This window comes from Bubalus kerabau, chromosome 3 (assembly GCF_029407905.1).
Source record: "Bubalus kerabau isolate K-KA32 ecotype Philippines breed swamp buffalo chromosome 3, PCC_UOA_SB_1v2, whole genome shotgun sequence".
In the NCBI taxonomy this organism is placed as follows: Eukaryota; Metazoa; Chordata; class Mammalia; order Artiodactyla; family Bovidae; genus Bubalus; species Bubalus kerabau.
This window is the reverse complement of record NC_073626.1, coordinates 128,183,034-128,327,212: the sequence shown is the minus strand read 5'-3', so window position 1 is coordinate 128,327,212 and position 144,179 is coordinate 128,183,034.

The window sequence follows — 144,179 nt, the reverse complement described above, 5'->3', positions numbered from 1 at the left end:
AAGCATTCCTGTTCCATGAGCATGGCCAAAACAAAGCCTTATTTCTGCCATACAAAGTGAACTAATCTTTAAATAAGTGTGTGTTTGAAATTTTAGCTCAAGGAGAATAAATATGATGTAAACAAATCCTTTCTGGCACCTGGAAAGTAAATCTAACTTCTTTACAGATGCTTTCCCATCATCAAGAGACAGTTGTGTACAGAAGTCAAGTGAAGGCAATCTCTTACAGGTGGAATTCCATTTTGACAGTAGGCATGTAATCAATAACTTCACCAAACACTCAGGAAACAGAGTTAGAAGACTCTCTTTCTCTTCTTTTCCCTTCCTCGACCTCATACTTCCTTCTCTCATATGATAAATTCATGCTTTTATCTATATGAAGACAATGTTACAGGTTTTGCAAGGATTTACAAATATTCCAGCTCTGATTCTCCTTTGTTTGCATCTCCTGGTCAACTAACAGATCCAATCCATCTCTGTTCAAATTCTATTTTGACCCAAATCTTTGGTCTTTACTCCAAGGAAAATTGGAATATGTACCAGAAACGAGAGAAGAGCAGTAAAAATAAATATTCCACTTTGATCTATCCATTTTGAATATTTTGTGGTGCAAACAGAGAACAGTAGAGAAAGAAGCAGTCTCTTCAAAGCAGGATTGAAATAAGCATATGACAGCCAATTACTGAATCTAGCTGGGACTTTAACAATTTTACTTCAAACAAAAATGAAAAGAAAGCAGCATGCTCATCCAGAGGTAACTTCTTTTATGAGAATATTTAACCATTAGAAATAGAATAAGATTATAATGGAATGACACAAATCACTATACTGCCTTTACTGAAACCATTTAATCTAAGCGTTATTAAGTATTCAGATTGTGTCAATACTTATTAAACCACTTGAAATAATCTAAAAGTCACTGGGTTGGGGGAATTCCATGGTGATTCAGTGGCTAAGACTTCACACTCCCATTGCATGGGATCCAGGTTGGACCCCTCGTCAGGTAACTAGATTCCACATGCTGCAACTCAACTGCAACTAAGAGTTTGCATGCCAGAGCTAAAGATCCCACAGGCTGCCAAAAAGATAAAAGATCCTGTGTGCCACCTGGTGCAGCCAAACAAATAAATAAAAATATTTTTAAAAGTCACTGGTTTGATGTGTTAAATATTTGAAAATTACCTAGGTGAATATCAAGCAAGAGATTGTTTACATTGAAACAGAGACAAAATAAATAATAGCTTTACCAAAAGTCTATTTGAAAGCTCTTTCTTTAAGACAATGATTCTCACCTTGCATTAGAAGTTAAAAACCCACCAAACAACAACCTAGAGAAGACAATAGCTAGATGAATAATGCTGTATGAGAAAATGAGAACAGAAAAATAAAAGAGAAAGAGGGATGGAGGGACTTCTCTGGTGGTCCAGTCGTTAAAAATCTCCCTTGCGATGCAGGGGACCTGGGTTGGATCCCTGGTTGGGGAACTAAGATTCCACATGCTGCAGAGCACCTAAAGCCCATGTGCCACAACCCCTGAGACTGTGGGCCACAACCAGAGAGTCCGTGCACCACCCCACGAGGAAAGATCCCTCATGATGCACTGAAGATACCGCGTGCTGTAACCAACACCAGATGCCGCTAAATAAATAAATAAAATAAATAAATATTTTAAAACGAGGGATGGAGAAGGAAAAAGGAAGAAAACAGAGTCCAGGACATATTCTGAAACTGTAGATAAAATGACATGCAAAAATTTCCCCAGTGGGATGGTCACTGGAACTCTAGAGAACAGGGTCTATCAATAAATTAAAGGGGTTTCAGTTATCTTCTGTGAGAACACCGCCTCTTTCATTCTTTCCTCTGAGCATATTTCTGTAAAAGAGGCAAAATACAAACACCTATGGATACAAAGCTTTTGCCAATAGTTTTTAAAAGGTTGAATTTTACATCTCGGTTTACTAGCACAAAACTCAGGCATCACAAAAAGAGGGAAAAATCAATAAATGAACTAAACATTGAGAAGCCAGATTCTAATCCAAAGTTCACCATAAAAATACAATTCCGTCCCCTCTTCACCTCCCACACATACTTTAGTTGCTATGAAAAAACATGGAATAGGAACACAAAACAAGGGAAATATCGACTATTGAATATTAAAATATTTTAATAATTTTAAAGGGCTGAGAGATTCCAGAAGTCATCTGGGTTATGTTGTCCTGAATCTGACCCACCTAGACACAATTTAAACTTTCTATGCTCTTGACCAGGTTTCCTTGATGGCTCAGCTGGTAAAGAATCTGCCTGCAATGCAGGAGACACAGGAGAAGTGAGTTCAATCCCTGGGTTGGGAAGATCCTTTGGAAGAGGACATGGCAACCCAATCCAGCATTCTTGCCTGGAAATTTCCATGGACAGAGGAGCCTGGCAGTCTACAATCCATGGGGTCACAGAGTCATACACGACTGAGTGAGCACACACACACACACACACACACACACACACACACACTTGCTCTTGACCTTAATGCCTTTGATTCAGGCCTCTAAGGCCCCTGTCTGGACACCTTCCAAAGATTTACAAGCTAGGAAGGAGAGTCTAGCATGAGCAAAACCATGCTTTGTCTGGCAAGATGTTAAACACTTGACTTAAGCCTGAAATGATTTCCTGACTGAGAAAACGTATGTGGATCCTAATATACTGTACATGGTCCAGACCTTTGAGAGAAACATTGGTAAATATTGGCAAGGACACAGATACATGTATCTATAGGTACAGATATGAAAGTAACTTCCTTAAGTGTTTTCTTTCCATATTTATTGTGTTATGTGCCCCAAACATTGAATCAGGTTTATGAAGTTATATGTTTGAGAAGCTTTATTTTAGCTGGATGACAATTTAGAGAAAAGGTCGCTTTAGTGTTACCTTCATTTTTTACATTCATTTCAAGTCAGTGTTTATGTTATCCACTCAAAATTGGATGGCAAAATGGAAATTCAAAGTTTTACCCATCTGACCATAAAATCTATCATCTTTTCACTGTCCTACACTTTTCATGTTTCGTACATACACTAGTTTGTAGAAAATGTTCAATCTTTTCCATAATCAGATTTGTTTCTCAGGTTAGTCTGTGATACACCTCTATAGTCTGTATATCCATGTTAGTCTATGAAATGGTTCAGTGTAGCAATTCTCATCTCAGTGCATAAAAAGGGGACCAATGTTTTGATGTTTTCAAAGACAACATAAGTGGGGGAAAATGTGGTCTTTGGAGAAGCCAAATCTGGATTTGTGCTTATAGTCTGCTGCTTCATAACTGAGTGTCTCCTTGAATGTCACTGGACTTCTCTGAGCTTGTTTTCTCTCACGTAAGTGGGACTTAAAATGTTTATTCTTCATTGTAGGTAAATGCTCACATGGATATATTATGATTTCTTACCAAGATTTTGATGGAGCCATTTTTGATGGGAGACATTTTAATTCAACCTAAATAAATAAAGCCGATTAAAAAAAAACTGATCAGTGAACATAGAGGTTTTCCTTGTTTATGTTTTTACCTATTAAATTTGAAAGCTATTAAAAGTATTCAAAGATATGTTTACATTATATGTTTATAATATAATTTTATTATAATATAATTGCTGCACAATATTGTGTTAGTTTCTGCTGAACACTGACGTGAATCAGCTTATGTATACATATAAACCATTCCTCATGGACCTCCCTCCCACAAATCCCCATCCCACTCATCGAGGTCATCACAGAGAACCGAGCTGGGCTCCCTGTGCTATATAGCAGCTTCCAATAGTCGTGTGTTTTACACATTGTAGCATTTATATGTCAGTCCTAATCTCCCAATCTGTCCTACTGTCCTCCTCACTCCCACCCCTCAGGGCTATCCACATGTCAGTTTCCTATGTCTGCATTTCTGTTCTCGCCCTGGAAATAGGTTCATCTGTACCAGTTTTCTAGATTTTGTTTATGTGCATTATCAGGTGGCGCCAGTGGTAAAGAACATGTCTGCCAATACAGGAGATGTAAGAGACCTGGGTTCAATCCCTGGGTTGGAAACATCCCCTGGAGGAGGGCCCAGCAACTCACTCCAGTATTCTTGCCTGGAGAATCCCATGGATAGAGGAACCTGGCAGGCCACAGATCACTGGGTCTCAGAGTCAGAAACAACTGAAGCAGCATGCATGCATGCACATGAGATATACATATATATATATATATATATATATATATATATATATATATATTTAATGCATTTTCCCATGAGGAGTATTTGACTCTGTCCACTAGCATGACTTGGCAGCACCTTTAACCTCCTCTGATTCCCTAGACGGTAAACCTTGTTTTCTGCCTCTACCACCCAAAGGTACAGTCCTTCCTTCTCTGCATTTATTCTCCTGCCTGGATTTAACACTTTGTTTGTCTAAGCCTACTGGGTCAGCCAAATGTCTTCTGCTATCCTCAACTCTTTAGGTCTAACTCTTCCCATATTATCATAGGATACAATTTGTGAGCCAACCCTGGCTATATCATCTGGTACTCTTTGAAGCTGAATTAGAGCTGCAAGTTATACCTACTTAGACATTTCTCACAAATAAACACTGCCAAGGAATTTCAACTCAAAAGTTTGCCCAATTTTTCTAATGCATTAGCAAAAATAAACTCATGTGTTCTTTAATAAATAATCCAAAACACTAGCTCATAGATACTTCTATGTATAAAAACAAAAAATGAACAAAACATAACAGCTTGGAAATAAAAATACACTTGTTTATTCGTCAGTCAGTATGGACAATTTTCATCCAGGAATGTTCATTCCATATTCCCACATTTTACTAGTTACTACCGATCAGATTTAAAAAGCTTTTAACTAACAAACTTCTTGTATAGTCTCTAATTATCAGTTAATACTTTCTCTCCAGTGAAACATATTAGAAATGTTATTTTATTCATAGTGACATTTAGATATTCCTGATTACTTTAATGTCTGGCATAAAGATTTTATTTTTGTCTAATATAGCATAAAACATCTGGATGAAAGCTTAACATTTAAGTAATTTAGCTCTATATTTTTAATTATCCTCATGTTTGACATCATATGGAGCAAACATCCAGATGTGTCACTGAAGATTTCAGTTTTCAACCAGATGTTTTAGTGACTACTAGACATTTTTCAAATTAAAAAAAAAGAGATTTTTTAACATTTTTCTTAGTAAACTACTCTTTCTCAAAACAAACAAAAACCTCATATTCATCTGATTGTACCTTTTCTTTCCCAACAGTGATAATGATTCTTATGAACTGATATAATAGGAAAATACCCTCAGTGTGTATCTCAAAGAAATTGATTTGGAAAGATGACTGCTGCATTACAGTTTAGTGTAAATCATTTCATGGGACTTCCTTGCTGGTCTAGTGGTTTTAGACTCCAAACTTCCAATGCAGGGGGCATGTGTTCAATCCCTGGTCAGGGAATTAAGATCCCACATGTTGTGCAGCACAGTCAAGTGATAAATAAATAAATACCTATTGACAAAGACAGAACAGATTTTTTTTTTTCACAATGTTGAGGATTCAAATCAAATATTTTTTGGGAATATACTGAATTCAAGGTTCTGTGACAAAAATGGAGGAACTTCTACAAGTGTGTGTCACTTTCTCTGCATCACTGAATCTACAAAACAGCCATAAGTTTGTCACCCAAAAGGCTCTCTGAGCATCGTCATCCTTTACTAGCAAAGACCAAAATCGATTCAGATTTACCTACAAGTGAGAATTTATTGAAAAGATTTACTGAAATGTCAAGATAATATGGGGCAGAAATTTCAGTTGTGTCTAGTAAGAATTGGAAGCTCCCTGTCTCTCTCCCCTTCCACATCACTCTTTCCTCTCTAGAGGTTCAAGTTTCCTCCTGACTTGCACATTACTTGTCTCATCTGCTCAATCTCAATTCCTCAGAAGGACACCTCCCAAGTCTCAGAGCCACCCTCCTGAGCCTGCCTATATTGGCACCCTTAATTTGTGTCAACTGTATCTTTGTTTCTATATGATGTTGCCATCCAATGAATAGATCCAATTTAAATTCCTAAAAAAGATTGTTTAAAAGACTCAGCGCCTGCTATGGGATGCCGGGGTCCAGCCCCGGTGGATCCAGGGAATTCAAAGGGGAGACGGCTTGGGCGATCAAGATACGATAGAATTAAAGATATAAAGAGTGGTTAAATAAGGATAGCTCAGCAAAGAAATTCAGTGAAGAAAAGAGGCTGAATAACTTGGTTTACATGGGAAGCCAATAAAATTCCAAGACAAGGAATTTGCGTCACCTACTTAGGCCGCAGGTGTCCTCCCGTTCTCCTGAAGGAGAGGAGACACTAAGGCCTCCCCTGTCAGATACTAGAAGCCCAGGCAAAATTAGTAGGCTTGACGAGCCTCCATGCTCCAGATGGGAATTCAGCCAGAAGGTGAGAGAAAGAACGACATGGGGACACCAAGCTTGGGTGAACAAGGCCCGCACTTTATTTTCCAAAGTAGTTTTTATACCTTAAGTTGTGCATAAAGGATAATGAGGGAAGGGGTAGAGACATGCAAGGATAGCAGTCCTCGATTCTAATCGAAGCCAGGCTTTCTTCCTGCAAACTTATCATATGCAAAAGTTTAGGTGATTTACATCATCTTCTGGCCAGGAGGCATGTTAACATTTTATGATCCTTTCTTCAGAAAACTTATTTTTCTCTAAAGGTGATTATTCTAAAGTCAGGCGCCACCCTCCGAAAGCATTAGATAAAGTTGCATTTCTATAGGGCAAAAGTGTGGTGGGCTATAACAAGAAAAGAATTAACTCAAGGGTCCAAGGTTACAAACATTATAGCTACTACTTACATTACTATACACCAATTGTATTAATCAATACACTTCCAGGGACATAGTAGGTAAGGGATATGGAAACTCAGCAGCAAACATTGGCCCAACAAGTGAAAAACCCTTCACCAATACAATTTCTAATCAATCATTTAACTGCTCAAAGGAATCTGTATTTAGACAGTTTAGAACATCTCATGCCTCTCATGGTTGGGAGGCTGTGAACAATCACATGTGGCCAGAAGAACCACAGGCTAGAGGACTTCCAAAGGAGTTTGTAGGTTGAAACACTCTTGTCACCCCAGGAACTTTATTAACTGGAGCTGTAAGTTAACTCTTTTTCAGAGAGAGGTGGTGGGGGACAGCCCCCTGTAAAGTCAGAGGTGTAGGTGAGAGCACAAAGCACTAAAGTAGGCAGACTCTGGTTTTGGGGGTAGATGCTCAAGAATTTCCAGGGGGACTCCTGAGGCTCGATCCGGCCTTTGTGTATGCCGAGACTCCTTCCTCATGACCTTTGCCATGGGCGGAGCTCCTAAAGCTGGCTCCCGGCAATGCGATATTTCCACTTTCTGTGAGGCCTCTATCCTCAGGCAAGATATCATGACCAATGGACTGAGTTTATATGATACAGATATAGGAAGCCTCCAAGAATATATGAGGTAAAAAAGTGCTTAAGGAAGGACATAATTGGGCAGTCAATAATAGATAGGTTCCCCCTCCCTAACATATTTTGATCATGAGGGACAAACTTAAAAGCAAACTTAGAGATACAATAGCCAAAACCTTTCTTTTACATTTAGGAAAAATGACCTGCTAAAGAAATAGCTATGTGTTTATAGATGTATATATTTATGTGTTCGGTTCAGTTCAGTCGCTCAGTCATGTCTGACTCTTTGCCACCCCATGAATTGCAGCACGCCAGGCCTCCCTGTCCATCACCAACTCCCGGAGTTCACCCAGACTCACATCCATCGAGTCAGTGATGCCATCCAGCCATCTCATCCTCTGTCGTCCCCTTCTCCTCCTGCCCCCAATCCCTCCCAGCATCAGAGTCTTTTCCAATGAGTCAACTCTTCGTATGAGGTGGCCAAAGTACTGGAGTTTCAGCTTTAGCATCATTCCTTCCAAAGAAATCCCAGGGCTGATCTCCTTCAGAATGGACTGGTTGGATCTCCTTGCAGTCCAGGGGACTCTCAAGAGTTTTCTCCAATCCCACAGTTCAAAAGCATCAATTCTTCAGCACTCAGCTTTCTTCACAGTCCAACTCTCACATCCATACATGACCACAGGAAAAACCATAGCCGTGACTACACGGACCTTTGTGGGCAAAGTAATGTCTCTGCTTTTCAATGTCTATCTAGGTTGGTCATAACTTTCCTTCCAAGGAGTAAGCGTCTTTTAATTTCATGGCTGCAGTCACCATCTGCAGTGATTTTAGAGCCCAGAAAAATAAAGCCTGACACTGTTTCCACTGTTTCCCTATCTATTTCCCATGAAGTGATGGGACCAGATGCCATAACCCTCGTTTTCTGAATGTTGAGATTTAAGCCAACTTTTTCACTCATCTCTTTCACTTTCATCAGGAGACTTTTTAGTTCCTCTTCACTTTCTGCCATAAGGGTGGTGTCATCTGCGTATCTGAGGTTATTGATATTTCTCCCAGCAATCTTGATTCCAGCTTGTGTTTCTTCCATTCCAGCGTTTCTCATGATGTACTCTGTGTATAAGTTAAATAAGTAGGGTGACAATATACAGCCTTGACGTACTCCTTTTCCTATTTGGAACCAGTCTGTTGTTCCATGTCCAGTTCTAACTCTTGCTTCCTGACCTGCATACAAATTTCTCAAGAGGCAGATCAGGTGGTCTGGTATTCCTATCTCTTTTAGAATTTCCCACAGTTTATTGTGATCCACACAGTCAAAGGCTTTGGCATAGTCAATAAAGCAGAAATAGATGTTTTTCTGGAACTCTCTTGCTTTTTTTATGATCCAGTGGATGTTGGCAATTTGATCTCTGGTTCCTCTGCCTTTTCTAAAACCAGCTTGAACATCAGGAAGTTCATGGTTCACATATTGCTGAAGCCTGACTTGGAGAATTTTGAGCATTACTTTACTAGCGTGTGAGATGCATTAGTTTGAGCATTCTTTGGCATTGCCTTTCTTTGGGATTGGAATGAAAACTGACCTTTTCCAGTCCTGTGGCCACTCCTGAGTTTTCCAAATTTGCTGGCATATTGAGTGTAGCACTTTCACAGCATCATCTTTCAGGATTTGAAATAGCTCAACTGGAATTCCATCACCTCCACTAGCTTTGTTCATAGTGATGCTTTCTAAGGCCCACTGGACTTCACATTCCAGGATGTCTGGTTCTAGGTCAGTGATCACAGCATCATGATTATCTGGGTCGTGAAGATCTTTTTTGTACAGTTCTTCTGTGTATTCTTGCCACCTCTTCTTAATATCTTCTGCTTCTGTTAGGTCTGTACAATTTCTGTCCTTTATCGAGCCCATCTTTGCATGAAATGTTCCCTTGGTATCGCTAATTTTCTTGAAGAGATCTCCAGTCTTTCCCGTTCTGTTGTTTTCCTCTATTTCTTTGCATTGATCGCTAAGGAAGGCTTTTTATCTCTTCTTGCCATTCTTTGGAACTCTGCATTCAGATGCTTATATCTTTCCTTTTCTCCTTTGCTTTTCGCTTCTCTTCTTTTTACTGCTATTTGTAAGGCCTCCCCAGACAGCCATTTTGCTTTTTTGCATTTCTTTTCCAAGGGGATGGTCTTGATCCCTGTCTCCTGTACAATGTCACAAACCGCATTCCATTGTTCATCAGGCACTCTATCTATCAGATCTAGTCCCTTAAATCTATTTCTCACTTCCACTGTATAATCATAAGGGATTTGATTTAGGTCGTACCTGAGTGGTCTAGTGGTTTTCCCTATTTTCTTCAATTTAATTCTGAATTTGGCAATAAGGAGTTCATGATCTGAGCCACAGTCAGCTCCTGGTCTTGTTTTTGTTGACTGTATAGAGCTTCTCCATCTTTGGCTGCAAAGAATATAATCAATCTGATTTTGGTGTTGACCATCTGGTGATGTCCATGTGTACTCAGTCTTTTTTGACTCTTTGCAGTCCCTTGGACTATAGCCCATCAGGCTCTTCTGTCCATGGAAGTTTTCAGGCAAGAATACTGGAGTGGGTTGCCATTTCATACTCCAGGGATCTTCCTGACCCAGGGATGGAACACATGTCTCTTGCATCTCCTGCGTTGGCAGGCAGGTTCTTTACTAGTAGAGCCAAAATCAATTTAATTACTTCTTTCACTTTATATGTATTACTTAAAGATTAAATAAAATATAAAATATAATACATAGATTGTGAGTATAATCATAAACTCCACTCTACTCACACAACTTGGTTTCCTGACTCTGTTTTTTATGTTTTATTTTGGAAAGGTAGTCATTAGCTTTATCCAATGCAAAGAGCTGATCCACATAATCAAACATCCACTGTAACCAAGACTTACTACTCCCTAAATTCTGTATTATGTTTAGCATAGCTTATACTAAAGGTCATTTAGATCAAGATTAAGAAAATATTAGCCTAGGAGACCAAAAGTCAGGCCTCACATTTGTCCTGCTAGTATTGACCTTGACCAAGTCAGTTACCTCTCTAAGTTTTAGTTACCTCATCCATCAGGGTTAATGATTAATGGCTGGTTTATTTCAGTTGCACTGAAACATCTCCTATCAAATCAGCTCCTGCAAAATGGTAAATATAAAATATGATATATCCAATATGTTTATTCAATAATATACTTTAAAATTTGTCATAAAGGATTCCACACCATATAAATACCCTAGGCTAGTCACTTAGCAGACAATGTGTAGTAGTCAATGTGTGTAGTCACTTAGCAGACTACTCTATTGAAGAGTAGTCATTATTAGTTCCATTTGAACACCAGGAAACAGACTCAGAGAGGTCCAGTAATATATGCCAGAAAAACAGTCAACTGTGAACTGATAAAATATGAAATTAAATGCAGATTTGGCCAACACCAAAGACTGTAATTTTTAGCCAGCCATGCTGCCTCTGAAAACATCTTAAGCATGTCTTATCTACCTCATTCCACACTGAGACAAGTATTAATCTAATATCAGGTAGAAGACAAAAAGAAATTTATTTGCTAGCCTTGTGGGTGAAATAATCTCAGAGAATCAACCAAAACAATGTTGTTGTAAATTCTGATTAGATTTCTTTCTATTGATTTATATGAGAAATGTCCCTGTGCCAAATGAACTACATTTTATCTCCATTAAATACTTTTTTTATTTATTTATAAGATTTTTAACTAAAATAGTGGAACAAAATAAATGCAGGTATAAAGGTTTTTTTTTCAGCAGGCAAAATTGAAAAAGCAATAGTCAAAGTATATATTCAGAGTACCCACATTTAATAATTTTGGTTTATGGTTTCAGCCATCAATGAATGATTAGATGATAAATTGCTTAATGAATCCTGATGTTCATACCTAAAAAATAACCACTTAAAACAAGAGAAAGACACAAAATCCACTTAGATTAAAATAATCAGTGGTCATTGCTGATTCTAAAAATTATAAAGAACAATGCTTTTCTTATGTTTTTTTTTAATTTCTTATGACAAGAATGAATGGCCTACTTCTATATTCCATTAATAGTGTTAGAAAATAGGTGTTACTCCTTATCCTAATATGTTTAAAATCTATATGAAAGTTTCTGAACATAATCAAAAGTGAGCAATAATTACCTTTGGTGTTGAGACTATAGTCTTTTCTCAACAATGGTTAGGAGAGAATTTGGCACTGATAAACATATAGAAAATTCATTTGTGACCAGTAAAATTCTGTCAAGCCTGAGCAGGTGTAAAGAAGTGCCTTCCTGATTAGAACCGAATGAGGCTGAACACAAGACCATCTGAGACTCAGAAAGCCTATATGCTGATTGAAGAAAAGCCGAAGTGGTTCCCCTCCCCCCCCTTCTTTTTTTTAAATTTACTGGGGTATAGATATTTTAAAATGTTGTGTTAGTTTCCGTTAAATGTCTACAAGTATCTCCCCTTTTTCAGATTTCCTTCTCATTTAGGTAAACACAGAGCACAGAGATCCCTATTATATATTAGGTTCTTAATTAGCTATCTATTTTATATTATATATATATATATATATATATATATATACACATCAATATATAGTATATATATTTGCAGAACCAATACAATATTGTGTATATATATTGGCAGAACCAATACAATATTGTAAAGTAATTAGCCTCCAATTAAAATAAATAAATTTAAATTAATAAAAAATAAAAGCTTTGAAACAAAAAAATAAATTAAATAAATACTTCAAAAAAAAAAAAAGAAAGAAAGAAAATTAGAGATACCAAGGGAACATTTCATGCAATATTGAGAACAAAAAAGGACAGAAGCAGTATCTACCTACCAGAAGTAGAAGATAGTAAGAAGAGGTGGCAAGAATACACAGAAGAACTATATAAAAGAGACTTTATTTTCTTTGGCTTCAAAATCACTGCAGATGGTGACTACAGACATGAAATTAAAACATGTTTCCCCCTGGAAGAAAAGCTATGATAAACCTAGAAAGATATTAAAAAGCAGAGACATTACTTTGCCAACAAAGTTCCATCTAGTCAAAGCTATGGTTTTTCCAGTAGTCATGTATGAATGTGAGAGTTGGACCATAAAGAAAACTGAGAGCCAAAGAACTGATACTTTTGAACTGTGGTGTTGGAGAAGACTCTTGAGAGTTCCTTGGACTGCAAGGAGATCTAACCAGTCAATCCTAAAAGAAATCAGTCCTGAATATTCATTGGACGGACTGATGCTGAAGCTGAAACTCCAATACTTTGGCCGCCTGATGGGACGAGCTGACTCATTAGAGAAGACCCTGATGCTGGGAAAGATGGAATGCAGGAGGAGAAGGGAACAGCAGAGGAAAGACAGTTGGATGATATCACCCACTCGATGGACATGAGTATCAGCAAGTGCTGGGAGATGGTGAAAAACACAGAAGCCTGGCATGCTGATATCCATGGGGTCACAAAGAGTTGGACACGTCTGAGTGACTGAACAACAATATATATGTCAATTCCAATATCCCAGTTCACCCCACCTTTCTTTCCCCCTTGATAGCCATAGTTTTCTTCTCACATCTGTGTCTCTATTTCAGCATTACAAATTAGTTCATATCTATTATTTTTCTAGATTTAACATACAAGCAATACTATATGATATTTGTTTTTCTCTGTCTGACTTACTTCACTCTGGATGACAGAGTATGTATGGCACTCTAGGTTTATCCATGTCTCTGCAAATTGCACAATTTTGTTCTTTTCTACGACTAAGTAAACAGTCTCAATTCAGTCATGCAATCATGTCTGACTCTTTGGAACCTCATGGACTGCAGCACACCAGGATTCCCTGTCTATCATCAACACCAAAAGCTTGCTCAAACTCATGTCCATTGAGTCAGTGATGCCATCCAACCATCTCATCCTCTATCATCCCCTTCTCCTCCTGCCTTCAATCTTTTCCAGCATCAAGGTTTTTCTAAAGAGTTATTTTTTCACATCAGGTGGCCATAGTATTGGAGCTTCACCTTCAGCATCAGTCCTTCCAATGAATATTCAGGACTGATTTGCTTTAGGATTGACTGCTTTGATATCCTTGCAATCCAAGGGACTCTCAAGAGTCTTCTCCAACACCACAGTTCTAAAACATCAATTCTTCAGCACTCAGCTTTCTTTACAGTCCAACTCTCACATCCATATATGACTACTGGAAGCACCATAGCTTTGACTAGACAGACCTTTGTTGGTAAAGTAATGTCTTTGCTTTTTCATATGCTGTCTAGCTTGGTCATAGCTTTTCTTCCAAGGAGCAAGTGCCTTTTAATTTCATGACTTCAGTCACCATCTGCAGTGATTTTGGAGTCCAAGAAAATAAAATCTGTCACTGCTTCCATTGTTTCCCCATCTATTTGCATGAAGTGATGGGACCAGATGTTATGATCTTAGTTTTTTTTTTTGAATGTTGAGTTTTAACCCAGTTTTTTCATTCTCCTCTTTCACTTTCACCAAGAGAATCTCTAGTTCCTCTTTGCTTTCTGCCATAATGGTGGTATCATCTGCATATCTGAGGTTACTGATATTTCTCCCTGCGGTCTTTTTTTAAATTTTTATTTATTTATTTTCATTGAAGGCTAATTACTTTACAATATTGTGGAGGTTTCTGTCATACATTGACATGAATCAGCCACAGGGGTTCATGTGTTCCCCCATCGGAACCCCCCTCCCACCTTCTTCCCCATCCCATCCTTCTGGGTTGTCCCAGTGCACCACTTTGAGCGTCCTGTTTCATGCATTGAACTTGGACTAGTCATCTATTTCACATATGGTATTATACATGTTTCAATGCTATTCTCTCAAATCATCCCACCCTCACCTTCTCCCACAGAGTCCAAAAGTCTGTTCTTTATACCTATGTCTCTTTGGCTATCTTGCATATAGAATCATCATTACCATCTTTCTAAATCCCATATATATGCAATAATATACTATATTGGTGTTTTTCTTTCTGACTTACTTCACTCTGTGTAATAAGCTCCAGTTACCAGTTACATCTACCACATCAGAACTGACTCAAATGTGTTCTTTTTAATAGCTGAGAAATATTCCATTGTGTATATGTACACAACTTTCTTATCCATTCATCTACCTATGGACATTTAGGTTGCTTCCATGTCCTAGCTATTGTTAACAGTGTTGTGATGAGCCTTGCCTCCCTGCAACCTTGATACCAGCTTGTGCTTCATCCATTCCGGCATTTCACATGACGTACTCTACATACAGCTTCCCTGGTGCCTCAGCTGGTAAAGAATCTGCCTGCAATGTGGGAAACCTGGGTTTGATCCCTGAGTTGGGAAGATACCTTGGATAAGGGAACAGCAACCCACTCCAGTATTCTGGCCTGGAGCATTCCATGGATTGTATAGTCCATGGGATTTCAAAGAGTAGGACACGACTGAGAGATTTTCACTCATTCTGCATATAATTTAAATAAGCAAGGTGACAATATATAGACTTGATGTACACCTTTCCCAATTTGGAACCAGTCCATTGTTCCATGTCCAGTTCTAACTGTTGCTTCTTGACCTGCACACAGGAGGCAGGTAAGATGGTCTGGCATTCCCTTCTATTGAATTTTCCACAATTTGTTGTGATCTACAGAGTCAAAGGCTTTAACATAGTCAGTGAAGCAGAAGTAGATATTTTTCTGGAATTTTCTTGCTTTTTCTACAATTGAAGTGATGTTGGCAATTTGATCTCTGATTCCTCTGCCTGTTCTAAATCTAGCTTGAACATCTGGAAGTTTTGGTTTATGTACTATTGAAGTCAACTTGGAAAAATCTGAGCACTACTTGGCTAGTGTGTGAAATAAGTGCAATTGTGGTAGTTTGAACATTCTTTGGCATTGCCTTTCTTTGGGATTGGAATGAAAACTGACTTTTCCCAGTCCTGTGGCCACTGCTGAATTTTCCAAATTTGTTGGCATATTGAGTGCAGCACTATCATAGCATCATCTTTTAGGATTTGAAATAGCTCAACTGGAATTCCATCACCTCCACTAGCTTTGTTCATAGTGATGTTTCCTAAGGCCCACTTGAGGGCCTCCGGGATGTCTGGCTTTAGGTGAGTGATCACACCATTATGGTTATCTGGGTCACAAAGATCCCTTTTGTATGGTTCTTCTGTGGCTCCTTTCCACATCTTCTTAATATCTTCTGCTTCAGTTAGATCCATACCTTTTCTGTCCTTTTTTGTACCCATCTTTGCATGATGTCTCTTGGTATCTCTAATTTTCTTGAAGAGATATGTAGTCTTTCCCATTCTATTGTTTTTCTCTAGTTCTTTGCATTGATCACTGAGGAAGGCTTTCTTATCTTTCTGTGCTGTTCTTTGGAACTCTGCATTCAGGTGGATATATCTTTCCTTTTCTCCTTTTCCTTTCACTTCTCTTCTTTTCTCAGCTATTTTTAAGGCCTCCTCACACAACCATTTTCCCTTTTTGCATTTCTTCTTCTTGAGGATGGTTTTGATCACTGCCTCCTGTACAGTGTTATGAACCTCCATCCATAGTTCTTCAGGCACTCTGTCTATCAGATCTAATCCCTTGAATCTATTTGTCATTTCCATGGTATAATCATAAAGGATTTGATTTAGGTCATACCTGAATGGTCTAGTGGTTTTCCCTACTTTCTTCAATTTAAGTCTGAATTTGGCAATAAGCAGTTCATGATCTGAGCCACAGTCAGCTCCTGGTCTTACTTTTGCTTACTGTATAGAGCTTCTCCATCTTTGGCTGCAAGGAATATAATCAATCTGATTTCGGTATTGACCATCTGGTGATGACCTTCTGTAGAGTTGTCTCTTGTATTGTTGGAAGAGGGTGTTTGTTATGACCAGTGCATTTTCTTGGCAAAACTCTACTAGCATTTTCCTTGCTTCATTTTGTACTCCATGGCCAAACTTGCCTGTTACTTCGGGTATCTCTTGACTTCCTACTTTTGCATTCCAGTCCCCTGTGGAAAAAAAGGACATCTTTTTTTGGTGTTAGTTCTAGAAGGTCTTGTAGGTTTTCATAGAATCATTCAACTTCAGCTTCTTTGGCATTACTGATTGGGCATAGACTTGGATTAGCATGATATTGAATGATTTGCCTTGGAAATGAACAGAGGTCATTCTGTCATTTCTGAGATTGCACCCAAGTACTGCATTTTGGGATTTCTTTGGATGGAATGATGCTAAAGCTGAAATTCCAGTACTTTGGCCACCTCATGCAAAGAGTTGACTCATTGGAAGACTCTGATGCTGGGAGGGATTGGGGGCAGGAGGAAAAGGGAATGACAGAGGATGAGATAGCTGGATGGCATCACCGACTCGATGGATGTGAGTCTGAGTGAACTCCGGGTGTTGGTGATGGACAGGGAGGCCTGGCATGCTGCGATTCAGGGGGTCACAAAGAGTTGGACATGACTGAGTGACTGAACTGAACTGCATTTTGGACTCTTTTGTTGACTATGATGGCTGCTCCATTTCTTCTAAGGATTCTTGCCCACAGTAGTAGATATAATGGTCATCTGAGTTAAATTCATCCATTCTGGTCCATTTTAGTTCACTGATTCCTAAAATGTTGATGTTCAATCTTGCCATCTCCTGTTTGACCACTTCCAATTTACCTTGATTCATGGACCTAACAGTCCAGGTTCCTATGCAATATTGTTCTTTACAGCATCAGACTTACTTCCATCACCAGTCCCATCCACAACTGGGTGTTGTTTTTGCTTTGGCTCAGCCTCTCCATTCTTTGTGGAGCTATTTCTCCACTCTTCTCCAGTAGCCTATTGGGTGCCTAATGACCTGGGGAGTTCATCTTTCAGTGTCCTCTCTTTTTGTCTTTTCATACCATACATGGGGTTCTCAAGGCAAGAATACTGAAATGGTTTGCCATTCCCTTCTCCCTTCTGATGTCTAAGTAATATTCCATTGTAAATATGTACCACATCTTCTTTATCCATTCTATTGATGGACATTTAAGTTCCTTCCAAATCCTGGACTTTGTGAATAGTGCTGCAATGAACACTAGGGTGCATGTATCTTTCTGAATTATTGTTTTCTCTGTATACATGTCTAGGACTGGGATATTAGAGTATAGCTGATTTACAATGTTGTGTTAGTTTCAAGTGTACAGCAAAGTGAATCAGTTACCCATACACTATAGCCCCTCTTTTCCAGATTCTTTTCCCATATAGACCATTATAAAGTATTGAGTATAGTTCCCTGTGTTATACAGTGGATCCTTATTAATTACATATTTTATACATAGTAGTGGATATATGTCAAATCCAATCTCCCAATTTATCCCTCCTCCCCTTATTCCTTGATAACCACAAGTTTATTTTTAACATCTGTAACTCCATTTCTGTTTTGCAGATAAGTTAATTTGTATTCTTTCATAAGATTCCACATATAGGCAGTGTCCTATGATATTTGTCTCTGTCTGACTTACTTCACTTAGTATGATCTTCTCTAAATCCATCCATGTTGCTACAAATGACATCATTTCATCCTTTGAAAAGCCATAGCCTTATGCTGGAAATCAGTATGGAAGGATGAAAAAGATCAAGGGCTGAAATTTGAGAAAGAATAATGATTTAGGAAGTCAGGAGCATAGGTCATACAAGTCAGAGATATGATGTGTTTACAATTCAAAACAAAGAATATAAATGAAAAGATCAAAGTACAATTTTCCTTTAACATCAAACCAAATGTAGGACCCTCATGGGATAGGGGTAGTTTATAGGAGAGTGTGTGTGTGTGTGTGTGTACGCTCCATCATTTCATTCATGTCTTGGCCCTCTTTGGGACTCTTTGTGACTGTAGCCTGCCAAGCTCCTCTGTCCATAGAATTCTCCAGGCAAGAATACTGGAGTGGCTTGCCATGCCCTCTTCTAGGGGATCTTTCAGACCCAGATATGGAACCACATCTTTTATGTCTTTTACGTCTCCTGCATTTGCAGGTAGATTCTTTACCACTAGCACCACCTATGGGAAAATACAAACCATGAAATAATATTTACTTATTAAACATTTGCACATTATAAACGTTGAGAGAGAGAGAAAATCGTACTTTTACTATTGCTCACATTTTTTCTTAAAGCTGCCAGATATGAGGATTCAGCTTTTTCTGATCACTATCAATAGCCCCTGGCTCTTAGTACTTTTGGGCAGCACTGAAAGTTGGTAATCTTATTTCCATTTCTGAAGAAGGAAATGAACATCAGTTTAATGAAGAAACTTTACTGGGCTCTAAGCATGAAATGTTTTTATTTTCCCCAATAAATTCTATTAACTGCTTTATGCCAATCTTCTGTCGTCATCATAGGTAGCGGTGTTCCCTAGCAAAGCTTCATTCACAGTTCACAAAGTTAGGGCTTTTTTTTGATTATTAGCAAAGTTGTTGCTTCTTAAGGCTCACTGTTGTTCACTTACAAACTTCCATCTCATTTCCCATTCAAAATCCTCAGATATTACATACCTGTAGCTCTAGCAACTTGACATGGAGGGAGGCAGGATCTGTTTTCCTCACCTCTCCTCCTTCTCCTCATCCCCCAGCATCCTGGTATAGAGCAGAGGCAGGCATAAAGAGCAGAAAGATCCTTATTCTTTGCCCGTGGTGTTGGCAAACTCCTCTCCCTTTCTACAACAGCGCTGACTGTCTCATGGGGTGCATACATTTGTCTTTATTGTCCTCTCTGTGACAGTCCATTAGCAAAGATCTAACATCTCCCCACACATACTTCAACTTCTTGTTGTTAGTTTCATGCAGAAAATGATCCCATAGACACCAGCAAAATAGCTCTGGCCTCAAAATCTATTCCTTCCTAAGCACACAAGGACTATACCGGTTGTGAATCCAACTCTTACAGCTTGCTTTCCAACTCCACCTTTTCTCTGCACTTCAGGATCAGGCATTTGGATGATCTAGTGGTTCTAAATATTCCAGCAAGTGACTAATGAGGGCCCACTAAAATCATAAACTTTTCAAGTTTCCACTTCAGGATGCTAATTTAAAGAATCCCCGGAAAGAAGGGACAAATGAGGAAAAACAACATGCAAAAACTAAATCCTTATTTTCTTAGAATGTTTGCTTACAAATGATAACTTTCAAAGCATATTTTCCTACTATGTGAAAAATATAAAGTATCACATTGAAGTATATGAGGTCATAGGTCAGTGTGGGCTCTAGGCAGGGCAGTAGAAGTAGAATTTACGTTGACCCTTGAAAGATAGGGTGGTGCATAGATAGCAACGGTATTGATGAACAGAGACTGGATATTTTGTGGAAGATATTAATACAAGAGGGGTAAGTACCTGCTGTGAATTTATTTGGGAAAAAATAGACAACTCTAGCCAGAGAGATTTTTGAAAGTTACGTTTCAATCCTGGTCCTTATTAAAAATACAGTAGGAAGATAAAAGTAAATAACACTTTTCAGAAAGTTGTTTCCATTGATTTCCATTAACGACTTAAAAACTGTCAAGCATTTAAGTACAGCATTAGATCTGATCAAGGACAATTGTCAGCTATTACTTCTGAAAAGTTAATTAAAAAATAAAATTGAACTATTTGCACATTCATATTTTAATGGCACACTATTGGTTAGAATTAACTTCATAATTCAGTTGTCATGAATTATTTATTTCTAGGATCATTCTTCCATGACTTTAAGACTCAAAGTACAATAAAAGTCAATGTGGACATCATTCTAGCTGATATGATACAGTGGTTTGGTTTAAGTAGAACATATAAAAACCTAAATGATCATTTTATTCTAGTAATTGCACAGTTTGGATAAAGGTTTCTCAGCATGGAAGATTGAGGGGAAAGAGGTCACTATCTCCAGCAACAAGAACCAGATTTCCTAAATATCATGGCTGATGATATTTCCCACTTCAATTGTTGGCAGCAAACCTTTCCTGTCTCATGCCCAAAACTTCAGAATCACCCTAAACTCTTTTTTCCCTCATATCCTACATCTGTGTGTGTGTGTGTGTGTGTGTGTACTCACATGCGCTTAGTTGCTCAGCCATGTTTGACTCTTTGTGACACCATTGACTGTAGCCCACCAGGCTCCTCTGTCCAGGCAAGAATACTGGAGTGGGTTACCATGCCCTCCTCCAGGGGATCTTCCCAACCCAGGGATAAAACCCAGGTTGCCCACATTACAGGAAGATTCTTTATTGTCTGAGCCACCAGGGAAATCCAAGAATACTTGAAAGGGTAGCCTATTCCTTCTCCAAGGGATCTTCCTGATCCAGGAATCGAATCCAGGTCTCCTGCACTGAAGGGGGATTCTTTACCAACAGAGCTACCAGGGAAACTGCATCTTACATCTGATCTATTTTCAAATCTGTTCATCTTTACCTTCAAAACATATCCAGAATCTGCTCACTTTTCACCACTGTGGACCAAGTTGCTATCACTCCATACATGGTTTACTGCAGTCTCCAGGTCTGAAAGCTCTGACAGGCTTTGCTCACTATTTGTTGTTTTTTTTCAGTCTCTAAGTTATATCAGCTTCTTTGCAACCCCATGAACTGTAGCATGCCAGGTTCCTCTGTCCTCCACTGTCTCTTGGAGTTTGCTAAAATCCATGTCCATTGAGTCCATGGTGCTATGCCATATCCCTGCCATGCTGCTTCTGTGGTGTCTGTAGACCTGATTCTCTTTTCCTGCTTTGTATCTAAGATCTCCTGGAGAAGGAAAAGGCAACCCACTCCAGTATTCTTGCCTGGAAAATCTCATGGACAGAGGAGCCTGGTGGGCTACACTCCACAGAGTCACAAAAGTCAGACATGATTTAGCAACTAGACAATCTCTAAATCTGGCTAGTTAACATTTTCTATAGTTTTGACAACTTATTTGCAGATTAAAAAAACTGTAGACATCTTCTGCTATTGTTTGCTTTTCTTTTATTTCTTTCTATGAAGTACTGTGAATATGTGTGCATCTATAGGTTCACTTCAGTCACTCAGTCGTATCTGCCTCCCCATGGACTGCAGCATGCCAGGATTCCTTGTCCATCACCAACACTCCAAGCTTGCTCAAACTCATGTCCATTGAGTCAGTGATGTCATCCAACAAACTTGTCCTCTGTCATCCCCCTCTCCTCCTGCCTTCAATCTTTCCCAGCATCAGGGTCTTTCCCAATGAGTCACTTCTTCCCATCAGGTGGCCAAAGTATTGGAGCTTCAGCATCAGTGATTCCAGTGAATATTTAGGACTGATTTCTTTTAGGATTGACTGCTTTGATTTCCTTGCTGTCCAAGGGACTCTCAAGAGTCTTCTCTGACACCATAATTAAAAAGGATCAGTTCTTAAGTGCTCAACTTTCTTTATGGTCCCACTCTCACATCCATACATGATTACTGGAAAAACCATAGCTTTGACTATATGGACCACTGTTGGCAAAGTAATGCCTCTGCTTTTTAATATGCTTTCTAGGCTGGTCATGAAATTAAAAGATGCCAACTCCTTGGAAAGAAAGTTACGACCAGCCTAGACAGCATATTAAAAAGCAGAGACATTATTTTGTCAACAAAGGTCCGTCTAGTCAAGGCTATGGTTTTTGTGAGAGTTGGACTATAAAGAAAGCTGAGCACCAAAGAATTGATGCTTTTGAACTGTGGTGTTGGGGAAGACTCTTGAGAGTCCCTTGGACTGCAAGGAGATCCAACCAGTCCATCCTATAGGAGATCAGTCCTGGGTGTTCATTGGAAGGACTGATGTTGAAGCTGAGACTCCAATACTTTGGCTACCTGATGCAAAGAGCTGACTCATTGGAAAAGACCCTGATGCTGGGAAAGATTGAGGGCATGAGGAGAAGGGGACAACAGGGGATGAGATGGTTGAGTTGGCATCACCGACTTAATGGACATGGGTTTGGGTGGACTCCGGGAGTTGGTGATGGACAGGGAGGCCTAGGGTGCGGCAGTTCATGGGGTTGCAAAGAGTTGGACACGACTGAGCTACTGAACTGAACTGAGGCTGGTCATAGCTTTTCTTCCAAGAAGAAAGTATATTTTAATTCATGGCTGCAGTCACCATCTACAGTGATTTTGGAACACAAGAAAATAAAGTCTCTCACTGTTTCCATTGTTTCCCCATCTATTTGCCATGAAGTAATGGGACTGGAGCCATGATTTTCATTTTTTGAATGTTGACTTTTAAGCCAGCTTTTTCACTCTCCTCTTTCACTTTCATCAAGAAGCTCTTTAGTTCCTCTTCTTTTTCTGCCATAAGGGGTGGTATCATCTGCGTATCTGAGGTTATTGGTATTTCTCAAGGCAATCTTGATTTTGGCTTGTGCATCATCCAGTCCAGCATTTCACATGATGTACTCTATAATTAGTTAAATAAGCAAGGTGATAATATACAGCCTTGATGTATTCCTGTCCCAATTTGGAACCAATCCATTTTTCCTTGTCAATTCCTAACTGTTGCTTCTTGACCTACATACAGTTTTCTTAGGAGGCATGTAAGGTGGTCTGATATTCTTATCTCTTTAAGAATTTTGTATACTCTGTTGTGATCCACACAGTCAAAGGCTTTGCAAAGTTAATAAAGCAGAAGTAGATATTTTTCTGGAATTCTCTTGCCTTTTCTATGATCCAGTGAATGTTGGCAATTTGATCTCTGGTTCCTCTGCCTTTTCTAAATCCAGCTTGAACATCTGAAAGTTCCCCGTTCATATACTGTTGAAGCCTCACTTGGAAAATTTTGAGCAGTACTTTGCTACTGTTTGTGATGAGTCAAATTGTACGGTAGTTTGAACATTCTTTGGCATTACCTTTCTTCGGGATTGGAATAAAAACTGATCTTTTCCAGTCATGTGGCCACTGCTGAGTTTTCCAAATTTGCTGGCATATTGAGTGCAATACTTTAACAGCATCATCTTTTAGGATTTGAAATAGCTCAACTGGAATTCCATCTCCTCCACTAGCTTTGTTCATAGTGATGCTTCCTGAGGCCCACTTGACCTCACATTCCAGGATGTCTGGCTCTAGGTGAATGATCACACAATCATGGTTATTTGGGTCATGAAGATCTCTTTTGTATAGTTCTTCTGTGTATTCTTGTCACCTTCTCATTATATCTTCTGCTTCTGTTAGACCATACCATTTCTGTCCTTTATAGTACCTATCTTTGAATGAAATGTTCCCATGGTATCTCTAATTTTCTTGAGGTGATCTGTAGTCTTTCCTGTTTCTATTGTTTTCCTCTATTTCTTTGCATTGATCACTGAGGAAGGCTTTCTTATATCCCCTCACTATTCTTTGGAACTCTGCAATATCTATAGGCATATAACTCCTTATAAATATTAAAATTATAAACTGCTAAAATGATTAGAATACATTAGAAAATAAACTTCATGAAAGCAGGATGTTGTGAGTTGATATCTTTATTGTACCATGTGTTCAATAAATATTTGTAGAATGAAGGAGTGAATGAGTGAATACTTGTTATTCGAATATTGGGATGCATATAATTTGTGTTAAATATTTCTGCAACTGATGTATTTATACCCAAAGAGAAATTTCTCATAAACTGTGTAATCTATATATTTTAAATAGTTTCCTGGCTGTCTGCATTAAAACATCCCAGAAACAAGTAAGAACTTGACATTACTAAGGCTGTCTTGCAGAATCACATGGGTAGCTCAAAATGCCTGAGGGAAACACCAACATCCTCCACCTGGTAATCCCTCCAGCTCTCCCGCCTCAAACTTCTTCCCTCTGTGGGTCTAACGGAAACCTCAAGGCATATCTCATAGAAGTTCCCCATATTTCTGATATGCAATGTTGTAGCTTTGACTGTCACTGTTCAAGAGAGAAAGGAACAGATTTCTCTTAAATAATTTGTCCGGCCCTCTTTCAAAAAAAATTATTTATTTATTATTTTTTGCTGCACCACATGGTATGTGAAGCTTTCCCCACAAGGGATCGAACCTGTGCCCCCTGAACCTGAGCTTCAGTGGAAGCTCAAAATCTTAGCCACTGGACCACCTTAACATTGTCTTTCTCTTTCTTTTTTCCTAATGCACATGATGGGGAAGAGCAGGAACACACAGGGTGCTGCAACAAATTCATTGCTTCTGTTTTGCACACACTGTGCAAGAAGGCGTTCTCAAAAGAAGCTGAGTCACGGCTATGCAGCCTGTTTTTTTCACAGCATGATACAACAGTGCCCACAGCAGCCATCACCTGCTACATGTTTGCCCACATATCCAAGCAGAGATATTAGGCGAGCCTTGCCTCTCTCCCAACAGTAGAAAGGCACCTACCAACTTGCTTCCCCACTGGTCAACATCATTAATGAGAACTTTATGCGATTTTTGAATAGTAACAGAAGTCATGGCTGCACTTTCAAACCCATGGTTAAAAAATAGCTAGTCTATGCTTTCAGTTAAAATAATGACCAATAACAGTACAACTGAAGGCATCTCCATTCTCTGACTAGCATGTGCATCCAAGGGGCATTATGGCTCAAATCTATCTTTCCCTCTGACTGTCAATTACTTTGCACTGAGAAATGTGTTTTTATTCACTTATTTTCACCTAAATTTGAATACATTTGAGAAAAGTTCTGCAATGGTAGAAAAACACATTCTGCAGAAATGCTTATTTTGAAAGGGATCATTTGAGACACACACATATACACACACTGCTTTATTCATTTCCCCTTGCAATTATAGTTTTAGATGATGGCTTGTGTATTTTCTCAGTTTAAAATAGAAATGGAACGTCTGATGACTTGAGTTGATTTAATTTTTCCAGGGAGAAGAGCTCCTACCCCAGCTCTGTGTTGGGAGCTTGTTACTGGTTCATTGTTCAGAGTACAACAATGTGGATGATTTATTTCAGTTCTTAAAACATCCACTATGTAGTCATTTAAATCATCAGATGCTATTGCCTTGGCCAGATCATGTACTCTCTCTCTCACTGTGTTTTGACTTAGTGTAAACATAAGAAAGAAATGACCCTAAAGTTCTCAAAGTCAGAAAGAATTTGAAATACCATTGAGCTCAACATTGTTCAGAACATACAGAGAAACTTAAACTCAAAAGGGAAGCAATTTACCCAAAGTCAGATTGTTAAGCAGCCCATAAAGCCCAACTAGCTCCTGGTTGGCTTTATTTTCCAGCTTTATTTTCTGGTGGTTTATTACAATGATCTTTGTGGAAAAAAAAAAACAACAACAACAACAGGTGAGCAGCCTGAAAAGGAGATGATGAGCTATGGTAAAGAGAGAATTCCCTGGGAATATTTTCAGAAAAAAAACTTCCTGCATGGTCTCATTAATAGGAACTGAGGCTTCATAATTACATACATATGTGCAGTTTTGGATGACATCTACCTTTTCCTCTATATGTGGTGTAAGCATCTCACCAACAGGGTCTTCATTTTAACGGTAGCTACACACATTCCCTACTCTTCTACCAAATGGGGCTGCTAATATTTTCCTAGCTGTGTCTACTGATTTCTGATATAAATGTCTATTTCTGCTTTTTCTGATATCTAGATTTCTCCCCAGCATTTCCACTTCTCTGTCTGCATAATCAGCTTTCCAGGCAAAAATCAACAGATGCCTGTTCCAATGGGGTTCTACCTAGTCCTCTCCGTCTAAGTGCTCCTATTCTAATTTAGTATTAGAATTGTTGTAGTACACCTGTCTTAGTTTAGCAATCCTCAACACATCTAGCATTGGTTCAGCAAGCATTTACTGAGGAGCAACTCACTTTCTCACACTTTGATAGTCACTTATTGAACATTCAGCAGTGTTGCATCAATGAATGAGTAAACAGAAAGCATCTGTAAATCCATTCAGGACCACTTACTGGAGAGCAAATGTACATCTCAAGCGTCTTTCCACACTGCTCTATTTGATGTCCCATGCCCTGGCCGTCCCACACTATAGTGCCAACACCACATGCAAATTGGCCTCCAGAATTCTCAGATTGTCTTTCATCTTCAGACTGAACAGTATAGCCCAATGTATATTTAACTTCCTACATATTTTCAAGCTCTTTGATTTTGAATATTACACTTTCAATCCCTCATTTGTGGCCTATCTTCTCTATTCAGATATAAAGCTTCTCTGCCTTTTTAAAATCTGAGTATTGCTTTCTCTCCTCAATTGCACTGTGCCTCTACATTCTTTATATCTCTTCTAGACACCAAATATGCCTCACACACAAAATGTTAAAAGCAGTTCTTTTGCCCCTTTCCTCTTTGCCCATGTCCGTTCCCCTTGAACCTTAAAGAGCCTAATTGTAGGAAGGCGATCACTAGGCAATTCAACATAACTCCTGACTTATGCTCTTCTGAACACACAGGAGGGAACACACTGTCTGACCTGTTGATTCCTTTCCTAGAGAAAAAGAAGTAGGAATGAAGGAGGAAATAGTTAAAGAATGATTAGCTCTCTATTCCCACCAGCCCCCTTAGCAATCCTACAGGCTGATCACATGGGCAAGATTTCATCTGAAGACAGAGTCAGCCAGGCTACACATAATGGAGAAGAAAGCAGAACCCAACCTCCTGCTTTGATGATTCACTGAGATTCTTCCTTCCTCCATTTTTCTTTTTAATAACTTTTATGGCTGAGTAGCATCTTCAGCAACCCACTCCAGTGTTCTTGCCTGGAGAATCCCAGGGACGGGGGAGCCTGGTAGGCTGCTGTCTCTGGGGTCGCACAGAGTCGGACACGACTGAAGAGACTTAGCAGCAGCATCTTCAGAGTTGGTCTCTGGACATGAGACCACCTTTTCGCAAGACTGTTGGCTTTTCTGATTAAAATACCTTTCCTTTATACTAACACTCAGCTCTAGAATTATTGGCTTTTGACCAGCAAACAGCCAAACCTGAGTTTGGTAACAATGATTGGCCCATGCTGATACTTCCTCTATGGCAGGCACTGCACTGCTTCCTGGGCATCACCAAGCTGAATGAGACATAGTTCCCAACTTCAAGGGTCTCACAGTTTAAAGTGGATGATGTGCATGTAAAAAGATAATCTCAACAGTGTGAAGAGCACCTAATCTTGGAAACCATGGACATGGGCAATGATCTGAAAGACAGATGGGATCAAAGAAGACTTCCTTGAACAGGTTAAGCTCGAAAAGATCCTTAAAAACAATAGAAGTAGTTAGTTGTTGAAGCTGTGAGGGCATAAAAGATGCCTGATACATCTTTGGATCTTCATAAAGCATCCAACACAGTGTCCAACAAAAACATGGTGATTGAATGAAGGATAAATCTATATATGTACCTAATCTTTCATGTCAACAGTCTTAGTTCACATATGAGTTTACACCTCACAGTTATATTTCTGTAATGCTCTTTCTGTTTTTAGTATCTCTTCCTGCCCTTCTCCACCATCCATCCTCTGGATTGCCATCATTAATTCATACAAAGCTTCATGTTTTTCAAATGGAGCCAGAGGGCCTATTTTATAATCTTCAAACTTCATAGCCAAATATCCAAGGTCCTCATACTAGACCCCAATCTACTTCTCCAAACACTGTTTTTCTGCAGAAACCATCTTCAGAGTCAATTTAGTCCACATGCTTCCCCTGAGATGCACTGGGCAGTCCTTTAAAGGGTACAAAGCTGCTTTAAGAAGTTTATAAACCAGTAGATTAGCTCAGTAAGAACAATGAGCAGTAGTTTTCAGGGAAGATTTGCAGGAATTCAAGGGCCAGGATGTGACCAGAAGGGGTAATAGAGGAACTAGAAAGTCTAGCAAAATTTGTTCTCTTTGTTTACTCAAATCATATGTAACCCTTGGGTTCGCAAAACTGATCAAGGACAAAATTTTGCAAAATTTCCAGCCCTTTTCACATCGTAGCTTTTGCAAAATGCTACAAAAAAGCATTTTTCCTTTTTCTGTTTGTATCCTGTACTCCCTGTGACTGAAAGAGCAAAGGCAGCATGAAAACACAAATATAATAGAGGAATAATATGTCAACTATTTTCAACCAAGCCAGGAATCATTGGAATTGAATCAAGGGCTTCAAGTATTATCAGCTTTGATGATTCATTCTGTCCTCGGGTCTGCTTTTTTGCTTTGGTTCTAACCCCTCCATGCTGTTTCCTGCACCTTCACCTCTGTGGGCATTGGCATCTGAAAGAGCCTGAATGTTTTTATCAGTTGCATCGACTCATTTGTAAACATGCAGCTTCAGCCTTTATTAGTTCTCTCCTTTTTCTGTTGTTCTGTAATTGAATTACAGCCTGGCCTGAAATCTGTCTCTTCATTCTCTGGCTTTCAGCATGTAATTGCATGCAACTGTATTAAAATCATTGGGCAGGAGTTGTCCCTGTATTTTGTAGACCAGTGAATTCAATAAAGGCATACATAGAGTATGCATCCCTGCAAATGTGCGCAGGAGCACATACAGACACACACACACACACACACACACACACACACACACAGTATATTTCTTTCCAGGGAGTTTTCATAGCTCTTATGAAGAGAGACCCCAAACATCCTAATACCCTGGATCCTCACTGCACTCAATATTTACTGGTTCTGAAATATTTACCTCACTGTATGATGTTTATATCTTTGCTTTTCACCTCCTCCTCATCCTGTGGACTGTAAGCTCCTGGAAAGTAGGGAATGAAACTTTCATTTCTATATCCCAATGCCAGCCTAGTTATGGCATGGCATGTCACAATTGTTTAATGACTCTGCACTGAATACCAATTGATCTTGGACTATTTTAGGAATTCAGAACTATATATTATTTCTTATGAAAAAAATTCTCTAAAACAGAGACTCGAAGCTCTTATTTTATCATAACTCTTTTCCCATATTCTTGAGACTGTCTCTAAATTGAGATATTTTTAGAAATTCTCAAATAAAAGTTGCTTAAATAGTAAAAGAAAATAATACCTAGGATTAACTTAATTTAGATAAATGTGTGCTTTTGCAGAAATGAATACCAGAGCAAACACCAAGAAGATGTCCACATGCCTTGCTGGTCCACAGCAGGTGTTACAACACACACACACACAAACCTGGCCTTGCACATGAACCCTTGCTTCTCTGTGATCAGAGATACTAGCTATTTTCACATGTCCAACTGAAATCAGAAGTGTGGGGATGTTTAGAGAAAAGTTCACTCTGTAGTAGGTTCATTTCCTGGCCAGAAAAGTATTAAAAATATATTCAATCTTATTCAGTTCAGTTCAGTTCAGTTCAGTCACTCAGTCGTGTCCGACTCTTTGCAACCCCATGAATCGCAGCACACCAGGCCTCCCTGTCCATCACCAACTCCCGAATTTCACCCAGACCCACGTCCATGGAGTCAGTCAGATGGCCATTCAGCCATCTCATCCTCTGTCGTCCCCTTCTCCTCTTGCCTCCAATCCCTCCCAGCATCAGAGTCTTTTCCAATGAGTCAACTCTTTGCATGAGGTGGCCAAAGTACTGGAGTTTCAGCTTTAGCATCATTCCTTCCAAAGAAATCCCAGGGCTGATCTCCTTCAGAATGGACTGGTTGGATCTCCTTGCAGTCCAGGGGACTCTCAAGAGTCTTCTCCAACACCACAGTTCAAAAGCATCAATTCTTCGGTGCTCAGCTTTCTTCACAGTTCAATTCTCACATCCATATATGAGAAAACATAAATCTTAACCAAATGAGATGCCATTTTTACTTGTAAGACTGAAAATTAAATGACAAAACAAAAGCTAAACAAACAAAAACACCCAGAGCTGATAAGGATGAAAGGAGACTGTACTTTCACATGCTGTTGTTGAGAATGCAGTGTGGAAGGCAATTTGTGCACACTCCAACCAATAACTACTCCAAAGAATTGTTCCTGCAAAACTTCTCATGTGAAATGCACAAAAATTTATCTACAAAAAATATCTATTGCAGGGTAATTGGACATAGCCACAAAACACAAATAAATCTACATATACATCAATATAATAATGTTTTAATAATCTATAACGACAGAGGATGAGATGGCTGGATGGCATCACTGACTCGATGGATATGAGTCTGAGTGAACTCCGGGAGTTGGTGATGGACAGGGAGGCCTGGCGTGCTGTGATTCATGGGGTCGCAAAGAGTCGGACACGACTGAGCGACTGAACTGAACTGAACTGAACTGAATGTACCCATGGGCTTCCCAGGTGGCACAAGTAGTAAAGAACCCGTCTGCCAGTGCAGAAGACATAAGAGATGCAGGTTCAATCCATGGGTCAGGAAGATCCCCTGGAGGAGGCTATGACAACCCACTCCAGGATTCTTGCCTGGAACACCCCATGGACAGAGGAGCCTGGTGGGCTATAGTCCACGGGGTGGCAAAAGAGTCAAACACGACTGAAGCAACTTATCATATGTGTCATAACGTTTTCATGTGAAGAATCCTACTCAACCAATAAAAAGAACAGACAGGTCTTTATGTATTAGTTTGTCCCCATGTGTTGTTATTAAGCAAAACTCAAGTGACAACAATATTTCTAAAATGACATCTCAAGGTATATGTGTGTGTATGTATTTCTTCACATACATTTCTGGAAAGGTACATACAATATTTTATAGTTATGAATTGTAAGCATTACTTCAGTGCAGTTTTAAGTAGAGAGAGGCCATGAAGGCTCATTTACAAATCTCCTGATATGCTTAAAATCTATGAAAACATGGAGGAAATGTTTCTAGAGATTTCTTATTATATATGTGTGTCTTTAATACTTCCAAATGGTAAACCAATTCATTCACTGGTTTAAAATAAGGGATATTTTATTTTAAAAATTGCATAATAAGGTACTTCTGGCATTGGGACATTATATATCCTCTTTTCAATGCAGGTGTGGTCTAAAGCAATGTGCCACCACCTCCCATCTTCCAGAGAAGAGAACCTGGGAATAGCACACCAGAATGCCAGCCACTGTTCCCAGTTTTCCTATTTCTGCAGCTGTGATTTAGGCTCAGCCGTAACTCTAGAGGTGGAAGAAAATCAATCCTATTTGGAATTCCCCCCGGGGGCTTATTAGCTGGTCCAGGGGCCAAAACATGGAAATATATCTTAATACATCTCTTCATCTCTCACAGTCTTGGCAACTGCCCCTAGTAATGCAGGCTACAAATCTTTAGATCATGCATGGTTCCTCCAAATAAATACCATTTAGTTAATGTAAAGTTCTAATGACTATAATATCAAATGATGATAATTCTTCACTTCAACCAAGAATCAGACGATATGGACAAAAAGGCAGAGTTTAAAGACTAAGTCCTATATCTAGGTACTTCATATGTATTATTTTCATTCCATATCCTGACAAGAGAAGTTAGATGTGTGTTCTCAATTATAGAGGAGGAAGTTGAGGCTGAGAAAGATCAAATGACTCAAAGTCACACAGTTCATAAGAATCAGGATTAGAATCAAAGTTTGTCTGACTCCAAACCCCGTATAGTTCCCCTGGAACGTGTTGCTTTCCAAAGCACTAGGATTTAGTGAAGAAAGTAAGTGAATTTGCCTTTTCACTTGCCAGGCATTTCTTTTAGAATCCCCTATTTTAATTTCAGTCATCTGTGTGGTTACTAATTAGGTAGCACCTGTCCCAGTTGTCTTAGGCTGGGGTGTTTTTCACATTGATTTTGCTACCAAACTTAGGTTCACCTACTCATTGCTCAAAAGCCAATAATTCAAGAGGCAAGCGTCAGTAGAAAGGAAAGTTCTTTTAACCAGAAAGGTCAGCAGTCAGGGGAGAAAGTGAACTCATGTCCAGAGCCCAAATCTCAAGATTCTGCTCAGCCATAACAGTTTTTCAAGAGAAAAAAAGGGGAAGAATCTCAGTGAATCACTGAGGCAGGAGGTTAGGGTCTACATCCTTCTCCATTATGTGCAGACTGACTGATTCTCTTCCCGTGCTGATCTTGCTGACATGAGCTGTCTACAGGATTGCTCAGGGGGCCATTGGGGTAAAGAGCTGGTCATTCTTTAAGTACTTCATTCTTCATTCTTAACTTCTTTTAATCTAAGAAAAAGATCAACAGGTTAGACAAGGCATGGTATGCATTCAGGAGAGCATAAGTCAGGAGTTAAGTTAAATTGCCTAGAGATCTCATTCCTATAATTAGGTTCTTTTAGGGTTAGAGAGAAGAGAAATAGGCAAACAGGAAAGAGGCAAAAGAGCTGCTTTCAATGTAATTATGTAAGCCCTAGAGTTTCCAAACCTGACCCAAAGATCTGAACTCTCAGGTGCTGTTGTTGGGAAAACACCAATGGGAAATGGAGCATTTCTTGCAACATAGTAAAAACAAGGATGTCACAGCCATCAGAGATTCTGGCCCTCCAAATGTGAATTTCTGAGCCAGGAGGACACCTGGGAAGAATAATACCTGCTATCTGGTAGCTATCAGGCTGCAGTCACTCCCTACTATGAGCACTAAGGAGATGATGGGATGTAAAAAAACACAGGATACTGGCCCCAGACAGCTGAAATGCATATGAAAGGAATGATTTCAGTTCACCCAGACTCTCGCATCTTCCCATACATAGAAAAGCTCTAAATTCCTCAACCTGAGATATCTGATTTTCCTTAACTAACAATAATCATTTAATGTTCAGACTACCTGCCCTTTGTTGCAAACTTCTGTATAACCTGACTTGTCCTCCCCACCTCCACCTCCTTGGAGCAGTTCTCTCAGATGCTATCTCTTGAGATGCTATCTCTCAGGCATGAAATCCTAAAAATTCCCACTGAATAAAACATAACTTTCCACTTTAGGTTGTGACTATTTTTTAAGTCGACACCAGTGAATAAGAACACAACTAATTATAACCTAAAGTATTTGCTAAAAAACAATTTAGAAGCAGACAAAAAAATGTGGAAACAGCTACACCTTTTAGAGATTGACCCAAACCTGTGAAATCCCCTCTAGTTCTTGAATTTCCTGAAATCTGGGCCAGTGAGACTGTTCTGGCAGATGGATCTGAATCCTGATTTGAGCACTGGAAACAAACCCAGGTTGGATTTTTTTTAAACATGGCTTAGCACCACATTTCCTTATTTTGTCTCAGTATTACAAGGTCTAAATGACTTAGGTTCTTTGGGTCTCAATTGTTCACCTGTAAAATATAATGATCATGAATGCTGCCACAAACAGTGGCCAGAGGGTTGGAAATGTTTACTGTAAAATCCTCACACAATATATGGAAAGCAGCTCGTTTGTCTCTTTTCCCGTTTGCCCATTTCTGTTCCCCTCTAGCCTTGAAAGAGCCTAATTATAGGAAGGAGATCACAAGGCATTATAACATATCTCCTAACTTATGCTCTCCTGACCATTCCATGCATTGTCTAATCTGTTGATTCTTTTCCTAGATAAAAAGAAGTAGGAATGATGAATGAAGTAGTTAGAGAATAACTAGCTCTCTATTTCCACCAGCCCCCTTAGCAATCCTGCAGGTAGGTCACAGGGACAAGACAACATTTGAAGGGAGAGTCAGCTAATCTGCACACAATGAAGAATGATGCAGACATAACCCAACCTCCTGTCTTGAAGTTTTACTGAGATTCACACCCCCCCTCCCTTTTTTCTCTTGAAAAACTGGCATGGCTGAGCAGAATCTTTGGAGTTGGTCTCAGGACGTGAGTCCACCTTCTCCCCACATTTCCAGCTTTTCTGATTAAACCATCTTTCCTTTCCATTGACACTTGCCTCCAGAATTACTGGCTTTTGAGAATGAGCTGCTGAACCTGAGTTTGGTAACATTCATTGACAAATGACTTCACAAAATCATTCAGTTAATTCTGAGTGTCTCCTAGGTGCCTGGCACATGCCTGCAGAAGTTCATTACTGGATTACTAGTGGTTGAGTGAAGGGATGTAGAAGGGGTGGACAAACAACTACAAATATATTTGGCATATAGCAACTGATCATTAGATAATGGCTACTATGACTTCCTTCATATCAAAGATAATTCTTAGAGAGACAAATAAAGATCTAGTAATCATAAGGGCTTTGTTTCATTTCTCCATAAGGCAGGGCAGTGGAGTCATGGAGGCTTAATTTAAATATTTTAGCAAGATTTTAAAAGAGGAATTATTTTTAACGTGGTGCAGAGAAGGAATGGCACTCCACTCCAGTACTCTTGCCTGGAAAATCCCATGGATGGAGGAGCTTGGTAGGCTGCAGTCCATGGGATCGCTAGGAGTCGGACATGACTGAGCGACTTCACTTTCACTTTTCACTTTCATGCAGTGGAGAAGGAAATGGCAACCCACTCCAGTATTCTTGCCTGGAGAATCCCAGGGATGGGGGAGCCTAGTGGGCTGCCGTCTATGGGGTCGCACAGAGTCGGACACAACTGAAGCGACTTAGCAGCAGCAGTAGCAGCCTAAAGCTTTCATTGAGAAATTCAGCTAACTGAAGCCTTCACTTATATCTACCAAGATGTTAACAGAATGATTTTTCTGATTTTGGTGAAAAAAACAATGGAAGAAAAAAATGGTCCCAGTGACATAGGGCCACTCTTCTCTGAAAATTAGATGCAATCTCCATCCTACACAAAATATATTGCTATGCTTGCAATATTCTTTTATCTATGGTGGGTTTATATAAAAAGTAAACAAGATATTTTGCAATCCATATTTAGTGATGTGCTTATACAATTAGAGATGTTTATGAATCATCTTCATTATGCACTTAAACAGTTCATAAAAGTTATGAGTCCAATGTACTTATCCCTTTTCATTGTTGTAAACCTTTAACTATAAATGCAGTAAGAACAAAGGAACAAAATGTGCATATTCTGGAGGCTTCACACCAACCCCTGCTTCAATTATGCATGAATTAACAGAAATGAATTTGTAGCATTTTATTTCTTGGTGTAATGGAGCTCAAGTATTTCATAAAGCGTAACCATACAGCAAATTCTGAGCTCATTTTAGAATAATTAGCACATTGATGTCACTTGTGTAGTTAAAAGGAAATGTTAAAATTTTCCCCTGGTAAGCACTTTTTGAAGGCTCACTCTGTTCTCCAAAGTGAGCAATCTTTCACTCAGAAGAAAGCTGGAAGCTCCATTTTCCCTTCATTTCATCTTCTTCCTCTTATACCTCGATTAAAATACTGGTGCTTATTCAGACAAGTCTTAATTACAGGCCTGGAGCAAGCGAAAGAGCCTCTGTAGATTAAGCAGGTAATTTTTTAAAATGATGCATTTACCTCCAGTTCCTTCAGCTCAGTCCTTTGAATAATTAAGGCTGAACTAAGGGAGACCTAATATCCTCAAACTAAGATGCCTCCATTTAACATTCTCACCAAAATTTGGCATTCTCATATCTCTTTCCCCCATCCCGTTCATAAAAGGAAAGTCACCCTCTTGGGAGGAAAAAGAAACCAACATTTACAGAATTTCTACTATATGTCAAACAGTACTATGGGAGGTCTGTTACCTTCCTAGCTCTTTGAACATTCACATAATTCTATGAGGTCAGCAAGGGGCTTAGTTATTCCTGTTTTGCAAATGAGGATAGTAAGGCTCAAGAATATTAAGTGAGCTTCCCAAAGTCACACTACCAGTGGACAATTGGAGGGTTTAATTCAAATTGGTCTAAATCTGACTCTGTTCTTGCTTTATTCTGTGCCAGCTGAAGTTGACTGACAGCTTAAGCTGACAGTGGCTATTTGAACATGTTCAGCACAAACCTCAACAGAAACTCATTCATTTAAGTCACTAAAATTATACATTATGCAGAAAGTTGTTAGAAAAGCTAATAAAACTGCAACCTCCTAACTCCTGGAAATGTGAGTATGAAATGGTGAGGGGTTTTACTGCCAAAAACCAGAGGGGTGGCCAAGGGGAACTTGGCAAAATCTAGAAGTTTTGCTCCATTATTGCTGAGATCTGACAAAGAAATTTGCACTATAAATTATTTTGACTTCCTAGAGATATCTTCGCAGATAAGATTTTGAAATTTGAAACTATAGCAAACGAAAGGAAAAATGAATAAGAAATGATATGATTATTTTTCATAGCCATTGATAAACACCGAATGACTACAACATCATAAAAGTGATGCTGAGTTTGGGAACAAAACTGAAGAAATTGGACGAATCTTGTTCCTACACAGCTAGAGTAAGAATGAGAGATAGATAAAGAAAGTAGATAATTTACAATCTAATGATTCAAGTGTATGGCTTGGTATCTAGGGAGATAGATGCTAAGGTAGATGTTTTGCTTTGATCACTGATGTAACCCAAGAATCTGGCACAAAATAGATATTCAGTAAATACCTACTTAACAAAAGAGAACTAGGGAGCACCTATTAGGGACATTGCATGCAGATTTGGTAGTGAATGGGTGGCAAGGAGATAGCTTCCTGAGAGGGAATGATGTCTTTAAAAAAAAAGAGAGACAAAGAGTAGGAGTTAATCTGGTAGTAAGTGATGACTGAGAGAATGATATATGCAATGGTCAACAAGAGATAAATGAGTGTAGACATCTACTCCCCTGGGAAAGAAAATACTTCCACAATCTTGGTGTACAGGCTCTTGGGGCCAAGTGCAGAGGCTGAATAGGGAGGCAAAGAAAGTGGTGAATGCTTTTAGCAAGGAGTGGAAACCCTTGTGAATGTTTTTAGCAAGGGCTGGAAACCCTCTGGGTTAGATTTCTGGTCTCTTGTGATGATTAAAGCAGGATTTTTCATAGTCCATAAAAAGGAGTCCTTTCTTAAGAAAATTTTTTAGATGCTGGGATAAACAAAGCATGTTTGTTTGTTTAACTTATAGATATTTAACAAATCCATCAGATGGAAATTTTGTATATATCATTTTTAAGTTTGCTTGACCAAAAGAACTAACTTAGGAAATCAGTTTAGAAAACCTGGCCTTAAAGATGTACTAAATTAGCTGCAAAGCTCAAATCTGTCCTACTTTTTGGTCAGTTCAGGAATTTGCTGGCTGCCTATGAAAAAGACTGAGTAGATACTGTGTGTTGACTGCAAAAATGCCCAACCTAAAAGTTGAGAATTATGTTTTATTCAGCGACAAAACCAAGGAATTAAGCCCAGGACACAGCCTCTCAGATAGTTGTAAGGAATGGCTCTGAAGAGACAAGGGAGGAGCCAGGATATATAGGAGTTTTTGAAACAAAGACCAGATAGTTGGAACATCAAACGATTACTGTTAATTAAAGAAAATCAGATATCTCAAGTTAATGAATTTAGAACTTTTCTATATATGGAAAGATGCAAGAGTCTGGGCTCTCTGAAATTGCTATGCACCTCAGCTCTCTGGGGCCAGTGTCTTGTACGTTCTCATCTTGAGTCTCTTCAGGATGCTTCTTTGGGGTGGGGCTTCAGTGTCTGATGGCTTGATGGCAGGCATCCTGGTTCTAGCCTGAATTCTCTCAGGGCTCATATATGTGGAGGCTGTAATGTGTTGGCTTGAAGGCTGCAACATCCTTTGTTTACTGATTTGGCAGGCAACACTTTTCATTCAAAATGGCTGTGGAACAGACTATCTTTTGCGGTTAGAGGGAGCTCTGGACACACATATGCCATGAATCATAGATCTTTTCATTACACTCTGCCATATGACCAAATCTGTAAACCTTGGTTTAAGCTTCAGATTTCTACTTATCCAGTCCTACTGGTTTCAGATTCTTGCTGGAAGAGATAGTTGGCCTATCCCATCACGGTTTCTAACTCTAACAAAGTGACAGTGAAGTTGCTCAGTCATGTCTGACTCTTTGCAACCCCATGGGCTGTAGCCTACCAGGCTCCTCCGTCCATGGGATTTTCCAGGCAAGAGTACTGGAGTGGGTTGCCATTTCCTTCTCCAGGGGATCTTCCCAACCCAGGGATCAAACCCAGGTCTCCCCCATTGTAGGCAGACGCTTTACCCTCTGAGCCACCAGGGAAGCCATATTCTAACAAAGTATCCTTTCAAATGCCTGGAACTTGTTTCAGTACATTCTGGGATGTACTTACCACCAGAGATGCCCCACTCCTGACTTACACAAATTATGATTCTATGGTGAAAGTGCATGCTCAGTCACTTCAGTCATGTCTGATTCTTTGCCGCCCTATGGACTGTAACCTGCCAGTCTCCTCTGTCCAAGGGATTTTCCAGGCAAGAATACTGGTTGAAGTGGGTTGCCATTTCCTACACCTGGGGATATTACCCCCAAACTAGGGATTGAACCTACATCTCTGTGTCCCCTGAATTGGCAGGCAGATTCTTTACCACCAATGCCACCTGGGAAGCCCAGGTGTATACTATTCTTATGCTGAGTCTGCCATAGATTTGAAGCTCCTTATATATGAAATGTGAACCGTGAACTTCCTGATGTTCAAGCTGGTTTTAGAAAAGGCAGAGGAACCAGAGATCAAATTGCCAACATCCGCTGGATCATGGAAAAAGCAAGAGAGTTCCAGAAAAACATCTATTTCTGCTTTATTGACTATGCCAAAGCCTTTGACTGTGTGGATCACAGTAAACTGTGGGAAATTCTGAAAGAGATGGGAATACCAGACCACCTGATCTGCCTCTTGAGAAATTTGTATGCAGGTCAGGAAGCAAGAGTTAGAACTGGACATGGAACAACAGACTGGTTCCAAATAGGAAAAGGAGTTTGTCAAGGCTGTATATTGTCACCCTGTTTATTTAACTTATATGCAGAGTACATCATGAAAAACGCTGGACTGGAAGAAACACAAGCTGGTATCAAGATTGCCAGGAGAAATATCAATAACCTCAGATATGCAGATGACACATAAGACACATAAGACACCACCCTTATGGCAGAAAGTGAAGAGGAACTAAAAAGCCTCTTGATGAAAGTGAAAGAGGAGAGTGAAACAGTTGGCTTAAAGCTCAACATTCAGAAAACAAAGATCATGGCATCCGGTCCCATCACTTCATGGGAAATAGATGGGGAAACAGTGGAAACAGTGGCAGACTTTATTTTTCTAGGCTCCAAAATCACTGCAGATGGTGACTACAGCCATGAAATTAAAAGACGCTTACTCCTTGGAAGGAAAGTTATGACCAACCTAGATAGCATATTGAGAAGCAGAGACATTACTTTGCCAACAAAGGTTCGTCTAGCCAAGGCTATGGTTTTTCCAGTGGTCATGTATGGATGTGAGAGTTAGACCGTGAAGAAGGCTGAGCACCGAAGAATTGATGCTTTTGAACTGTGGTGTTGGAGAAGACTCTGTATAGTCCCTTGGACTGCAAGCAGATCCAACCAGTCCTTTCTGAAGGAGATCAGCCCTGGGATTTCTTTGGAAGGAATGATGCTAAAGCTGAAACTCCAGTACTTTGGCCACCTCATGTGAAGAGCTGACTCATTGGAAAAGACTCTGATGCTGGGAGGGATTGGGGGCAAGATGAGAAGGGGACGACAGAGGATGAGATGGCTGGATGGCATCACTGACTCGATGGACGTGAGTCTGGGTGAACTCCGGGAGTTGGTGATGGACAGAGAGGCCTGGCGTGCTGCGATTCACAGGGTCGCAAAGAGTTGGACAAGACTGAGCGACTGATCTGATCTGATCTGATATATGAAAAAGTCATACATCACAACAAAACCAACCATCAACCTTTGAATAATACTCTTTACAGAACTACTGATCATCTACCCTGGTGTCTGGCCCCTCAGTGAAGCCAGAGATCTCAACTCTGGTCCTCTAGATCTGGGTACATTCTCTCTGACTTTCAACCCTACCATATTGTCAAAAGCTGTCCTGCTTTGAAACAAAAACATTTTGAACAACACAAGAGGAAAAAAAGGCATAGATGTTATTAACATTACAACATTAGTTTTCACAAATATAATGTACTTTAAAAATGCAACTTGTCATTTTGCATTATGGTTTTCTCTGGGTATATGCCCTGGGGCAGGACTTCTGGGTCATGCAGTAGTTTTACAGTTAGTTTTTTAAGGTATCTCTACACTGTTCTCCAGAGAAGGCAGTGGCACCCCACTCCAGTACTCTTGCCTGGAAAATCCCATGGACAGAGGAGCCTGGTAGGCTCTAGTCCATGTGGTCACTAAGAGTCGGACACAACTGAGCGACTTCACTTTCACTTTTCACTTTCATGCATTGGAGAAGGAAATGGCCACCCACTCTAGTGTTCTTGCTTGGAGAATCCCAGGGACGGGGGAGCCTGGTGGGCTGCTGTCTATGGGGTCGCACAGAGTCGGACACGACTGAAGTGACTTAGCAGTAGCAGCAGAAGCACACTGTTCTCCACAGAGGTTGTATCAATTTACACTCCTACTAACAGGGCAAGAGGGTTCCCTTTTCCTCATACCCTCTCCAGCATATATTGTTTGTAGACTTTTTTGATGATGGCCCTTCTGCCTGGTGTGGGGTGATACTTCATTGTAGTTTTGATTTTCATTTTCCTAATAAATAGTGATGTTGATCATCTTTCCATGTGCCTATTGGACATCTGTATGTCTTCTGTGGAGAGATGTCTCTTAAAGTCTTCTGCCCATTTTTTCATTATTTTCTTTTTTTGTTATTGAGCTCCATGGACTGTTTGTATATTTTTCGAGTTAATTCCTTGTCAGTTGCTTCATTTGCAAATATTTTCTCCTATTCTGAGGATTGTCTTTTCATCTTGTTTATGGTTTCCTTACCCCTAATGTTCACTGCAGCACTATTTACAATAGCCAGGACATAGAAACAACCTAAATGTCCAAAAGATGAATGGATAAAGAAGATGTGGTACATATATACAATGAAAAATTACTCAGCCATAAAAAGGAACAGAACTGTGCCATTTGCAGAGACATAGACGGACCTGGAGACTGTCATACAGAGTGAAGTGAATCCGAAAGAGAAAAATCATGTATTGATGCATATATTTGGAATCTAGAAAAATGGTACAGATGAACCTATTTCCAAGGAAGGAATAGAGCCACAAACCTAGAGAATGGACAAGTGAACATAGAGGGATGAATTGGGAGATTGGGATTGACATATATACACTACCATGTATAAGACAGCTAGCTAATGGAAGAGCTGCTATAAAGCACAGGACGCTCACTCAATGCTCTGTGATGACCTAGAGGGGCTGGGATGGTGGGTAGGAGGGTGGCTCAGGAGGGAAATGTATGCAGATGGCTGATTTACTTCTTCATACAGCAGAGAAGTCTTCCTAGGTGGCTATAGTGGTCAAAAATCTGCCTATCAATGCAGGAGACCCAGGTTTGATCCCTGGGTCTGGAAGATCCTCTGGAGGAGGGCATGACAACCCCCTCCAATATTCTTGCCTGGGAAATCCCATGGACAGAGGAGCCTAGCAGGCTACAGTCCATAGGGTCACAAGAGTCAGACACAACTGAAGCGACTTAGCATGCACATGCAGGCACAGCAGAAACTAACACAACATTGTAAAACAATTATATTTCAATTTTAAAAAATGCAATTTGTTTTACCAAGCTACAATATTTGTTCTTACATATTTGTTGACTCTGGTTTATTTTCCTTCTCCCAGATCATTGCTCTTAACTGGGGTTTATCTTCACAGGAGGTGATGACAACCCCACTGTCTTCAAATTGCCTTCTCTTTAGATCAGTGTCCCTTTCTTTGGTGCTTCCATAGTAGCTGACTCTGCCTTCTTCAGTCATATGTAATCTTCACTTCTTATCTTCCCAAATGAACGTCTTTATACTCCTTATTCATCAGATTTCTTTGAACATATTTTAGATAAGCTTCAAGGTCATATTTTGGGCATCTGATAAAAATGTCCTCAATGCTGATTGCTTTTTGCTAAATTCCTATCACATCTCTTATAAATATTAAGACTATTTCTAGAGAATTGGTTTCTTTAACAGAATTAAATTTAAAATCCACAGATACACACCCATATTTATATATACACATTTTTATATTTCTGCATTATAATTATCATGCTTGGTCAAGCCTGTTTTTGTTTAGTTTTTATTTTTGTTTTTCAATTTTCTCTAGGCACCAATAATGGCTTGTAAAATATTTCCACTGAAAATCTAAAAACCCTTAATTTGAGGAATATTACAATGATGTTATAGCCAGATAACCAATAATTTCCCCAAATCTAACCTAAAACTACCCATGAAAGTGAAAGTGAAAGTTGCTCAGTCATGTCCGACTCTTTGCAACCCTATGGACTGTAGTCCATGGAATTCTCCAGGCCACAATACTGAAGTGGGTAGCCTTTCCCTTCTCCAGGGGATCTTCCCAACCCAGGGATTGAACCAAGGCATCCTGCATTGCAGGCAGATTCTTTACCAGCTGAGCCACAAGGGAAGCACTTGTGGCTCATAAATTAAAAAACTACCCATATGTTCTACAATTTTGAAGTTATCAAAAGAAATAGAAAAATTTCTACTAAAATATTGATACCTGTACAGTTTTATGAAGAACTCTGATAAAATGCTAAGATTGAGTTAACCTATATTTAAGCCCTAAGTAGAGCTTGCCCTTCTGCCTTTGTGTGTATGGAGAGAGCCAGTCGAGGCGAAGAAAGATACTGAATCCACTTATTACTAAGCCAAAGGGACCAGGAAGAGAAAGAAAGGAAGATGACAATTCTAGAAAAGCTGTACTCAATCTCAAGTTGAAAAGAACCAGGGAGCCCAGGCACCAGGTTCCAGGACCATTTGGTCTGATCTTTCACTGATGGTTTGAGTTATCAAGTGTGGCTCTAACTAGTACTGTCAGTAACAAAGAGAATTGACCTATGGGTGAGAGAAAGTCTTATTTATGATTCTAAACAAAGCAAGCTATGTTCTGGCCTTGGCTTGAAGAGGCATTTGGTGGGGAGTCAGGAAAGATGCTGTTGGAGACTTTGGATGGTCAAGGCAATTATTTATATCTTAGAGCCCCATGTGCAGAAGCCAAAGTAGGGGCTCAAATTGAAAGGACGGAGCTTTGGAGTAAACATGGGGCTGTTGCTAGCCAAAATTGTGGCTGAATAAAAAATATAGAGACAGAGTTTGGAGGAAATAGAAAGGTGGCTTTAATTCTCAGCTGGCAGAGAAGGAAATGCAATAGGCTCATGTCTCAAGAACTGTGTCCCCACTCTGGGAGGATTCTAGGGGCATATACAAGATGAAGGCTCTCGGTCAAGAGTTGGTGATGAGGAACAAAGGGTTAGGATCTTGATTTCTTCCTCTTTCTTTGTTTCAAAGACAATCATAGGCTGGAGTAAGTAACCCAACAGTTGACACTGACAGTCCCATGGCTCTGCAGCCTACTTTTTTATATGTAACTACAAGGGGAAGGGTGGGTGTTGTAAGGGTAAACACTAGACACAGGATGTATTTAGCACAAAGTCAAAGGAAAATAGGTGTGAAGTGTAGCTCCCGAGTTAGGAGCAGTTAAAGAAAAACTAGGAATGTTCAGGCCTGTTCATTGTTCTCTTTATCATCTTTGTTCTCAGGAAAGGGAAAGAAAAAAACTAATTCCTCTTTTCTTTTTTTCCTTTTCACTACAACATGGTTACCCCCCATATTCTATTCTCTCAGCCAGTGTTGAGGGGCCTCAAATGAAAATTCTACTGTAGTATGAAATTTTAAGATGGAAAGAGAATTTTTATGATGTTAGTAGAGTAGTTAGGATAAATAAGGCTTCTCTGGTGGCTCAGATGGTAAAGAATCTGCCTGTGATGCAGGAGACCGAGGTTCAACCCTTGGGTCAGGAAGATTCCCTGGAGAAGGGAATGGCATCCCACTCCAGAATTCTTGCCTGGAGAATTCCATGGACAGAGAAGCCTGGCAGGCTACAATTCATGGGGGTCACAAAGAGTCAGTCATGAATGAGTGACTAACATTTTAAGATAAAACAAAACCAAAGGTACAAGAAATATTGTGTGTGTCTGAGAGGTGACAAAAGTAGAGACAGTATGTGGCTTGAAAACACCTTAGCCTTCTCTGCAGTTTGGGGGAGAATAGCATGGCAAAGGCCATTGCTCATCTCAAATTCTCTGAAGACATCTGTAGCGGCAGGAAGGGCCAAAGACGTTCCTGAGTCTCTCTTCAGGAAAAGGTTGGAAAAGGCTTTGACAGAAAATTATGTGATGGGGGACTTATCCTCACTTGGTTTGGAAATCACAGTTGTACAGATAAGATGCCTTGGATACTGGGCATCCTTATGGGATAAAATGTTACATAAAAGGTAGAATAGTCTCTTCAAGAATTGGTTCAGGCATAACTGGATATCTACCTGCAAAAGAATGAAATTGGATCCCTATCACACCATTCCTACCTCACAACAATCTCTTCAGTTCAATGTGATTGAAGAGTAAGATTGACTCAATACCTCCTCTAAAAATGTTCAGGACCAGTCTATCAAATATTTAAAGAAGAATTAAGACCAGTCCCTTAAAACTCTTCCATAAATAGAATAAGGGCTACCATTTCTAACTCATTCTATGATATCAACAAAATTCTGATACCAAAGCTAGCAAAATGCATCACAACAAAACAAAATTACAGTCCAGTGTCCCTTTTGCAAATAAAGTGCTTTAAATATACTAGCAAACAGAGTCTAGCAGCCTATTAAAAGGATTATATCATGATCAAATGAGATTAATCCTAAGAATAAAAGAAGGTTTCAACATATGAAAATGAATCAATGTTGCATACCAAACTGTTTAAATGAATGAAGAAAAACACATGATAATTTTTATTAATGCATACAATGCATTGACCAAAGTCCATTACCTTTTATGACTTAAAAAATGAAGAAAAATAGAAGTTAACTTCCTCAACATGATATAGGACATTTACAAAAACTCAGAGCTTCTGTTATGCTCAGTGGTGGAAAAGTGAAAGCTTTTTTCCTAAAATTAGGGAAAATAAAATAATGTCTGTTTTGTCATTCTATTCAACGTTCTACTGAAAATTCTAGACACAGCAATTAAACAAGTAAAAGAAATAAAAGCTATCCACATTGGCAAGGAAGAAGAAAAAATTCTATTTGCAGATAACATGGTCTTTTATAAATAAAATGGCCCAAAATTCACACATACACACAAAAAGTTAGGGTTAGTAAATGAATTCAGAAAAGTACAGGGTATAAGATCAACACTTAAAAATGAGCTGTGTCACTATATGCGAGAAATAAATAATCCAGTAAGGAAATTGATAAAGCAATTTCAATTTGTGATAGCATCATAAAGAATAAATGCCAGGAATAAATTCAAACAAGAAGGTTCAAGATTTGTACACTGAAAACTACAAACATTGCTAAAAGAAATCAATAAAAACAAATAAAAATACATCCCATATTTATGAACTGGAAGACAGAAGATTGTTATGATTCAGTATTTCCCAAAGCAATCTATAGATTCAATGCAATTCCTATCAAAATTCCAATGACCCCTTTTGTAAAACTGGGAAAGCCAATCCTATAATTTATATGAAATTCCAAGGGGTTCTGATCTGAACAGTCAAAACATTATCAGAAAATAAGAACTACATCAGGGGACTTACACTACCTAATTTCTAAACTTACTACTAATGCACAATGGTCAAACAGTGCAGTACTCGCTTAAGAATAGACTGATGAAATGGAATGAAGTTTCCAATTTACCCTTCTATATACAGTTGACAATATGGGTTTGAACTGTGTTAGTCCACTTACACATGGATTTTTGTCAATAAATACTTACTATAGTTCTTCATAATCTGAAATTGTTTGAATTCCCAGATGTGAAACCACAGATACATGGAGCCAGCTGTAAAGTTATAAGCCAATTTTCTGCTATGCAGAGGATCAGTGTCCACTCACTAAGTTGTTCAAGGCTCAACTGTATTACCATTTTTTTTTTTTTTTTAATGAGGGTGCCAAAATGATGCAATCAGTAAAGAACAGCCTCTTCAACAAATGATGTTTAGATAACTGGATATCCACTTGAAAAAGAATAAAGTTGGGCCCTTACATCACATCATATGCAAAAATTTGAGTAGAGAGCTAAATATAAAACCTGAATCTATAAAGCTTTATAACCTTCAATTTGACAGTGATTTCTTAGATATGACATCAAAAGTGTAAACAATAGAAAAGATAAAATGTGCCTCATAAAAACTCAAAACTTTTGTGCATCAGAAAAAACTAACAGGAGACTAAAGGACAACCAAAACTGTGGGAGAATGTGTTTGCAAGTCATATATTTCATAGAGACTAGTAACCAGAATACATAAAGAACTCCTAGCACTCAACAACAACAAAAAATTATAATCAAATTTTAAAATTGGCAAAAGAATGAGACAGACATTTTCCCAAAGAAGTTGTGCTAATGTCTCAAAATTTTTAGTTTTTAGGTAAGTACAAATTAAATCCATGACAAAGCGTGGCCAGAGTCAGAACAAAGAAAAACAAGTATTGTCAAGGATGAGAACCTCTGTTTGTTGCTGATAGGTATATAAGATCATGCATACCAGAACAGACACAACTACTGAAATCAATAGCTAAACCACACCTCCAAACCCTATCAAGTAAGAAATCTGTTAATCTTACTTATAAATAAAATAAGCAAGTTCATATTAGTGTAAGATTATAGAGCATATGTGCACAGTTATGTATGGTTGATTTATGTAAATTGGGATTGGAAGAGTCATATGTTCAATAAATTCTGGCTTAATAATGAGAATGTCTATACAGAATTTCTTCTAATTTCACCACTATGACCTCTATAGCTGTAATAGTCAATGAAGTAGTATATTATATTAAAAACTGTTTGACATTTTTTTCCTGTCAGTGAATTAACAACTCCATAGGGAGGAAAAGTTACTCAGCAATAATACTTCCTTTAATTTATACAATAATACTATGAGATGGTATTATGCCCTCACTCTTTGAGGTTTAGATCATTTAAGTAGTTTGTCTAATATCTAATGTTTCATAGTAAGTGACCAGGAATCAAAGCTTTTGAAAGGTTGTTGTTGAATCACGCGAAGACACCGGGATTCTTGGCCCCCAGAGGAGAAGAATTCAATCCGGGGCCAGAGAAGAGGCTTGATCACTCAGAGCTTTTGTGTAATAAAGTTTTATTAAAGTATAAAGGAGATAGAGAAAGCTTCTGACATAGGCATCAGAAGGGGGCAGAAAGAGTAACCGCTTGCTAGTGTTAACAATGAAGTTATATATTCCAAAGAATGTCTGGAGGTTGTAAAGACCTCATCAGACCTACTCCCATAATTTACATTTTAAGATAACAGAATTAGCCAGAAGGTTTAATCCAAAGACTGTCCTCAGGCAGGATACATTATTGTTATACAATCCTTGTAAAGACCAGGTCTACTCCCATAATTTACATTTTAGGATAACAGAATTAGCCAGAAGGTTTAATCCAGAGACTGTCCTTAATCCACAGACTGTCCTCAGTCAGGATACATTATTGTTATATAATCCTAAGGAATGTAGAGAAGGAAAAAAAGTTTGTCCTTTCTTCCTCCTTGAGAATTCCAGACCCCTCTCTCCTTGGGGACCCCTAGACTCCTTATCAACCTGCCTAGGAAATGACTCTCTCACTTTCTATATCCTGCTGTTGCTGAGAAAACATACTACCCTGTATACCTCTCATAGAATATTCACCAAAGAAGTACCATTAAATTCTCACTATCACATGTCTTTTAGAAGATTTATTCTCTTTCTCTGGGGGGAGGAAGTTGGAAAGTAATATAGGAAATCTGGCGGGGAGAGCCTAACATGCCCAGGACCCTACTTAAGAATACACAGGATTTCTGTGCACAAGTTGCACCCCATCTTCTGTTACCTGTTACCTGTTTCATGGGTAAGTGGAACTGCCATGGTCCTTCTCACCTTCTGGCCTATCCTTAGGCTAGAGAGGGATCCCTGCTTTCTGATCTAGCTTCCTCAGAAGCCTCTTCTTGGGCATGTTCTTTCAATGGGTTGGGACTAGAAATAGGCAATCTGAACCTCAGGTTACAGTTATGCTCTGCAGTCATTTTATCTCAGTAAAGCTGATATTACTACACTTTATTTGGCCATCAGGTTTTTGTTTTGTTTTCTTTTTAAGTATCTTCTAATATTTTGAACTCTGGAGCAAAGAAAAGATGAGGCTTGGTATCTCAATTTCCCACAGAGCAAAGACCAACCCTCAAAATGTTTGGTGCTTGAAGATCATCTGTAACTTTAAACTATGGGCACACATTTGCCAATATTCATGAAGAACACTGAAACATTTAGGATTTCTGAAATCCCAGAGTCCCCTTTCAATACTTGTTACCAATATATTGAAAGCACTAAGAACAGTCTCTGGCACATAATAGATACAATATACACATTGAAGCAGTCTGAAAAGAAGACCAAGATTTATGCACGAAATATTTACTGGAGCATTATGTGCCAAGACAAAACCATTGGAAACAAGTGTCTTACAAACAGAGTACTTGTAGGCCTTATGATGAATATCTATTATTAAATGAAATAGGCAGCAAAGACTTGCACTTATAAAACTATAATGACTTTTTAAAAAATGGAACAGAAGAGGACTTCCCTGGTGGTCCAGTGGTTAAGAGTTCACCTTCCAATGCAGCAAACTCTGGTTCAATCCCTGGTTGGGGAACTAAGATCCCACATCCTGTGGGGCAACTAAGGCCATGAGCCACACTAGAGAGCAAGTGTTCTAGAGCCAAGAGAAAGTCCATACACCACAATAAAGATCCAGTGGGGCAAAAGAAAGACAGAAGTGATACAAAACAACCAAATAAAACAGGACATACAGTTACTTTATTTGCATGTTAATCTGCTGTAGATTAAAAGTACCTATAGGAAAGATACAGACATACTGGAGAGTGTTCTAAATTGGAAATCTAAGTTCTTATCTCCCCATTCCTTCCCAAAGCCATCTCTGGAATAACACAGTAATCAAAGGGAACCACCTGTTATCAGAGTGGCAGCTGATAGCCAGACCCAGAGTTCACTGCAATGGACTATCCTGATAAGGGAATAAAAGGGCCCAAACTCAGACCAGGTTCTTTTCACTAAATCATTCACCCTGAACACTGTTGCAGCCCCCTGGGGGAGACTCATTCTTCTTACTGACACAAGTGGCTGTGTGTGGCAGAGCCTGATTCTAGCTCTCCTGAGAGTGACCACAACTGTATGTCTTCAATTCTCATACTACCTAGTAAGAGCTGATGGATCAGGAACAGAAAAGAAGGTTTACTTCTTCCAGATTATGTGGCTCAAACACAATTCAATTTCCTTTAATAGGCAAGAGCTTAGTTGGTTGAAAGAGTAAAGATATGATTTATTGAGCAGGAATGCAATCAGAATTAACTAGTTGTGATAGAGTTTGCTTCTAATAGCCATCAGTAGGACCCATTTTGCATCTTCTGTCTAGGATAAAGTTGGGGAAATGAGACACTGATACTTGATGCTAGAATGGATTTTACCCTCTGGTTAGTGAACCTCCAATGCCTAAAGGACTCCTGGCATATTTGTGCAATTCACATATTTTAGTCTCTTTAGTATGTGAATTGATACCAATTAGTCCACTCAATTGGAGAAGGAAATGGCAACCCACTCCAGAGTTCTTGCCTGGAGAATCCCAGGGACAGGGGACCCTGGTGGGCTGCCATCTATGGGGTCGCACAAAGTTGGACATAACTAAAGCGACTTAGCAGCAGCAGCAGTCCACTCAAATGGCCCCTACATTTTGCCTGTTGGTCAATTCAAACAGTAGGGCTATAGCCCAATAATCTTTATCAATCTTTCAAAGACATTTAAATATTAAATATTTGCAGATTATCACAGGTGTTCATGGGACCTATATGTAGCAATTATTCAAGGAACATAGCCATGTTCCCTTATTTTGGGAACAGGAAAAGCAAAGAGATTCAAATAGGAACAATAGACAGGCTGTTTATTGTCACCCTGTTCATTTGACATATACACAGAGCACATTTTAAGAAATGCTGGGTCAGATGAGTTACAAGCTGGAATCAAGACTGCCAGGAGAAATATCAGCAGTCTTAGATGTGTGGATGATGCCACTCTAAAGGCAGAAAGTGAAGAAGAACTAAGAAACCTCTTGATGAGGGTGAAGGAGGAGAGTAAAAAGCTGGCTTAGAACTAAATATTTAAAAACTAAGATCATGGCATCCAGCCCCATCACTTCATGGCAAAAAGAAGGGGAAAAGGTGGAAGCAGCGACAAATTTCTTCTTCTTGGTTTCTAAAATCACTGCAAATGGTGACTATACCCTTGAAATTAGAAAACAATTGCTTCTTGGCAGGAAAGCCATGACAAACATAGACAGTTAAAAATCAAAGACATCACTGACAAAGGTCAGTATAGTCGAGGCTGTGGTCTTTCCAGTAGTCACATAGGGTTGTGAGAGCTGGACCATGAAGAAGGTAGAGCAACAAAGAATTGATGTTTTCAAATGGTGGTGCTGGAGAAGACTCTTGAGAGTCCCTTGGAAAGCAAGGAGATCAAACCAGTCAATTTTGGAGGAAATCAACCCTGAATGCTCATTGGAAGGACTGATGCTGAAGTTGAAGCTCCAATACTTTGGCTACCTGATGAAAACAGCTGACTTATTGGAAAAGACTCTGATGCTGGGACAGACTGAAGGCAAAAGGAGAAGAGAGCAGCAGAGGATGAGATGGTTGTATGACATCACTGATGCAATGGACATGAACTTGGGCAAACTCTGGGAGATGGGGAGGGACAGGCAAGCCTGACATGCTGCAGTCCACGGGGTCATGAAGAGTCGGACATGACAAGGTTACTGAACAGCAACAACAAAAGAGTGCTCTAACTTAAGTAGTTGCATTGTTCAGACAGGAAAAAAACCAAGGATGGCAGAGAACACAGTATCCTTCCCAGCTGGAAAATGTGACTTGTCTTCTGCCAGGCTCTGAATGATGATCTGGAGCGCAAGTAGCTGTCATATTTGACAAGTACATACGAATACTTATTTAGCATGGCATTCAAAAGGCACAGCCATTTTGGAGAGACTTGAAGCAATATCTCATAAATTTTAAGTACATATCCACAGAGAAGGCAATGGCAACCCACTCTAGTACTCTTGCCTGGAGAATCCAATGGACGGAGGAGCCTGGTAGGCTACAGGCCATGTGGTGGCTAAAAGTCAGACACAACTGAGCAACTTCACTTTCACTTTTCACTTTCATGCGTTAGGGAAGGAAATGGCAACCCACTCCAGTATTCTTGCCTGGAGAATCCCAGGGACAGAGAAGCCTGTTGGGCTGCCGTCTATGGGGTTGCACAGAGTCGGACAGCAGCAGCAGCAGCTTATAATCCAATAATGTCACTGTTAGCTACCTTAGATTCTCAAACACTTGCACAAGAAGACATGTAACACAGTGTTCTTTTTAGAACTGTTGATAATAGGAAATAATTATAGGAAATTAAAATGTCTACCAGTGGAGGAAAAATAATTAAGTTGTTGCTATTCTCTCAACCCATCAGTTTAAAATAACAAGTTAAATGAACCACAGATAAATAAATTATATATAAGTATATCAACATTGATGTGTCACAAACATAACACTTTGAAAAGCTGCAAAAGGGCATATTGTACAATGTCAGTCAAAAACATTTAAAAAGCACATAAAATGAACTAGATTAAAAAAAAATAAAAGTGAAAGTCTCTCAGTCATGTCCAACTCTGCAATCCCATGGATTGTAGCCCATCAGTCCAGTACAAGAGACCATAGCCCCGTCTGTTCATGGAATTCTCTGGGCCAGAATACTGGAGTGGGTAGCCCTTCCCTTCTCCAAGGGATCTTCTCAACCCAGAGATCGAACCCAGGTGTCCCACATTGCAGGAAGATAGACATTTTTATAGACATAAATATATGTTGCAAAGAATAAAACAGCTACAGAAGGGCACACACCAACCTCAGTAAAATAGTTACCTCTGGAGAAATGGAAGGAAGAACAGCTTCAACAGCACCTTAAACTTCTATTCCTACAAACAAAAATTACATGAAACAAATACAGATAAACATTAACATTTCTAAGTCAGAGTGGTGAACTTGAGTTATTTTTATATTAATCTCTGTCCTTTTTTTATTATGAATGTGAATGTGCTTACTATGAATATGAATGTACTTATTATGGATGGACATGTCTGAGGTAGATGAAAACTTCCTAAACTTAATAAAGATCATACAGTTAAAAAAAAAAAAAGCTAATATACTTAAAGGTGAAAAACAGAAAGTTTCTTTTCCCTAATATTGGGAACAAGCAAGGATGCCTGCTTTTGCCACTTCTATTCAACATAGTACTGGAAGTCCTACTCAAAGTATTTACACTACGAAGATGGTAAAACAATCTGTCTGCAATGTAGGAGAGGTGGGTTCAGTCCCTGGGTTGGGAAGATCCTCTGGAGAAGGAAATAGCTATCCATTCTAGTATTCTTGCCTGGGGAATTCCATGGTCAGAGGAGCCCGGTCAGCTACAGTCTATGGGGTTGCAAATTGTCGGACACAACTGAGCGACTAACACTTTCACTTTCACTAACACTTTCACTGTCCTTTTTTATATGACTGAAATTATTTATAATGAAAGAAAAATTTTTTAAATGTCATAGAAGTTAACCATGGCATGGTTGTCCTGAACAGCTTATCGCTTGCCTCGCATTAAAACTACTTGCTGGACACTGTCTTTGAATCCCCCCTCCCCAAATATAGATTGATTTAATAACTCTTTTGCTCAGCCTCTTGGAACTCAGTGTGCAATGGTGGAAGTCACATGGAAATCAGAGTTAGACAGACTTAATGGCACTGGTTTCTTGGATTGATTTTAACAATGAGAAAACAGATGTTGCACAAAACAGAGATTTGTATACTAATGGGTGTTAATTCCTTACTTTTCCCAAGACATACTTTCTATGCCAAGTGGGTCTTGGTTGAAAACAAGCTACCCATACCTTTTTATGGATTGTGGTGTCCCTATTTTAAATGCTTTCCTATATTTTTCTGTGCTGTGAAAGTTTAAGTGCTATGTAATATTCACTAGCCTTCAAATAATTCAAATCCTTTCCATTTCTGCCTTTTGTATAACTGTTATCTACAGTATTCATTTCAGCATTTAATCCTTCATGTTCTCATTATGCTGACTCATTATGTGACCCTGAAAAAGTCAACACACCTCACAGATCCTCAGTTTCTTAGTCTTTAAGTTAAGGTGTTGCAAATGATCATTCATTTCCTAAGGGATTAGGGGCACTAATATTTTATAGTTTCAGGATCTTAAAAGCATATAAGTTGTCTTTGAAGTAGAAAGAGATGTAATAATGTTATGTTCCCATCCTGTAGAGTCAAGGCTTTTCTACGGTGGCAGATGGGAAAGAGGAGTCAGAGGACCAGTATAATGGCCTAGAAACCTATCCGGTTTATTTGATGGAGAACGTATTTTCAGTTGAAACAAGTATACTCTATATTGTAATGAAATTTATTTGGGTATCACTGAAATATATGCTTGTATATAAAAAAATACTTATTGCTTGATGTAAATGCATGCATGATAGTGAAGAAATAGAAGAGATGAGTAAGGAATTATTCAAGTCCAAATCAACTTAATAAGAGGCAGGACCTGTCAACTCTGAAGACTGGGCATACTGCTACAGTTTAATTTTAGAATGCTGCTATATATTATAAATTCAAATAAGGTGGGGTTTTTTGTCTGTAAGTATAACTAAGTTAAAAGACAGACTGTTTCTTGCTTGTAGGTCTTAGTAGCTATATTGGGTTTGAACTCGAGGAGATTATTTTTATAATATTTTCCATTTTAAAACATTCTTCTTAAAATCTCTATGCTGGAAATGAGTATGTTGTCAAATTAAGGGCATTTTAATCTGACTTTGGACATCATTAAATTGAGCTGTGTGCTAAATGGCAGATCCTGGTTATAAAACTTTTAAGAAAGTTTGCTTCTCAGGGTTCAGAAATGAGTAAACATTGCAGATAGTCAAGTCAAGAACAATAACATTAATTTCTCCAAAAGGTAAGCTACACGACCTTATTAATACTCCTAATATTTATGTTTCAGAAAAATAAGGATAAATAAAGTCTATGGCAAGAATGAATAGCTTACAATGTTCATATTAAGATACAGTGAATACATATTTTTGCCAAATGTCAAAAAAAAAAAAATCCTAGTTTTTTAAACTAGCTAAACACTGAAGCCAAAACTGATTATTACTCTAATAGAATTAGCTTCCAAGATTAAAGATAAATCTGGAAGTATGAGCTCAGCAAACTGATGGAGTAGGAAACTCCAGACTCTTGTCCCTTCACAAAAAGATTAAAAATAAGCAATAATCAGAATCTATTTGGTCAGAACTCTGGAAAATAAAAGTTTATAGCAATCAAGTGAATGCTGAATCAAGAAGAAAAATTAAAAATAATAAGAAAGTTTCGTGGTGTTTTCACTTGCCCCTGGCTACCTTCTTCAGCTTGATAGTGGTCTTGAAGATACTACCTTGAAATCTCCAATGTGGAATCTCGGTTTCTTGATTCCAGATGGACTTGAATAGACTTTATTTTAAATTACTGAGTTTGTCTGTCCTAATTAAGTCTGGTGATTACCAAAACTCTGGGAGGAAAGTCTAGGAGTTTATTTGGGGAAATAGGGTATGCAAAATTATCTGTGTATATTGCTACATTTAGAAAGTTGTGTTCAAAGTAAAGAATATAAAAACAATAGTCACTGAAATCAAAATTTGGTCCTTTGGGAAGATCAACAATATTAACCAACCATTACCTACACAGACTAAGAAAAATTAGAAGAAAACATATATTAGAAGAAAACATATATTAAATGGAAAAGTTTGTAGAAATATATAAAACACCAAAACAGACTTAAGAACAAATAGAAAATCTAAATAAACTTTTAACAAACAAAGAAATTAAGTCAATAATCAAAAGCCTCCAAAGAAATACACTGACCCAATGGCGGCATTGATGACATTTAACATAATTTAAAAAGGAATTAAAACTAATACTTCTCTTGCTGTATAACACAGGAGCTCAGCCTGGTGCTCTTTGATAACTTGGAGGGGTGGAAAGGCAGGGCTGGGAGAGAGGCTCAAGAGGGAGGGGATATATGTATACTTAAGACTGATTCACACTGTTGTAGAACAGAAACCAACACAACATTAAATGTAAAGCAATTACATTCCAATTAAAAAAAAAACCACACACTATTACTTCTCAAACCCTTTCAAAAAATAGGAAAGGCAAAAACACTTCCTAAATCATTCCATGAGGCCAGCATCACCCTTACATCAAAACCAGTTAAAGACAGCACAAGAAAAGTAATTCCAGAACAATATCTCACACACATAGATGAAAAATAACTCAACAAAATACAGGCAAACAGTATGTTGCACGTATTATATAGTATATCCAGGTGAGATTTATTCTTGGAATGTAAGGAAGGTTCAATACATGAAAATCAACCGATGTAATGTACATTTATTATACACTTAATGAAATAAAGCAGTGAAATGAAGGGGGAAATAATCTGATGATCTCAATTGATGTAGGAAAAACACTTGATAAAACCTAATATCCATTCATAATAAATACATTCTACATACCTGAGATAGATGAAGACTTCCTTAACTTAATAAAGACTATATGGTAAAAAATAAATAAATGAAAAAGACAAGCTAATATCATACTTAAAGGTGAAAAACAGAAAGCTTTTTTTTCCCTAAGACCAGGAACAAGCAAGGATGCCTGCTTTTGCCACTTCTATTCAACACAGTACTGGAAGCCCTACCCAGAGTAATTATGCTACAAAAGGTAATAAAGTGAAAGTGAAACTCACTCAGCCCCGTCCAACTTTTTGGGACCTCCTTGGAATTCTCCAGGCCAGCATACTGAAGTGGTTAGCCTTTTCCTTCTCCAGGGGATCTTCCCAACCCAGGAATCAAACCCAGGTCTCCAACACTGTGGGTGGATTCTTTACCAGCTGAGCCACAAGTGAACTCCAAGAATACTGGAATGGGTAGCCTATCCCTTCTCCAGCAGATCTCCCTGACCCAGGAATCTAACTAGGGTCTCCTGCATTGCAGGTGGATTCTTTACCAACTGAGCTACCAGGGAAGCCCAAAAAAAGTCATCCAAATTGTAAAGAAAGAGGCAAAATTATCTCTGCAAAAATAGTAATAGTCTTATATGTAGAAAACTCAAAAGATTCAGCAACAATAAAAAAAAAAAAACTGTAGAGCTAATAACTAATTCAGCAAAGTTGCAGCATTCACAATCCACATGCCAAAATTAATTATTTAAAAAGCAACTAACAACAAGCATTCTGAAAAAGAAATTATTAAAATCTAAATTATTAAAATTATTTCATTTAAATTAGTATCCAAAGAATAAAATACCTTGGAATAAATCCAACCAAAGGAGTGAAAGACTTGTACACTGAAATCTAAAAGCATTGAAGAAAAAAAAAAATGGATACAAAAATAAAGATATTCATAGACTGCAAAATTTAATATTTTTAAGATGGCCATATTGCTCAAAGTGATCTACAGATTCAATACAATCTCTATCAAAATCCTAACAACGTGGGTTTTTTTTTTTTTCCAGAAGTAGAAAAATTCATTCTAAAGTTCATACAGAATATCAGGGGGACCCTGAATAGCCAGAATCAGAGAAGAATTTGGAAACCCCACATTTCCTGATTTCAAAACTTCTAACACAAATACAGTAAATAAAACAATATGGTTCTGACATGAAAACAGATAAGTAGAACAATGGTAGAAGATAGAGACAAACTTAGACATTGTATTAAAAAGCAGAGACATCGCTTTGTTGACAAAATTCTGTATAGTCAAAGCTATGGTTCTTCCAGTTGTCATGTACAGATGTGAGAGTTGGTCCATAAAGAAGACTGGGCACTAAAGAACTGACACTTTTGAATTATGGTGCTGGAGAAGACTCTTGAAAGTCCCTTGGACTGCAAGGAGATCAAATCAGTCAATCCTAAAGGAAATCAAACCTGAATATTCATTAAAAGGATTGATACTGAAGCTCCAATACTTTGGCCACCTGAAGTGAAGAACTGATTCATTGGAAAAGACCCTGTCCTGATGCAAGAAAAGATTGAAGGCAAAGGAGGAGGCAGCAGAGGAAGAGATGGTTAGATAACATTATTGACTCAATGGACATGAGTTTGAGCAAACTCCAGGTGATAGTGAAGGACAGGTGAGCCTGACATGCTGCAGTCCATGGGGTCACAGAGTTGACATGACTTAGCAACTGAACAACAATAACAAATAAACATTTGCATTTGTCATCAAATTATTTTTTTCTAGGTTGCAACTTATGGGTCCAATTATATCTTCCCAGAATTCAGAAGCTGAACTCCTAACCCCCAGTGTGTTAAATAGCAAACATAATGGAAGGGTAATTAAATTAATATTAGGTCATTAGAGTGGGCCCTAACCTTCTATGAGTGGTGTGTTTATGAGAAAAGATAATTTGGACACAGGTTCAGAGGGAAAGCCATGTGAAGACACAGGGAGAAAAGGCTGTCAAAATATTAGGTATAGTGACCTCACAATTTACGGCAGTCCTAGCAAAATGCTTTAAGTGCCAAGACCATTCAGTGAGGAGAGGATGGGGTTAATGGAAAATCATTGTTTAATGGTATAGAGTATATGATCGAGGTTATGAAAAATTCAGAAGATGGACAGTGGTGATTATTGTCTATATTTAATGCCACTAAATTGTATGGTAAATATGGTTAAAGTGTTATGTATATTTTTTCATAATTTAAGAAATAATAAAATACCTAGGAAATACTTTAACCAAGGAGGTACAAGATATACATATTAAACATTTTGAAATGCTGCTAAAACAAATTAAAGAAGATTTAAATAAGTGGTATGGCACCCCCTTTTCATAGATTGGAAGACTTAATATTGTTAAGATATCAAATGATCTCCAGATTTATTGAAATCCTTGTCCAAACTCTAATGGCCTTTTTTGAAAATTTGGAAAATCCAGTGCTTAAAGTTATATGAAATTTAACAGGGCTCTAAGTAGCCAACAATCTTGAAAATGGAGAACAAAGTCAGAGGTTTCAAATTTCCCAACCTCAAAACTTTCTACTAAGCTATAGTAACCAAAATAGTGTGGCAATGACACACATAAACATATAGATCAATGGACTAGAGTGAGAATGCATAAGTAAACCTATACATCTATGAAAGTGAAAGTGATAGCTGCTCAGGCGTGTCTGACTCTTTGAGACCCCATGGACTGTAGTCCACCAGGCTGCTCTGTGCATGCGATTTTCCAGGCAAGAATACTGGAGTGGGTTGCCATTCCCTCTGCTGATTTCTGATGTGGTCCAAGATGACTATATGGGAAAGAAGAGTCTCTTTTACCAACGGTGTTGGGAAAACTGGATATCAACATTAAAAAGAATAAAATTAGACCCAACATTTTACCATATAGAAAAATAATCTCAGAATGGATAAATGAGCTAGATACAACAGCTAAAACCATAAAACACAGGAGAAAATATAGATGAAAATCTTTAATACATAAGACTTGGTAATGGATTTTTTAGAAATGACAAAGAAAGCCCAAGCAACAAAAGAATACAGAGATAACACATTAAAAATTTTAATGTGTCAAAAGACATTATCAAGAAGATGAAAGAAAACTTAGAAAACTGGAGAAAATTATATACCAATTACGTTTCTGATAAGGTTTCAGTATCTAGAACATATAAAGAAAACTTACTAATCAACAACAAAAAGACAAACTACTCAATTCAAGAAGAAAGAGACTTGAGCATATATTTGCCCAAAGGAGATATGGGAATGCCTAAAAAAAACAATGAAAAAATACAGTGAGCATGCATCAGTTCAGTTCAGTTCAGTTCAGTCGTTCAGTCGTGTCCAATTCCTTGCAACCCCATGAACTGCAGCACGCCAGGCCTCTCTGTCCATCACCAACACCCGGAGTTCACTCAAACTCATGCCCATTGAGTCGGTGATGCCATCCAACCGTCTAATCCTCTGTCATCCCCTTCTCCTCCTGCCCCCAATCCCTCCCAGCATCAGAGTCTTTTCCAATGAGTCAACTCTTTGCATGAGGTGGCCAAAGTACTGGAGTTTCAGCTTCAGCATCATTCCTTCCAAAGAAATCCCAGGGCTGATCTTCAGAATGGACTGGTTGGATCTCCTTGCAGTCCAAGGAACTCTCAAGAGTCTTCTCCAACACCACAGTTCTAAAGCATCAATTCTTCAGTGCTCAGCTTTCATCACAGTCCAACTCTCACATCCATACATGACCACTGGAAAAACCATAGCCTTGACTAGACGGACCTTTTTGGCAAAGTAATGTCTCTGCTTTTGAATATGCTGTCTAGGTTGGTCATAACTTTCCTTCCAAGGAGTAAGTGTCTTTTAATTTCATGGCTGCAGTCACCATATGCAGTGATTTTGGAGCCCAAAAAAATAAAGTCTAACACTGTTTCCATTGTTTCCCCATCTATTTCCTATGACGTGATGGGACTGGAAGCCATGATCTTGGTTTTCTGAATATTGAGTTTTAAGCCACCTTTTTCACTCTCCTCTTTCACTTTCATCAAGAGGCTTTTTAGTTCCTCTTCACTTTCTGCCATAAGGGTGGTGTCATCTGCATATCTGAGGTTATTGATATTTCTCCTGGCAATCTTGATTCCAGCTTGTGCTTCTTCCAGCCCAGCGTTTCTCATGATGTACTCTACATATAAGTTAAATACGCAGGGTGACAATATACAGCCTTGACGTACTCCTTTTACTGTTTGGAACCAGTCTGTTGTTCCATGCCCAGTTCTAACTGTTGCTTCCTGACCTGCATAGAGGTTTCTCAAGAGGCAGGTCAGGTGGTCTGGTATTCCCATCTCTTTCAGAATTTTCCACAGTTTATTGTGATCCACAAAGTCAAAGGCTTTGGCATAGTCAATAAAACAGAAATAGATGTTTTTCTGGAACTCTCTTGCTTTTTTGATGTTCCAGAGAATGTTGGCAATTTGATCTCTGGTTCCTCTGCCTTTTGTAAAACCAGCTTGAACATCTGGAAGTTCACGGTTCACGTACTGCTGAAGCCTGGCTTAGAGAATTTTGAGCATTGCTTTACTGGCGTGTGAGATGAGTGCAATTGTGTGGTAGTTTGAGAATTCTTTGGAATTGCCTTTCTTTGGGATTGGAATGAAAACTGACCTTTTCCAGTACTGTGGTCACTGCTGAGTTTTCCAAATTTGCTGGCATATTGAGTGTAGCACTTTCACAGCATCATCTTTCAGGATTTGAAATAGCTCAACTGAAATTCCATCACCTCCACTAGCTTTGTTCTTAGTGATGCTTTCTAAGGCCCACTTGACTTTACATTCCAGGATGTCTGGCTCTAGGTGAGTGATCATACCATCATGATTATCTTGGTCATGAAGCTCTTTTTTGTACATTTCTTCTGTGTATTCTTGCCACCTCTTCTTAATATCTTCTGCTTCTGTTAGGTCCATACCATTTCTGTCCTTTGGCATGCTCCAAACATCAGTATGCAAGGTTAAAGATCAGCCTGCAAGATGGCGGCAGTGGTGACCCTCAGGCTGGTAGGCTGTGGAGGCTTGGAGCCTGCTTGGGGGCACCAGGTACTTTTGGGTGTGGACATTGCAAATCAGGGTGAAAGTCACATACACCACCCAGGTTTATAAGGATAGAGCCTCCTGGAAAGTTCAATCTGTAGGTATTCAGAAAGAGGCAGATGAGAACTTCACCATCCACCTGATAGCAGAGGGGCATGTGAGTGAAGTCTGGAGTCACGTGATACCATTTGAGGGCAGTGAGGGGACATCAGGCACCCCAGACAAGCCTGGAAAAAGAAACAAAGGCAGGCCCTGTGGCTTCCATGGATTCCATGTCAGAGGACACCATCCTAAGCGGATGCACAGGAGCACTTCCATGATGGAGTGAAGTGGGAGATCCTAGTGCTGTAAGTATGATGTCAGTGGTGCCACAGGAAGGGCAGCGTTCTCAAGGAAGAAAAATAGTAAAAGCTATTCATTATTAGAAAAATGCAAATAAAAATCACAAGGGAGTACTGCTTCAGTCACACTGCTGCTGCTAAGTCACTTCAGTCGTGTCCGACTCTCTGCGACCCCATAGACGGCAGCCCACCAGGCTCCCCCGTCCCTGGGATTCTCCAGGCAAGAACACTGGAGTGGGTTGCCATTTCCTTCAGTCACACTAGGATGACTAAAAATCAGAAGACCAGAAAATAGTAAGTTTGGCAGGGATGTAGGGACATAGAATCTTCATGTAGTGAAGGCAATCCTGTAAAATTGTTCAACATTGTGGAAAACATTTTGGCAGTTCCTCAAGACGTTAAACATCCAAAGACCACATGAACCCATAATGACACTATTATATATCCACAGGTACCCAAACAAGTACACCTACTTATATGTTTATGGCAGTTATATTCACAATAGCTAAAAGATGGAAACTGAACAAATGTCCATCAAAAATAAATGCATCAGCAAATTGTTCAATGGACTATTATTCAGTCATCAAAGTAAAGGAAGTACTGATGCATGCTACAAAGTGAATAAACTTCAAAAACATATGCTAAAGGAAAAAAGCCAGATACAAAAGGTTACATATTGTGCATCTGTGCTAGGTCACTTCAGTCATGTCTGATTCTTTGCAACCCCATGGACTAGATAGACTGCTAGGCTCCTTTGTCCATGAGCTTCTCTAAGCAAGGATACTGGGGTGGGTTGCCATGCCCTTCTCCAGGGGATCTTCCCAACCCAGGGATGGAATCCACTTCTCTTATGTCTACTGCATTGGCAGGTTGATTCATTACCACTAGTGCCACCTGGGAAGCCCTCACATATCATAGAATTCCAAGTATATGAAATATCAAGGATAGTTAAATCTATAGAGACAGAAAAACAGGTTGGTGGTTTCCAGGGTCAGAGGAGAGGAGAGAAAAGGGAAAAGCTATATTAGTGAGTTCTACTTTGGCATAAGCACAATGGAAATGTTTTGGAACTTCATAAAGGTGGAGGCCATAGAACATTTTGCAAATGTATCAGTATCACTGAATTTTTCACTTTCAGTTCAGTTCAGTCACTCAGTCATGTCTTTGCGACCCCATGGACTGCAGCACACCAGGCTTCCCTGTCCATCACCAGCCCCCAGGAGCTTGCTCAAACTCATGTCCATCAAGGCAGTGATGCCATCAACCATCTTATCCTGTCATCCCCTTCTCCTGCCTTCAATCTTTCCCAGCATCAGGGTCTTTTCTAATGAGTCAGTTCTTTGCATCATGTGGCCATTTTTCACTTTAAAAGGGTTAATATTATGTTGTATGGATTTCACCTCAGTATATTATTTTCTGAAAAAGAATAATCCATCTGGAACTTTTTAAAAGTATTATTAACATTAGCACATTTTAATAATGTTTCAATCTTTGAAATCTCAAATTTGACTCTTTTAGATACATCATATAAGTTGAATAATAGAGCATTTCTCCTTCCCAGAGAGCATTTCTCCTTCTCAGACTGATTTACTTCACTTAGCACAATGCTCTCAAGGTATGTCTATGTTGTCAGGAATGGCAAGATTTCCTCCCTTGTCATTGTTGAATAATTTTCCATAGGGTATACTTCATGCTGTTTTCCATAGTGGTTGCACCATCTCACATAACCACCAACAGTACATAAGAGTTCCAATTTCTCCATATTATCACCAGTACTTATTTTTAAAAATTACAATTGTCATTCTAATAGGTGTGAGGTGATATCTTATTTGGATTTGACTTGCATTTCTCTGAGGATTAATGATGTAGAACATCTTTTCATGAACCTGTGAGCCATTCTTTTTTTTTTTTTAATGACATGTAAATTTCTTTGCTCATTTTTTAATTGGATTATTTTGTTGTTGATGTTGTGGAGTGTAGAAGTGCCTTATATATTATGGATTTCAACCACTTATCAGATACATGGTTTGCAAATATTTTCACCCATAAGTTACCTTTTTACTCTGATGATTATTTCCTTTTCTGTGCCCATGCTTTTTATCTTACTGTAAACCCACTTACCTAATTTAACTTTTGTTGCTTGGGCTTTTGGTGTCATATTCAATTAGTCAGTCTTAGACTGGTGTCATATTTCCTCTGTATTTTCTTCTAAGAGTTTTACAGTTTTAGCTCTTATGTTTAAATCTCTAGTCTATTTTGATTTAATTTTTTGCATGCTATGAGTTAAGGGTCCAGTTTTATTTTTTTGCATGTGGATATGAAATTAAAAGATGCTTATTCTTTGGAAGGAAAGTTATGACCAACCTAGACAGCATATTCAAAAGCAGAGACATTACTTGGCCAACAAAGGTCCATCTAGTCAAGGCTATGGTTTTTCCTGTGATCATGTATGGATGTGAGAGTTGGACTATGAAGAAGGCTGAGTGCTGAAGAATTGATGCTTTTGACTGTGGTGTTGGAGAAGACTCTGTATAGTCCCTTGGACTGCAAGTGATCCAACCAGTCCATTCTGAAGGAGATCAGTCCTGGGATTTCTTTGGAAGGAATAATGCTGAAGCTGAAACTCCAGTACTTTGGCCACCTCATGCAAAGAGTTGACTCATTGGAAAAGACTCTGATGCTGGGAGGGATTGGGGGCAGGAGGAGAAGGGGACGACAGAGGATGAGATGGCTGGATGGCATCACTGACTCGATGCACATGAGTTTGAGTGAACTCCGGGAGTTGGTGATGGACAGGGAGGCCTGGAGTGCTGCAATTCATGGGGTCGCAAAGAGTCGGACATGACTGAGCATCTGAACTGAACTGAACCAGTTTCTGAACACCATTGCTGAAGAAATTACTTCCTTTTGTATTCTAAGCATCCTTGTCAAAATTAGTTGACCATATGTATATGGACTTATTTCTGGTCTTTCTATACTATTACTCTATTTGTTCAGTTTTATCCCTGTATCATACTGCTTTAATTATTGTGGGCTTAAATATACTTTGAAATTAGAAAGTGCAATGCTTCCATCTTTGTTCATTTTTAAGATTGCTTTGGTTATAAGGGACTTTTGTGATTTCATGTGAACTTTAGGAGGGATTTTTCTATTTCTATTAAAATATGTCATTCAGATTTTGAAGGAATTGCTTTCAATTTGGGTCACTCTTGGTGGTGTGCACATTTTAATTATTAAGTCTTCCAATCCATGAACATGGATGTCTTTCCTAGTATTAGGTTGGTGCAAAAGTAATTGTAATTTTGCATTGTTGAACTTTGCCATTTGATATTGAAATACATTCTTAAATAAATGTGGCTATGTTATACATCATTTTAATGCAGCTTTCTGGCCTTATGGAATTTTGCTAATGACTAATTACTTGCTGTGTATTTTATATTTATTTTATACTATGGAAATGATGTTAGGCAAAAAGCAAATTTGAACAATTTTCCTTTTTGAGTTCAAAATGGATCATAAAGCAGAGGAGACAACTCAAAAACACATTTGGCCCAGGAACTGCTAACAAACATACAGTGCAGTGATGCTTCAAGAAGTTTTGCAAAAGAGACGAGAACCTTGAAGATGAACAGTGTCGTGGTCAGCCAGTTGAGAGCAGTAACTGAAGCTGCTCTCTTAGAACTATACAAGAAATAGCTGAAGAACTCAATGTCGACCATTTTATGGCCAATCAGTATTTGAAGCAAATTGGAAAGGTGAAAAAGCTCAATCAATGGGTGCCTCATGAGCTGACCAAAGATTAAAAAAAAAAAAATCATCAGTTTGAAATTTTGTCTTCTCTTATCCTGTGCAACAACAATGAACCATTTCATGGTTGAACTGTGACTTGCGACAAAAAGTATATATCATGCAACAACTGGGGACAACAAGCTTAGTGGTTGAACTGTGAAGAAGCTCCAAAGCACTTCCCAAAGCCAAATTTGCACCCCAAAAAAGATCATGGTCACTGTTTGGTGGTCTGCTCTTGACCACTACAGCTCTCTGAATCCTGGGTGAAACTGTTATATCTGAGAAGTATGCTCAGCAACTCGATGAAATTGAAAGTGTTAGTCGTGCATTCGTGTCCAACTTTTTGCAACCCCATGAACTGTAGCCCACCAGGCTCCTTTGTAAACAGGATTCTCCAGGCCAAGAGGCAGCAAATAAATGAGAAGCACTGAAAACCTCAATGCCTACAGCTGGCTTTGGTCAATAGAAAGGGTCTGACTATTCTCCACAACAATGTCCAACCACGGGTTGCACAACCAATGCTTCAAAACGTGAAGGAAGTGGACTAGGGAAGTTTTGCCTCATCCACCATATTCACCTGGCCTCTTACCAACCAACTATCACTTCTTCAAGCATCTCAACAACTTTTTGCAGGGAAAATGCTTCCACAACCAGCAGGAGGCAGAAAATGCTTTCCAAGAGTTCTTTGAATCCCAAAGCGCAGATTTACATGCTACAGGAATAAACGAACTGTTTTCTCAGTGCAAAATTATGTTGCTTGTAACGGTTCCTATTTTGATTAATAAAGATGTGTTTAAGCCTAATTATTTATATAATCATTTAGAATTCATGATTCAAAATCTCAATTATGTTTGCACTAACCTAATATTTGTGTCTTTAGTTTTGTTCACCAGTTGATGGTAGTTTTCAGTGTACAAATCTTTTATCAATTTAGTTGAATTTATTCTTAAGTATTTTATTTTTCAGTTCAGTTCAGTTCAGTTCAGTCACTCAGTCGTGTCCGACTCTGCGACCCCACGAATCGCAGCACGCCTGTCCATCACCAACTCCCAGAGTTCACTCAGACTCACGTCCATCAAGTCAGTGATGCCATCCAGCCATCTCATCCTCTGTCATCCCCTTCTTCTCCTGCCCCCAATCCCTCCCAGCATCAGAGTCTTTTCCAATGAGTCAACTCTTCGCATGAGGTGGCCAAAGTACTGGAGTTTCAGCTTCAGCATCATTCCTTCCAAAGAAATCCCAGGGCTGATCTCCTTCAGAATGGACTGGTTGGATCTCCTTGCAGTCCAAGGGACTCGCAAGACTCTTCTCCAACACCACAGTTCAAAAGCATCAATTTTTCAGTGCTCAGCCTTCTTCACAGTCCAACTCTCACATCCATACATGACCACAGGAAAAACCATAGCCTTGACTAGATGAATCTTTGTTGGCAAAGTAATGTCTCTGCTTTTGAATATGCTGTCTAGGTTGGTCATAACTTTCCTTCCAAGGAGTAAGCATCTTTTAATTTCATGGCTGCAATCACCATCTGCCGTGATTTTGGAGCCCCAAAAAATAAAATCTGACACTGCTTCCACTGTTTCCCCATCTATTTCCCATGAAGTGATGGGACCGGATGCCATGATCTTCATTTTCTGAATGTTGAGCTTTAAGCCAACTTTTTCACTCTCCACTTTCACTTTCATCAAGAGGCTTTTTAGTTCCTCTTCCCTTTCTGCCATAAGGGTGGTGTCATCTGCATATCTGAGGTTATTGATATTTCTCCCGGCAATCTATGTTACTGTAAATAAGGGCTGCCCTGATAGCTCAGTTGGTAAAGAATTATCCTGCAATGCAGGAGACCTTGGTTTGATTCCTAGGTCGGGAAGATCTGCTGGAGAAGGGATAGGCTACCCACAGCAGTATTGTTGGGCTTCCCCTGTGGCTCAACTGGAAAAGAATCTGCCCACAATGTGGGAGACCTGAGTTCAATCCCTATGTTAGGAAGATCCTCTGGAGACGGGAAAGGCTACCCACTCCAGTATTCTGGCCTGAAGAATTCCATAGACTATACAATCCATGGGGTCAAAAAGAGTCGGGTATGACTGAGTGACTTTCATTCACTTTAACTGTAAATAAGATTGTCTTCTTGATTTTCTTTTTGGCTGCTGCTGCTGCTGCTAAGTCGCTTCAGTCATGTCCGACTCTGTGCAACCCCAGAGACAACAGCCCACCAGGTTCCCCTGTCCCTGGGATTCTCCAGGCAAGAACACTGGAGTGGGTTGCCATTTTGCCCTTAATGCAACTGATTTTCTTATGTTAATTTTGTGTTCAGCTATTTTATTGAATGTATTTGTTAGTCTCATATTTGTTGGGTAGCGATTAGAATTTTCTGCAATAAGATCATTTCATCTCCAAACAAAGATAATTTTACATCTTATTTTCTGATTTGGACACCCTTTATTTCTTTCTTGCCTAATTGCTCTGGGTAAAATTTCTAGTACTATGTTTAACTGGAGTGGTAAGAGTAGTCATCCTCATTCCTAGAGGAAAAGTTTTTTAACAAACTTTATGATGAAAGCTGTGGGATTTTCATAAAAGTCTTTCATTATGTTGAGGTAAATTTCTCATATATATAATATACTAAGTATTTTTATACTTAAAGAATGTTAACTTTTGTCAAATGCTTTTTCTACATCAGTTAATATGGTCATCTGACTTTCATCTTTCATTCTGTTGAGATGTATCACATTATGATTTGTATATCTTGAACTATCTTTGCATCCCAGGGATAAATTCTACATGGTAATTATGTATGATCTATTAAAAATGATGTTGAATTAAGTTTACTAGTGTCTTATTGAAGATTTTTGCATTTGTGTTCATCAGGGATATTAGCCTGTAGTTTTCTTTTCTTGTATGATCTTAGTCTGGCTTTGGCATAAGGATGCTAGCAGGTCTCACAAAATGAACTTGAAAATGTTCCCTCTTCCTCAAATTTTTGGAAAAGGTTTAGTGTTAATTTTTCTTGAATAATATATAGACCAAATGGATTTACAGATATACAGAGTATTTTACTGAACAACAACCAAAAACAGACTTTTCTCAAGAGCCTGTGGTACATTTTCTAGGGTAGATGAAATTTTAGTTCACAAAATAATTCATAAAAAATTTAAAACATTAATACCAAGTAATAAAAAATAATACCAAGTATTTTTTCCGATCACAATGATATTAATATTAATCTAGAAATCAATAATAGGAGGGAAACTGGAAAATTCACAAATGTGTCAAAATTAAATAACTGGCTTCTGAAGAACAAATAGGTCAAAAAGGAAATCATAAGGAAATTAGAAAATACTTTGAGACAAATGAAAATCAAAACACAACATATCAAAATTTATGTGTTGTTGTTTAGTTGCTAAGTCATGTCCAACTCCTGTGACCCCATGGAGAATAGCCCATCAGAGTCCTCTGTCCATGAGATTTCCCAGGTGATAATACTGGAGTGGGTTGCCATTTCCTTTTCCAGGGGATCTTCCCAACTTGATGATCAAACCCACATCTCCCTCATTGGCAGACAGATTCTTTATCACTGAGCCACCAGGGAAGCCCCATTGAAACTTATAGGATTCAGCAAAAGAAGTACTAAGAGGGAAGTTTGTAGCTATAAAAGCCAGTGTTAAAAAGAAGAAAGATCTTAAATAAATAACAAATTTTATACCTCAAAAAACTAGAAAAGGAAAGGGAAAAAAAACCCCAAAAGCAAAACCTGAAGTTAGCAGAAAGAAGGAAATAGAGCATAGAATAGAAAAACAATATGAAAAAAAAACAACAAAATTAAGTTGTTTTTGTGAAAAGATAAACAAAATTGACAAAATTAAGGTAGATTAAGACAAAAAAAAAGAAAATTCAAAATTAGAAATGAAAGACTATAAGTGATACCATAAAAATATGATTGCAAGAGACAACTGTGAGCAATTATATACCAGTTTATCAGATAATAAAGAGAAATGGATAAATTCTTGGAAACAAACAGCCTATCAAGAATGAATCAAGAAGAAATATAATATCTGAACAGAAACCAGTAATGCATAAGGAGATTGAATCTGTAATCCAAAAGTGCCCAGGACAAAATGGTCTCACTAATGCAAAGAGTTGGACATGACTGAGCGACTGAACTGAACTGAACTGAATGCATTTCTTATTGGTTTTTAACATAAATTTAACAGGTTTAATTGGTTTTTAACAAATTTAAATTTATCAACTTGTAATGATAATATACATTTATACTTCAACTAGGTGAAAAAATTTTTATGTTTTAAGTATGCAGAAAATTGTTCACTTCAACTTATCTGTAGAAGCCTTCCTATATCTGAAAAAGAATATTTAGGTATTAACAAATCCAAATGGTATGTGTTTTTTATGGCACTAAAGACTTTATTGTGTTTAGATTGATGGTAATGTATCTGACTATAGAATAAAAACTACATTGAAGTAGATGGTCAGCCTTTTGAAGACCAAAATAGAATTGAAATACCTGATTTTGGTAAAATATCAAGATCAATGCCAAACTTCAGTATATTCCTAGTTTGTATTATATACATTACAAAAGATAATGTAGAAATTCTTCTGTATTGTATATCTTAAACCTGACCAAAGTGTTCTTGACTTAAAATTATATCAATAAAAATGCATATATATTATATGTTTTAAATATGTTTTTTATTTAGTAGATTGATTCATTTTTTTACAAAGCATTTTTCTTGCACATGAAGGAAGGCAATACTGAACTAAATAATATAGGTATCCAAGCCCACTGGCTTAAGGCAGTTCAGTTTCAAGTTTGGTCTTCCCTGATAGCTCAGTTGGTAAAAAATCCACCTGCAATACAGTTCGATTCCTGGGTCGGGAAGATCTGCTGGGGAAGTGATAGGCTACCCACTCTGTTATTCTTGGGCTTCCCTTGTGATTCAGCTGGTAAAGAATCTGCCTGCAATGTGGGAAACCTGGGTTCCATCCCTGATTTGGGAAGATCTCCTGGAGAGAAGGGAAAGGCTACCCACTCCAATATTCTCGCCTGGAGAATTCTGTGGACTACAGTCCATGGGGTTGCAAAGAGTTGGACACTACTGAGTGACTTTCACTTTCAAAGCTAAGAAAGTTTTTATAAAATAAAAAAGGCTTTTTAAAAAATTTAAATCATTAACACTGATGAACTTATAAAATTCACAGACTAACTGCTTTGGAAAATAATGCTCAGATCACAAATTTTAAAAGATATTTTAGTTAAGTGCCAAATTTGTAATATAGCTAAAGAGATCAACAACATTTTTCAAGCATATGACTATCACTCTCTTTTGTTTTTTAGATTTAATGCCTCCACTGATAACAGGAATTGTACTCAACAGTATGCAGAATAATTGATGCTTTCTGTAACCTAAGATACTACTTTTATAAAAGCTGATTTTTTTTTTTTCTTTAATGTTGTGTCAAATGTCCTGGAGTGAACAAGTTGAGTTTGAAATTAATGAATAGTTCATGTTCTGACCATGAGCCAGTCTTGCCTACTAGGGTGGTGAGAATTTTCAAAAGAAAAAGAAAAGAAAGATAAAAAGAAAAAAAAAAAAACACATTAATGTGTAGTTACAGGTGTACTTTAATTTTTAAAAGTCCCCCCATTATTCTGTACCCCATGATGCCAACCAAAACTCTGCCTGCTAATTGACAAGAGGCCTTCAGCCTTGCTGTGACAGCTATCATTCAGTGACACTGAAAACAAATAAAGATAAAAATGTTTGCCCTCCTCTGTGCAAATTTGAAAACCAATTCCAAAGTTCCTCTATTATATGGCAATTAGTGGTCAATGGGAACTGAACTATTTCAGGTAAACTTAATCATTTGCTCTAACTACTTGGAGTTACATTTTGTAGCTGTGTTCAGAAAATAAAAACATATTTTTGAAGCTTTGAATACACTGAACATAAAAACCTTGAGGACAAATTCCGATACTTTTGTTCATTATGATATACTTCAACCATTTATAGCCAAAATATATCTATGAGCATTGAGAATTGGTACTAAAACATCTCTTCATCTTCTGAGACTGATGAGACTCTCAAGGACACAGCTCTTTAAAATGATTTGAAGGAAAGTACCAAATCTCATCTATTGTGTCCACAGAAGATATTTTCCTGACATCAGAGTGAAAAATTTTCGCCAAACACATGAAGGAAACCCTCTTCTCACCTACAATAATAGGCGATATCGACAGAATTTAGTATGTGTCTGACAAGGGTTTTTGCCATCAACCACCTCGAGCTTCAAAACCTCCAAGTGTCTTACCTATATTATCTCACTTAATTCCCACAGCATCAGTATGATGGAAAGACTAGTGTTTCTTTTTCCATGAGGAAATGAGACACAGAAAGGTTAGGGAACTGGCTGGAAAGAACTTAGCCTAGAAGTGATGGAGCCAGGGCTTGAACAAAGGTAACCTCCCTCCAGGGCCCTCTATATCCATCTCTGGAATTAACCACTGCATGGTCTGTGGCAAAAGAACTCAAGGAAAGCATTGTGAAAGATTTGATTCCATTGTCTGCATCCTTCCAAATGTGTTTTTGAGGCCATTATTTGCACTAATAAGTGTACCACAGACTTCATTAGAAAAGTAATCTTTGTTTGGGTAACTCACTAAAGATTCCTGTCTCTCTCTCTCTCACACACACAAACTTACAGAATCTCTCCCCACCCCCAACATCTTCTCTGACCATCACTTCTTCCACTCTGGCTGACACTCATCCCACTCTCTTCAGGGTGTCAGGCCATCTTGCTGTTCCTCTGCTCACTTGGCCCACTCCTACTGTAAGGCTTTCATGTTGGCTGTGTTCTGTACTTGGAGTGCTCCTCCCTTGATACCTCCATAGGTATCTCCTTGAATCCTTTCAACTCTTTGCTCAAATGTAACCTCCTCAGTAAAGCTGGTGTTTACCTCCCTCTTTAAAACAGCAACACCCACCCAATCCTCCCATAGCTCTTAACTCTTTACCATAGTACTTCTCACCTTAAAATATATTATACATTTAGTTACTATACATGTGAATGCTATCTGTTTGAACCTCCTGGAACAAAAACTCTACGGCAGTTTGTTTTTCTTTTTTAACATGTTGCTCTGAATGATACATCCCAAATATGGTCAGTGCTCAGCATACACTTAAGGTTGGATAAATATATGTTGAATGAATACCTAATTTTAGGGTAAAACTTTTCACAAGCAAGCAGATTCATTCTTGTCTTGCGCTGTAGTCATTATATGAGCCAAGATAGGCCCTTATGCCTTTCTAGATCAAAATTAATTTGCTCTATGAATATATTTATTCCATTAAATGCTATTGTTTTTAAGGAAATTTTGAAATTTCAATTGATATTAAAGGAAGGATGATATTAATATTCGGTCAAATAAAATACAAGTTCAGAAACACTGCTCTAAAGCACCTGGCCCAGTTCCATTTATGTAGCAAGTGCTCAATAAATTCTGGTTGAATGAGTGCTCATTAAGTACCGTGGGGTGCAGACGAGATTAGAGGCCACATGTTGAATAGTAATCACTGACAGAAGTTCACATTAAATTCCATGTAGGAATATTGTGTTTATTGGAGCAAGTCATAAATAAAATAAGCTAAGGCTTTGAAATGACTGATGATGACCATTTGGGATCCAGAAGTGCTGAAGCAGAACTACAACGTACTAGTAGGTTTGTAGAAGCTGTTAATAAAGATGATGTTATTTGAAGGCTCACTAAGAAATATGGCATCATTGAAAGGTTAGAAAGTCACAGTCTTCTGAATAATATAATGCCATCAATTTCCAGCCAAAATTCACCCTTTCTAGGCTTTCTTTCTCATTGCTTTCACCCTCTTATCTTACTTTTCAGGCATTTATTCTAAATACTCAAATGCAACTTCCTCCTTCAAATGTGTGCATTAACCCTTGTAGGACATTATGCTTTACTTAGATGAGTTTATGGGTAGTATCTTCTATAAGACTGAGCTCAAAGTTTACTAGTCCTTCTATGCATTCCATGACCTCTTCCTGATCTAGGTTACGTATCTTTCCTCTTTGTACCCAGAGCCCTTTGTACTCATACCATTTATCATATGAAACTGTAATTGTCTACTAACCTGTGTGTTAAGCACCATGAAACTATGAATTCCCCAGACATGCTTTGTGGGTTTTATCTCTGGGCCCTTAAAGCAGAATATAGGGCCAGACATGTAATTTCTAAGTCAACTTGATTTATTTTCCATTTGCAAATACATCATAAGGATCCTGAAGACTGGACTGTATTTCTAGCACCTTTGTGTGAACTGTAGTACTTTACAAAGGGTCTGACACACTTACGTGTTCAAAAAGTTATCTTGTCATTATTAGCACTTGACTAAAGTAAGGTACTATTTATGAGGTTCACAGGCCATAGAGTTGTCAAGGATTAGTTGAGGAACAAGATACAAAGTGCTTAAAAAATATTAACTAATATATTGAATCCTCTCTTACTTTTCAAGAAAACCCTTACTGGTTGTGTAAGATTCAAGCCTAATATCACTTCTTCCAGGAAGCCTGCTCCTCTGTATTCCCTAGCATTCTAATATATGCTATTGATATTAAAATTGTTCTCATCAAGGTCAGCAAGGAACCAGGGATGTTGATTCCTTGTGACTGAATTTCTCTTCCTCATTTGATATAGTAAACAATTTCTAAATTTTTAGAATTCTCTATTCTTTGGCTTCCTTGATGCTGCTCTGTCTTGGTTCTACCCCAATAACTGTTTCTTTTGGATTTTTGTTCAGGTGTATTTCTCTTCCTCTCAATTACATCTTCATTTATTCCATTCTTTTATTAACTGGTTAAAGATTTATGGAGACCTGCCATGTGACAGATATGAATTCTATTGAAACATTTCTCTATATCTATCCTTTTAACAGTTACATAAGAAGGAATTTACTTTATAGAGAATCCAACTTTGTGTCTGACTCTCTCTGCTGTGTATGTGTTTCTTTCTTGGAAAACATGACCACGCTCATGGTTTTAAAGCTCACTATATATATAAAACATGTGAATTCATATTTCCAGTCCTGATTTTATTCTTAAACTTTGACTCCTTGTCTCAAAGTTTAAAACAATTTTCCCATTAAGATGATCTTCTGTCATACCAACTTAAACTGTTCTTAGATACTGACCTGATGCCAGGCAGGACACAATAGCCTCAAGATCTCTTTGAAAGACTTGTGGCCTCAATGTTTCTTAGCAGAGAATTTCAGGAAGAATACTTTACAATGAGAAAAAAAAATACCTATTTTAAATACATTTCTTAATCAAAAACTGTCCATATCCAGATAGTTCATGTACATAGACACACCCCCCCACCACAAGTCACTAAAGAGTAGTAAATTGACCCAGTGTCCCAATGTGATTGGAAGAGAACCAAAAGACAGTTTCAATTTAATATTGATAAAGTTTTTATTGGCTTTTGATGCCATCTTACAGGTGTCCATCCCTTTTGCAAGGAAGGATGCTTTGTGTTGCAGCAGCACTTTTTTTATTTTATAGATTTGAAGACTTTTTAGGCCCCTTGGGGCTTCCCTGGTGGCTCAGAGGTTAAAGCATCTGCCTCCAATGCAGGAGACCTGGGTTCAATCCCTGGGTCAGGAAGATCCCCTGGAGAAGGAAATGGTAACCCACTCCAGTATTCTTGCCTGGAGAATCTCATGGACGGAGAAGCCTGGTAGGCTACAGTCCACGGGGTTGCAAAGAGTCGGACACGACTGAGTGACTTCACTTTCACTTTCACTTTTTCATCCCTACATGTCAGCATGGATATTTCATCTTTCACTTACTGCCAAGTTTAGCTCATTCTAATTTATGGTTATAAACACCAAATTCCAGCTTCAATCTCTGTCCTAAGCATCGGATTCATATTTCTCTCTGCCTATGCAATATGTCACCTAAGCATATGAGATAGATTGCAATTTTAAATATCTAAAAACAGAACTCTTTGTTTTCCACCTTCTTTCTCAATATTATTATTTTCTAGTCTTCTTTATCTCAATAAATGTCATCAATGTACACCCAATTGTTCAATCAAGAGCCTTGGAGATTACCTTCATTTCTTCTTCTTTTTTTTTGGCATCGACTTTTTAATTCACCAACACATCCTGTTGACTCTACCCTCAAATATATCTTGAATCAATTTGTTTTCTAGCACTTGCCTCATTATCATCCTAGACTCTCTCATTTCTTATCTCAAATACTGAGAAACCCTCTCAAGTTGTTTCCCAGAACTCACTCATGTCTTCCCATTGTCTCTTCTCTACCCTAAAACCATTGTGAAACTTTGAAAACAGAAGTCAGTTTATGTGATCTTACTCACTGTTCTACCCACATGTAAAACCATACCACTTAATAAAATCCTGTCTCAATAATATCATCTCTATTCCTGGTTCAGTAAACAACATCTTCCTTAATCTTCCTGTTGTCACTCAGATATGCCAAGGTCATTCTGTCTAAGGGATTTTCACCTGTTCTTATTTCTGTCTAGAATATTCTCCCCCACATGCATTATAATGTATGTCTATGCTCTAGTGTCACCCATTCAGAATTTGTCCCTGACTACCCTACTGAAATAGCATATCTTTTGTCTCTTTCCCTGAGTAAGTTTATTTTCTAAAATTATGTTCATGTATTCACATGCTCTTCACATGTTGACACGAAAATGTCCTGTCAGTCTTTCTGATCCACTGACTATACCTTTTCTGAAGTATTTTCTATATCTAGAATAAGAGGTGCAATATTTGTCAAAAGACTATACAGATGAGTAATACAGCTCTCCATCACCCAGCATGGAGAAGCCAGAGGAAGTATCCGCCAGGTGGGCAAGACCAGGCCGACACTTGTGTTACACCACATGGAGCAGAAACACATAGATCCAGAGAGCAATGACATCTGCCTTTGAGGATCAAAATTAAGGAAGCTTCTTATGTCCTAAAGGAAAACACTGGAAACTACCAGAATGATTATTAAAAGAACAAAAAATCCAGGAGGATTTCTACAGACTTCCATTATTTTGTCCTCTGTGATATTTGGGGGGAGCTGTTCTAGATCAAGGCACAAGGTCAGGTCAGACCAAAATGCCTTGTCCCTCAACACCTCAAGACATCTCAGTTAGTTAGTTCTTGCTGATCTCATGCGGGAAGAGTCCTACAGCACTTAGGCCTGTCCTTGAGTTAGATCTTCTAGTGAAACAGTTGGCATGTTCTCTTTCACACACAGTTATTCCCCCTTGTTTAACTCATCCATTCTAGTCTCTTTCCTTATTCATTAAGATGAAATAATTTCTAACACTGTACTGTAATGTACAGTGTAATGTAATGTACTGTAATGTAAATCTCAGTATTACACTTAAGGATTTTTTATATCTGCTAAAATACTTCTAGGCTGAAGAGATCCCAAACTACTGACAAATCTCTTTAAGAATTAGTTAATTTAAAAGTCTAAAAAGCCATGTATGTTCATGTATGTCACCTTATTGTCCTTTACTTAGGCACTTGTGTTTGTTTCCTAGAACTTTCATAACAAATTACCAGAAATTTGGTGGCTTAAAGCAACGGAAGTTTATTCTTTTACCATCTGGAGGTTGAATATCAAATAATGGTGTTTGGTTGGTTCTCCCTAGAGACTTTGCCAGAGAATCCGTTTCATGACTTTCTCCTAACTTTTAGTGACTGCTGGCAGTACTTGCTATTCCTTGCTTGAAGATGAATCACTCCACTCTCTGCTTGTCTTCACAAAACCTTCTCTGTGTGTCTATTTTGCCTTCTCCTATACAGACTTATTGGACTTAAGTCCCACACATATAGAATGATCTCAACTTAAGTTCCTCAACTTAATGACACCTGTAAAGAATTTTTTTTTTTTTTTCCCCTAAACAGGGTCATGTTCCCAGGCTCTGTGATTAGGGCATGGACATATAATTTGGGGAGGATGAGTCACCACTCAACCCACTGCAGCACCCTAATTTCAAACACCAAGTCTAAACCTCTTTCCATGACTTCAGTTTTCTGTCCCAGTCTCATTTCTGGGTGTCAACAATGTTCACAGCTGTGTTATGGGAAGCACACAGAGTCACCCTTCCTCCTTTCAACACTGCCTACTGCACCACTGCAAATGACCCAAGTACCTTCTCCAAGAAGGAAATGATCATTTGAACTGATATGTGCCCCTACCTCAAAGAACATAATGTACTTCCTTACAGTCTCTCTTTCTAAGGTAAGTTTAAGAATCCATCTACTAGGCTCTAAGTCCCCTAATTGTATTCAAGCTTTAATTCCTACCTCCTCAAAATACTTCTAGAATTAAAGCTCTTTCAGTTCAGTTCAGTTCAGTTGCTCAGTCGTGTCCAACTCTTTGTGACCCCATGAATCGCAGCACGCCAGGCCTCCCCGTCCATCACCAATTCCCGGAGTTCACTCAAACTCACGTCCATTGAGTCAGTGATACCATCCAGCCATCTCATCCTCTGTCGTCCCCTTCTCCTCCTGCCCCCAATCCCTCCCAGCATCAGAGTCTTTTCCAATGAATCAACTCTTCACATGAGGCGGCCAAAGTACTGGAGTTTCAGCTTTAGCATCATTCCTTCCAAAGAACACCCAGGGCTGATCTCCTTCAGAATGGACTGGTTGGATCTCCTTGCAGTCCAAGGGACTCGCAAGAGTCTTCTCCAACACCACAGTTCAAAAGCATCAATTCTTTGGTGCTCAGCCTTCTTCACAGTCCAACTCTCACATCCATACATGACTACTGGAAAAACCATAGCCTTGACTAGATGGACCTTTGTTGGCAAAGTAATGTCTCTGCTTTATAATATGCTGTCTAGGTTGGTCATAACTTTCCTTCCAAGGAGTAAGCATCTTTTAATTTCATGGCTGCAGTCACCATCTGCAGTGATTTTGGAGCCCCCCAAAATAAAGTCTGACACTGTTTCCCCATCTATTTCCCATGAAGTGATGGGACCAGATGCCAAGATCTTCGTTTTCTGAATGTTGAGCTTTAAGCCAACTTTTTACTCTCCACTTTCACTTTCATCAAGAGGCCTTTGAGTTCCTCTTCACTGTCTGCCATGAGGGTGGTGTCATCTGCATATCTGAGGTTATTGATATTTCTCCTGACAATCTTGATTCCAGCTTGTGTTTCTTCCAGTCCAGCATCTCTCATGATGTACTCTGCATATAAGTTAAATAAGCAGGGTGACAATATACAGTCTTGACGTACTCCTTTTCCTATTTGGAACCAGTCTGTTGTTCCATGTCCAGTTCTAACTGTTGCGTCCTGACCTGCATACAAATTTCTCAAGAGGCAGGTCAGGTGGTCTGGTATTCCCATCTCTTTCATAATTTTCCACAGTTTATTGTGATCTGCACTCTTACATCCAACCACTTTTCTCATAGAGTGAAATAACTACTCAGACCCCTATATAAGTAGATCCCTCTACTTACATCCTTGTAACCAGAAAAAGTCAATTTTGACTCCATGCCGAATCCATTCCTCTTGCTTTAACCCTTTTTTTGCTGCTTTTTATAAGCATACATAAAGGCCTACCTTAGGGAACACAGACCCCCTGTGCCTGACTGTTAAACTAAAGTAGCTTTGTTCATAATCCTGTCCACCTGTAGACTGCAGGAAGAAAGAAATTAACACATCTCCCTGCCTGAGGTTTGCCATTCTAGGAGATATTTGCAAGAATTAAATGGTCTTTTTACTTTGTTTCCTCACCTCCCCCCATCTCTGACCCATGAAAGAACCTGGCACCCGGGCCCCAACAAGATGGTTATTTTGAGACATTAGTCTGCCATCTTTTTGGTCAGCTGGATTTCTGAATAAAGTTATATTGCTTGCCTTAACACCTTGTCTCCAAGATTTATTGGCCTATTTTGCAGTGAGCAGAATAAGCTTGGACTTGGTAACTTCTAAATACCATTTATTCTTTTCTCTAAATTATTTTGTGCCTACAATTGTCCCTGTTTCCTTTTAGGTAATCAATCATTCCTTCTCTATTGGATAGATTTTCTCAACTTGAAATCATGCTTAATATATGCCCAGTCAAAAATAAATTTTTACCTTGCTTTTGCATCATATTCTCCAGTTACCATACTTTTTGCTTCCTCTTTTTGTCAAAACTGACAGCAAATGTTGTTGATTATACTAATTGTTTTCACTTTATTATTCTGCAATCTCTTTTGAACTTACTCAATTATGTCTTTATTCCCATCATTCCCTTAAACTACTTTTGTCCAGGGAGCTAATTCAGTTGTCAATTCCCAGTCTTGATATTACTTAATTAACCCTCCACAGCATTTGACACTGTAGACTTCTCCCTTTTATTGGAAACAATTCCTGTACTTGGTTTCTGAAATACAATCATTCCTGCTTTTACTTCTACCTTCCTAGAAGATTCACTTGTTAAATTTTCTTCCTTTCAACCCCTAAATGTTGGAGTTCCACAGGGCTCAGTCTTCAAACACCTTTAACTTACAACCACTCCCTATATAAATTCACCATTCATGCTTGAAGCACCATTCATATAAACTGATGACTCCTAAATGTTTATTTCAGTTCTCATCTCACCCTTGCACTCTAAATTCATCTACTTAACTACTTATATGAATCTCTGGTTGGAGACCTAATGTGCTTCTCAAATGTCACACATCCAAAATTCAAATTCCTGATTTACCTCTCAAACCTGCTGCTCCTCAGGTCTCCCTCAGTTTTGTAAATGGTGCCACCACCTACTCAAGTGCTTGAAAGATTTTACAAACATTCTTTCTTTTTTTCACCTTTCCTTACTATGTCTGATACATTGGCATGGCATGTTTCTTCCAAATACATCCAAACCCTAACTACTTCTTATCAATGCCACCACTACCATCCTGCCTCTGGTAACCCATCACCATTGATCTACTCCACTGTAATAAGTGCCCTGAATGTTCCACTTCTGCTCTGCCCTCTACTGTCAACTCTCCATGCAGACAGACAATGAAGTCTGGAAAATATTTGAGGGAAATCATATAACATTGTTTTATTTCACTTCAAGTCAAATTCAAATCCTCCACTATGACTGCTAAACTTTTTCATAATCTAACTTCAATGTCCTCTTCTACCTCATCTTGCGACCTTCCTACCAGTTCTCAGCACTCTGTCCAAACTTGCCTGTTTTCTATTCTTAAAACTAACCAAGCATAGTTCAGAATGCCTCAAGGCCTTTGAAACATGCCATCTGTTGGCAGGCTCTTCCCACAGAAACTGACATGTTCTTCCCTCTTCATTCCAGCCTTTTTTATTATCACCTGCTCATAGTAGAGTCTCTTACAATCCCTTCCAAAAAACTTCTCTCTCCCCAATTTCTTTCTCCCCATTCCTTGCTTTACTTTGTTTCACAGCACATATCATCCATTGACCTTATATTTTTAAGAACAATTTTAGATTTATAGAAAAATTACAAAGATGCTATAGGAAGTCTCTATATTCTACACATCCAGGTTCCCCTATTATTATCATCTTAACTTAGTACACTTGTCAGAATGAGTGAAACAATACTAGTTCACTATTAAAGTCCATATTCTATTCAGATTTCCTTAGTTTTCACTTAATTGTCCAGGACCCCACCTAGAGTATAAAAGTACATTTATTTGTTTTGTCTCGGGCTCCTCTTAGCTTTGATAATTTCTTATGTATTACTTGCTTTGGATGACTTTTAAAGTTTTCAAGAGTACTGGCAATGTATTGTGTGACATGTTTTTTTGTTGAAATTTCTGGCTTGTTCTTTTTTTTTTCCCCCCTCATTTTTAGCCTGGGATTGCATGTTTTGAGGAAAAAGACAGCAGAGGTAAAGTGCCATTTTCATCCCATCACATCAAGGATATATACTGTCAGCATGACATCACTGTTGATGCTGACTTTGACCATGGGGCTGAGGCAGTATTTGTCAGGATTCACTACTGTAAAGTTATTCTCTCCCAACCCTTTTCCATATTTTACTCTTTGAAATTATTATGTATAGTCCACATTAAAGGAGTGGGAATTTATGCTCCACCTCCTTGAGGGCAGAACAGGTATTATATCTTTTAATGTTTTTTTTCTCTCTCTCTCCTATAACACATGCCCAACTTGAGATGCTGATTTCCATTGCCTAAAGGAGTGTCCAGTAGAGCTCCTATCACACCTAGGTTCTCACTAACTATTAACCAATTGAATGACAATCTCCCACCACATACACCTACTTGTACATCTGAAGCACAAGTACTTTCATCTACCCCTTTATCTACCTCTTCTTCCCTTTTCCCACATCTGGGAGATAAATTCTCACCACTCTTAAAACTCAGTTCTTTATATCTGCTTACATTTCAAGGCAAATTCACATATACATTTCAGTCTAACTAGCATATAACTATACTACTGTGCATATTACTCAACACTGCAATTAATTCTTCCCACCTCTGCCTGCTGACACCCTGATGAGCCCCTTGAGGCTTATTCCTCTTTGTTTGAACACCTAGTGGTAAGCCTGGGCTAGTGTGAAATATTTCTCAGTGTTTGATAATTGAAGGAGGGGACGCTAGACAAATAGCTTGAGTCCCATTGTCACACGGTTGACGTTTTCTAGCCTGTTCCAAGCACCTGACCCAAGCTGTGTGCAACGCCTCCACCCTGAAATTAAATGGTTCTTTCTCTTTCTGATATCTAGTCAGAGCTTTGTTATGTTATGATAACAGAACCCTCATCCCTCTCAAAACAGGACCCCAGGAAGAACCGGCTCATGAGCTGAGGCCAGGGCAGAATTGAGACTGAAAGAAATGAGAGAGAAGCTGGAATCCAAATCTACAAGACTAACAATCTAGTCACCATTTTAGCCAGAGTCAGGGGAAGTAACATAAGGAAATGAGAAGAACGTTGGTAAGGTATGTGTTTTATTTTTTTTTAAATCCCAGCCTCCTATTTAGGCAGGCTGCATTCTCTGAGCTCATCCTGTGATTTTATAGTCTGCTGGGTTCAGTCTTCCTGTGGGTGGACTGTGGTACCAGATACTGAACGAGAATGAAGAGCAGAAGCTTCCAAAAAAGAAAGACTGCTCATCAGAAATCATATGTGGCACTTTTTTATGCCTACCTACAGCATACATTCCAGGAACTTGCTAACATTCTAGATATGCTGAGTAGCATGAGTATCAACTATTATAAATACACTACTGTATCATGAATTAGAAAGCCGAATTTTTTTTGGATTCACTTTCCATTTCTAACAATTTTTTTCATTACAAAAATAAGAATGTTCATTCTAGAAAATATGGATCCATGGAACAGTAGAGATAAAAAATAAACATGTACCCATATTTACTCACTTTGAAATGAACTGTTATTTTAATGTATATGCTTCTTTTCAGGTCTTCATAAACATATTTAAAACAGTTTAAATACAATATTGATATGTTGTGCACTAGGAACTAATATAGAGTTGCAAGTCCATTATACTTCAAACAACAAACAAATGAAATTATAGAAAAAGATCTCAAGCATGTGGTTACCAGAGGTGGGGGAGTCAAGGAAGTGAGAGTCAGATGAAGGTAGTCAAAAAGTACAAACTTCCAGTTACAAGATAAAGTACTATGGATGTAATGTATACCATTAGAGAACAATTAGCACTGCTCTATGTTACATATGTGGAGAAGGAAATGGCAACCCACTCCAGTATTCTTGCCTGGAGAATCCCATGGACAGAGGAGCCTGGTGGGCTACTGTTCATGGGGTCAAAAAGAGTCGGACACAACTAAGTGACTAAGCACATATTATGTATGAAAGTTGTTAAGGGAACAAATCCCAAAAGCTCTCATAAGAAAAAAATTTTTCTGTTTTTTTCTTAAATTGTATGTCTATATAAGATGATGGATGTGGATGTTTACTAAAATTATTGTGATAATTACTTCATGATGTATGTAAGTCAAATCATTATGCTGTACACCTTAAAATTATATAAGACTGTGTGTCAATTATACCTCGATAAAGCTGATCAATTTAAACACATTTATATGTACAATTTTGTACCTTCTTTTTCCAGGTAACATTATAAAAAACAATTTTACATCTTAAAGAAAAAAAAAAAAAAAAACTCCTCAAGGACAAAATTTTAAATTACTCTGAAATATCTCATCAGATGGATAACCCATGATTTTTCAATTCCCTGTTTGTAGAGAGGTTTCAATTTTCTTATCATGAAAAATTATGTTCTAATTACATTTTTGCCCCAGGACTGGCCACAATGATAGACATAAGCACAAAATCCTGAGGGAAAGCAGAAACACGGTGACTTTACTAGGTGGAGAGACCCTGGAAAATTTTCCCCAAAGAGGTGATATATTAGTTGGTCTTAATATGGATTAGCTAGGGGACAAAATGAGAGAAAGGATATTGTGAACAGAAGGAATAATATTTGAGAAAATACAAAGATTTAATAATTCTAATCTATTTTTCTCCTTTAAAATAATTATAATCTTTAAGGGGTTCTTTGGAAACATCCACCAGTAGCTACTCAGTTTATTCTTAAATTTGGATAATTGTTATAGTTGTTAAGAATGAATCAAATGGTGTCCATAATGGCACCAGAGCACAAAAATGGAGCCAGGAGGCTACTGAGGAAGTGGGGTCTGTACACATTTCCACTTGTATGGAATGTGAACCATGAACTGGGAAAAACCACAAAAGCATTCTGAAAGATGGCTTACCCAACAAACTCTTGCATAGTAGTAGCCGCAATGAACAGTCATGTATAGACAAGAATGGTTCCAGACCATCAGCATGAATCAGAATTCTAGAAATTTATGAAAACTTTCTCCTTTTTCCTTTAAAAATCCTTTGGTTTTCAATTCTCCTCAGAGCACATTTGAGTTTCAACACATATCTGAGTCTCCTGGATTGCTATTTCTAACCAACCCCCCAAAAATACTTTTGTTGCTTTATAGCATTGGTCTTATTTCTATGTCTACCTTAAAAAAAAAAAAAAAGGCAAACCAGCAACAGCAACCTCAAAGAACATCTCCACTCTCCTGATTTTGTAAATCAAGATAAATTAGGTCCAAAAGAGGACATTCCCTTAGCCCCCGTATTTGGTGTCAGTGGTGAGTGAATAAATTGTATTCCCAACTCCCAACCGACTTCTCTTTCCAAAATATTGCTGTTACTTCCCCATGGTGAATCTTCCCAGTTCCTCCAAGGGTTCTTTCTCCATCCCTTTTGGAATCAGTCAACTTTTCCCAGTTAGGCCCAGTAATGTTTCAAGTTACCAGTGTTCATTGCAGAAAAAAAAATGAGCCCTTAGTATTTTTCACAGGTATTCCACATAAAGCTCTTTAGTGAATTCTCACACCGTCCTGAACCAGCATGTCATCCTCTCTCAACAGATGAGAAAACTGAGGCTGAAACACCAGGATCTTGCAAAATATTACAAAGATTGCTGTTGCTGTTGTTTACTCACTCAGTTGCGTCTGACTCTTTGCAACCCAATGGACTGCAGCACTTCAGGCTTCCCTGTCCTCCATCATCTCCCTGAGTTTGCTCAAACTCATGTCCACCGAGCCAATGATGCTATCTAACCATCTCATTCTCTGTCACCCCCTTCTCCTGCCCTCAGTCTTTCCCAGCACCAGGGTCTTTTCCAATGAGTTGGCTCTTCGCATCAGGTGGCTAAAGTATTGGAGCTTCAGCTTCAGCATCAGTCTTTCCACTCAACATTCAGGGTTCATTTCCTTTAGGATGGACTTGTTGGATCTCCTTGCAGTCCAAGGGATTCTCAAAAGTCTTCTCCAATACCACCTTTCGAAAGCATCGATTCTTCAGAGCTCAGCCTTCTTTATGGTCCAACTCTCATATACATACCTGACTACTGGAAAAGCCATAGCCTTGACTACATGGACTTTAGCTGGCAAAGCAATGCTTTGCTTTTTAATATACTGTCTAGATTTGTGATAGTTTTTCTTCCAAGGAGCAAGCATCTTTTAATTTCATGGCTGCAATCACTATCCACAGTGACTTTAGAGCCCAAGAAAATTAAATCTGTCACTGTTTCCATTGTTTCCCCATCTATTTTCCATGAAGTGATTGGACAAGATGCCATGATCTTCATTTTTTGAATGTTGAGGTTGAGTTTTAGGCCAGCTTTTTCACTTTCCTCTTTCACCTTTATCAAGAGCCTCTGGTTCCTCTTCACTTTCTGCCATAAGGATAGTGTCATCTGCATAACTGAGATTATTGATATTTCTCCCTGCAATCTTGATTCCAGCTTGTGCTTCATCCAGTCCTGCATTTTGCATGATGTACTCTGCATAGAAGTTAGATAAGCAGCATGTCAATATACAGCCTTGACGTACTCCTTTTCCTATTTGGAACCAGTCTGTTGTTCCATGCCCAGTTCTAATTGTTGCTTCTTGGCCTGCATACAGGTTTTTCAGGAGGCAGGTAAGGTGGACTGGTATTCCCATCTCTTTAAGAATCTCCCACAGTTTGTTGTGTTCCACACAGTCAAAGGCTTTAGTATAGTCAATGAAACAGTAGATGTTTTTATGGAATCCTTTTGCCTTTTCTATAATCCAATGGATGCTGCCAATTTGATCTCTGGTTCCTGTACCTTTTCCAAATCCAGCTTGAACATCTGGAAGTTCTCAGTTCACATACTGTAGAAGCCTAGATTGAAGGATTTGGAGCATTACCTTGCTAGTATGTGAAATGAGTGCAATTGTACAGTAGTTTAAACATCCTTTGTCCTTGTCCTTCTTTGGAATTGGAATGAAAACTGACCTTTTCCAGTTGTGGCCACTGCTGAGTTTTCCAAATTTGCTGGCATGTTGAGTGCAGCACTTTCACAGCATCATTAGTAGGATTTGAAGTAGCTTGGCTTCTTCATAGTGAAGCATCATAGTGATGCTTCCTAAGACCCACTTGACTTCACATTCCAGGTTGTCTGGCCCTAGAGTGATCACACCATCCTGGTTATTTGGGTAATTAAGATCTTTTCTGTATAGCTGTTCTGTGTATTCTTGCCAGCTCTTCTTAATATCTTTTCCTTCTGTTAGGTCTATACCATGTCTGTTCTTTATTGTTCCTGTCTTTGTATGAAATTTGAAGTCCAGTGGTATTTGATTACAGATCTTCCTCAGTACTAGGAAAACAGAGACTCTCAGAAGGCACAAATAAAATTTTGTGTGCACCAGGACCCAGGAGAAAGGAGTAGTGACTGCACAAGAGACTGAGTCAGACTTGCCTGTGCATGTTTGCAAGTCTCCAGCAGAGGCATGGGTTGACAGTGGCCAGCCATAGCGTCAGGGACACTGACTGCAGCAGTCCTGGGAGGCATGGCATGCTGGTATAAGTCCTTCTGGAGGAGGTCATCATTACCCTTACCATAGTTTGGCCTCAGGACAAAATACAAGGAGGTAACACAGCCCTACCCAACAGCAGAAAATTGGATTACAAGGATGGTAAGCAGGAGACATAGTATTTAATCTCAAATTTGTCTTTAGTTCCTTGAAGGGGAGCAGAATTGATTGTGATGCTAAGCAGAGCCCTGTGGGGTTCCTGGGCATGGAGGCTTTTTGGTCCCCTATTTCTTGTAGGCAAAACTCCAGCTTCCATGACCTTCTCAGAGTTCCAAAGGGTAGTACATTTGGTAATTAAGGGAGAAGCAGTAACAAACCACCTGTGACAAGATTAAATGGACCAGAGAGACTCATCAATATGAGAAGACCAACTAATCTCAGCAACTTCACTCTTTTGAAACTTTGCAGAAGAAGGAAGAATGAAAGATTGTCACAGGCCTTGATCCTTATCAAAAAACCCTGCCTGAATATATAAACTCTTCCTATTCACCAGGGAATGGCTACTTAGGTGGCTCAGTGGTAAAAGAATCAACTGGCCAATGCAGGGAGTGCAAGAGACTCCAGTTCAATCCCTGGATCAGGAATATGCACTGGAGTAGGAAAGGGAACACATTGCAATATTCTTCCCTGGAGAATCCCATGGACAGAGGTGCCTGGTAGGCCATGGCCCATAGGGTTGGAAAGAGTTGGACATGACTGAGAAACTAAGCATGCCTGCATGCACCAGATCACCTTGTCTAGCTCCTGAGAAGCTTATATGCAGGTCAAGAAGCAACAGTTAGAAATGGACATGGGACAACAGACTGGCTCAAACTTGGGAAAGGGGTACAAGTTTGTATATTGTCACCCTGCTTATTTAACTTATATGGAGAGTACATCATGCAAAATGCTGAGATGGATGAGTGACAAGCTGTAATCCTGATATTGCCAGTAGAAATATCAAAATCCTCAGATATGCAGATGACACCCCTCTAATGGCAGAAAGTAAAGAGGAACTAAAGAGCACCTTGATGAAGGTAAAAGAGGAGAGTGAAAAAGCTGACTTGAAACTCAACATTAAAAAAACTAAGATCATGGCATCTCATGCCATCACTTCATGGCGAAGAGAAGAGGGGAAAGTAAATAGAAATAGTGGTATATTTTATTTTCTTGGGTTCCAAAATCACTGTGGATGGTGACTGTAGCCATGAAATTAAAAGATGTGTGCTCCTTGGAAGGAAAGCTATGCAAAGCAAGACAGCGCATTAAAAAACAGAGACACCACTTTGCTGACAAAGATCTGTATTGTCAAAAGCTATGGTTTTTCCAGCTCAGTGCTGCAGAACTGATGTTTTCAAATCATGGTGTTGGAGAAAACTCTTTAAAGTCCCTTGAACTGCAAGGAGATCAAACCAGTCAATCCTAAAGGAAATCAACCCTGCATATTCATTGGAAGGACTGATGCTGAAGCTGAAGAAGCTCCAATACTTTGGCTGCCTGATGAGAAGAGCCAGTTCATTTGGAGAAGACCCTGATGCTGGAAAAGACTGAAGGCAGGAGGAGAAGAGGATGACAGAGGATGAGATGAGTAGATAACATCACTGACTCAGTGGACATGAATTTGAGTGAACTCCAGGACATAGCAGAGGACAGAGGAGGCTGGCATGCTGCAGTCCATGGGGTCACAAAAGTCAGACATTACTTAGTGACTGAACAACAACATTTACCAAGGAGGTATGCACAGTTCTTGAGGTGCTAGACTACTGGATCCCCCTTTGCCTGGCAAAGTAATAAAGCCACTCTTTCTCCTCCATAACTCTGTCTCTGTATTTCTGTTTGGCAATGGTACATAGAGAGCCAAGATTTTGGAATCAGTTATAGCAAAATATGCCTCTTTGGCATAAAGATTATTTAGACTGATTTTTTTTTTAAATTTTATTGAAAACATTACATATGATTTACAGTGTTGTATGATTTTCTGCTGTGTAGCAAAGTAATTCATTTATACATGTACATACATTCTATTTCATATTCTTTACCATTATGGTTTATTACAGGATATTGAATATAGTTCCTCTCACTATACAGTAGGACCTTGTTGTTAATCCATTCTATATATAATAGTTTGCATGTACTAATCACAGACTCCCAATTCTTCCCTTTCCCACTGATTATTTTTGGAAAGTTCTGTAAAGGGAGCCAAGGTATCATTTTCAAGAAATATTTGCATTTATAAAGGAAGTCTCCATTTGTAAGTGTGTCTTCTTTTCTAAGCTTCCCTGGTGGCTCAGAGGTTAAAGCATCTACCTGCAATGTGGGAGACCCAGGTTCGATCCCTGGGTCAGCAAGATCCCCTGGAGAAGGAAATGGCAACCCAATCCAGTATTCTCGCCTGGAGAATCTCATGGACAGAGGAGTCTGGTAAGCTACAGTCCACAGGGTCGCAGAGTCAGACACAACTGAGTGACTTCACTTTCTTTCTTTCTTCTTTTCTATACCATTAACAGAATGACTCTCAACTTCCAGAAATTCTTATCAAGGAGAAGGCTAGTACTTAAATCTTCGAAAACAGCCTCACCCTTGTTTACTCTGCTTTGCCTGGTTACCTCCCAACACCTTCTTATGTCTTTTGTTGGAGATGGTGAGTTGGGCCATCAAGGATTACTTGGTTTTCCTGGGTATCTCCAATGTATATAGGAGGTACACATGTTATTAAACTTGTTTTTCTCCTGACAATCTGTCTTTTATTACAGATGATATCTCAGTCACGAACTTAGAAGGGTATGGGGATAATTATTTTGCTTCCCTAACATCCTCTAATTCAGATGATATTTTTTTTCTATTTTGGTTTGGTTAGAGTCCTCTCGGAGAAGGCAATGGCGCCCCACTCCAGTACTCTTGCCTGGAAAATCCATGGATGGAGGAGTCTGGTAGGCTGTAGTCCATGGGGTCGCTAAGAGTTGGACATGACTGAGCAACTTCACTTTCACTTTTTACTTTCATGCATTGGAGAAGGAAATGGCAAGCCACTCCAGTATTCTTGCCTGGAGAATCCCAGGGATGGGGAAGCCTGGTAGGCTGCCGTCTATGGGGTCGCACAGAGTCGGACACGACTGAAGCGACTTAGCAGCAGCAGCAGCAGAGTCCTCTAGTTATTGTACAACTAATTTATAGTAAAAAGTAACTAGAGTTCAGATCTTTGGATTTTAATAATTGTTTTCCCCTTCTAAACCTCATTATGATATCATATAGTAGCGATCAACCCAAAGGAAGATCTGGATCATTATATATGGTCAGCTTACACAGTCATTTAAATTTTTCCATTAGTCATTAACATGGACTCTAGATTTAGTGTACCTGTGTCTCAGTGCTGAAAGTCTCTGATTTTAGCCTGCACTTGACTTTTTAGGGATCCCATTGTTTTGCTGAATACCCCGTTGAATGTGTGTATGTGTGTCAGTCACTCAGTCAGATCCAAATCTTTTTGACACCATAGACTGTAGCCCACCGGGCGCCTGTGTCCATGGGATTCTCCGGGCAAGAATAATGGAGTGGGTTGCTATGCCCTTCTCCAGGTGATCTTTCCAACCCAGGGATCAAACCCAGGTCTCCTGCATTGCAGGCAAATTCTTTACTGACTGAGCCACCAGGGAAGGCCTACTCCTTAAGCCAGGTTTCTAAAAACTCTCAACAGATGGAGCACAAAGGGTTAAGTAGCAAACTTATTTATTCACTGAATAAAAGCTAGGTTTGTTTGACTTTTAAATTAGGAAGTATTGTCAGCCTTAAAAACAAGAACATTGTGAAATGTTTGGTAAAATACTACTTATTTTAATTCAAAAAAACCACAGCCTATAATTAAATGTTCTCCACTCAACATGTTCTTCTGTTGGCTTGCTTCTTAAAAATAAACAAGAAAAAGAAAAAGTAACTAGGGGTTGAAGACCTTCCCAGAAACTACTGAGATAGAAATCCTGGAACCATCAACAGCATTGTCCCTTTGGGAAGCTCTAAAACATATGGGCCCTTCTTTCCCCTATTGACTCATTGAATTCACATTGGGAAAATTTCCCAAATAAAATAAAAGACCGCATAAAAGATGCTGCTACTCTGTAAATATAATAGAGGTGAGATATGTATTATATATGTAATCATTTAGCAGGGAGTAAGAATATGACCACAGTTTATTTTTAAACAAAATAAAATTTTCAAAATGGAGTCTACTTAATATTAACATTGATTTTCACTCTTTTTGTCTTTTTTATTTAAAGAAACAAATTGGTGGAATGGAAACTACAGGAACCAGAATGAGGATACTGGGGTGTGATGATGAAGTAAATGTTGTGGAATCAGGTGCCCGTCACACATCAATTCTGCCTCAAGCTCTTTCAGGTTAGTAAGAGACTAGTTCATTCACTACTTCATTCAAGAACTTTTTATTCAGTCCTTCTCCACTGTCAGCCTCTCTTCTAGTCCTGTAGACAGTGAATAGGAAGTCTCCACCCTGACCTCAAGCATCTAACGTTCTATAAGAGAGAAGATGAAGAAGAAATAAAAAGGCCAACAATAAAACAAGCCTTTTCCAAATAGCATCGATAATAATGTAGAACAGATAATAGGCTGGAAAGTGATAAAAAGTGATTCATGGTACATGTTGCTTTGGTGACTGTGATAAAAGAGAAAGGATTGATCCTGGGTTATGTCTAGATGGGGAGACTTGGAATATTTCATGGAAAAAGCTCCATTTTAACTGTCCTTTGAATAATGAGTTTTTCATGTAGAAACAGGGGATGATATCATCTCAAATGGAGAAAAATGGCAAAAGCAGTGTTGGATACAAAGAGGGAGCTGTTCTTATTTCAGGTGAGTAAAATAGAAAGTCTGGTGGCTTTACCTATTTCAGAAATGTCAGAGAAGTGAAATGCCGGTCCTTTCCATGGTCTTACAGATTCCAAATAGCTCATCTTTTTTCCACATTTATTATTGGTTATAATAACAATCTCCTACCTGGTCTCACTGCCTTCAGCTGATGAAATTATCTTTCTAAAACACTGCTTCCCAAATTATTTTGACCACAGCCCTCTTTAAGAAAAACTTACTTTGTGATCTATTATAATACCCACATTTCACAAAGCAATACTTACTTATACTACTTACACTGCACTTTAAAGCTTTCTTTTTCCATTCTACTTGATTCTATTTCACTAAAATAACTTGGTAGTCTGGGAAATTTAATTGAATTTCATGATCCTCATGGATTTGAATCCCCTGTGTATAGTACCCAGCTGTAAAGCAGAAATGTTCATACAACTTCCCCCTGCTTTCTGTGGCTTTTTATTATCTTCAGAATAAAGTCCAAAATTCCAGGTAGGGTGTAAGATTCTGAAGATGAAGACTTTGCCTTCCTTCTCCAGATCACCTCTTACTGGTTCCAGCCCCATCATTTCTCCTACCACCATCTTGAATTTCTTATGGTTTCCCAATCCAGCCACCTGGTACCTCTTCATGTACTGTTTTTTCTCTCCATTGTCCAACCCTGATGCACCTCCCCTTCCACCTTCAGATTATTTCTGAGCCTTCTGGCTTATTTATACTATACTTCAAGCTTGAGGTCACATGGAATTCTTGCCAAAAAAATCTTCCATAGCTGCTAGTCTGAGCTTGGTCTCCAGCCCATATCCTCTCATATTTCTTTGGGTGTACTTGCAGGGAAGCCCTTAGATTATTGTGTTATACATTTGTTTCCTTTTCTGTATATTCCTGTGGCCAGGACAGGGTCTGAGTTTTTAATATCTGTATCTTTAGTACATGGAGACCAATAGATATTTGATTGATGTTTGACTATTGAGTAAATGAATAAATGTTTCAATTAACAGGCAAATGAACATAATAAACTCTTCCCAAGGTATGTAATATCTCCATATATTCATATAAATTTTTCTAGTTAGCTGTGAATCATGTAGAGATTTTGTTTCTCTTAGTGATTTCCTGGTTTCTTGGGAGCTGACATTGCTCAGCTGTGTCTGACTGTCTGAGACCTTTTGAACTGTAGCCCATCAGGAACCTCTCTCCATGGGATCCTACAAGCAAGAATAATGGGTTGGGTTCCCATTTCTTCCTCCAGGACATCTTCCCCACCCAAGATCGAACCAGCACCTCCTGCATTGCAGGCAGATTCTCAGGCACTTAATGAAAACTTTGCCAGTCTGTGTGTCTTCAGTTCAGTTCAGTCGCTCAGTCGTGTTTGACTCTTTGCGACCCCATGGACTACAGCATACCAGGCTTAGCCCTGTTCAATGCCAACTCCCAGAGCTTACTCAAACTCATCTCCATCGAGTCAGTGATGCCATCCAACCATCTTATCCTCTGTCAGCCCCTTCTCCTCCTGCTTTCAATCTTTCCCAGCATCAGGATCTTTTCTAGTGAGTCAGTTCTTTGAATCAGATGGCCAAAGTATTGGAGTTTCATCTTCAGCATCAGTCCTTCCAATGAATATCCAGGACTGATTTCCATAAGGATTGAGTGGTTTGATCTCCTTGCTGTCCAAGGGACACTCAAGAGTCTTCTCCAACACCACAGTTCAAAAGCATCATTTCTGTGCTCAGCTTTCTTTAGAGTCCAACTCTCACATCCATACATGACTACTGGAAAAACCATAGCCTTGACTAGATGGACCTTTGTTGGCAAAGTAATGTCTCTGCTTTTTAATATTCTGTCTAGATTGATCATAGTTTCCCTTCCATGGAGAAAGTATCTTTTAATTTCATGGCTGCAGTCACCATCTGCAACGATTTTGGAGCCCAAAATATAAAGTCTTTCACTGTTTCCATTGTTTCCCCATCTTCTTGACATGAAGTGATGGGACCAGATGCCGTGATCTTAGTTTTCTGAATGTTGAGTTTTAAGCCTAGTTTTTCACTCTCCTCTTTCACTTTCATCAAGAGGCTCTTCAGTTCAGTTCAGTTCAGTTGCTCAGTCGTGTCCGACTATTTGCGACCCCATGAACCATAGCACGCCAGGCCTCCCTGTCTATCATCAACTCCCACAGTTCACCCAAACTCATGTGCATTGAGTTGATGGTGCCATCCAGCCATCTCATCCTCTGTTGTCCCCTGCTCCTCCTGCCCCTAATCCCTCCCAGCATCAGGGTTTTTTCCAATGAGTCAACTCTTCACATGAGGTGGCCAAAGTATTAGAGTTTCAGCCTCAGTATCAGTCCTTCCAATGAACAACCAGGACTGACCCATGCAAAACTAAAACTCAAGCCCTGAGCCTTTGGAGTGGGAACACCAACTTCAAGACCCTAGACTACCAGAGAACTAACCCTAAGGGGTATCAAATAGTGAGAACTCACACAAAGGAAACCACTGTAATACAAGTCCTGGCATCACCCAACCACCAATAGCCCCCTCTGCAGGACACCTCATTTAAACAACAAACAAAACAAAAATACAAGCCCAATCATGAGCGGACAGGATTACCACCTTACTTAGGCTTGCCCATCAGAGGAAAAACAAACAAACAAAAACTCAGCACAAATCCCACTCTATAAGAAGCTTACACAAACCACTGGACCAACCTTAGAGGGCAGAAACCAAAAGGAAGAAAGAATTCAACCTTGAAGCCTGGGAGAAGGAGACCTCAAACACAATAAGTTAAAAAAGAAAAATAATGAAAAGGCAGAAAAATAATACACAAGTGAAGGAACAGACTAGAAACACAGAAGTCCAAATAAATGAAAAAAAAAAAAAAAAAGGCAAACTACCTGAAAAAGAATTCAGACTACTGAGAGTAAAGATGATCAAAAACCTTGAAAGCAAAATGAAGAAAATGCAAGACTCAATTAACAAAGACCTAGAAGAATTAACGAATAAACATGCAGAGACAAACAACACAATTGTTGAAATTAAAAATACTCTAGAAGAATAAATAGCAGAATATCTGAAGCAGAAGAATGAATCAGTGAGCTGGAAGGTAAAATGGTTGAAATAACTTCTGAAAAGCAGAATAAAGTAAAAAGAATGAAAAGAACTGAGGACAGTCTCCGTGACCCCTGGGACAATATCAAACACATCAACATTCAAATAATAGGGTCCCAGAATGAAAAGAGAAAAAGAAAGGGTATGAGAAAGTTTTTGAAGAGATTGTAGTTGAAATTTTCCCCAAAATGGAAAAGGAAATAGTCAATCAAGTCCAAGATGCACTCCAAAGAGTCCCATACAGGATAAACCCAAGAAGAAACACATCAAGACACATAGTAATCAAACTAACAAAGACTAATATGCAGAGTACATCATGAGAAATGCTGGGCTGGAAGAAGCACAAGCTGGAATCAAGATTGCCGGGAGAAATATCAATAACCTCAGATATGCAGATGACACCACCCTTATGGCAGAAAGTGAAGAAGAACTAAAGAGCCTCTTGATGAAAGTGAAAGTGGAGAGTGAAAAAGTTGGCTTAGAGCTCAACATTCAGAAAACTAAGATCATGGCATCTGATCCCATCACTTCATGGCAAATAGATGGGGAAACAGTGGAAATAGTGGCAGACTTATTTTGGGGGGCTCCAAAATCACTGGAGATGGTAACTGCAGCCATGAAATTAAAAGATGCTTACTCCTTGGCAGAAAAGCAATGACTAATCTAGACAGCATATTAAAAAGCAGAGACATTACTTTGTAAACAAAGGTCCATCTAGTCAAGGCTATGGTTTCTCCAGTGGTCATGTATGGATGTGAGAGTTGGACTCGAAAGAAAGCTGAGCACAGAAGAATTGATGCTTTTGAACTGAGGTGTTGGAGAAGACTCTTGAGAGTCCCTTGGACTTCAAGGAGATCAAACCAGTCCATCCTAAAGGTGATCAGTCTTGGGTATTCATTGGAAGGACTGATGTTGAAGCTGAAACTTCAATGCTTTGGCCACCTGATGTGATGAGCTGACTCAATTGAAAAGACCCTGATGCTGGGAAAGATTGAGAGCAGGAGGAAAAAGGGCTGACTGAAGATTAGATGGTTAGATGGCATCACTGACTCAATGGACATGCGTTTGAGTAAACCCCGGGAGTTGGTGATGGACAGGGAGGCCTGGCATGCTGCAGTCCATGGGGTCGCAAAGTCAGACATGACTGATTGACTAAACTGAACTGAACTGAGCAAAGACTAACAAAGAAAGACTATTAAAAGCACCAAGGGAGAAGCAACCACCAACATACAAGGGAAACCCCATATGCTTAACAGCTGATCTTTCAGCAGAAACTCTGCTGGCCAGAAGGGAAAGGCAGGATATATTTAAAGTACGGAAAGGGAAAAATCTACAATCAAGATTACTGTACCTGAAAAGGATCTCATTCAAAATTGATGGAGAAATTAAAAGCTTTTTAAACAAGCAAAAGTTAAAAAAATTCAATACAACCAAACCAGCTTTACAATAAATGTTAAAGGGACTTATATAATCAAGAAATATAAAAGAAGAAAAAAGATCCACAAAATCAAACCAAACCAACTAAGAAAATGACAATAGGGACATATATATCAATAATTACTTTAAATTTAAATAGATTAAATGCTCCAACCAAAAGACACAGATTGGCTAAATGGATACAAAAACAAGACCCATATATATGTCTATAAGAAACACACTTTAGACCTCAAGACACATATAGACTGAAAGTGAGAGGATGGAAAAATATATTCTATGCAAATGGGAAGCAAAAGAAAGCTGGAGTAGAAATCCTCATAGCAGACAAAATAGACCTTAAAAGAGTTAAGGAAGGACACCACATAATGATCAAGGGATTAATCCAAGAGGAAGACATAGCAATTATAAATATCTATGCACCCAACATAGGAGCATCTCAATACATAAGACAAACACTAACAGACATAATAGGAGAATATTATATTCTCCTATTCACACAATAGTTAGTTGTGACACTAACACAATAATAGTAGGAGACTATAACACCCCACTCACACCAATGGACAGATCATCAAAACAGAAAATCAATAAGGAAACACAAGTGTTAAATTATACATTAAATGAGATGAATCTCATTGGTATCTTCAGGAGATTCCATCCAAATCCAGAAGAATGCACCTTCTTCTCAAGTGCACATAGAACCTTCTCCAGGATAGACCACATCTTGGATCACAAATCAAACCTCAGTAAATTTAAGAAAATTGAAATTATATCAAGCATCTTTTCTGACCACAACACAATGAGACTAGATATCAATTACAAGAAAAAAAAAAAAAAAACTGTAAGAAACACAAACACATGGAGATTAAACAACACATTTCTAAATAACCAACAGGTTACTGGAGAAGTCAAAAGGGAAATCAAAAAATTTCTAGAAACAAATGACAATAAAAGCATAACAACTCAAAAGCAGTTCTAAAAGGGAAGTTTATAGCAATACAATCCTAGCTCAAGAAACAAGAAAAACACCAAATATACAGCCTAAGTTTACACCTAAAAGTACTGGAAAAAGAACAACAACAAAAAAAAATAGTAAAAGGAAAGAAATCAAAAAGATCCAAGCAGAAATAAATGAAAAAGAAATGAAAGAAAAAATAGTAAAGATTAATAGAACTAAAATCTGGTTCTTTGAGAAGATAAACAAAATTGACAGACCTTTAGCCAGAGTCATCAAGGAAAAAAGATAGAAGAATCAAATCAACAAACTTAGAAATGAAAAAGGAGAAGTTACAACAGACAATGCAGAAATACAAAGGATTAAAACAGACTATTATGAACATCTATTTGTCAATAAAATGGATAAACTGGAAGAAATGGACAGATTCTTAGAAAAATGCAATCTTCAAAGACAACCAGGAAGAAATAGAAATTAGGAACAACCCAATTACAACTACTGAAATTGAAGCTGTCATCAAAAACTCCCAAAAAAACAAAAGCCCAGGACCAAATGGCTTCACAGGAGAATTCTATCAAACATTTAGAGAAGAGCTAACACCTATCCTTCTAAAAGTTTTTCAAAAATTGCAGAGGCAGGAACACTTCCAAACTCATTCTATGAGTCTACCATCACCCTGAAAAAAACCAGACAAAGACAACACACACAAAAAAGAAAACTACAGGCCAATATCACTGATGTACATAGATGCAAATATTCTCAGCAAAATTTTAGCAAACAGAAGTCAGCAACACATCAAAAAGCTAATACACCAAGATCAAGTTGAGTTTATTCCAGGAATGCAAGGATTCTTCAATATATGCAAATCAATCAATGTGACCATATTAACAAATTGAAAGCTAAAATCTGTATGATAATCTCAATAGATGCAGAAGAAACCTTTCACAAAATTCAGTACTGATTTATGATTAAAACTCTTCAAAAAATGGGCATAGAAGGAACCTACCTCAACATAGTAAATGCCATATATGACAAGCCTACAGCAAACATTATTCTTAATTGTGAGAAACTGAAAGCATTCCCCCTAAGATCAGAAATAAGACACGGATGTCCACTTTCACACTATTATTCAACATAGTTCTGGAAGTCCTAGCTCCAGCAATCAGAGAAGAAAAAGAAATACAAAGAATCCACATTGGAAAAGAAGATGTAAAGCTCTCACTCTTTGCAGATGACATGATACTGTATATAGAAAATCCTAAAGATAGTATCAGAAAATTATTAGAGCTAATCAGTGAATTTAGCAAAGTTGCAGGACACAAAATCAATACACAGAAATCACTTGCTTCTCTATATGCTAACAATGAAAAATCATAAAGAGAAATTAAGGAATCAATCCCATTCACCACTGCAAGAAAAAGAACTAAATATCTAGGAATAAACTTACCTTAGGAGACAAAAGACCTGTACACAGAAAATTATAAGACACTGATGAAAGAAATCAAAGATGACATAAATGGAAAGATATTCCATGTTCCTAAGTAGGAAGACTCAATATTGTGAAAAGGACTATACTAACAAATGCAATCTACAGATTCAATGTAATCCCTATCAAATTACCAATGGCATTTTTCACAGAACTAGAACAAAGTTCACAATTCATATGGAAACACAAAAGACCACGAATAGCTGAAGCAGTCTTGAGAAAGAAGAATGGACCTGGAGGAATCAACCTTCCTGACTTCAGGTTATACTACAAAGCTACAGTCATCAAGACAGTATGGTACTAGCACGAAAACAGAAATATACACCAATGGAACAAGATAGAAAGCCCAGAAATAAACCCATGCACCTATGAGTACCTTACTTTTGACAAAGGAAGCAAGAATATTCAAGGGGCAAAGACAGCCTCTTCAATAAATGGTGTTGGGAAAACTGGACAGCTGCATGTAAAAGAATGAAATTAGAACACTTCCTAACAACATACACAAAAATAAACTCAAAATGGATTAAAGACCTAAATGTAAGACCAGAAACTACAAAACTCTTAGAGGAAAGCATAGGCAGAACACTCAATGACATAAATCAAAGCAAGATCCTCTATGACCCACCTCCTAGAGTAATGTAAATAAAAACAAAAGTAAACAAGTGGGACTTGATTAAACTTAAAAGCTTTTGCACAGCAAAGGAAACTATAAGCAAGGTGAAAAGACAACCCTCTGAAAGGGAGAAAATAATAGCAAATGAAACAACTGACTAAGGATTAATTTCCAAAATATACAAGCAGCTCATACAACTCAATACCAGGAAAACAAACAACCCAATCAAAGGGGAAAAGACCTAAAAAGACATTTCTCCAAAGAAGACATACAGATGGCTAACAAGCACATGAAAAGATGCTCAACATTGCTCATTATTAGAGAAATGCAAATCAAAACCAGAATGAGATATCACCTCACACTGGTCAGAATGGCCATCAAAACGTCTACAAACAATAAATGCTGGAGAGGTGTGGAGAAAAGGGAACACTCTTGCACTATTTATGGGAATGTAAATTGATACAGCCACTGTGGAAGACAGTATGAAGATTTCTTTTAAAAGTAAGAATAAAACCACCATATGACCTAGCAATCCCACTCATAGGCATATACCCTGAGGAAACCAGGGTTGAAAAAGACACATGTATCCCATTGTTCATTGCAGAACTATTTACAATTACTAGAACATGGAGGCAACCTCAATGTCCATCAACAGATGAATGGATGAAGAAGTCGTGGTACATATACATAATGGAATATTACTCAGTCATAAAAAGGAACACATTTGAGTCAGTTCTGGTGAGATGGATAAACCTAGAACCTATTATTATATAGAGTGAAGTGAGTCAGAAAGTTCAGTTCAGTTCAGTCGCTCAGTCATGTCTGTCTCTTTGCAACCCCATGAACCGCAGCACGCCAGGCATCCCTGTTCATCACCAACTCCCGGAGTCCACCCAAACCCATGTCCATTGAGTCAGTGATGCCACCCAACCATCTCATACTGTCATCCCCTTCTCCTCCTGCCCTCAATCTTTCCCAGCATCAGGTCTTTTCAAATCAGTCAGTTCTTTGCATCAGGTGCCCAAAGTATTAGAGTTTCAGCTTCATCATCAGTTGTACCAATGAACACCCAGGACTGATCTCCTTTAGGATGGACTGGTTGGACCTCCTTGCAGTCCAGGGGACTCTCAAGAGTCTTTTCCAACACCACAGTTCAAAAGATCAAGTAAATATTATATTTTAATGTACATATATGGAATCTAGAAAAATGGTTCTGAAGAGTTTATTTATGGGGAAACATTGGAGAAACAGACATAGAGAATAGACTTATGGACCTGGGGAGAGGATGAGATGTATGGAAAGAGTAACATGGAAACTTACATTACCATATGTAAAATATCTAGTCAACAGGAATTTGCTGTATGGCTCAGGAACTCAAACAGGGGCTCTGTATCAACCTAGAGGGTTGGGATGGGGAGGAAGATGGGACAGAGGTTCAAAAGGGAGGGGATATATGTATACCTATGGCTGATTCATGTTGAGGTTTGATAGAAAAAAAAATTCTGTAAAGCAATTATCCTTCAATAAAAAATTAAGGAAAAAATTAAAAAGAGGCTCTTGAGTTCTTCTTCACTTTCTGCCATAATGGTGGTATAATCTGCATATCTGAGGTTATTGGTATTTCTCCTGGAAATCTTGACTCCAGCTTGTGCTTCATCCAGCCCAGCATTTCACATAATGTACTCTGCATATCAGTTAAATAAGCAGAGTGACAATATGCAGCCTTGATGTACTCCTGTGCATCTTAGCTGAGTACAAAATTTGATTCTATCTTCAGCTGATAAAGTTCTAGAAGCCCTTATTTCCTAATAATCTCAGAAATTAGAGAATCTATGTTGTCTCCTACTATGTTAAATAATGGAAAAAGTTAAGTAGAATATCTTGTTTCAAGTACCTAAGAAGATTTACATATCAGCAAAAATTACAAGAAAAGTATAATTTTCAAGTCATTAATACAGCTAAGAGTTAGGCTTTTTTCTGCATATTCAGTTTGATAGGATGCATCCTGTAGTATTTTTGAGTGGGCAGTTCTGAGATAAGGAAGGCTGTGTAACAGTAAGGCATGTGGTTTAACAGATTTCAGAATCTGGAAAATGCAATTGTTTAATTTTTCTAAATGTGGCTAAAAATTACACAGAGTCTATATAAAAATACAAGTCACTGCTTTCTCAGAAAATAAGACAATGCAAAATTGCACCCTTATTTTCAGGTGTGCATAATCATCCATACTAATATGCTAATTAATAGATGAAACTGTGGCATTCTTTTATTATGAACTCAGTAGGAATTCCATTAGTGACTTTCCCAGGTGAAGAGATTGATAAAATTGTGGTGAGACACAGTCTAATTTCCTTACAAATTACAAAAAACAAAGGACTTTGACTGTTTGTCCTTTGAGTTTGGCTTACTTAGGAATATTAAAGAAAATAAAGCCATAAAATGCAAAAGATACCACTCTTGTCTCTGTAGGAGAGAAAGAAAGAAAATTCTGGGGATGAAAATGACTTTAAGATGAGCCTTCTTTTTTGCTCATCAAAGCTGGTGGGAACAGTAATATCTCATCATCATTTACCTGGCAGCAGAGAGATAATGCCCTTTGACCCTGGGATCCTTGCCCTTCCTACAGCAAATGACTAAGTAGAGCCTCAGCAACCATGAAAGGAAAAGGTGAGACGAGTGTGAATGGAGAGGGAAAAATGGGAAAAAGTGTTATATTCTCTTATGTCACATTTCCTAGTCTCTACTCCTCTCCTAAAATAAAAAGAAAAGCAAAAATCACCCCAGTATGTGAGACTTCACAATTCTAGGTTTTTCTTTTCTCAAAAGAATATTTGTGAATCTTTTCAGATTAAAAACTATAGCAACAGTAAAAAATCTCATTAGGTTTAAATTCACAGATACAGACCCATTGTGTCTCTGCTCAAGTAATGTACGGAAATGCCAGTAGAAATCTAATGTTTTCCTGTTGCTTCTTTTCCCATGAGGATGAAATCATATCTCCAGCATCATCAAGACCATGCTTAGAAATCTGCTGGTATTTCTCCTGTAGCAACTAGGAAAACTCAGAGATTTTTTTTTTTTTTTTTTTTTTGTACACAGTGGATTGTGATGAACTTGTAAGGTGTTGTGCTCTGCTCCTTCCCCTCTTTCAAAAACTCACAGCCAATGATGAGTTGATATAGGAGAACAAAGGCCTGACCATCTTGGCCAAGTCTGCTGAGCCATTCAAACTCCATGACTTTCTGGGAGGTCAGTCAAGGCTGCCTTTGGACTGACTTCTCTTCTAGCTACACTTCTTTCACTCCCCTACTTTTCACAGTATCTATTCTCAAAGGCCTTTCCAGACAATCCAATTTGCAACATGGAAGCACAAATGTTCATTGGATGGTGAAAATATGGCAAACGATGACAGAATTTTCTCAGTTGAATATAAATGTACTTTCTATTAGCTGATAAACTTAAGACGTTTTATCAGTTTACACTTAGATAGCAGTGGGAGTTTGAATTGTGTGTGCAGATCTTTTCATATAGTTTGATGCTACAAAACCAAACAGAAGCCATTCAGTTGGGAATCAGGATGATGCTATGGTTCAGTATATAGGGGTCCTCATAACTTACCATCTACTTGACCTTGGGTGAGTTGGTCAACTTCTTTAAAACCAGGTATGCTCACTTAATGAACTACCTATATAAAGAGTTTTTGTGAGGACTTAAAACAACATGAACACAGATAAAGTGTTCAGCACATTGCACAATATAACATTAGCATTCAATGAGTGTTTTCTCGTAAACCTACTCAGTGATGCAGAGTAAAACCTAAAGGCCCCAGTGTCTGCAAGGCCTTACATGACTTGGTCTCCTTTTGCTTTATCCAACCTCTTTTTTCCTACCATCCCCTTACTTGTTGTTTCTACCAGACACTGGACTCTCTGCTGTTCTGAAACATCTCACTAGCACAACTCTCCCTTATGATTTTACATTAGTTGTCCCTTCGCTTGGAATGGCTCTTCCTCACATCTTTTCCAGGTTGTTGCTCAAATGCCCCTTTTCCATAAGATATAGCTTGACCGTTCTATTTTAAAATTGCAACTGGCCCCCATGTTCTACCCTCAAAATCTGATACTCTTCACCCAGCCCTACAGTTTCATTTTCTCTTTGCATATATGCACTCCCTAACTTTATGAAACAAGCTGTAAAGCTAACACAAGAAGAAATAAAGTACTTTTACTAAAATATATGTATATAATTTATATGTGTATACATATGCACACTCATACACATATATGTATGTATGCACACATAGTTATATATGTTATATTTATCTTTAGTGTGTATATATACACATGTATATTTCTGTTTCATCTATGAAAGTGGGAGTCTGCTTGTTTTATATACTGTACCATTCTAACTATCTAAAAGAGAGTCAGGTATATAATTAGTGGTCAATAATAATTTGTTAAATAAAAGTCTACTAAGTGGAACCATGAAACATACTTACAGTGTATATTGAACTGATTATTAACAAACTAGGGATGTTTCAACAAGGTGAATTTTCCAAAACTTGTATTTCAAACTCTCTTTGCAGTAGGCATGATGTTAGCTGGAGGGAATATGGAAATGAAAAAGATGCAATTCTTGCACTTAAAAACCTCGTGGTGGGGTACCCTGTGCTGCACAACCAGGAAGATGCTCTCTGCTGCCCTCAGCTGCCAGTCTAATCTAGGAATAACATTTCCTTGAAGGAAGTAGCCTTATCCAAGGCCATGTATACTTCCTAGGGAAAGCCTGCATTCCATGACTGGTAAAGGAGGGAATATAAAGTCCAGGTCTCCTTGTCCAGCTCAGGTCAACTATGAAGGATCATCCCAGTGCCCAAGATCCTGATGAAAGGGATTGAGATCCTCATTGTGGCCCAGCAAAGCCCAATTCCTCTCTCTACTCAGTCTTGCTCCCTGTACTCTTCCCATGGTGTGCACACTAAAAGCTTCCCCACAAGCTTTCTGCATCCTAATCTTCATTTGAGAATCTGCCTAGTCTCAAGCTCCCAAGAAACCCAAACTGGCAGATTTATACGATATTCATCTTTCTATTGAAAGTGAAAGTGAAGTCGCTCAGTCGTGTCCGATTCTTTGTGACCCCATGGACTGTAGCCTATCAGGTTCCTCCTTCCATGGGATTTTCCAGGCAAGAGTGCTGGAGTGGATTGCCATTTCCTTCTCCAGGGGATCTTCCCAACCCAGGAATTGAACCCGGGTCTTCTGCATTGCAGGCAGACACTTTACCGTCTGAGCCACCTGTGTAGCAAATCACCACAAATATAAACAGCTAGAAACAAGGCAAATCAATACTCTTCTGCACTATAAAAGTCTAGCATATGTCAGCTTGGTCCTCCACTCAGGGTTTTCTAAGGCTGATATCAAAGTGTTGACCTTGTATCTTCATCTGGAGGCTTTTCTAGGGAGGATATCCATTTACAAACTTTCTCAGGTTGCCACCAGAGTTCTTTTCCCTGTGGTTGCAAGGTTCCTTTGTCTTGCTAGTTGTCCATCAGTTTATAAAAGCCTCTTGTCCCATGGCCTTCTCCATCAGTCCTCTCATGCTCTCACTTAGAATCTCTGACTTCAGAAAGGGTTTAGTCCTTTTAAGGACTTCCCTGATGAAGTCAAACCCATCCAAGAAATCTCCTTCTTAATTAACCCAAAGTCATCTTACTGTAACCTGATCACTGAGAGCAACAGCCATCATAGTCTCAGATCTCATCCATGTTCAAAAGGAGAAGGTTATATACCAGGAGACAGGAATCTCGGTAGCCATCTGAGAATTCTGTCCAACATACACATTCTAGGGGAAGAGAGAGAGAGATACAAATAATTAGAATGTGATCTTGGCTCTATTTGAGAAAAATAATTATAGTACAAAGGTAGCACAGAGGTTCACTGAAAGCCAAGAAGTTGCCTCCATAAAGAAAGATGGCATTTGATTAAGAAAGTGAAGGCAAGAGGAGAATTCCAGGCAAGAGAGTTACATATTATGAAATGTACAAGAAAATAAAGGCCTCAAGTGGCTTCAAATTTAAATGTCAAGTAATCCCTTAAATTATGTCATGGGAAATGCCAGGCTGGATGAAGCACAAGCTGAAATCAAGATTGCCAGGAGAAATATCTATAACTGCAAATACGCAGATCACACCACCCTTATGGCAGAAAGCAAAGATGAATTAAATAGCCTCTTGATGAAAGTGAAAGAGGAGAGTGAAAAAGTTGGCTTAAAACTCAACATTCAGAAGACTAAAATCATGGCATCTGGTCCCATCACTTAATGGCAAATAGATGGGGAAACAATGGAAACAGTGAGAGACTATTTTGAGGGGGCTCCAAAATCACTTCAGATGGTGACTGCAGGCCTGAAATTAAAAGACACTTGCTCTTGGCAGAAAAGCAATGACCAACCTAGACAAGCTTATTAAAAATTAGAGACATTTCTTTTCCAAAAAAGGTCTGTATAGTCAAAACTATGGTTTTTCCAGTAGTCATGTATAGATATAGAGTTGGACTGTAAAGAAAGCTGAACACTGAAGATTAAAAGACGCTTACTCTTGGAAGGAAAGTTGTGACCAACCTGGATAGCATATTATAAAGCAAAGACATTATTTTGCCAACAAAGGCCTGTCTAGTCAAGGCTATGGTTTTTCCAGTAGTCATGTATGGATGTGAGAATAGGACTATAAAGAAAGTTGAGCACTGAAGAACTGATGCTTTTGAACTGTGGTGTTGGAGAAGACCCTTGAGAGTCCCTTGGACTGCAAGAAGATCCAACAAGTCCCTCCTAAAGGAGATCAGTCCTGGGTGTTCATTGGAAGGACTGATGTTGAAGCTGAAACTTTAATATTTTGGATACCTGATGTGAAGAGCTGACTGATTTGAAAAGACCCTGATGCTGGGAAAGATTGAAGGTGGGAGGAGAAGGGGATGACAGAGGATGAGATGGTTAGATGGCATCACCGACTCAATGGACATGAGTTTGAGCAAGCTCTGAGGGTTAGTGATGGACAGGGAATCCTGGCATGCTGCAGTCCATGGAGTTGCAAAGAGTCAGACATGATTGAACTAAACTGAACTGAATTCTTTAAAAAAATAGATTAGACTTTTAATCAACAAATGTGACCCAAACAATATGAATTTACAGATGGGTATTAATTACTAGGGATCCCAGAAGTCAGAGGAAAATAATTCTTTAAACTTAAACATAGAGAAGATTTGTGTAATGGTGAATTATAAGAATAGGTTTTGCATTTCAGACTGAGAAAATAACATGAGCAAATTCAGGAGATAAAGGATTTTCAAATCTAGAAGACAAAGATGACAGAATTGAATGAAGGTTGGACCATATCCTAGAAGAGTCTGAACATCAGACAGAGGAGCTAATATTGGATGGAAAAATATATAGGGAACTAGTGTAAATTCTTTAAAGGGAAGTTATAGGATGAAAAACTGCATTTGCACAATTATTCTGGTGGTGATAGATAGTCATTCAGCAACTGTTGGATTTTGGAGTCATCTAACTTCACATGTTTTTAAAATTTTTTAAACTTTTATACTAGTTTGTTATGCTGGAATCTCTTCCCAGCTATATATCACTGCCACAATGCTTGTGATTTATTGCTATTATTATATTCCTTTCATCATTTCAAGGGGATTTTTGGATGAGGGAAAGGTAAACACATATGTTTAGTCAGGCTTCTTGAGCCATAAGCTATATTTTTTACAAAGTTAATGTTATTTTCTGTATGTATTTTTTACCACTTCACATTTTAACTTAAGCATTTCCTATTGCTATTTTTAAAAATCTCCATAAATATGTTTTTGATAATTGTATGACATTTAATAATATAGCTATATTACAATTAATTTCCTTTTCATGGAATATTCAAGTTGCTTTATCTATCTATCTATTAATTTACTTACTCGCTTACATATATAAAATTGCAATTCATATGAAACTATCGCAGAAACTCTTCCCATTATAAAATAAATTTTACTAAAAGGTCACCTGAAAACATTTACTTTGAACTTTGAAATTTTATAAACAAAGAAAAGACAAAGGTGAGAGCAGAGCTTAGTAAGATCTTGGTACCACCTCCACTTCTGGAAGATCACCATGGAAAGAAGAAATTTCTGACAAATCCTGAGAACTATGACTACCAATTTGGATAGGAATAAACTGAAGAGGTTAAAAAAAAAATCAGAGAAAATTGTTTTTCTTAATACTATGAAACCTTTCTAATTGGCTTAGCATCTCATCAAAAGTCGGGAAAATGAGATTTCTTTTTCTTCTCCAGAGCCCCTTACTGGACTGAGGGAAACTAGCAAAGCCCAGGTGATAATCTTACTGCACACACTCATAGATTCACACACACCCACTCATACATATGCATGCACACTCCCAGGTATATAGTATCATGGTGTAGACATTTAGTGAAACTTAGATGAACAAAAACCCAGTTCTCCAATGAATGAGGATTAAGTCACAGCTGTGTTAGCCTTCTCCTGCCTGTACTGCAACCACCTAGTGTATTTATAATAAAAATGCATGGGATGAGTATGAATTATAGCTCAGAATGAAAACAAATGCATGAAATTCAAAAAGGAGAATGAAAGGAATATGTGTTGTTCAGTTTCTCAGTTGTATCCAAATGTTTGCAGCCCCATGGACTTCAGCACACCAGGTTTTCCTGTCTTTCACTATCTCCCAGAGTTTGTTCAAACTCTTGTCCATTGAGTTGATGATGCCATCCAACCATCTCATCCTCTGTCACCCACTTCTCCCCCTGCCCTCAATCTTTCCCAGCATCAGGGTCTTTTCCAATGAGTGGGCTCTTCACATGAGGTGGCCAAAGTATTGGAGCTTCAGCTTCAGCATCAGTCCTTCCAATGAATATTCAGGGTTGATTTCCTTTAAGATTGACTGGTTGATCTCTTTGCTGTCCAAAAGACTCTAAAGAGTCTTCTCTAGCACCACAGTTTGAAAGTATCATTCTTCGACATTGTAGGCAGATTCTTTGCAGTCTGAGCCACTAGGGAAGCTGAAAGGAACATAGGATACAAAAATAAATGACAAACTCAGTCTAGATGAAAGCATCATACAGTGAATTAAAAAAACTTTTCAAGTAGGGCTTTAAGCTACAAATAACCTTTATAAAAATAATTAAATAGAATAAGATCTGAAATACAGTATAAGGAATAATACTGTCTGCTCTGGCCTTGTATTATTGAATTATGTCTGCTGTTCTGCTTTTCTCATTACCCACAGTACACCATGCATCAGCCAACAACAAGAAACAAACATGTACAAACAGTACATAACAGAAGCAAAAGAGAAAAGAAAATCTTTCCTCAAAATATGTCAAAAAACAAAAGTCTGAGTGTGTACACTCTTGATTAAACTGCATCCTACAATTATTGTCAGAGTATCTACATTTGGAATAGTTTCTTTTGAGTTTTGAGTACAGTAGTATTTTACTTCTTTTTCTACCTAAAGGGTACTTTCTGTGGGTCTCCTACAGCAAAATACCAAGATGAATGTTGAAGACTCTGCCTCCATGAAAATGAGACTGCTTGTAGTTATAGTTGGTGACTTTTCCATACTCAGTCCACTGAGGTTTCATGATACACAGAACCAAATTTTATCCATGGCTCCCTGTGACAGCATCATTATATAATTCTGGAGCAACATTATGAATAAGATGTTAATACTCCATTACCTTTGATGAAACTAACATGCCAAAAGGTTAACAACTTGCTCATACACAGCAAATTTACAGATCTAAGACCTGAAATTAAGTCTGTCTAACACCCCAGTCCATGTTCTTTCTAATCAACAAAGTTAACGTGATTTGCTTTTCTCTCCTGATCTTCTGATTCTACTCAGACTGATCTCAGGTTCGTACTCCTGTCAGGGGTGATTGCTCTCAGGCAGCTCACATCTGTCCTGATGATGTGATGTGTAACCATCAGCCCAACACAAAGGAGGACTAAGCACGTGCAAAAATCATATGAAGCATGTTGCAGAGCCACCAAGAGTGTTTCCATATTTACTCCTAGAATTCCCTCTGTAATCCTTCTGGATTTTCCATCCTTTGTCCTCCTTTAAAAGGGGAGAGGTTCTAATAAGTTAATAGAAATACTCTTTGCCAAGTTTCATTAATGGCTTTATATTTAATGGCATAGCTTCTAGAGCCAGATGGCCTGGTTTGCATACATAAGACAGAGCCTTAAAGGAGGTCTTGGATTAGACATCAGTTTTAAAATACTGGCTTTTAAAACACATCTCCCCATTTTCTCTTGTATTTAATTTTTGTGACTTAATAACCAAAACATATTTTGATGACCTTAATATCTTTGGGTCTCTGTTCAGGGATTTTAAAAGACTAAACTTGTATTATAGGTTATTATAGAAACTATAACCATTGTCTCATTATAGAAAACAATAATGGGACAATAATAATAATGAGACAGGCCTAGGTTTGTGACCTTGTCATTTCCTATGAACTTGAGTTTCCTCATGTACATAAAAGAATACTACATTAAATGTGTTCCCTAAAAATTAATTCCCTGGTCATCCAGTGGTTAAGACTCTGCACTTCCAAAGCAGGAGTGTGGGTTGAGTCCCTGGTCAGGGAACTAATATCTCACAGATTGTGCAATGCAGCCTAGAAATAAACCGACACAATTCTCTAAATCAATTATCCTTCAGTTAAAAAATAAATGCATTTAAAATAAAAAAATAAATAAAAGTAACAATAAGGTTATTCTCAGCAATTATATTTAAAAGTAATAATAATGCAATTATTTAATGCATTTTACAACTCTAAATGTTAGTTTTCCCTCTCTTTGTGCCTAAATTTCATGGCAGAAACTTACTTTCTCTAACAAACTTTAGAGCTCCTAGCAAACTCTAACAACTTTAGGGCTCCTAGCAAATGGGCCAACAAAAGCTTGGTGTTTCTCACTGCTCTTTCCATGTTTCAGAATCATTTATTTTTTCCTATTTCTAACCTATGGATTAGATAGATGAACAATATCTTTCTCTTTGCCTATCACTTATTTGGAAACAAGTTACAAATAGCAAGTCATTCTAATATATTGTGTCCAAATGTCTGATCTAAGCTGTATATTTGCTACAAATTTTGGAATTTCTAGCATGCCTAAAAGGCAGTGGGGCAAGCCATCTGAAACCTATTTTCAGGAGAAAACAAAACTCACCTGGAAAATAACTCAGCCCATGGGAATACAGATCTGACTATGGGTCTGGATTAATGGGGAAACTTAATGCACAATATGATACCTGTTAGATAGATTGACTCGGTCCCAGCTTCTACAGATCACTACCAGAGTTCAGATCCCTATAGAGAGAGGAACACAGTGAAGCTCTGTGGTAAGTGTAAAGGCCTTTTGTTGCAAAACTTTATAAAGCTCTGAGAACATATAACCTATAAGGGAAAAGAAACTGAAAAAAATTAAGAAAGCAGATATATAGTAAGTCCCCTACATATGACCAAGTTCCATTCTGAGGGCATGTTTATAAGTCCAATTTGTTCAAAAGTTCAACAAAGTTAGCTTAGGTACCAAATTAACACAATTGGCTATATAGTACTGTAATAGGTTTATAATAATTTTCATATAAATTATACAGAAAAAGCAAACACACAAAATAAAAGACTATTTTTAATCTTACAGTACAGTACCTTGAAAAGTACAGTAATATAGTACCTTGAAAAATACAGTCATTCAGTACAACAGCTGGCATAAAGTGAATAGGTAAGAAGAGTTACTAAGAAGAGGGAAGATGGTGGGAGACGGTAGCGCTGAAGGATCATCAGCAATAGAAGACAGAGGACAAGCTGCAATTTCATTCATGCCTGACATTGATGGCAGAGGTTCTGGTTCCTTGCTGGATTCAATTCTATCTACCCTCTTAAAAATTACACAGTGATGTCTGGGTGGTAGTTCTTTCTTTCCCATCACAGATGACATGGTAGCACTGGATTGCATTCTGAATGGTTATCGCAACTTCTATATACCATTCAGGTCCTCTGCCACAAAAACGAACAGTGCCTCCTCAAGTAAAGAAAATCCCCTTGCCATCTCCTGCATTGTAAATCTTCAGTTCTTCCGTTACTTCTTCCTCTTGTCTCTCTTTGTCCTTTCTCTGGGCCTCCAATCCCGTCAAGTCTTCATTAGTAAGCCCCTCCTATTGCACAACAAGGAGTTCAATGTTATAAGAACAAGCACCGTCTACAATCCTTTTGCCTCATTCTACTCCCTCAATTATTTTCGCTTTTGTTTCCACTGTTATTGCTTGGAGCTTCTTAGCAGTACCAGCTGCATCACCACTGCTTTTATGCTTGCTTTTGGACATCCTGGGCTTGAAATAAGGGTACTGTATGACTATACTCTAGATAGTACCGTACAGTAAAGTACAGAAAAGTATAGCTGCTTTTAGAGGATATATGCACATGACAAGTTATGCCAAATACATGAACTAACTTACATGATTGGACATGCAAATGCATGTTCACATCTTTGAAAGTTCCCAGCTTGAAGGCTTATATGTATATGTGTACATAACTGAATCACTTTGTTGTACACTTGAAACTAACACAGCATTGTAAAACAACAATGTTTCAATAAAGAAAAAAACACATATTTGTGTTACATATAAAATAAGATTGTACCCTAAGGGGAGACAACAAGCTTTTTCCACAAATCGGGGTTTACAAGCATGTTAACATACAGAATAGGCTTAGAAACCTAGTTCATGTATCAATGGCTGAAGACACCTGGCATTTGAGTACTCTGGCATGGGCAAGACAGGGAAGGTTATAGTGTAAGACATCAGAGTAGCTGCCAGAATAAAAGAGGACAAATATGAGAATTGCATGGTTGAGAGAACCACACAAACACACATGTGATAGATACCCCTTGGGGGGTCTGCAGCTATATAGGGGCTTGAGATGCTACAGCATGAATGAAGATTGACACCAAGTGCTGTTACCATTTTTTGACCCTGTTTATCGCCACATGGATGCAACCATGGAAGTTTTCAAGAAGTTTATTGCCATCCATTTCCTTTGTATGTCTCTGCCTTTTGAAGTTAGATTCCCTAAAAGGAAAAAAAAAAAAAAAAAAAGCACTGTAGAAAACTATCCTATCAGCAAAGGGCTTTACATGGCTTGGAAGATGGGAGATATTTGGTCTTCTGAAGAGGTTCCTCATTTAATCTTTTTCTTAATGGAAGACATTTTGAAACACCTTTAATTCAATCCCACATTGGCACATAAGAAATGTGACCTCAACACAAACATTGTGCTGGATTTCCCATGCTTGAACGTAGCTGGCAACTCTGAGAGTCCACCCCTGCTTGATTCAACCACATCCTTGGGGGGAAATTCCACAGAAACAACATCCCCCTCCTTGAATCAGAATGTGGCAAGCAATCATCCATTTTCATTGCTAATCCAGAGGGATATAACTGGAAAATGGGCCAATCTATTATTACAAAACAGATAAATATCTCTCCACAATCATTAGGGGGCCTGTGATTGTCACTGGCCATGACACTTTCTCTGGACTATCCTGGCCCAAATTAGCCCAGCTTTCATAAGAACACTACTAGTCCTTCATTGTTCCAGCTGTGACCTTTGTTACATTCATCATCTATTTATTTGTGTCCAAAATTTTTCTCTGTATTTAACTGTAAACTCCCCTGCATTAAGGACTAGACTTCACTTAAACCCCAAAATCTCTTGTTCAAGAATGGTGATTCACAGTTCTAATGAGGTGGATGAAACTGGAGCCTATTATACAGAGTGAAGTAAGCCAGAAAGAAAAACACCAATACAGTATACTAATGCATATATATGGAATTTAGAAAGATGGTAACAATAACCCTGTATACGAGACAGCAAAAGAGACACTGATGTATAGAACAGTCTTATGGACTCTGTGGGAGAGGGAGAGGGAGAGGGTGGGAAGATTTGGGAGAATGGCATTGAAACATGTAAAATATCATGTATGAAACGAGTTGCCAGTCCAGGTTCGATGCACGATACTGGATGCTTGGGGCTGGTGCACTGGGATGACCCAGAGGGATGGTATGGGGAGGGAGGAGGGAGGAGGGTTCAGCATGGGGAACACATGTATACCTGTGGTGGATTCATTTTGATATTTGGCAAAACTAATACAATTATGTAAAGTTTAAAAATAAAATAAAAAAAAAGAATAGTGATTCATCATTAATCAAAATTAATTAATGGACTTCAACCTCAGTGTAAATGTGAAAATGAACAAACTCCTAATTATAGATTTTGTACAAAAGCCCAGGAAGACTTAAACATGGGCCAGCTGTTCCTCTGCAGCTCTATCCACGTACTTAGAACAAATGGTTGATCTGGCCTCCAAATTCTAACTTGTATCAAAGTTTGTGTTCAAAACTTCTTAATTATTACTCTGAATCTTTTTGTTTTCCACTTAGCATTCAACAATGGAACTTGGAATGTGGTATGCCCCTGCCAGCTCCTCTCAAATTTTCTTCAGTATTCACAACTGCAGAAAACCCAGAGCTGTTCCTATTAACATGTCAAGGACATCAAACAAAGAGCTTCCTAAGCAGACACTTAGGGGAGATTTCTAGTGAAGGGAAAATTGCCATAATGTTAGTAAGTGGGGGAGCTGCCACTGTTGAGGTGAAGGAATTACAAGTGAGAGGATATGCCTGACTAAATGCAAACCCATTAAGGCACGTTGCAATTAAGGTTTATTCTGTAAAGAGCCCCCCACCCCCACCCCCACCTTGGAAAAGGAGCCTCTTAGGGGACCAAGCCAAGCCCCCATCTAGTCTCTGGATGGGTAGGAAGGACTACTTCTAGAGGGGGTTGCAGAGAGAGGAGAGTGAGGTTCTGGGCTGGCTTCTGTCTCATTTCCTTTAGGGCCCCTTTTTCCATTTCGCCTACTTCAGTCCAGTACATTCAGTTCCAGCTCTCAGCTCAACCTCCTTATGTGGGGGAAAGCTACATGTGAGTATACCTGAAACAGATTTTAAACTCCAGACCGTTGTACAAATGTGTTCTTGATTTCTATCTTTGTCTAGATTCTGAGACCTAACTTGTGTTCTTGAAAGTTAGTGAGGAGAGGGACAGTTGTGTCTGTTGATCACCTACTATGTGACTGATATTATGGTAAATGAAGTATACACAATCACATTTAATTCCAGGAAGAAATTTATATACCTCCTTTTCTTTATCCTAGAGAAAGAAAGCTATTCATTTTAAGCCTCATATATTTCTACCATTTATTCCCAAATGCACCCTCTAGTAGTCTTTTCTATTGTCGACTTAAAAAATATTTACGGCCTAAAAGTTGAGCGTTACATTTTATTCAGTTGGAATATGTAGGACTTCAAGCCTGGGAGGCAGTGTCTCAAATAAACCCTCAGAGAACTACTCTAAGGAGGTGAAGGGGCTACCTAGGATGCATAGGAGTTTTGTAACAAAGGACAGGTAGTCTTGTTCCTGGTGAATTTGAGGTTCTTGCTTCACTGGGAAAGAATTTAAAGACAAAGTGATAGGTAAGAAGTTGATTTATTTAGAGAGAGACATACTCCACAGACAGAATATGGGCCATTTCAGAAGGCAAGGGAGCCTCGAAATATAGCATGGTTAGTTTCTATGGGCTGGATAATTTCATAGACTAATATGTGGGAGGATTATCCCAATTATTTCAGGAAAGGGGTAAGGATTTCCAGGAATTGGTCTGTTGCTCACTTTTTGGCCCCAGGACTGTCATGGTCCTGGTGAATGTGCCATTTAGCTAATGTGTTACAATGAACATATGATGAGGCTCAAGGTCCATGGGAAGTTGAATTCTCCTCTATCTTGGATCTCATTGGTTCTAACCAGTCTTTGTCATGTCCTATGACTATGTCATTCTTTTATAGGCTGTGCCCTGCTCCCTTTCCTCCTGTTTCAGTCTGAACTCAAATGATTATTCTCAATTAAGGAAAGCCAGATATCCAAGTTAGGAATTTAGCATTTTCCTAAGTAGTGGGAAGATGCAAGAGTCTGGGCTCACTCTCATCACTCCTTTTATGTGCACCTCAGCTATCCGGGGCCAGTGTCCTGTGTTTTCACACTCTGAGTTTCCTCAGGGCTCACCATAGGGAACGGCTGCAGTCTGATGGTTGCTGCTGCTGCTAAGTCACTTCAGTCATGTCCAACTCTGTGTGACCCCATAGATGGCAGCCCACCAGGCTCCCCCATCCCTGGGATTCTCTAGGCAAGAATACTGGAGTGGGTTGCCATTTCCTTTTCCAACACATGAAAGTGAAAAGTCAAAGTGAAGTCACTCAGTCGTTTCCGACTCTTAGCGACTCCATGGACTGCAGCCCACCAGGCTCCTCCATCCATGGGATTTTCCAGGCATGAGTACTGGAGTGGGGTGCCATTGCCTTCTCCACTGATGGCTGCTAGATGGCAGGTATTCTTTCTTTCCAGGGTATTCTTTTCTTTTCAGGGCTCGCCATCTGCTGTGGCTGCAATCTCTGATGACTGTGACATCGTTTGTTTACTGATACAGCAGAAAATATTCCATTTCTTACTATAATCTAGTTATTTTTTTCTGCGGGGACTTCTTCATCCTCTCACCTTTTATTCAGCATCCTGCAATACCCGTAGTTTCCCCTTCAGCTTTTGACACCACTTCCAGATTTGGTGTTGGTTTATTTTTCCTATCTGAAGTATAACTAAGTGGGAACTCCACCTTCTTTCCTATAGCCATCAATTAGATTTTCAATCAACAAAAATGTATTGAACGACTGCCAGATCTTATTACATTAGGTGCTGGGAATATTAAGAATAATTAGATTTACTCCTTCCCACCCAGGAGGCAACAGAGAAACATAATCAAGTAAAAGATCATACAGTGTAGTAAATACAAAGAAAGAAGTGAAACCAGATGGAGGTTTTATGGGGTCAGAAACTTAACAATTTGGAATTTACTCTCCAAGAAGAATACAAAACTTCAAATACAAAATTAACTTTGAATGTCAATGACAAAAAATTTCGAATACAAACTACTTTAAAGATGAACAAATGTCACAAAAACCATAAAATCTAGAAACTAGTATAGCATTAATTAACTGACATATCTCTATAATACATACTTTTTATTTATATTTATAGTTATAAATATTTTGATTGTCTTTTTATTTGACATCAATTTTGTAACATTATTAAGAGAACAGAAAGACAATTCAATATTTCTTCTAGCAGCTTTATCCAGGTTATTTTTTCTCATTTTTTGATCATTTCTTTGATAGTTTGAACATTTCTTTTATCTTTCTTTCATCTACCAAGTTGTTATTGGTAATACCACATAAATTTTTAGTGTTGCTTTCAAATTTAGGGAAAAATACACCAAGTTTGTTTGTTATCTGAACAAGATTTGGGAGAACTTCCCTAGACTGGCTTTCAGTTCCTTTTGTATCAAAGCTTGTTCACACTTAACTGCATGCATACTCTTATTTTGTGACATTCTTTGGGTCCTGTGCCTTTTTTTTTACTTTGCCGACTGATCTAGTATGGCAAGTGACTGGGCTACTCCCAGAAGCTGTTTCTATGCTGTTTATTAAAGTGATAGCTGAATAGTTATACCAAACTAAATGTGTTTCTGACTCAACTTTCCTCTTAGTTGATTTCTATAACTGTCCATGCCACTCCAATAAGTGGGGAAGAATGTCAAGAGAAACTGGAATGCAGAAAGACATAAGGCCATGGTTAAAATGTCTCTTCCCTTTGAAGAGTGTTCATTGCCTGCAGTGCTGGGCTTGTGGTTTGATAGGGCTCCTCCTTTCTTTCTTTCTTTTTTTTTTTTTTTTTGTTGTTGCCAGCATCACCCTCCAAAAGGCACAGAAGTAGCATATCTTAGGGCAAGGGAGGGTACCCTCTCAAGAGATGCAGACAAGTGCATTAGTTGCCCTGACACTTCAGGAGAAGGGAAATGCTCTTCAATTCAGGATAGGATGAGGTTCCAGCTGAGACCCAGGTCTCAAAGAGACCCTCTTGCTCATCTCAGCCCTCCTTGCATTCCAGCTACTCCCTCCTCAGGCTATAATTTATTGTTCCATTTCTTGGGGAGTTTACAAAGCAGGAACTCTTGGCTTGTGTGTCCAACAAAAGGAAAAACCTACAGTCCCCAATCTCTTTTCCACTGTCTTGCTATGTTTCTTTCTTATTATTGTAGCTTTTTCTAATATTACTCTTTGATTTGCAGCCCTGCTCTGCCTTCTCTCTGAGGATTACTGCTGCTTTTGCTAGTTTTCTCAGTATGAGTTTTAATTCTTGCTATATTGGTCAGAATTTCTCTAAGGATCAGTTTCTGGAGCCAGTTTAGAGATTTGACCTTTATTTTTCTGATTATTTTCTTTCTTAAGAATAACAGGAATTCGGGGAATTTCTACATCTCATTCTCCCTAATGAAGTAGTCTTGCTGATTGCATTCTAGGTTCACCCCCACTTCCTGCCCCAGGCATCCAACTCCACTGTGCACAAATGACTATTTTCCACTGAAAATACAAATTCAGTAAAATTATGAAAAGAAGAGTGCAGGGAAATTAAACAAAACAGAAGGAAATAAGAGGATCATTCTGAAATCAATAAAAACAATAACAAAAAGAAAGATTCAGCCTAAATACTTGGATCATGGTTCACCTCTCTATTGATTTTCTAAGCCTTTATCTTTAAACTCTCCTCTATTCCCACCCAAGACCTCTCCCTTGAATATCGCTCTCAGATGAAACAGGTGATGTTGTGAGGAATGTTATAATACTGCCAACTTTTCAGCTAACACATTCATGGAGATAAAGGAAGGAATTCTCACTCTCGGCTATATTGTGTGTTGAAAGAGGAAGTCTCTGCATCTGTTCAGAAGACAGAAATCAGACCAACCAGTAGATTAATGGGCAAACGCTCTGGGCCATCTTTACAATGAGACACTCCCAGTCACCAGAAGGGATCAGGCAGGGCCTGAGAAATGCTTGTCAGGAATACCATGGAGGGAATTTCCGTGGGTGGAAGTCTTCACTAGATGAAAGGTATGGTCTATTTTAATGCACACATATTCTTTTATTTTTCAAGGTGTCTTGAAATCAAATAGAAATATGAAATAGAAATTTAAATGCTCCAATTTGCTGAACTACAACCAAACCTTAATATGTATGTCTTATTCAATTATTCAAAATATTCAGTGTTAAACACACACATTGTGATAAACTAAATATCAACAGTCTTTCAGAAAAAAGAATTTAAATTTTGATGAAATTCAGTTTATAGAATTTTCTTTCATGGATCATGTTTTGGTGTCATATCTAAGAACTCTGCCTAATACCAGGTTGCAAAACTTCTCTTTGATGTTTTCTTCTGAAGTTTTATAGTTTTCCATTTAGATTTATGGTCCATTTTGAGTTAAAGGATCATCCTGCAATGTAGGATGCCCTGGTTTGATTCCTGGGTCAGGAAATTCCCCTGGACAGGGGATACTCTACACACTCCAGTGTTCTTGGGCATTCCTGGTGGCTCAGATGGTAAAGAATCTACCTCCAGTGAGGGAGACCTGGACTTGATCCCTGGGTTGGAAATATCCCCTGGAGGAGGGTATGGCAACCCATGCCAGTATTCCTGCCTAGAGAATCCCCATGAACAGAAGGGCCTGGCAGATTACCATCCATGGGGTCACAAAGTTTTGAACACTACTGAGCAACTAAGCACAGCACAGCACACAGGTTGGAATTAGGACCAAACTTCATCTTTTATTAAATGATTGACTTGAATAACATAAAAGTGAAAGTCACTCAGCCATGTCCCACTCTTTAAAACCCAATGGACTATACAGTCCATGGAATTCTCCAGGCCAGAATACCACAGTGGGTAGCCATTCCCTTCTACAAGGTGTCTTTCCAACCCAGAAATTGAACCAAGGTCTCCTGCATTGCATGTGGATTCTTCACCACTGAGCTACCAGGGAAGCCCAAGTAACATATAATAACAACTAAATTAAAATAAAAATACTCACTAAGCTGAATTTGCATTAAACCACATTCTTAATTGGACCCTCAGTTTACTGTAAAAGAAGAAATAAGCTGAAGCCTATGTGACACTGTTGAGATGCTTATTGAGTGGGATAAATCATCCATGGGATTGCAGAGTCTGACACGACTGAACGACTAAGCACAAAACATACAAAGATTCTGACAAAGGGTCAGGTGCAAGGAAAGAGCTCGATTAAAATTAGTTTCCTTTCCCTTCCTTGATTGCTTTCTTGGGATGTGGATTTTTTATGACCTCAGTTAACAGGTAAGTTATTTCTATAATTCAGTTCATCCATCTGGCCTATATTGGAATGGTGTTCCTCCTATTCACAGATGATGTCTCCTCAGAGATTTGAACTCTTCCTGTACAAAATATGTCCTGAAAATGTTAGTTATTGTTTGATAGAAATATCTTCTACACTTATCCTACATATATTCAAAACTTGTAAGTATATTTGCCAGTTTTCATGTAGCTCACATAGTTGGAAGTCCATTGAGACCCCTCTAAGAGAGAGAGAGTTGTTTGGGCAGAAATGAGTAGGTTATAAAATATAAATGGTTGAACAAAGGGGAAAAATAAAGCTTTATACACCACAGGAAACAACCACAAAAGGGAAGTCTAGACACCAAGCCTGCAGAGTCCTATCTGCCCTTTAACTCACCCACAGGGCCTGTGTTCAGACCTGGGCTTCATATGATGTCCAGTCAAGGCCATCAGGTGTCTCCTACACAGAGAATGAAGTAGGTCTTTGACCATTGTTTCAGCGTAGGCATTGATGAAGCACAAGGGTGACCAATGTTACAGAAGATCGAAGATGCTTTAGCTGCCAACCTGTTTCACTCAGAGTAGCTGCCAAGGATAATGCAACCACATGGGTTGGTAATAAGAGTTATAGTTAATGTGTGCCAGGCATTGCATCATTTCCATCATACTTGACCCCAGTGTTGTTCCATTTACAGATGAGATCTCTAAAGTTTAGAGAGCTCAGAGGATTTGTCTGAATATAGCATTAATGGCAGCAGCAGATGTCAAATTCAGGGCACTATGGCTCAAAACTTCTGCTCTATTCTATTAGGCTGTGTTCTCCATGGGAAAATTAATACAGTCTAATCACCCAGTCTCAGCACCGAGAGTCCCTTACTAGAATTCTGCCACACTGGTTTACTTTCGGTTATCTTTTCCCCACACTGGAACTCAACATTATTTGTGCATGTCACAAACCACCCTAAAATTTCATTTAGAAGGCAACTTTCTCAGTTGACTGGTTGTCCCCTAAGAGAAAGTAAACTCAAGGCCTTTCTCATCTACAAAGCAACAGGAGTTGGCCAGTTTACTAGATACAGCTAACTGCCAGAGGCCTTTTATGATTATTTTGCATTCTTCTTTCAAACAGTCAGTGCAGAAATTATATGAGACAATGATTGGAACAGCAGCAGAGATAATTTTGAAGTGTATCTTGGAATTAAGTTTTGATAAACAATGATAATATTAGTAACTAAGCAAATACTTGAATGCTTATTAGATGGAGATATTTCATGGATAAATGCATATCCATTGAACTATGATGTCATTTCACTTTAACACACTATTGTTATAGATTTGTTTTAGTAAATGGAAAATAATGTAAAGTCCAGGGCTTTCATTACTTCATTTCCAGATTCTCCCTTTTATCCCTATTTTGTCAACCATAAATTTCTCCTGCAACAAATAGCCACAGGTTCATCAAAGAATCCGAGGGTGGGGAGCATGGAAAAATGGGCTATATATTGACTCTAATATTCATTTAGACTTTTGAACTATTGGAATCACCTAATCTCTGTGCCATGGTTTTTCTTTTAAGCAGTGGAGACATATTCCCTGCCCTAACTCAGCCAGAGTTATAATGAGGATCAGCTGAAATGAAAGTGATTCTACAATTTAAAGAAATTATATTAATTTGAGGTTCTGTTCTCAAGCAAAATAAATGGGCAGAGACAAAGGAGAGGATCATATACTTTTAACCTCTGTTCTCCAACTCTGTGTAATGGTTATTAATAATTCAACAAGCCCAGAATTGTTATATTCTTTACTTCAGTATAATAGAGTGTAAAATAAAAATGTCATCACTTACTTGTTCTTGTAAATAAATGGAATTCATGATTCCAGTTATTATTTCAGGTAAGTACTCCATTAGATGTCTGTAGGGCCGCAAATACATTTGGACCTTAAGAAATGTGACAGATTTATCACTTTAAAAGTAGCCGCATTTGAATAATTAGAAAGTATATGAAAGGTTAAATAAAACATTAAGGATCGAGCATTTCTTTCCTCCAATGGAACTATCAGTTATTTAAAAGCATGTAATCATCAAATGTAGATGGGATTCTACCATGTCACACTTTGGAACAGTTGCTAGGGCAAATAATAACAAACAAAAAGTGCTCCTAACCTCATGGGGCTTATGATCTAGTAGACAGTACAAACGTGAATCTTGTATTTTTACCAATAAGAGTAAAAATTACAGTAGAACTTTTGCTACAGTGAGAGGTATGCAGTATTAAGAGAAAGACCACTTAATTGCAAGATTTGGCTCAGTTGGGAGGGCCAAGGATTCCATCTCTGAAGAACTGACACTGAAGATTCAAGCTCTGAAGAAAGGGTTCGGGTGAACTAGATATAGAAGCGGGGTGGGATGCGAAGAATATATACTAAGCTCAGGTAACAGGTAAGGGAGGCGGGTCTAAAAATTCCCAGGAAGCAAAAGTTAGTATGTCTGGAATAAGAAAATTAAGTGAGAAAGACTAATGTGTAAAATGAAGCAGGAGACCAGGTTATGCAGAACGTTGTGTTTATACTAGGAACTTGGTCTTTATCCTACACATAATTGAAAGTCAATGGGGTCAGTCAGTAAACGGTTATACTCTGAGGGATGGTATAATCAGATTTGCATTTTTAAAAGTATATATCTGATGAGATGACTCCTAGATTAGAGGAGAACCAGTGTGTGTGTGAAAAACCAATTTGGAGACTGCTGTGACTGTCTGGACCTAAGATGATGGTGATTCCATGAACTCTAACCACCAGACTCCTCTGTTTATGGACTTCTCCAGGCAAGAATACTGGAGTGGGTAGCCATTCCCTTCTCTAGAGGATCTTCCTTACTCAGGGATTGAATCCAGGTCTCCTGCTTTGCAGGTGAATTATTTACCATCTGAGCCACCAGGAATGCTCCTTTACTTTTGCAGCTGTCTGCACCTAAGACGATGGTATTTACTTGTAGTAGGGGGCTGTACAAAGGTTTATCTGTCATTTATTTAGTGTCTTCCATGGAACAGATAGGACTCCCAGGTGGCACAGTGGTAGAGAATCTGCCAGCCAATGCAGGAGACACAGGATACGTGTGTTCGATCCCTCGGTCAGGAAGATCCCTGGGAGTAGGAACTAGCAAACCACTCCAGTATTCTTGACTGGAAAATTCCATGAACAGCAAAGCCTGGCCAGCTCCAGTCCATGGGTATACAAAGAGTCAGAGTCAGACACGACTGAGTGACTGAGCACACACATGGACCAGAAGATTGCCCAGGGCTACTCCCCCCAGGCACAATACTTCAGGCTGCTTTGACCTCATGGCAACTACCAGTGCTTCCACAAATCCTGGACAGAAGACAGCCTGGAAGACTGTACACTGACTTTTAAATACTTCCTCAAGGAAGTGATCACGTAACTCCTCCTCACATTTCAGTAGAAAAACATATAGCTTCCTTGCACTATGCCTCACGTCAAGTAGGTAAGGAATGCTGCATGCTGCAAGAACAAGTTAGCAGCCAATCTGTAGCCTTTCCTCCAACCCAATGGTGTTCAACAGGGTGTGATTTTGCCCTCAAGGGGACATTTTGCAATGTCTAGAAACAGTTTGAGTTTTACAACTGAATAGTTGCTACTGACATCTAGTGGGTGCAGAACAAAGATGTTGCTAAACATCCTACAATACAAAGAACAGCCCCCTACAACAGAGAATGTGTGTGTGTGTGCACGTGCACTCAGTCTTGTCTCACTCTTCCCAACCCCATGGACTGTAGCCCGCCAGGCTCCTCTATCCATGGAATTTCCCATGCAAAAATACTGGAGTCGGTTGCCATTTCCTCCTCCAGGGGATCTTCCTAACCCAGGGATTGAATCCACATCTCTTGGGTTTCCTGCATTGGCAGGCAGATCCTTTAACAACTCCACCACCTGGAAAGCCCACAACAGAGAATAATTTGGCCAAATATCCAGTAGTGTTAAGACGTAATGCGTGGTTGTATCCTCCTTTCAATTCTAACTCAAGGAATATATAGAAGTACATGATACCCTGAAGAACTTGCTAAGTACTAAAGCAAGCATCTGTATCTCAGTTTGTTCAGGGAGGAACCTGTATTAAGGAGATGCAGCTACACTGGGTGATGGGCGCTAGTCACTTATTCTGGACAGAGCTAGATACTTTGCAAGGGATAAAATGTTAAAAATGCCACGTTGATGGCTTCCCTGAGATGAGGGTGTCCACACCTTCACAGTACAATCTCTTATGAAACACTCATGCCAAGTATGAAGCATCATGGAGAAACAGGAAACTTTCTGGTAGTTATGATCTCTTGTTGCTGTTATTCAGTTGCTAAGTCGTGTCTGACTCTGTGACCCCATGAACTGCAACATGCCAGACATCCCTGTCCTTCACTATCTCCTGGAGTTTGCTCAAACTCATGTCCCTTGAGTCTATGATGCCATCAAACCATCTCATCCTCTGTTGCCCCCTTCTCCTCCTGCTCTTACTCTTTTCCAGCCTCTGGGTCTTTTCTGAGTCGGCTTTTTGTAACAGGTGACCAAAATATTGGAGTTTCAGCTTCAGCATCTGTCCTTTAAATGAACATTCAGGCTTGATTTTTTTAGGATTGACTTCTTTGATATCCTTGCTGTCCAAGGGACTCACAGGACTCTTTTCCAGCACAACAGTTCAAAAGCATCAATTCTTCGGTGCTCAGCCTTCTTTCTGGTCCAACTCTCACATCTGTACATGACCACTGGATCACTACACTCTTGTCATACACATTGTATTTTTCCAGCCTTATATCCCTTCTAAATGCAGTGTATATTTTGTGCAGGGGGAAGCTTACTGTATCTCACAAGTATGGTTATCAGTCCAGACCCAGGGCCACTGCTTGCTTTTGGAAGGGGCACATTGCACTAGTACCCAAGCCTTTGGTAAGCAGCTATAACATCTACCTCAAGTTTTGGAATTAAGATGAAAAGAAGGCGCAGTTATGAGAGATATTTAGGAAGTGATGCAAATACAGATGTTTTCTCCCAGAATCTATTTTGCATCATCTTCTTTGCCAGCGAAGACTGGATTTTGTTCAGGTAACTTCCCTCTTGCATGCTTCAGGGTAAGCTGGTTCCAGATCCCTTGCCAGTAATTGATTTAGGCACAGGCATATAATATAATTCGAGCAAATGATATGTACAGGAGAAGCCAGTAGAGGCTTCTGGGAAAATGTTTCTGCATATTTAAAAAGAGGTACTTAAGATGAGATGGCCTTTTTTCCCACTGGGCATTGTTGAATTTATATGTGAAACTGAGATGTGCTTTAGCACTCTTGCAACTATAATAGAAATTGTCTGAGGACAAGGCAGACATGCTAATGATAGCAGGGAGAAAAGTGAAGAAAAATACTGGTTCTCCATGAATTACCTCTGACTTAACCAACCCTGGAGCACTCTTACGCCAAGGCTTATTATTATCTGACATTTTTAAAACTTTAATTTTAAATTAATTTATATTGACTTTTTTTGTTAGGTGTAGCTAAAGCATCTGAAGTGATACAAAATTTAAAATCTATATGAATATAATGGAATAGATGGAGGAGTGAAGAACATTTAGGTTTCTGGGTGGCAGTGTGGGATATAGCTATCTCAGTAGATATGTTAACACCGAAGATGTAAGGTTTAATTAGGATTATCATAAGTTTATCTTTGGATAGTTTGAGTTTTAGGTGTCTTCAAAGATCTTGAGTTGAGGTATCCATTTATAAGTTATCTGGGCAAAGGTGATGATTTGTATGTATGGGTGGCCTAGCCTAGGGAAAACTTCAGCCTTTGATATCAATGTCCACATAGGAAAGGATGAACCTGTGGCAGTGGCTAAGAGCAGTAATCAAAAAAAAAAAAAAAAAAAAGGAAGGAGGAGGAGGAAACCAGGAGTATGTTGTGTCACAGAAATCCAGAGAAGAGAATGTTTCATGAAACAGTAAATGTTGACAATAGGAAATGCTATAAGAAATAAAAAATGTTAAGAATCATTTCTTTTTAATTTTAAAAATATTGAAAATCAGAATCAGCTTTATAAAAAAATTATCAGCGTTTGTGTGGCATATTTTTTCATGAGATCTTTTTCTCTTTTGAGCCTCCTGACAGCTGTTAGAAATGGCTAGAATAATTACTGTTGAACCAGTTTTACACAGACAAGGATACTTAGATATGCTAAGTGATTTGAACCCCATAGTAATGGAGTAGATAAACTGGAATTCAAGCTCATAACTCTTGGTCTGGATCTTTTTCTGCTGCTGCTAAGTCACGTCAGTCGTGTCTGACTCTGTGCGACCCCATAGATGGCAGCCCACCAGGCTCCCATTCCTGGGATTCTCCAGGCAAGAATATGAAGTGGGTTGCTATTTCCCTCTCCAGAATTCTACCACAATTCACTCCTTTGTCTGCAATAGTGAATTACTTCTGAGTTCCCTAGGAGGGAAAAAGAGACAAACAGACAGGCAGACGAAGTGGATATACATTAAACGCATGGTAGTTTGGACACCCTAGGACCTGCATTACAGGAAGAACAGGGGTCCTCAGACGCCTTTCAACCACAAATCTGCCACATAGGGAAAGAGCCAAAAGCCTGAGAGGGTAGGATTTTGAGATACTGAGAATTGAGGACAGGGGAAGATGGAATGAGTTGTGTTCACCATTTGTGGTGGGAAGAGGAATTATTATTCTTTAGTGAACTACATTATTCCCTTTGGAAACATGGTTTACGTATGCTCAAAACAACTGTGTAAACTAGGTGTTGATAAATGTATCAGTGTGTTTGGACTGTCCTAGGCTCAGAGGTAAAGAATCTGCCTGTCAATGCGGAAGACATAGGTTGGATCCCTGGGTTGGAAAGACAGACCCCCTATAGGAGGAAATGCAATCCACTCCAACATTCTTGCTTGAGAAATCACATGGACAGAGGAGCTTGGTGGGTTATAGCCCATGGGGTCAGAAAGAGTCGAACACAACTTAGCAACTAAACAACAAGGGCTGTCCTGACAAACTACCAAAAACTAGATAGCTTAAACAACAGAAATATCTTAGCTCACAGTTCTAGATGACGAGTGGGGTTGTTTTCTTCTAAAGACTTGAAGAGGAAGAATCTTGTCCATGTCTATCCCCTAGCTTCTAGTAGTTTGCTGATAGCCTTTGATGTTTGTCGGCATGTAGAAGCATCATTCTGATTTCTGTCTTTATCTTCACATGGTGTTCTCCATGTGTGTCTTTCTCTGTCCAAACTGTCCCTTTTTATGGAAGGACATCAGATGTATTGGATTAGCATCCATGCTAGATACATTTAACTAATTGTATCTGCACTAACTCTTGCCAAATAAAGTCACATTCTGAGGTACTTGGGATTAGGACTTCAATATATGAATATTTCTGAGGACACAATTCAATCCATGATAAACTTCTTTTAACAATGAGTAAAAATGAAGTATGTGATTAGTGGATGATATGCATGCACACATATATATACATATACATACACACACGTGTGTGTATGTGTATAAGAACACAAGTCTTCTAGATCAGAGTTACCCTGAAACACATGGTTTATTATTCACATGGAAGACAGTAGCTGGAGCATCATTGTGCTGCCCCCATGTCCTTATCCCCTCACGGTGACATAATAAAGGTAGAATTTTGGCTGCATGTGCATACAACTCAGGAAAACAATCATAACATTAGGAGACTCTCAACTATGATGGTTCTCCTTTTGCATTTGCCCATCCTACCCTCTGGAGAAAGATCTGCTAATTATCCTAAAATATAAGCAATCTTCCTCTAAGTGAGAAGGGAAAACGTCTCTAGGCTTCTTATCCTGGAATATAAGCTGGTGTCTCAGCAGAGAGGAAGAAGAGGACTTTACCTTCACAACCCTAGGGCTTTTCCATGCTCTGAGAATCTCTGCAATTCACAGGAAGGTTACATTATCTCTAGCTTCCAAGGCTGTTTACTATTCAGACATGCCTTTTGTTCAAAAGAGCTGAACCATGCCAGAACATGAGAAATTTGATGAGAATTGTCTCCAAATAGCTGGTTATAAGGTCTCGATTGTACAGCTGATGAAACTGATAACTGGAATCATGTTGTATTAAATTTTACATATATCTTTTAAAAGGATTTAACATATTGCATTTTAGTAGTTTCTTTATACATATGTCTCCTTACTATCAATAAATTACAAAATTCTTGAGATCCTAGACCAACAATTCCATTTAAGTATTGTCAATGACTAGCAGAGCACTTGGAAGCTTATGAGCATTTGTTAAATTGTTGTTTAATGAATATATAAAATAGAACTTTTCACCTATTTTTCCCTGCTACATGTATACTTATTCTCTTCTTTGACCTTTATAACTTGGAAGGTTAAATGTAATAATTTATCCATTATTTGTTTTTCTTCAATGACTTTATCCTTTTACTGATTCAAATATACCTAATTTTTTTTAATCTTCAAGTTTCTTTCTTTATTTACTTTCCTTCCTGATTTGGGGCTGCCTCTTTGTTTTATCCCTCTTTAATCTTCTAGGCCAAACATTCATATTATTATTACAAAAGTTCTAGGTGCTTAAAATTAAGTGAATTATTTTTGATAGAAGAAAATGGCATTTTGCAAAATCCAATTAACCTGCACATTTAAATGGCTTGGCATATGAAGAGATGTGCTTCTTTTCCAAATGAAAAAGAACTGAAATTTTATTTCAACTCTATCACAAGTTTTAAATATATCCTGAACCAATCTCATTTTTGTCCATATTTTGGCCATTTCTAAAGCATTTTTAGTTATAATCCTGGATAGTATTTCATGCTTATAGAGGTCCATATGGAAGTGACTCACTTGACAAAATGAGTAACAGTTGTACACAGCTGCTTGGGCTGAATCAACCAACCCATTTGCAGGTGGTAAACTGCTGCTGTTGCTGCTGCTAAGTCGTTTCAGTCGTGTCCGACTCTGTGCGACCCCATAGACGGAAGCCCACCAGGCTCCTCTTTCCCTGGGATTCTCCAGGCAAGAACACTGGAATGGGTTGTCATTTCCTTCTCCAATGCATGAAAATGAAAAGTGAAAGTGAAGTCGCTCAGTCGTATCCAACTCTTAGTGGCCCCATGGACTGTAGCCTACCAGGCTCCTCCATCCATGGGATTTCCCAGTCAAGAGTACAGGAGTGGGGTGCCATTGCCTTCTCCAAGGTGGTAAACTACCTCTGCTGAATTCCTTTGTATCATTAAGGTGGATGGCATGGAGATACAGGAATGGAGGAGTGAAGCTTCACTCTTGCAAATGCAATTCCAAACTGCTAATGTCCTTATTTATTTAGAAAACATCTTTCTATATATTCAGGATTTGGACTAGGGATCCTTAAATAACCTAAACTTGACTCATTTTAAAAAACCATAATGGCACCCTATAACAAATCTAAGAACAAGCATAAAGCCACTGAGGTCTGCTATAGAATGACTTATAAGTTAGCTAAAAGAGGAGTGAAAAATAAAAGTGAATAAGGTTTATAAGAGATATAAGCTTGTGGTTAGTCAGTTCGTTCACTCAGTCATGTCCAACTCTTTGTGAACCCATGAACCATAGCATGCCAGGCCTCCCTGTCCATCACCAACTCCCGGAGACCACCCAAACCCATGTCCATTGAGTCAGTGATGCCATCCAACCATCTCATCCTCTGTCATCCCCTTCTCCTCCTGCCTTCAATCCCTCCCAGCATCAGGGTCTTTTCAAATGAGTCAGCTCTTTGCATCAGGTGGCCAAAGTATTGGAGTTTCAGCTTCAACATCAGTCCTACCAATGAACACCCAGGACTTATCTCCTATAGGACGGACTGGTTGGATCTTGCAGTCCAAGGGACTCTCAAGAGTCTTCTCCAACACCACAGTTAAAAAGCATCAATTCTTAGGTGCTCAGCCTTCTTTATAGTCCAACTCTCACATCCATACATGACTATTGGAAAAACCATAGCCTTGACTAGACAGATCTTTGTTGGCAAAGTAATGTCTCTGCTTTTCAATATGCTGTCTAGATTGGTCATAACTTTCCTTCCAAGGAGTAACCTTTTGCCAATGCCTCAAATTCAAAGTGCATAACTGAAGAAAGAAAAAAGTTTCAAAAGATACATTATTTGGAAGTCCAATTTAATAAACTTTTAAATTTACAGTTATTCACTTAGCTTGAATGAAAACATTGTATTAGTTCATGCATGAGATAGATTTTTGTTTCCTAACCATAGTTGGAGGACAAAAGATTGTATATCCGTTACTGTATAGAGTCAACAATTTTAGCTCTGGTTATAGAGTAAACCTGCATTTAACTGTCATGTCTTACTTGGAGAAGGACCATGAAGATTACATTTAACATTTCTAAGAGTCAGATTATGTTTCAGTCAAATGACAGTAGAATAAAATAAAACAGATTGGAAGTTATTAGAGTTCAGTGTGTGCAGTAAGCATGTATTTTATGAATTACACACATGCTCACCCACACACCTATATATATATATATATATATATATATATATATATTCATATAAGGTTTGATCCCTGAGTCAGGAAGATCTCTTCGAGAAGGAAATGGCTACCTGCTCCATTATTCTTGCTTGAGAATTCCATGGACAGAGAAGCCTGGTAGGCTACAGTCCATGGGGTTGCAAAGAGTCAGATAGGACTGAACACTTTCACTTTCACTTTTCATAGTTGGTTTAAAGTGGTCATGTTAGCTTCAGGTACATAAATGTGATTCAGATATATATATATATATATATATATATATACACACATATATGCATATACATATATATATTTAAGCATGATCTAAAATGTATTCACTCCTTGGATGTGTCTATCAATAAGTTTGAAAGCCACTCTTCTTCAGAAGGGCTTAATTAATAAAGAGCAGAAGGTTTTGAATAATTTGAAGTTACTTGTTTGTAGTGGTGGAATTGGATGTAGAATTTAGGCATTGGAGCTCCTTTGAAAATCTGTCATAAAACATTGGATAAAAGTGTAACTAGATGATTAGCACTTCCAAAAGGGTTCATATTTTTCCACTGGAAATACTGGTCCCTTCAGCAAGGAACATTGGCTCATTCTGAAAGCAGACAATGTTCTTCTGCTTTAATGACACAGATCACATAGCAAGCATTTGCCCATGAAAAAAGACATGCTGATTAGAGTGACTGCTTGACTGAAAACACACAGTTGGAATCACCTATAATTTTACTGCTTTATCTCAAGGAGTCCTAGATTACTTGGAACACACATGGCAATAATATTATTTCTTTTCATGACACTTATTCAGAGGTAGTTTTGCCAGGCAACTAACAAGCTTAATCTTCAGGGTCCCTCACCTGATGGGCTTCATTTAAGGTTTTAAACCTAATCATGATTTTATGATTTTTGTATTATTTTCATTAAAAGGAGGCCTAAGATTTGAGCAAGCGTCAGGTATTGCAAACACTAGATCCATCTTTGTACTAAGTATAGATTAACTGGCCATATTAAGTTGTAAAGATCTTGCCTTCTGTGTATTTGAAAGTCCCAACAAATAGGGAGTTGTTTGGATATATAGTAAAGAGAAGATTTGCGGGGGAAATAGTTCGACCTTGTTGATCTTGAGCAAGTTATTAACATCTCTGAAAATCTATTCCCTTAACCAAAAAATAGAAATAGTAACACAAGGGGTCATTTTGAAGGTGAAATGTAACCTCCCACAAACATGGTGATGACTAATTGTCAACATTTCTCTCCCACCTCAGGCTGGAAATAGATCCCATGCAGGACTGAGCTGATTCACTGTTCCTCAGCCTCCTTCTGTTAAAAACCACAGCATAGAAAAGAGAACTGAGTGAGAGAAAAAAGAAAGGAAGAGAGAAAGACAGAGAGAGAAGGCAGGGAAGGAAGGAGAGGGGCAGGGAGGAAGGAAGGGAGGGAGGGAGGAAAAGAAAAAAAAAAAAAAAAAGGAAACCAAAGAAACATGAATCACATTTTCTCCCTTAATTTCTGTCCACAAAGCTCAAAACCAGCTCTCTTTCTCTGCTAATATGAAGGCATCAGGAAATTGTTATAATTCTCTGACATACAGGTATGAAAAATCATTGTAATGCCTGAAATTAAAAATGTTCCATAGGCTGCATCCCGTGACACCAACACCATTTTAATCAATTCAATAGAAAAAGCAGACATTTGCTATGTGTGCATTGTAAGTTGCTTTAGTCATGTCCTACTCTTTGCCATCCTTTGGACTGTAGCCCACCAGGCTCCTGTCCATGGAATTCTCCAGACAAGAATACTGGAGTAGGTTGTCATGCCCTCCTCCAGGGGATTTACCTGACCCAGGGATCAAACCCATGTCACTTACGCCTTCCTGCATTGGCAGGAAGTTTACCACTAGTGCCACCAGGGAAGACATTTGCTATATCATTATTACACAAAATCCAGCTTCCCTGGGGCTCAGATGGTAAAAGAATCTGCCTGCAATGCAGGAGACCCAGGTTCGATTCCTGGGTCTGGAGGATCCCCTGGAGAAAGAAATGGCAACCCACTCCAGTATTCTTGCCTAGAGAATCCCATGGACAGAGGAGCCTGGCAGGTTTCAGTTCATAGTGTCACATAGGACAGCGACTAACACTTTCACTTTTACTTTTCTTTACACAAAATCCAGGCTTGCCACTATGAGGCCAAAGCAATCACATGAATGGCTGACATTCTCTCCCCTCACATATTTGTTTTGCCATCATATCAACCTCAACTCCATCCTTCCTATTATCAGCATAAAAAAAAAAAAAGACCTTCTCAAAAACATTGGAACATCTTTTCCTGCAAAATTGATTTCATAACCTTAAGAAAACAGAAAGCAGCAAGAAAATGAATTTTATTGTGATAGATTCTGTGGGACAGACTTTCTTTCTCATCCTTCAAGATTCATCCCCTGAAGTGTGAAATACTATCAGTTAAGAAAGGCAGGTTAAAGATGGCCACATTATAACTGATGAAGGGCTGCTAAATGTTTAGAGAGTGATCATCAATTTCCCATCATTGGCAGACATCTTCTGTGAGAGATTCTTCTGTCATAAATTCTCCCCTTCTCTTCCACCTGAAGAAAGCTTCTCTGAACAGCCTTACAGCTAGCACGCTGCAAGGAGCCCACCCCACCCCTTGTCACAGCTCAGGGAGTTGGCATGACAAAAGAATAATTGAATTGGTAATGCAACAATACATGACATAGATCACCATTTTGAAACAGGGATGTTTAAGTCATGAATAATGAAGTGATTTCTTCCAGGGTAATTTATGGCACAGGTACTTTACAAGAACAGGCTCCCTTAAGTGTATAAATGCACAGCACCTCTGACCGAAGAGAATTCAGTCAGGTCTCATAGCTCAGTTAAATCCCTTCCTTTGTGGCTTCCACTTAGTGCGGGTAACAGGATGACATGTAAGAGGTAGGGAATATTTATTTATTTATTATGTTTTATTTTTTTCATGCTTTATGGCATCTGATGCAAGAACCAGGAGAGGAGAGGTTTGCTGAAGAGAGGAGAGGTTTGCTGAAGCAGCTCTATACTGAGAATCGAGCAGCTGCCAAGTAATCATAACTTCTGATCATTTCTGGACTCCACCGAATTGGAGTCATTACTTCTGGTCACATCACTGAACCTGACCCACTCAACAGTGAGAGTTGCCAACAGGTGAGGTGCTGGGAAACTGATCTGTGGAAAAATAGACTCCACTCCATCTTCTAATATTGAAAAGATATTTTTTCTCATTTACAAAACCTGCATCTCTATGATACTTGTAGCAAAGATTTCATTCAAAGAATAAGAAGAATTCTTACTTGGGATGAATAAAGGTCCGGAGGAATTGCTAATTGCTTTTCTATCAACAAAGAAGGCATCTCAGAAGAATGTACCAAAAAAAACAGAAGGAAAGGGGATGGGATGAGGGAAATGATTTTGCCTTAGGAAAAGGTTATGATTAGGTACAGACAAGAAGGTCGAGGAGAAGGTCCGTGGGATTCTTTGGTCCACTAGGTTGTATTGGTATTGATGGTTTGGGAAAACAAAAGTGGATTAAAGTAAAGGCTCATGATCCTTATACCACAGTGATAATAAATAATAGCTGTTGTTTACTCAGTTTTCACTGTGTATCAGGTACTGCACTAAGCATTTTTCACACGTTTTATTTTATTTTACCAATAACTCTCCAGTGTTGTTCATATTTTTGCCTTCATTTTATAGATAAGGAATTGCAAGATCAGAAAATTTAATTAACTTGATGAAAGTCTACCAGTATCTGAGTTGGAAAGCAAACTCACCTGGGTTTTATTCCAAAGGATCAAAACACTATTTTTATCAAGACAAATGAAAATCAAATTAAATACACTAAGGACAAAAGAATTTATTCTTTTAGCAAGCCTAAATGAAGACTCTTTCTGTATCGAGCAATATTCCAGTCACTAGCAGTACAAAAAGAACAAACATAGTCCCTGAGTTGAAATTGCTCAAAGCCTAGCGAAGGAAGCAAAAAAAAAAGTTTTTTTTTAGTTGCTTGATCATGTCCAACTCTTTGTGACCCCACGGACTGTGGCCTGCTAGGCTCCTCTGTCCATGAAATTCTCCAGTCAAGAATATCAGAATTGGTTGCTATTGCCTTCTCAAGGGGATCTTCCCGACCCACAGATCAAACCTGGTCTCCTGCATTGCAGGCAGATTCTTTACCATTTGAGCCACCAGAGAAGCCCCTGCAAAGGAAGCAGAGTCATAAGCAAAGAGTCATATGTGTGCTTTAATTTTGGTGTGTAATGGATAGTGTATTACCAATCTGGGTTCTTTGGGTACAAGAAAAAGAAACTGACTCTAGGTAAGTAGCAGAAAATAATTTAACTAGAAAAAAATAGAGAATTATATTGGTTGGGAGTAATCAGCTGTAGATACTACAAGAACAACTCTCCATAAATCACAGTGGCTGAACCAAATGAAAGTTTAACTACTGTTTATGTTCTAGAACTAACACCCAAAAAAAGATGTCCTTTTCATCACAGGGGACTGGAATGCAAAAGTAGAAAGCCAAGAAACACCTGGATTAACAGGCAAATTTGGCCTTGAAATACAGAATGAAGCACGGCAAAGGCTAATAGAGTTCTTCCAAGAGAATGCACTGGTCGTAGCAAACACCCTCTTCCAACAACACAAGAGAAGTCTCTACACATGGACATCACCAGATGTCAACACCGAAATCAGATTGATTATATTCTTTGCAGCCAAAGATGGAGAAGCTCTATACACTCAGCAAAAACAAGACCAGGAGCCAACTGTGGCTCAGATCATGTACTCCTTCTGCCAAATTCAGACTTAAATTGAAGAAAGTCGGGAAAACCACTAGACCATTCAGGTATGACCTAAATTAAATCCCTTATGACTATACAATGGAAGTGAGAAATAGATTTAAGGGACTAGATCTGATAGACAGAGTGCCTGATGAACTATGGATGGAAGTTCCTGACACTGTACAGGAGACAGGAACCAAGAACATCCTCAAGAAAAATAAATGCAAAAAAGCAAAATGGCTGTCTGAGGAGGCCTTAAAAGAGCTGTGAAAAGAAGGGAAGCAAAGGAGAAAAGGAAAGATACACACATTTGAATGCAGAGTTTCAAAGAACAGCAGGAGAGATAAGAAAGACTTCCTCAGTGATCAATGCAAAGAAATAGAGGAAAACAATAGAATGGGAAAGACTAGATGTCACTTCAAGAAAATTAGAGATACCAAAGGAACATTTCATGCAAAGATGGGCTCGATAAAGGACAGAAATAGTAGGGACCTAACAGAAGCAGAAGATATTAAGAAGAGGTGGCAAGAATACACAGAAGAACTGTACAAAAAAGATCTTCATGACCCAGCTAATCATGATGGTGTGATCACCTAGAGCTAGACATCCTGGAATGTGAAGTCAAGTGGGCCTTGGGAAGCATCACTACCAACAAAACTAGTGGAGGTGATGGAAATAGCTCAATTCCAGTTTAGCTATTTCAAATCCTGAAAGATGATGCTGTGAAAGTGCTACACTCAATATGCCAGCAAATTTGGAAAACTCAGCAGTGGCCACAGGACTGGAAAAGGTCAGTTTTCATTCCAATCCCAAAGAAAGGAAACGCCAAAGAATGCTCAAACTACTGCACAATTGCATTCATTTCACATGCTAGTAAAGTGATGCTTAAAATTCTCCAAGCCAGGCTTCAGCAATACATGAACTGTGAACTACCAGATGTTCAAGCTGGTTTTAGAAAAGGCAGAGGAACCAGAGATCAAATTATCAACATCTGATGGATCACTGAAAAAGCAAGAGACATCCAGAAAAACATCTATTTCTGCTTTATTGACTATGCCAAAATCTTTGACTGTGTGGATCACAATAAACTGTGGAAAATTCTGAAAGAGATGGGAATACCAGACCACCTGATCTGCCTCTTGAGAAATCTGTATGCAGGTCAGGAAGCCACAGTTAGAACTGGACATGGAACAACAGACTGGTTCCAAATAGGAAAAGGAGTACGTCAAGGCTGTATATGTCACCCTGCTTATTTAACTCATATGCAGAGTACATCATGAGAAATGCTGGGCTGGAAGAAGCACAAGCTGAAATCAAGATTGCCAGAAAAATATCAATAACCTAAGATATGCAGATGACACCACACTTATGGCAGAAAGTGAAGAAGAACTAAAAAGCCTCTTGATGAAAGTGAAAGGAGAGTGCAAAAGTTGGCTTAAAACTCAAAATTCAGAAAACTAAGATCATGGCATCCAGTCCCATCACTTCATGGCAAATAGATGGGGAAACAATGGAAAGAGCAGCTGACTTTATTTTGGGGGGCTCCAAATCACTGCAGATGGTGATTGTAGCCATGAAATTAAAAGACGCTTACTCCTTGGAAGGAAAATTATGACCAACCTAGATAGCATATTCAAAAGCAGAGACATTACTTTGCCAACAAAGATCCATCTAGTCAAGGCTATGGTTTTTCCAGTGGTCATGTATTGATGTGAGAGTTGGACTATAAAGAAGGCTGAGTGCTGAGTAATTGATGCTTTTGAACTGTGGTATTGGAGAAGACTCTTGAGAGTCCCTTAGACTGCAAGGAGATCCAACCAGTCCATCCTAAAGGAGATCGGTCCTGGGTGTTCATTGGTAGGACTGATGTTGAAGCTGAAACTCCAATACTTTGGCCACCTAATGCGAAGAGTTGACTCATTGGAAAAGACCCTGATGCTGGGAAAGATTGAGGGCAGGAGGAGAAGGGGACGACAGAGGATAAGATGGTTGGATGGCATGACCAACTCAATGGACATGGGTTTGGGTGGACTCCAGGAGTAGGTGATGGACAGGGAGGCCTGGTGTGCTGCAGTTCATGGAGTCAGACACGCCTGAGCTACTGAACTGAACTGAACTGATGCAGGTGGGTTATCTGCCAAACAGTGACCCAGGGATTAGATGTCTTTTTAATTAAGTCATAATTTATTTACAATGTTGTGTTGGTTACCAGTGCACAACAAAGTCATTCAGTTATATACACTTTCATATGCCTCCACACACTTGTTCACATCCACACTGCACATGCTCATACACACGTAAGCATTTATTTACTTGTTCAGTCGCTAGGTCATGTCTGACTCTTTGCAATCCCATGGGCTGCAGTGCACCGGACTTCCCTGTCCTTCACTATCTCCCTGAGACTGCTCAAACTCATGTCCATTGAGTTGGTGATGCTATCCAACCATCTCATCCTCTGTTGACCCCTTCTCCTCCTGTCTTCAATCTTTCCCAGCATCAGGGTCTTTTCCAGTGTGTCGACATTTTGCATCAAGTAGCCAAAGTATTAAAACTTCCACTTCAGCATCAGTCCTTCCAATGAATATTCAGGACTGATTTTCTTTAGGATTGACTGACTTGATCTCCCTGCTGTCCAAAGGAATCTCAGGAGGCTTCTCCAGCACCACAATTTGAAAGCACTAACTCTTCAGTGCTCAGTCTTATTGATGGTCCATCTCTCACATCTGTATATGAATACTGCAACAATCATAGTTTTGACTAAAAGGATATTTGTTGGCAAAGTGATGTCTTTGCTTCTTAATATGCCGTCTAGGTTTGTCATAGCTATTCTTCCAAGGAGCAAACGTCTAATTTCATGACTGCAGTCACCATCCACAGTAACTTTCTGCTCAGTTCAGTTGCTCAGTCATGTCTGACTCTTTGCGACCCCATGAATCGCAGCACGCCAGACCTCCCTGTCCATCAACAACTCCCGGAGTTCACCCAGACTCACACCCATCAAGTCTGTGATGCCATCCAGCCATCTCATCCTCTGTCGTCCCCTTCTCCTCCTGCCCCCAATCCCTCCCAGCATCAGAGTCTTTTCCAATGAGTCAACTCTTCACATGAAATGGCCAAAGTACTGGAGTTTCATCTTCAGCATCATTCCTTCCAAAGAACACCCAGGACAGATCTCCTTCAGAATGGACTGGTTGGATCTCCTTGCAGTCCAAGGGACTCTCAAGACTCTTCTCCAACACCACAGTTCAAAAGCATCAATTCTTTGGTGCTCAGCTTTCTTCACAGTCCAGCTCTCACATCCATACATGACCACTGGAAAAACCATAGCCTTGACTAGATGGACCTTTGTTGACAAAGTAATGTCTCTGCTTTTGAATATGCTATCTAGGTTGGTCATAACTTTCCTTCCAAGGAGTAAGCATCTTTTAATTTCATGGCTGCAGTCACCATCTGCAGTGATTTTGGAGCCCCAAAAAATAAAGTCTGACACTGTTTCCACTGTTTCCCCATCTATTTTCCATGAAGTGATGGGACCAGATGCCATGATCTTCATTTTCTGAATGTTGAACTTTAAGCCAACTTTTTCACTCTCCTCTTTCACTTTTATCAAGAGGCTTTTTAGTTCTTCACTTTCTGCCATAAAGGTGATGTCATCTGCATATCTGAGGTTATTGATATTTCTCCCAGCAATCTTGATTCCAGCTTGTGCTTCTTCCAGCCCAGCGTTTCTCATGATGTACATATAAGTTAAATAAGCAGGGTGACATATACAGCCTTGACGTACTCCTTTTCCTATTTGGAACCAGTCTGTTGGTCCATGTCCAGTTCTAACTGTTGCTTCCTGACCTGCATACAGGTTTCACAAGAGGCAGGTCAGGTGGTCTGGTATTCCCATCTCTTTCAGAATTTTCCACAGTTTATTGTGATCCACATAGTCAAAGGCTTTGGCATATCAATAAAGCAGAAATAGATGTTTTTCTGGACCTCTCTTGCTTTTTCGATGATCCAGCTGATGGTAATTTGATCTCTGGTTCCTCGGCCTTTTCTAAAACCAGCTTGAGCAGTAACTTTAGAGCCCAATAAAATAAAGTCTGTCACTTTTTCCACTTTTTCCCCTTTTATTTGCCATTAAGTGATTTATATACTTACACACTCACTTTTAGCACCCCACACACACACACACCTTCACACACTTGCATATGCCTCCAACAAAATGCTTGCATTGAAAAGTGGATGCAAAATAGACATAGGAGTCCCTGGTTTTGTCACTACATTCTATATTTGATGTGGACAACTGTGGAGACCTTGGGGAGATTTAAAAGGAGATGCAGATGATTGATTAACCTAAAGTGAAATGACTCTGGAGTCAGGATTTAGTGATGTATGCAGGGTGGGGAAAGCCCTGGACTAGAGTCTAGAGGCTCCCCTGGTCACTCAGTGGTAAAGAATCTGCCTGTCAATCAGGAGATGCAGGGGACTCAGGTTTGATATCTGGGTCAGGAAGATCCCCTAGAGAAGGAGATGGCAACCCACTCCAGTATTCTTACTTGGGAAATCCCACGGACAGAGGAACCTGGCAGGCTACAGTCCAGGGGATCACAAAAGAGTTGGACGTGACTTAGCATCTAAACAGAAACCAAGAGTCTAATTACATGGATTAATTTCTTTTTTCTTTCACTACTTATGGTGTCACTTCTCAGGAGTTGTTGGTATGTTCTTAGACTCATTTCCTAACTGTTATCAACATGAGAGCAATATTGTCTTTTTTCTTATCATAGTTTCTGAATGTAATTATGTGAAAGTGATTGAAAAATAATGTGAATTCTATAGTTCACATTTCATGTGGAAACCTCATCCATTACTCCTGAATCCTAAAATAAATTTGAGCCTAGATATAATAGACATGCTTTTGAGATAGGATATGGGAGGGATGGAGCAGCCAAACTGAGAAGACAGAGTTCGCATGTCTACCTCCAGCTGCACTTGGCTACTACTTCAATGCCAATCACATAAGGTAACAGTAATTGGCATTATGTTCCCAGATTCATCAGTAATAACTCACTGAAACTAAAGCAAATCAATTTGTAGGCATTTCATTTTGAAATGAAACTTCAAATGAAATAATGGCCCTCACTAATAGAAAAGGCGTAGTTAATTCAAGCTAGTTTCAACTAGATACTATGCACAGGAAAAGAAAAAATAAATAAGGCTGTTTAACCCAAGGAATCAAGATTGCCGGGAGAAATATCAATAATCTCAGATATGCAGATGACACCACCCTCATGGCAGAAAGTGAAGAGGAACTAAAAAGCCTCTTGAAAGTGAAAGAGGAGAGTGAAAAAGTTGGCTTAAAGCTCAACATTTGAAAATTAAGATCATGGCATCTGGTCCCATCACTTCATGGAAAATAGATGGGGAAACAGTGGAAACTGTCAGACTTTATTTTCTGGGGCTCCAAAATCACTGCAGATGGTGACTGCAGCCATGAAATTAAAAGACGCTTATTCCTTGAAGGAAAGTTATGACCAACCTAGATGGCATATTCAAAAGCAGAGACATTACTTTGTCAACAAAGGTCCATCTAGTCAAGGCTATGGTTTTTCCAGTAGTCATGTATGGGTGTGAGAGCTGGACTGTGAAGAAAGCTGAGCGCCAAAGAATTGATGCTTTTGAACTGTGGTATTGGAGAAGACGCTTGTGAGTCCCTTGGACTGCAAAAAGATCCAACCAGTTCATTCTAAAGGAGATCAGTCCTGGGTGTTCATTGAAAGGCCTAATGCTAAAGCTGAAACTCCAATACTTTGGCCACCTCATACAAAGAGTTGACTCATTGGAAAAGGCTCTGATGCTGGGAGGGATTGGGGGCAGGAGGAGAAGGGGACGACAGAGGATGAGATGGCTGGATGGCATCACCGACTTGATGGACATGGGTTTGTGTGAACTCTGGGAGTTGGTGATGGACAGGGAGGCCTGGCATGCTGCGATTCATAGGGTCACAAGGAATCAGACATGACTGAGCGACTGAAATGAACTGAACTGAACTGAACCCAAGGAAAATAATACAGTAAATAAAGTTTCCATCTGTATGTTAAGGGAAGAACAAGATAAAATAAAAACATTGGTTTTCTTAAAAAATTTCAAGTTATAAGAAGGAAGTTTAAACATTTGTTAATCAGAATAAACACTAAAGAGAAAGCTGTTAATTGGAAAATACTGTGACATAGAAAGGAGGTTATGTCTTGCTTCACCAGAGGAAAGTGTCTTTGAATAAGTCATTTGATTGTGTGTGGTCTCACATCCTTAAATAACTAAAGTTAAGTCCTATATGAATATCACATTTCTTCTCACAACCTAGTCTTCATACTGCATAACAAATTTTCATTAACTGCATATTATCTTCCCAGTGAGTCATGTTCAGTTCAGGTGTCAGTCACTCTGCCTCCAGTCTCTTTCTCATTTCAGCCAAGCTTTGGATGGTTTAGCCCTCTCTCTCTTCTTCTTTTTAATTTGGAAATTCTTTTTGTTTAAGTATAATTGAAATACAAAATTATGTTATTTTCAGGTGTACAACATAGTGGTTTCTTCTTTTACAATTAGGATGTGATCACCACAGTGATATGGTTACCATCTGTCACCAAACAAAATTATTACATCATGGATTCTATCACCTATGCTGACAAAACATCTCTTGACTTACGTATTTTATAACTGGAAGTTTGTACCTTCTATCCCCTTCACTTACGTCACCCATTCCCCACCCCTTCCTTCTGGCAACCACCAGTCTGTTCTCTGCATCTGAGTCTGTTTCAGGTTTGTATTTTGTTCCCTTTCTTTAATGTTTTAGATTCTGCATGTAAGTGAAATCTTCTGGTGCTTGTCTTTCTCTGACATTTCACTTAGCATAATATCATCTAGGTCCCACCATGCTGTTAAAAACTGCAAGATTTCATTCTTTTTTATTTTTTATGGCTAAATAACATTCCATGGTATATATACAAAAATTTGTTTATCTGTTTATCTATAAAAGGAAACAGGTTGCTTCCATATCTTGGCTATTGTAAATAACACTACAATGAACATAGGGGTACAAATATGTTTTCAAATTAGTGTTCTTATTTTCTTCAGATAAAAACTCAGATGTGGAATTGCTGGATGGTATAATAGTTCTATTTTTAAAGAAACTGCCATATTATTTCCTATAGTGGCTGATTTAAAGTTCCACCAACAGTATAGAAGTGTCCCCTTTTCTCCACATCTTTGCCAGTACTTATCATTTGTTGTCTGTTTGATGACAGCCATTCTGGCAAGTGTGGGGTGATATCTCTCAGTGGTTTTTATTTGCATTTCCCAGATGATTAGTGATGGTGAGTATCTTTTCATGTGCCTATTGGTCACCTGTGTGTCTTGCTTGGAAAAAATGTCTGTTCAGGTGCTTTCCCCTTTTTTAATCATGTTATTTATCCTGAGTTTTATGAGTTCTTTGTATATTTTGGATATTAAAACTTTATCATATACATTGTTTGCAAATATCTTCTCCACTTCAGTAGACTGCCTTTTCATTTCATTGATGGTTTTTTGCACTGTGCAAAACCTTTTTGCTTTGATGTAATCCCGTTTGTTTGTTTTTGCTTTTGTTTCCTTTGCCTGAGGAGATAGACACAAAAAATTATGTCAAAGCATGCTACCTCTGATTTATTCTAGGAGTTTATGGTTCAGCTCTTACATTTAATTCTCTGATTGATTTTAACTTTACTTTTTGAATACAGTGTAAAAATGTAATCCAATTTGATTCTTTGGCATGTATCTGTCTACTTTTCCCAACACAGTTTAATTATTAAAGAGATTATCTTTTCCCCATTGCCTCATTTGTCATAGATTAATTGACCAGGTAAGTGTGGGTTTTTTCCTGGACTCTCTATTTGGTTCTAATGATCTATGCATCTCATCTTTTGCCAGTACCATACTATTTTGATGACCATAACTTGGTAGTATAGTTTGAAATCAGGGACTATAATACCTCCAGCTATAGTCTTCTTTCTTAAGATTGTTTTTGCTATTCATTGTCTTTTGTATTTCTGTACACATTTTAGGGTTATTTGCTTAAGTTCTGTGAAAAATACTATTAGTATTGTAATAAGGATTCCATTGAATCTGAGATTGCCTTTGGTTTTGTGGTCATCTTAACAATATTAATTCTTCTAACCCATGAGCATAGTATACCTTTCCATTTTTTTGTATCACCTTCAATTTCTTTCAGAAGTGTCCTGTAGTTTTCTGAGTACAGGTGTTTTACCTTTAGCCAAATTCTTTCCTAGGTATTTTGCTCTTTTTGATGGGACTGTAAATCAGATTTTTTCCTTAATTTCTCTGTTTACTGCTGCTGCTGCTGCTGCTAAGTCGCTTCAGTCGTGTCTGACTCTGTGCAACCCCATAGATGGCAGCCCACCAGGCTCCGCCATCCCTGGGATTCTCCAGGCAAGAACACTGGAGTGGGTTGCCATTTCCTTCTCCAATGTATGAAAGTGAAAGTGAAGTTGCTCAGTCATGTCCGACTCTCAGCGACCCCATGGACTGCAGCCTACCAGGCTCCTCCATCCATGGGATTTTCTAGGCAAGAGTACGAGTAGGGTACCATTGCCTTGTTTACTAGTGTATGGAAATACAACAGGTTTTTGTATATTAATTTTGTATTCCACATTTTACTGTATTATTTAATGAGTTTTAGTTGTTTTTTTGGTGGCATCTTTAGGATTTTCTGTGTATAGTGTCATGTCAGCTGCAAACAGTGATAGTTTTACTTCTTTTGCACTTCAGATTCTCGTTCTTTTTCTTATCTTATTGCTATAGGTAGGACTTCCAATACTATTTTGAATAATTGTGGTAAGAGTGAGCATCCTTGTTTTTTTCTTGATCTTAAAGAAAATGTTCTTAGTTTTCACTGTTGAGTATGATCTTAGCTGTGGTCTTTATTTTGTTGAAGTATGTTTCTTCTATACCTACATCGTTGAGCTTTTATTTTAATCATGAATGTTTGTTGAACACTACTTTTTGTTATTTGCTGGCCTTTCTGGTAAGATTTTCACTTTTATATTCTTCTTATTATTAATTATCACTTTTTTCTTTTTAACTTAGGAAGTTTCTTTCACATTTCTTGTAAAGCTAGCTTAGTGATGATGAATTCC